Below are 102,973 nucleotides of genomic sequence, written 5' to 3' on the forward strand. Positions count from 1 at the left end.
AATCCGGAGTTTCTGACCAGTTTGGAGAAGAAGATCAAGAAGGACCCAATCAAATCCATGAATCACTTCGCCAACGACTTCTCCATGACTACTAGTACCATCATGAGGGTGACTTGGTATTGTACTCATACACAAGGATCTCACTCCACCTTCTGACAGGAGGTTCAAGAGTCCATGTTTTTCATTCCAACCCAGTATATCGTGTGTTAAAGGGTTGATTTAAAATCAGTAAAAATCTGCTCAGGTTGCCCACAAAAAAAAAGTCTTGCACCCTAAAAATGCTTTGAATTTAAAAACCCTACGTATAAACAAACACAGGCAAGAACTCGTTGGCAAAAAAAACACTTTTTCGCCATTTTCATCTTTGTTTATTACTTTATAAATATTTTTACTTTAAGCCCATGAAAATTATTTTGGGGGAAAAAAAAAATATATATCCATAAAATATTTTTTTATTATTTCTCTGTAAAAATCCAGCTGTTTTGGCTCGGCTTAATTTCATTCTGTCCTGAAGACGCAAGCCATTCCATCTGTATAGAGATTAAATGAAATAAATTTTGTTTTTCAACAAGAAAACGACCCAAAAATACATCCAAGCTCAGGATAAACTTCTTGGAAAATAAAGAAGCCTCTCACATCCTATCTATTACGCAATGGCCAGCTCAATCTCCTGATTTAAACCCAATAGAGCTATTTTGGGAACACCTAAGCATAAAAGTTCTGGCAAAATACCCTCCACAATTAGAAATAAGTTGTGGGACATTCTGACAAATGCTTGGAATGATATCTGTCTATCTTGAAAAACTAAGAGCAAGAATGCCAAAAGTCGTAGCGGCAAAGGGAGGATTTTTTGATGAAGCTCAAATTTAAACAAAAATACTTTGATTTTGTTCAAATAAATGTTGATACACATATTGAACCTTAATTTTTCTTGATGATAAAGGAGTTGGAAAAATAAGTGAAATTCCATTTTTTTCCCCGACTTTTTCTTGCCAGTGTATATCCATAAAAACAATTTATGTAACCAAGAATACAATTTCCCAGGGAATAAAATATATTTAATCATCAAAGGAAATTGAGCTCTTTGTCTTTGAAGTTTTTTTGAGAATTTGTATTTATAAATACATAAAACTATTAGTTCAAGTACTCTAATGGTAAAAAGTGGAAAAAGTATTTATTTTTAAAAGTTTATTTGGCCTTACATAATAGATTCTGGGATACGGGGCTGTATGTACGGTGTGTAGAGTTACATACCAAAAGACCTTTTGAACATGCAATTTCTTGAAGAAATGTGTTGTTTTTATTTTATTTTTATTAAGGACTTTATTTATAATATATTTAAAAGGATCATTCCTATTTAGTTTATATAAATAAAATTGTAATTAGTTATTTAATTAAAATGATTTAAAAAATAAAATATAAATTGGTATATACATATATTTTTTTTTGGATAATTGATGTAAATATGACTAGGAATAAACAAGTCTCATTACACATTCACTTAAATACTGATCCGTCTCTCTTCAGTTAAAACCGTAAGAGTTTTTTGATCCTCTCCTTTGTTTTCTCCTCGAATATCCATTTCTTCTTCATCCTCCTCCTCTTCCATGACAATGAAAGGCTTTTTATTTGGTACATGCTCGGATATATTAGTCAGAGCAGAATTATTTGCCTTTAACTGTCTTTTTTTAAATCTAAAAGTTTTTCGAATTCGAACAAAGGACTTTGAGCCGGTTTTGAGGAATAAGAGAAGAATGTGATGAAACACTTCAAAGAGTGTGACGAGACTACAACCCATGCAGAGTCCCATAATACCCCCAATATTAGCTACAAACCAAATTATGGGTAGTTTTTGATCGCGTTTGATGCGAGTGACGGCCGGGTCCTTTATATATATATTTGCTAAAAGTAAATTCTCCCTTGCGTAGCGATGAAGGAGAGAAATGAATTGGACCGATCGCTTCTTGATGAATGGGGAACTATGACTAAGGGATTGCACCAGGGGGAGAAGTCGATCCGGGTCTTCATCCGTTGAGCAAACCAATGGATATTCTAACATAAGAATGCAGAGTTTGGGATACTGTTCCTGAAGAGTCACATTCTTGGAGGTCCTACAGGATTTCTTGAGCTTTCTGTACATGAGGCAAAATTCCGCACTTCTGACAAATATAAATGATATTAATCATGAGTAAGTATGTAGACATGAAGATCACGGAGAGTCTCACCTTAAAAAAGTATGCATATTTGGAAAAATGGATGTTGTTACGGCTGCAGTGTAGCTCTGATCCTCACAAGCAAATAAACATGGTTTTCGAACGGATGTGCCATCAGGTTCCACACTCCAGACCTCGGTATGGGATCCAATATCACGAAGAATGGTATTCATGCAGAGAAGACTGATCCCAGCACAAATTTGAGGGAAGTCCACATATGCCATCGTATGGAAAAACGGAACACAGTTGCAAATTTCCAGAATTTGATCATAGGTTGCAGCAAAAAGACAGTTGGAGAGTCCATATCTGTAAGGAGTTACTAATAATAATTAGAGATAGAAAAAGTAGAATGCATTTGATATACATATTTTTTTGTTGTTTTTTTAAAACAACAAAACTCAAAGTTCACTCAAAAGTCACCTTTTTTGTACTTACTGTTGGAGGTACAAATGTTTCCTTATAACCTCCGTTTGTTTGTAAGCAGGATTAAGCAAAAAGTTATGGACTAATTTTAGTAAAACATTGCATGAAAATGATATGTATATGTTATCAGTAAGGGGCCATTAAATTTGAGAAGTCAAAGTGAACGGCAAAGGTCACATAAAAGGTCAACATGTATAAAAGTTTATTTTAGGGCAAAGTTTGCACTCTACCGAGTGATCATTATGGGTGGACATTTCCCAATTTTTGGAAAGTAGGTACATAATGACCTTCATATCCTTCAATGAAATTAACTCAATTTGTAGTTTATGTCCTTCTTTCTAACTGTTGGAATATTCTCTATTTAGAGGTTATTCCCAAGGATGCATTTTTTGTACAGAAAAAAAAAGATTTTGAGTGTGGTCTTTTTATTTTTGTTCATTATTTATAAGGTAGTTCTGGTCTTAATATCTCTCTTCAAAAACAAGAACTATTGGCTATCTTTGCTGTAATTTTTTTTAAAACGTATAAAAAAATAAAACTGAGATTAAATACATTATGATATTATATTTTCCCTTCACAAATGCTTTTTTTAACTGTAAATTGTTCTCCTCTTTAACCAGACATTCATTTCCTGGTTCCAAAATCTTATAACAGGTAGCTGATATTAACCTACGACTATTCACAAAAGGTTAATTATAAACATTGGGGCGTAAAATGATGTTTTTTTTTGTATGTTGACTTTTTATTTGAATATATCAACACAATTAAAGACTAAAATACAAATACTTTGAACCATAATTAAGGCACAAAAACACAAGGTACAGAATGCATTAATTATCCTTTAAATATTTTCAATTTGATCAAATGACAAGATAATACCCAATTGTTCCAAGGATTTTTGTTAGAGGAAAGACCCAGTCACAATTTTGATGAAAGGGATCGGTACATGAGGAAGTTTCTGCATGATTTCTTGAACATTACTGAATTTACGGGCATCTCTACAGTTGAAAGAAATTATCATTATCTAGAGTAATTGCAAGACCATTTGGACGTTCCTTCAATCACAAAACCCACAGTAAAAAAGGTTTTAGATTAGATGTATCGTTTTACATTCACAATAAGCGTACCATTATCACAAAAACAACCTCTCCAGCACTTTGTGGGATCTTGAGAGGAGTCTGTCCAGACGAATAGATATATATTTCGTGCAGTGTAAATGATAAATATCAATTTAGTGATTAAGTACTCCATTTTAAAGTAAAATCTTTGAGTAGGCAGTGCCATTAAAAGCCAATCGTTATTGATGCTTTCTAATATTCCCTCAAAAGCTCAGTGATAATTTGCACTCAGTGAACCACTTGTGCTGTCTCTCTCCGTATCTTCGGCTCTCGATTTATTCGTAAAAGGGTTGAAGTAGATATTCTATAGCGGAACCATTTTTCTTTTGAGTCCATCAAGGGGCAGCAACATATTTTTTTGAGTACATCTTCCTACGGTTCATAACCGAAACAAAGGAAGCGTTTAAACACCAAATCAGCCGGAAAATCCACCATTTGGCACATCCTTGTAAGAGACATGGTTTCTACCGTTATGTAGGACGGGATTGGGGGTCATATAACTTTGTATTATACGGCGTAATCAAATTTTAATTCTTTTAATAAGCAAGAAGGTCGTAGTTCAGAAGTTTGTCTACGTCCAGAAGTTTGTCTACGTCCATCATAGGAAGAACAGAGTATGCAAGACCAATGAAAATTATCTCGTTAAATGGAAACTCCTTATGCCTTTTAAAATGGTCTTTCAAGCATTTTGCCCAGAAATCCGTTCGACTTCTGAGTCTAATCAGCCATATGAAGTTTAAATATTTCCACACTCTTTCTAAATTTTTAGACTCATGCCCCACGATGAAACTGAAACATACCGACAGCTTTTTGAAAGATGAGTTCACTTTGGAACCCATATAAAATTTCCTTGGATGATCCTTGTCTTTTATTTTATCTAAATAAGGAGTGCACCTAAGGAAGTAGACTACTCGGGCTATTGCGACCGCAGTCCGTATTTTTACTCTATCTAAGATATTTATCATACCACTACGTAGTACTAGTGATATATTGAAGGACTCTCCCTGCGCTACTGTTGATGCCTATTGCTCCATCCTCTTTTGTTACTGAAACTCAAACAAGAGGTGATCTACAGGAGAACTTCAATAACAGAAAACATCTCTTTAAAGGTTCTACAAGTAAAAAACGGACTTGAGTCCCCCTGGTGTTGACCACTAGCTCCGAGGGCTCTTAAAATGATTCCAGGTTCTCAAAAACTGCTCTCATATATGAAGTTATCTCTTTTAAATAACCTGTGCAGTAGAGAGTTAAGTCATCCGTGTCAAAGAGAGTCTAATGAGACGTAAAATTATGTTAAATATATTGATGTAAAAACGATGATATATTTTATGATAATATCATATTATGATAAACAGGTTTGGTTCTTAGTATCTTAGCTTTACTAATTATTTACTATAGAATAATTAATATGTTTCATATCATTTAAGACAATGAGGACTCTTTTGTATGAATAATATTTCTTATTAATTATATTTATTTTCTAAAAACATTACACAGTGACATTTGGATTGAATCGTTGTAAAGGGTGATTCAAAACGAGCCGTTTTTTCCCGTAGGGATTTCTTTGACAGGCGTGCGTGAGTTCTGTCAAATTCATACGTCATTTTTACTCAGTATTGTTTTACAATTCATCATGGAAAGATATACGCCACAAGAACGTGTACAAATTGTTCAATTATACTATGAAAATCAGCGTTCTGTGAAAGAAGTATTTCGCAAATTACGCCCAATTTATGGTCCACATAATCGACCTTCAGAATCCACAATTCGCAGAATAATCGAAAAATTTGAAGGGGCGACAACTTGCTGGGATGTCCCGTCGTCTGGTAGGCCACGTACAGCTCGCAGCGTAGAAAATATTGCGGACTAGCCGAGAGTGTAGACGTAAATCGTGAAGAATCGATTCGCCACCTTTAACAGACTTTAAGGTACCTCAAATTGAAGCACATGGTCTCCACGATATTTGGTTCCAACAAGACTTACCACACAGCGCGCGTAACAATGGACTTATTGCGATATCATTTTGGTGAACAATTAATTTCACGTTTTGGCCCCGTAAATTGGCCACCAAGATCGTGTGATATCACACCTTTGGACTTTTTTCTTTGGGGCTACATAAAAGCAAAAGTCTATGTGGATAAACCAACGAGGATTGAAGCATTGGAAGCAAATATTGAGCGAGTTATTCGTGAGATTCCGGTCACAATGCTCAAACGCGTCATCGAAAATTGGCGCGAAAGAATGGACCATTTAAAGGCCAGTTGCGGCCAACAAGGGGATTATTTTCTAGAAATAATTGTAAAGGATTGTTTTTTCGATTCATAATAAAGTTTTGACCATAATATAATATTTTATGTGTTTTATTTCTACAATCCAAAAACCGCTCGTTTTGAATCACCCTTTAGTACTGAAAATATATTAATGAATTTGTTACTGAATTTTAACCTGCACCTGAATGATCCTAATCAAAATTACAGGTAATTATACTCTAGGAAGTAAATAAGATAAACTTTTCTTCTCCCACATACCAAAATAATATACTTAACCCTTCAATGCATATGCAACATATGGAAAAGTACCTTTTATTATATAATCCAACAAAAATGTGTCAGATTTTTTTAAATCCTTAAACAACCCTGATAATAAATATGAACAGCTATTAGTTGGATTTTGCACCTACAATTAAACCATGTAAGTAATTATATATAAAAAAAATCAAAACACATTTTTTCCTTTCTCATAATAATACTTTTATGAATCGTTTTATAATTGGAGAAAAAATTTCATGACAAAAAAAAAAAAGCTTTTAAGGGTTTTCGTACTATGAGAAAACGGAGAATAAAATCATCTGAAAAAAGATGCATACTAAAACTTTGATTATCGAGGGTACCATTGTAATATTACACAGTTCTGTAAGCCATACATATGAGTATATTCAGGGAGGGGTACTCAACATTTTAGGAGGGGCTTGCCAGTGAGTAGGATTATTTTTTCGGATTGACTTTTTATTTTTAATGATGCCAGAATGTTTTTTATCAATTGATATTTACATTAATTATCATTTATATAAAGCGTTGTCCATATAAATAGGGGACATTTTTAAAGGCTTATAACAAACAAACTAGAATTAGATTCAATTATTTAAAATGAGTTGGGCCTCTCTTGATAATCTCGGCCACACGGGGCCAAAATAATGTTTGGGATATGCCTCCTGTTGTACCTTCTTCCAGAGATAGAAATCGCATGGGCTCATGTCTGGGCTGTTTACAGCCCAAAAATCTGGGCTCCAAAAATTGGTGACATTTTGTGACCAAGACATCCTGCAATTTTTTGGGATTGTGAGCACTGTCGTGTTGGAATGTGTCATTTCTTCCTTGGGCTACTCCATCGATCCAGGGAATGTAAATTAAAAGTTTAGAATCCGAACCAGTAAAATAGTGAAGCTGGATCTGCACGAGGTCGCCCGGGGCTACCAATGCTTCCAGCACCATGTGACCAAAACTACCAACAGAGACAGTTCTAATTATGAAATTTAGCATTTAAATAACAAAAAAAAAAAATGGTTTACCCCATATTCTTCCTTCATTATTAGCTTTTAAATATTTTCTCAAAATATAGTGACCACCCTGTATTTCATTTTGAGATATGCCTCGTGATTTTGTAAAAAAAAAAAAAAGGCTTTAAAGACCAAATCTACTACGATTGAAAATTTAAAAGATTATTTACGTTTTCTATAAATTAACTTGAATAATCAATATGAGTTTTAGCCGGCGGGCAAAAATGCTGTGGTATAGTAATATAATAACTGAATACCTGTTGTCCACATGAAACATGTTGTTTCATAAAACGATAAAGTTTGTTGTTAAAATATACCAAGAGCCCTTCAAATTATGCTGAGAGGATTGTTTCAAAATATTACGACGCAACACTTAAAATAAGTGGCAAGGAAGCTTTTATAATCATCCACCATCCTAGTTTTTTCATAACAAACATGTCAACTCTAAATATACATATATTCATCCTACAAAGTTTTACCAAAATCGATCCGTAACTTTTTACGTAACTCTGCTAACAAATAAACATGGACAATTATATAACCTCCGTTCAATTTGACATAACAACATAATTTAATTTTTTTTTAAAAGATCTGTTGCTCTATATTTTAAGACTCATATATAATTTTTAGGATCAATGAAACTTTTTGTATTTACTTTTGAATATATGTCCACCTTTTGCTTCCAAATGGGAATGTTTCTCTCCAAAGTACCTAATCCTCTAGGGATAAATAAATGTGATCCCAAAAAGTATGTAGGATTTGGAATGATAAGATAATTAGTATTCCAGACAAAAGGTTCGAGACCCCCAAAGGTCACATTGCATCAAATGAAGTAATTTACTAACTATATTACCTACATAAATTATAAAAAAAAACTTTTAAAAGTATCCAACTTTACCACACTTTACCATTCTTGATTTAATGAATATTTATATACATAACATGTTTTTTTTTAGATATTTTAATTAAAAAAACAACATTGAAAATATCATTAATTAATAGTAAACCGGATCTTTAATGGATATCCACTGAGTGTAATTCAAAGAAGTATATGGCACGTGAATCCTGTCTCTGATTCTACATCAACAATGGATATCGTGAGAAAAAATGAACGTAAATATATTTTTTCAAGGGATTCAGGAATAGAAGCAATACATGCTAATATAATTACTGTTTATGTCCTCTACCGTACCACAAACTCCGTCTTAAATAGTAGAAAATCTCGGGTTCCCTAAGAAAAAATCTGCCAGACATTGTTTATATCCATGGGTCTTAAAGATAAGATGGCGATTTCTTCTTCATGTATTGAGGTATCGAACAAGCTATGCGTACATATTGTTAGAAAGATGAAACTGCAGGAGTTTTGGGCTAACAAAAAAAAAATAACCTTTCAATTCCAGATTTCGATAAACTATAATGTTTATTACAATTTCTTGTAAAGATTGTAGAAACTTTTTTAACAATATTTGCACCTTTTTCTCGTGTTTCCTTTCGTTTCCTTTTTATTATTTTAATTTGTTTCTGTTAATGTAGAGGGGTAAAACGTTCATACCATTCAGGCAACACTTTTGTTCAGCTTGCCGACAAGCCAAAGAAGAACAAATTATGAAAATTGGGAAATGCATTTAACTATTTTGAGCACGAAAGCTCTTACAGCAAAATTAATTGGAATGTGGAGAAGCAATTCATAGAGAAAACCTGAGAGCAGTAATTTTGTCCTCTGTAGCTAGATATTGTGATTTTTTCTATAAAAATACATAGGATGGATAGGGATTGCTAGGATCATGGTATTGGCATTGTCAAATACAAACTGTCGACTAGATATATGACTAGTTTAAAAACGATTGTTCGGAGATATGGACCCATTTATTGAGGGAGGCTAATGGATTGATAATTATGTGAATTTTGTTTGTAGTTGTTGGAATTTTTGATTATTTTTAGGTGTAGGTCTAGGCTACGAGGTCTAATTTTAAAGGGAAATGCTTATTCATGATAATGGGTACTAGAAAAACTGCCCTGGGGAAAATTGCCCGCGGAAGTTTGCCTTGAGAAAATTGCCCGTATTTTGTTCAAACTTCATGATGAATAATAACACATTATAAATGGCCTATAAGATTATAAAAACATGTATGCAAACTTTTTTTTGTATTAGAAGGGTTCCTTGGATGGTTTTGACACTTTGAAGGTAATTGTTATGGATCCAGGGGTACCCTCAAGTACCCTGTTCAACCCAAGGTTTGAAACTATTTCTTGATATTAGAGGGGTTCATTGCATATATATGAGGCTTTTGCTTTAAGTATCCAACACTGCCCCCGGTACCCCGGCCAATTTGATCGTTTTTAACTAGTTTGTGGTTTTAGGTTTTTTTTTGATGGATTGGCGGTAGTTTTTAGAGATCCAGGGGTACCTGGATCTCTAAAAACTACCGTACAAAAAATTGAATTACAATAACATTAGTCACAGTTGAAGGTTCTCCCTTGGGCGATGGAACAAACACATATGTTTCGATATTTGTCATAAATAATATTAAGGGAATTTATCATTTGTTATTATTCATCAAGAAGTTTGAACAAATTACGGGTAATTTTCATAACTGGCAATTTTCCTTCATGGCAATCTTCCACGGGCAATTTTCCCCAGGGTAGTTTTCCGCGCATGCATGATAATGTAAGGGGTATACAATCAAATATAAATACAGGAAACTACTATTTTTCTGAATAAAAGTTGTCGATATCTATGATTGAACCCGGATTTCTGAATAATCATCTAAACAAAAAATTCAATCTCCCTCACCCTGTCTACTAAACAAAGGCTATCTCTTCCACAAAATGAAACTCTCTGATTAAAACACCATCAAACTCCCAAAACCAAAATATAGTCATTTCCAAGCCTATTTTTTATCATATTTTGGCTAGTCTTTGGAAGGCTATACTTTCGTCAAGGAAGGGAGGCTGACCCTTTGCGATTTTTTGTTAATTATTTTCGGGTCTGACATATTTAAATATATATATTTTTTACATTCTAGGATTTTTTGGTTTTGTTAATTTTTTCTTTGCATTTATACGCTATTTTTCAAATTTGAAGATTCTCATCTTTAATGTATTACTATGAATAACAACGACATTTTTTTTTAAATGCTTGATTGGTCGGATGGAGTTGCACGAATTAAGTATAACTAAACATTATAGTATTACAATTACTCCATCGGATCTGAGAATTTTGTCTTTACAGTCCAAAAACATCCAGTATATTTCCTTCTCTAGGAAGGACCGAGTATGGAACCTACGCGGACATGGAGTTCAAGAGAATAATTTCTACCGATCACATTGTCTATAATTTTAATATTTTATGAGTACTAATTATAAGTCGACAGTTTTAGGATTTTATTACCACGGCTGGTCGAAATGAATAAATATTATAAATAATTTTGAAATTCCCATTTCCAGTCAACCTGTGTTTGATTAGATCCTGCTTTTGACAGATCATCGAAGATTCTTAGTTTATCTTTCAGCAAAAAGGTTTATAGGGGATTACTCATGATATTTACTTTTATTGATTGAAAAGCAATGTGAAATGAGATTAAAAAGAAACAAATTGTAAAAGAATGTTGGCACCAGCTAACTTCAACAAGATATGATTTATTAATTAACAATAGAATTTCAACAAAATTAATACTATAGACAGATGTGTGTCTGAGCTCTCATAATCATCAATGTAGCCATCCTAAGCAGCAATGATGGCTTCCAAGCGGCGATGGAAGATCTGATATCCGCTGCGGATGTAGCCCTCTGTCAGGCGGCTCAGTAATATCTGACTGTGGCTTTGAGGCCATGATGTTTGGATGAAGGACACTCCAAGCCTTCCCCATGACATGTACCCAAAAGTTGAGGGGGTTAGCATCAGGGCTGTAGGTGGGCCAAAATTGTCAAAAAAGAGTTCAAAAGAACTCAAAACACTCATTAAAAACAAATTCTAAAAAGTCTTAAAATGGAGGAGATGCGTTTATTTCATTGCTGGAGTCAAAAGGTGTCTCTCTACCCTCACAAGGTTCATTTGATCCAATCTCTGGATAGTCTGGTGTGAGACCCCGAGTTCTCTTGTCTGGGCCCTCGTGAACTTGAGGGGATTGGCCTAGGCAGTTTTTTCTTTAACTCGTCCGGATCCAGTTTGGCCTTTTTGATAAATCCCTTCCTCTTTTCCAACGCTTCGGAATTACTGAAGCCGTAGACGCCCAACTGCTTGGAGTGAGCAAATGGAAATTATTTGATCACGTTCTAGTGTCATTTTCTCAAATTGTACGTAAGTTAGAGAGCTCCAATTTGTTTTATTTTGTAACTAATTGCGTATGCTTTAATATAATGAACTATCAATTAATTTCCATAACTCAACCTTAATTAATTATTGAATAAGTAAGTGTTCAGATTTCAATGGACCACCCTTTATATTAATGGAAAAATCACTATTCGAATTGTTAATTCTCATAAATTCCTATGAAGTTAATACCCCATAAAGGGATGAAAAGTAGTCTGTATGCTGATTTCCTCCTAAAATCAAATTGAGTTATGTACCTCAATTAGTTCCAAAGTTATGTTATATTATGTATTTTGAATGCTTCGTGTTACTTTGACCTTAATCTTTGAGCTTTATCTTTCAAAATTTGATAGCCTCTTACTGTAACTATATATCATCTTCTTACTAAGTAAAATCGATTCGTAAAGTTTGCTATAATCCTTGTGACTAACCAACAAACAGAGGCAAAAAATATAACTTTGGTTCAAATTCGTTGCCTATGTAAAAATGGGATTATGAGAGAACGTTGACTAGATTTTTAACTGTATAAAAATGAATATAATTTGATAGAATTACAATACATATAAATATATTCTTTAACACCGATTGGTTATAATTTTTTGGTATGTCTCTATTAGTCTCTAAAATTAATCCAAGTAATGTCAAATACTATTAATAATTAATTTATACTACTAAATGATTGTAACTCTTTAGAGAATTATTATAATAGAGATTGGTTTACCTTATAACAAACTATAAAGTGATTTCATACGTATATATTATAAAATAATATTATAAAAGTATGAAATATTCACACTTTCACGTACAAGAGGTTCCCACTTAACACGGGCTTCAAACACCGCGGATTTTGCATAACACAGTATTTGGAATTATTCTGACATTCCGTAGAGTGCAGCATATTCTCCTCACATCCTGGTTTTTAAACAATATTATGATAAAAAGTTATATATGTGGGTAAGCAATAACTTTTATAGTCTTTTATAATTTTGCACGAGAGGAGTGTCCTCTAAGCATTTGATTTGAATCTACACTTAAAACTTTTAGTTATTACTAATTAAAAACCCTTAAAATTCAAAAGGTTGCTGAAGAAATATATTGATTAAGTTCCGATGATTTAAATTTTACATGTATTCAAATGACTGGATTAAAAATCAAGTATTATCAATATTAAGCTTTACAATTATTTCAATTCATTTATGATGAATAAAATGTTTGTATTGTTCTGACCATACTAAAAATAATAAAGAGTGGACTTTGAAATATAATTATTTCTCCCACGTTACGTGGTTTAGTACTATAAAGACCTGTATAATATTATTACACATATAAAGTAAAGACTTACCTATAAAGACTCCTAGGCAAATATTTAAACTCTAGCTCTCCATCGAAATAGCACCCACGTTCCTCTGGAGTGAATCTAAAACGGGCTTGCGATGTTGTATCTCTAAGGACCGGAGTAACAGAGAGCTGTGTAACAAAACCAGGGCTGAGATCAATATCGGAAAGTGCCATAATGGGTTGGTCCATATGATAATGAATGGCTAATTTAAAGCCTTCTCCTTTTTGGGGAGAGAAAGCATAGTCATAGACCTCTGCATCCAGGAGAAGTGTTAGTCCATTCTCTTTTCCAAGTTGTATTCCGGGTCGAATGTCCTATTCATAGGATAAATTGGAAAAAATATATTTATGTACATATCGAAAAGGGTTCTAGGACAATTGGGCAAAAACATTTTTCCTGAACGATTATTTGCCAAATAAAAATTTGCAGAAAATTGAGATTTTATAAAAATATATATGGGATTGCATAATTTAATTCAATTTAAAATGATAGAATGAGAAATAGAAATTGTTCATATCTATATATGTCATATAGGTAAATAGATGAGTGTTCTTTTGCGAAAAAAATATTTATATTAATTAATGGCCAATATATAAACACACCATAAAAACTTGTTTGATATTATATTTGTCCGTGAATCCATGCATATTTTCCAATATGAATCATCCGTCATGTCGAATAATACTTAATTGATAACGGAGAAGGTATCAGAAGAATGCTCTGAAGGGGAAAAGAATAATTCTCATGGGGGTTTATTAGATCAGCTACAATCAGCTATAACAAGGCAGGAAGGAGAAAAGGATATAAACAAGGACATTTGCTAGAATGTCTCGGATATTGCTCCCCAATTGTACTCTGAGTCCAAAAAGGACTTACAATTGTAACTCCCCAACAAATCCTCAGGGCTACACTCCGTCTTTTATGAGGACACACAGCTGTTCAATCAGGTTTGGAATATAGTTGAATCTCTTTAGGAAAGGAAATTCACTATTCAATAATTGAATAGTAATAATGGCAACTGCTAAGGAAAAAAAATCATCCATCAGCCAACCAATTCCAAAGAAAACGGGCTAGCTAAAAAATATACCGGATTTTCATCACCGATAATGATCATTAATGAATATAATTAATAGGGAAATCAGCTCTCCCAAGGAACACTAATTAATTTACCTGATTTCACATTTACAGCATATGAAAAATACCTATGGCTATCACTTCAAATCGAATTAATATATACAATCGTTTCTATGAAATATCTATGGTCATTCGGTGAAATGTCCGTTCAGCAAAAATGATTTCGCCCAATAGTCCACTCACGGCTGTAAAGGAGTGAGTCTACCTTTGTAAAGTTCCTCATGAGAGTGTCGAAAGGAATATCGATAAGAGATTTATTGAAGGATATTTGAGGCTTAATCAATGAGCAAAGTCCATAGTCTGTGCCAAAGAAGGGTAGAAAATCCGTGTATCTCTCAACGTTCTTCACTTTCTTTCCATAGGAGGCTAACAAAATGTTATCCTGCCCTGTTTCTTGTGCAGCCAGGGTTTTAAAGTACCACCCCGCCTGATTTACAAAGGCTTCATTCCTTGAGACTTCCCAGTTCTGCATGTCCTCATGATTTAGAGCATCTTTTTTCAAAGGCGTCTTCATGTACATAATATCAGCAAGAACACCCTTTTTCATCACTTCCTCTGTTGAAAAAACTAATTTGATTTCTTCTAATTCCGCACTACTAAAGTTTCCTTTTAGACCAAAATAGGCTTGAGCTAAAACATTGGCTAAAAGTTTTGTGTCCGCGTTTAAATTATTGGCTAGGAAAAAACTTCTTCGTCCTTGGTTAATATTACATAACGTAACGGATGGGAAGTATACTTGATCTAAGGAAGCTCTGAAATTATCAAAAAATATGACAGAACTGTGGAATCATATATGATCTTGCTCAAATTTATGGTTATGTAAGTTGAAAATCAAAAAAAAAAAAACTTTTCAAAGTAAATTGAAAATATTTTATACAAATCTGTATACCTTGACGTATCTTGTGTGGTTTGAACAGTGGATGACAAAAAATCATTGATGGAGTACCCAAGGAAAAACGTTGCAACTCCCATAGAAGCAAAGACTACTCCAATCCATCCATTTCGAAGCGTCTTATTCATACCCGTTGTCAAGTACTTCCATCCATGAAGTGACGTACAATTACAAAATTTCTCAAATGAGCCGATATTTTTAGGATTCTCGAATCTTTTCGTTCGGCGTCTACGTTTACGATTGATGACGGCATCGTTTTGGTTTTGATTTACAAACTGAGACATGTTGAATATGGTAGTCTTTTTGTAGTCAATAATTAACTCTTTTGTTAAAATATTTACAACTCTCAATCATCTCACCTATAAATAAATAGAAAATAATATCATTTTTGTGAAAATTTAGTCAGATTGGTAGTTGATCAAGACATTCAATTTGTATTAGTAATAATTTTACATATAAACAACATAGAGGGCGCTTCAAACATTGCTCTATGTTCCTCACTGTGTTTTACATTTGATTATATTTTGATTTATGGAAAAAAAAAGCTGATCAAGAACTTCCGGAACGCATGGAATTTGAACAGATAGAGTGTAACGGTTTTTTGATGGCACAGAAAAAAAGAAGGTCAACACCTAAACACATCTCATGATATATGATAATTTTGAATTTGGTTAACTTCCAAAAATAACGAACGCTCTTATAAATAAGATAATAATTTACAAAATTAATTTTGAACAAAAAAAAAGGGTGTTTTTTTTTTTTAAAAGGCCCGGGACTTTTCAGCCCATATGTTATAATTAGTAATGTATCAGCCCTTACTAATTCAGTCTAGTCCAGTTTTAGGAGCAATCCTATCAACCCTTGGGACTGGTCCTATAGACTGTCGGTCTTGTCGACTCTTAGTACTACAACTGAATCAAAAAAGAAGAAATAAAGTTGAATGACGTCATCAAGGACCGAACTTTATAAGTTTTAGAACTGAAATGCAGGACTAAACTGGATCAGACCGAGAGTGAACAAGATTTATGTCAAGTGGTTCTGATTCTTGAACCGCTAGAACCGCAACCGACCAAATGTCCATGTCTGTATGTCTATTTTCTTAGTTTTTTCTTGTTCAATTGCAGCGTTTTCGAAATAGCTAAGGGCTTCTTATGGATCTGGAAAAGGGGTTTTAGGGAGCATAGGGTGTAATTAAAAGAGGAAAGGGGGTAGGGTAGATTATGGATCCAGGTCCGCCACTAAGCTTATTGTGACCCTATAATATTATAACTACAACTATAATAGTTCCTAAGCCAGGATTTTCCAAACTTTACTATGCCAAGGCCCCCACACCAATAAATTTTTAGATGAGGCCCCTTTATACGAAACATGTGTAGACTGAAAGCAATCCTCAATCTTCCTGCACTCCACCACCCCCTCCCAAGCCTCCCCTCACGACCCACTTTGAATACTATTGTCTTAAGCAACCTCAGTTTTTGGGAGCCCTGCTGGACTTTAGGGCACTATACATAAGATAGCTACGACCCTGTTTATATTTAATATCATATCCTGAGCCCGAATTTCCTAGTGACGACCCTCGTTTTAAGTACCTGTTAACAAACTGAGGCTTTATAAAAAGGAACCGAGAACGAAACCTAGACCAATAAAGCTGAACCGAGAATGAGACTGAAACTGTTGGAATAAAAGAACCGAGACCGATAGAACCGCTGAACCTGAGCGGACACAACCTTGTTAATTATGTTCTCTTTTTAAATTATCATGTATTACTCATTTTGAAACTTTTTTGGACTTCAAGTTCAGATTATTTTTAAGTCTTTTCCTTTTATCTTTAACAATTACATGGGGACAGTTGAATCATAAATATATATGCACATAAATGAGGCTCCAACATTTAAAAAGGAATATACTCTACGGGGTAAAATAAATTAATTAGCTAATTCAAAGCTCTTGCTAAGATAGTAAGTAAGTAAAAAAAAAATGGAAAAAGTGGGAAAGGATTAAGTAAGGAAAAAGAACCCTTGGCTATTTACTTTACTCATTCAGAACAAAATTGGCCATATTTAGAGCTCTCAAATTACTTACTTGTGTTATGTTATATTTAGTTAATTATTTTGTTTTGTATACTCTAAATCGAATCCATGGAAAGATGAAACAAGGCGGTTCAAAAAATAAAATGTACAGTAGAGCAGTTTAATTCACAATTTTTTTCGAATTTCGATTACAGAAAGTGATAAAAAGTTGTCAAATCATGTGAAAACTACTATATGCAAAATTGCATTGTCCTACGAGGTCATCTTTAGGTCCCACATCTCGATCAAATTAGTATATATAGACACTATGAATACAATTTTAGTTATTTTACGTTACATAATTTTGATAGACATTGTTTTAACCTATAAAAATGTTACAAAAGTTTTATTCTAAAATTGTCTTATTGAGCAAAAAAAAATAGAAGAGAAAAACGTTAGGGGAATTTCATGATCCGCGTATAGCGCATCATTTTTTTTATGTTGGAATTATGTCTATCTATATTAATTTATGATAAATAAAGATTTATGTGGTATTTTAATCTTTATTGACGAATGAAAGAACTTTTGTCTCTTTTCAAACTTTTAACTAGATGTGCTACTTAAAAATGATATAATAGGTAAATTAAACTTTGCATTTGTTCTTTCCTTACCAAATCCAAACTTTTCCTGACTAGCTGTAATGAAAAATTCGAAAAAAGTTAAAAAAACAAACCGGCCTATTGTACTGGGTGACCTCAAATACAGTAAAAATTAAACTTATACAACTCATTGAGGTTTGTTGAAAACATTTTTTGATGATCCTTCATTTACGAGAAAAAAGAAAGTTAACAAAGAAATAAATCTCTTAGTTTGTTCAAGTCTGGCACGCCTCCCGTTATTTATTTTTTCTTGGGATGGCAATGTTTTTCTGTAAAGGTGATTTCCAATTCACAAAATGATCGTGTTTTCATCAAAAAAGGATCTGATTTGTACTAAATTTATTGAAAGGAGAAATAAGAGTCAGTGATGGTAAAGTGTGCACTTGGCCGGTCCTGTAAAACGGTCATTATCTTTGTACTTTCAAAGTTCAAAATTAACAACATTGATTACGTGAGAACCAGAAAAGTTCTCTTGCTATCAGCCAATTCTCACGTAAGCAAAGACACTTATACCTTTCAACATGATGGAGCTCCCTCAGGGACGTCATCTGTTTTATATTATTTTTCTGGGGGGGGGGGGATTTTTTAAAATAGAAATAAAATAGAAATCAAAAAAATTTCAATTTTTTTTATTTAAAAAAAAAAAATCAACAGCTGTTGTAAACAAAATTTCAAATATTAAATTTTCGGATAAAAATTATAAAACCTATAGCTATTTACAGAAAATTTAACTTTGTATGGAAAAATTACAAAAACCCAGAGCTGTTCACATAAACTGAAATTTTTGGGAAAAATATCAAAAATTATATTTCAAAATTAAATTTTCAAATAAAAACAATTTATTTTTTTTTTTTGAGGGGGGAGGGGGGTTACAACAACACCTCCAATTGATACCTAAATGGTCAGTCACTAATTTTTCAATCTTTTTGAGCAAGAACTTTTAGCCTCCTCCCACTCCGTGTTTGAATCTGATGGATTTGAGAATATGCTCCATTTTGGAGGACAGGATTAGCATAAAAACCCATTCAAATTTGAATGTACTGAAAACCTCTCTCATTAGGGTTGTGAATAGCATTCCCATGGAACTGAAAACACTTATGCCTTACCTATCAGACTTCAGGTTGTAATTTTTGCAAATGTACACCATTTTGAATATTCTTTTGTTACTTATTGACAAAGAATTAGAGAGCAGTGCTCAAAATTCTTGTGTGAGAGCAGGAGCGTGCTCATTGTTATAAAGTGCCACAGAGTCCCGCCAAATAGTGCAGTAATACGTGAATGGATTGATGAGGAAATATGAGTACTCGTTGCCCGGTCTCACTAGAGTCTCAAACGTTTTCAGTTCTCTTTTCTTTAATCATTATTAATTGACAATGATGTAAATCCGGCGTGTTTTTTAGCTGGCCCGTATATTTGTAATTGGGGATTGAAAAGAATGAATTTTATTTTCCTGAGCAGTTGTCATTGTTATTTTATTCCTGAGTAGGGAACATCATTTCCTAAATAGATTTAATTATATATTCAAAACCTGTTGAACGTTCTTGTGTGCTCATGAAAGACGGAAATTAACCCTGAGGATTATTAGTTGCAGAGTTATAATGGTAAGTCCTTTTTGGACTCAGAGTAGAGTTGGGAATCAAAATTGAGGTCATTTTAGCAAACGTCCTTTTTGATATATTCTTTTCTCCTTCCTCTCTTGTCACAGCTGATTGTAGCTGCTCGAATGAAATGTATTGACCATTATTCTTTCTTTCCTCCAAAACATTCTTCAAATGTCCGGACTACCATTTTGATTTTCGGTTTCTTTTTGATTAACATGCCCATTCCACACTGGATTTTCACCTTTGTTAATTGATCAGTTTTATTGGGGAGGGAGAGAGAGAAGAAACCTGAAGAAGATCAGTTTGGAATGGAAGCGATGATAAGAAGAAAAAAATTATAATAAATGAAACTACCATTTCAATATCTTAAATTGTAATACACGTTTAAGAAGCTTCCTCGTGAAAATGACATAGTTTACTTATTGATTGATTTTGTCCGCCTGTTTAGTTGAGAATAAATAATAGTCATAGAAAAAATACAAACAAACGAGAGTGCGATCAACAATTTAAAAGAGCGATAAAATTGCTCGAATTTTCGCTTATTTATAAAAGCTTTTATTATATTTTCTGTTTCTACCTCTTATATTTAGAATCTTTTTTTCAAAGCTTTATTCTTAATCAAGTTAAGCTAGAATCTTTTTTCCATGCTGAATCTGTGTCCCTCTGTTTTTTTCGGTTGATTGTTCCTTCTGTAGCTAGCCACTTAAAAAAGAGACAGATATCGGTTCCCATAGATACATCACCAGGTCCTTTCTTTGTGGAGAGACTGTTGAAAGATAAAACTTTATTTTTTGTTAACGAATTTTCCGATTTTCTTATAATTTTATGTGTTGTAAATTGAATTAAGGTCTCAAAATCTCAGTCAAACTCTTAAACCATTTTTTGTTAATATTTATTTTCGACGGCAAATGCATGTTCCTCACTACTCCAAGGCATGATGACGACAGACTCTACTTCCAATAAAAACTTTGAAAGAATCACCTCTAGGATGGAACCACTTCTAGAATGTAATGCCTATGCTTTATAAATAAGGAAGCAATGTTGTCACACCCTGTATGTCCCAAACTTAAACTTGCATGAACTTACATTACAACAATCATAGCCAAAATCTAGCTTTAGAGTGATTCGTCAGTAAGTTGTCATTTTTTTTCATATTAACATAACAATTTTTAGCGATTTTCTTACCAAGAGAAAGGATTGTCTATGTACCTAATTACTATCATTATTTAAGAGCCTAATTCTTTCCTTCGGAATAAGGATTTCTATGATGCCAGGGTTCTTATTTAGAGAGTGCTCTCAAATTCCAACTTTGTAGACTTTTAATGATTATCTAAAGCGGTGAAATAATTAATGGCTCCGTTTTATGGAGGTATTAAATTATGTATATAGGAAGGTTAAAATTTACCGGATAATACCCTTGGCTATAAACTCGATGAGGGTGATTTTTTAACAATTTTAATGGGAAAAATAGGGAGAAAGGGGCTTCTGCAGGGGGAAGGCTGGATGGGCTGAAGCCTCCCCCACCCCAATAAAAGAATTTTTGCTTTTTTTAATAGATAATTCAATACTTGAAGTCCAATTTAATTATTTCAATTTTTTTTTAAAAAATTCAATTTTCGGTTAATAGCATTGGATTTTTGATTTTTTTTCTTTAAATTTAATTTTTTGTCTACAACTTTAGATTGCTTAAATATTTTTCATAAAAATTTAATTTTTTGAGAATCGGTATTGAAATTTGATTTTTTTTTCAACAAATTTAGTATTTATAAATAGATTTTTGAAATTTTTTTCCACAAAATTTAGGATTTGAAAATAGATTTTTTGAAATTTTTTTTTTTTAAATTTAATTTTTTCTAAAGATATGTGGATTTTGTCTATTTTTTTTTTCAAAATATTTAATTATCGCTTAATTATTGAAATTTCCGTTTGAAATTTTTTTCCAAAAAATTTACTTTTTCAAATATTTTCCAAAAATGGGTGATTTTTGGATTTTTTTAAATCCAAAAACCGCCGCTGAAAGATCAATTTTAATAGAGAAAAAGTTCAGGAGGTCTTATATATGTTGTAAATACTGTGGAAAATTGGCACTAAAGGATGATTAATTATTACTTAAACATTAAACTTCATTTGTATCCAGGATTTGGAGATTATTTTTGTAAATGTAGAGCTTTTGTTTTGCAATTCATATACCAGTCTATCTATGTTTATCTTTTACATAATTGTATTATATTGTAATTAGTATTAAATGAGTTCAACAAATAAAGGGGAAGAAAAAAAATATATTTAAGCGCATTTTTTCTTTCAACATGAATTTCATTTTAGATCGATATAAATTAATTTATTGTATAAGAGCTTCCATCTTGGACTCGAACGTTGACTAAAGTCATATTTTTTTTTTTGTAAATCATATTCCTTATGTCAAAAAACTTACAATTGTCAGCCATAGATTGTGCCCATATTTAAAGAAATACACATACGAATTTTCCATTTATAAATTCGTAAATTTTTTTTTTTAAACAGGAGGTTGTAAAATATTCATTCTTTCATAACATTTTTAAATTTAATGCTGAACCTACTGACGTCGTTACCTTCTTCAAACAAAAAATAAGTCAATACATAAATTCCCCTATGCGTGAATTCCCCCACCTATATTAATAAACCAATTTCAAATAAAAAGACAAAAAGATAAAGGAAGTCGATTTTTTTGTACATTTATTTTATATTAACTTTTCACAATTCTCACAATCATTTGAAATAGTTTCAATATAATTTTTGGTCTTTTATTATGTTTCTTTTTCTAGGAAAAGGTTCCATGATATGATAAAAGTAAGAACATGTAAAAAAGTTTTATTCAAAATGGAAAATGGAGAATTACCTCTTCAATTGTCAGTCTTTTAGAATTATGAACATAGAGAAATTCTCATACAAAGTCATTTGCGTTAATGTAATTTTCTAGGTTTTACAACTCAATTTGTAGAGAAAATGGAGGTGATGAAATTTTGTCCTCATACTATAGAAAAATAAATGGACACTTTTATTTTCAATGATACAGGAAATGAGGCAGAATATTTGCAATATACTTACAATGTACATATGTTGTGTACAATTTGCAACCAAAAAATGAGATGAATAATTTTTAATGAAGGATTTACCGTATGAGTGTGATCGGCAAGACATATATTAGGAACATTTATTTTTCAACATAGTCCCTTGTAACTCTAAACTCTTCTCCCATCGAGTCTCTCATCTCTGTAGCCCATCCAAATAGTAGTCCGCAAAATAATTGTTCACAGGACACTTTTTGTTGTCAAATTTTAATACAATCAGCCTTTATATGTCTTCTATTGATTGAATCTATTTAAAGGTCACACTTTCCAAAGTAAATATTTAATGATGTCAGCTCGATACTCGATTTTACTCACATCAACTAACTCAAACGACCGTTACATAACAATTGTCTGTCCAAAATGGTTGACACTTTGGTGAGTCACCTTAAACAGATGCTAGATAGATTGAAATTTAATTCTCCAAATTAATTTTCTGTGAATGACTATGTGTTTATGATTTTTTGCAAAAATTTAATATTTGAATTTTTTTCGTACAAAATTTTATTTTCGAAATTAAATTTCGAAATCTTTTGTCAAAAAAATTAATATTTGGAATATTTTTCAAATAATTTTTTTTGTATTTTTTTTTAAAAGCATTTGGAATTTTTCTTTTTAATAATTGTGAATTTTTGGGAAAAATTTCAATATCAAATTGTATATTAGAATTATAATTTTTTAATTTTATATTGCAAAAGTAATTTTTGAATTTGATTCTAAACAAATTCCAAAAACCAAGCCCCTCCTCTTCCCTAAAATTTCGCTGTTGATGATTATGAAAGAAAAATTGTATTTTTTAACTATTATTTAAAAAATGAATAAATTGGAATCAGGTTTGTCATCCACATTTTTACGAGAATCACATCAGAGTCGTCATCGATATTTTTTTTAAATCCTCGCATCACTTATAGTAACCAAATCGTTTTAACAAATCAAAATGAAATGAATGTATCAATTTATAATTGGTAGTAAGAAATACCAATGTGGAAATTAAAAAGTCGATTTTAAGACAAAGAAATTGCAATTTGTACAATATGCTATTACAAGCTGCAAGTCGGACATAACACATATCTAATTCTGTACGTATGTTTATATAAATGAAGTCAGAGGTATACATTTATCCATTCTCTGAAAAGGCAGTATCTTTTTTTCTCTTTTGCCTGTGTATATAAGGATATTGATTAATGTTTCATGCTTCATCAAGAATTTCATTCAAAGTTATCAATAGTTATTGTATGTTTCTCTTTGGTGGTGTGATATCCAGTAGAGATATCAAGCATGTAAATATTTAGTATGCTGTGATAAGTAAATATTAGTGTTGAGACTCGGTCTAGAACCGATTTTTTTTATTCGGTCTTGAGTGATTTTTTCTGGCCCGATTTGCACGGATTTTTCGGTCTAGACCGCAGTCTCTAACCATGGACCGATTTCTCTCCTCTCACTTGATGGACCAATTTTTTCGGTCTCATATAAATTGAAAACCCATATTTCTTTTTTTTTAGATCAACTGTTATTGATTTTTTCAAAAAAATCTCAAAAGACACGATATTTTCTAGAACAAATACTTTACACGTAGAATATAAATTTATTCATTCGATTATACAAGCAAATCAGTTGAGTAATACGTCGAATAAGTAATAGGAATTTGTTTCCTTACACATGAGTTTGTTTTATTATCAAGTGGACTTGTATGTTCTCCAAGAGTTTGGGTCAAAGGAAGACTGAGGGAATCGAAGGAAGATACTTCTAATTTGGTCATCCATCTCAAAAGATGCTCGATTTCAAAATTCTGTATTCCACGAGAGACGAATGTATTAAAACTCATCCGAGGTTTAAACTTCATATGACGTCATTGTAGTTGAAAATACATATGACGTGATCTTATAAACAATTTATCTTTGAATTCACATCGATTTTTTTGGAACCAAACTAGACCAAATTTTTCCTTTGAACCGATCTAGACGGAACTTTATCTTTGAACGGACCTGGACCGAATTTGGCTATGAGACCGGTCCAGATCGAGTTTTTTTGATAGACTTAATAAGTTCGGACCAACCAAAAATCTAACGGTCTCAGAGCGTTTTATGATTTCAAAAAGAGTTAAATTAATTATATCTGATTAAAACATAACATTTAGAGTATTTATTTCCTCTCCGAACGAAGTTGAACAGTGAACATTTTTTCACTTTGGTTTGTTTTTAAGCAGGATTAGGGCTAAAGTTAATGACATATTTGTGTAAAACTTATTAGGAAGATTATATACAGTATGTTAACACTAAGAGACCATTAAATTTTGAGAAGTCAAAGTCAAACGAAACGTTAAAAATGTGTATTCGACCATAACTTTAGTACAAATTGAGATACATCCATCAAATGACTCTTAATTCTCAGGGGAAAGGACTTTAAGTGGAGCTTTGCACTTTAACGAGTACTGATTCTAGTTTTTATTGAATTTATACATAACTAATGTAGAATAAAATTGTATTCACTCATTTGAGGAGAAGAAGTGTTTTTCAATCTTAGTGATATTTATTTGAGTGAATATTTTTTTGGACGAACTTCTTTTCCGCGAGGTTAATTTGAACAATGTTTTCATATAATAAAGAGTATAGTAGGAATGACGTCTTTAATAGACGTCATTACTGGATAGATTGGTGCTCAAAATTGAATGGAAGGAGTCTAGTAGGTGCAACGAATGTTTTTGTGAGATTTTGTAACAACTCCATGAAGGGAAGATTTAAAAAAACTGCAATGTCCATGATGGGTTTAAACACTTAAATCGATGGGTTTCCGTAGAGTAGGATCTTGAAAAAGAATGCACATTCTCCGATGATTCTCATTGCTAATGTTATAAACGTAAACCTCCTTTGATTTATGACCCATTTTGTTCATCTTGTAATGTTAATTATATGAATATGTCAGTGAAATTAAGCTTGCATAAATAAATCCTCGCTCAAATGAATGTCCCTAAGATGAAAATCCCTGAAAATAACATCACTCAAATGATTGCACGTTGTTATAGATATAATGATGCACTTTAGGACTTGTTTATAAGCTTTGCAAGTGAATGGATGTGAAATGGTCATGCACTCCAAGACCTCATATGTATATCTCCTACTGAATATTAATAACCTTTTGTCAGAATAAAAATAAGAATGAATGCAGGAATACAAAGGAACTTCATCAAGCTTTCTTAAGAAATATATAGATTGTTCATAGATAATATTGTGTTCTTAATAACGTTGATGAAGGAGACAGAGTAGGGTAATATAACTAATCAGGTCATAAGTGGATATTTTTACCTTCTCCCAATATGTAGAATATGTACATAAATTACAATTTTTTCTCTACACGCCTAGAACGGCGTTATCATACAAATGTTTTCTTGTCAACTGTTGATTTGCTTATTATTATACTTATAAGAGTCCCATTAAGCTCACACTGTATTTTGTGGGGCTTCGTATACCTTCACTATCAAATGAGCAGCAGGCCAGTAGTGGCAGAAATTGGTAACTTCTCTCGTATTTACAAAAAACAACCTAAATTATGTTATTTCTAGTTTAAAAAAAGTCATTGCAGGTCATGTGTCTTAAAGTTTACTCGATATAATTGCCCTCAGTCTCAATCATGACGAGGTCTCTGGGTATGGATGCAAAGTGCTCCTTGATGGCAGACACCAGACTTGCCCTAGTTATGAGGGGTGTACACTAGCGTGTGCTTCAAGGTTGCCCCGGAAAAATAATTAATCAGATTATAATCAGAGCTACTGGGTATGGGGAGGGCCACTGGTTCTTGGTCATGATTTCGTAGCAGTTCTCCTCAAACCAGACAAAAGACTTGTTGGACACATGGCAGTGTGCAGAGTTCTGCTGCCACGCCCAGGTACAGCCATGACCACTTTGGTAATCCAGGGGATCACGGGGATGATGGAGTGCTCCAACTGGAGCAATGCTGTGTCCCTGATCTTCACGGAGTTCTCCTGCGACCTAGAAATAGTTCTGCTGCCCAACGGTGTCGCAGAGGTCACGGTTGCTGATTTGTCTTTAATTTATTAATTAGACCCATAACTACGGTGCATCTCCGTTCTGCCTCTGTGAAGTGAATCTCCGGCAGCTTCGAGCGTAGTTCTTCTATTGTGACGAAATTAGACTGAATGAATGTGTTTTGTCTGTAGATTACGTTGGATTTTCAAAAAAATTAGTACGATGACCACAATTAGTTCCAGGGCAACCCAAGGAGGTAGGTAATTTCGCGACTTTTTTAAATATTTTTTATGAGGACAGGTTGATGTATATTATTGGAATCACGTAGTGTTAAAGCAGGAGTTTTAAATAGCACGTTACCTCAATAATACAGGGTATTTTGTTGTCAGCTGTCGGGTTTTCTACTTCTTTTACCCTTATCGTTGTTCTGAACATAAACGTGTTGGAAGGGACGTTAGGGACCTCACATGACGTACCAGGCGTCGGTCTCATTTTCAAAAAAAAGGGGGGAGAAGGCATGAAAGAAAAAAGATCCGAAATATTTTCCTTCGTAAAAGGCAGGAGCAAATATTCTTCCCTCTATACCAGTAACTTCCTGTTCAGCAGAACGATAATTCTCAGCCGTTTGTCGTATAAAAACATACGTAAGGAACGGATTCAATGAAGATCATCTACCAGCAGTTGCAATTTTGACATGGACGTGAAACTCTAACTTTATTGAGGCTAATAAGGTGGAAGAGATAATCAACAAATTCGCACAACAAAATGAGGGAAGCAAACATTTGCTTCTTCTTGATAATTCTTGATCTCTGTTGTTTGAATAATTTAGTGTTCATTTGTAAAATAAATTTTTGTTGTTGATTTTATCAACAATAAAACTGATTCATATTTAACTGAGCTGTTCTTTTTGAAATTTCAACACATTCATTTACACAATCACTGAATTGTTATCTTAAAATCATACGTTATATGTATTGTTGGCCTTCAATAGTCATTGGGCTTAAAATAGGCATTGTGTCATCCCCAATGTCAGAGCTTCGGTACGTCTATGGTTCTAAACAATGTTGATTGGTTGAATTAGAATTAGCTCTCTCCAACATATCTCAACCATGCAACAGCATTTAAAAACTTTAACTCCAATTTATAGATTTGTTCTTTAAAGCCTTTTTTTAAAATAAAGTTTTTAATATATAATTTTGATTTAAACCCATATTACAAGGTGTAATAACTACATATATAAATAAAAATGAAAGGTAATAAAAATGGATAAAAACATTCCTGGATTCGAACGATAAATGATTACCTCTGCGAGCAAAGTTGAATTTGTTTGCCTCTGTTTGTTTGTTACTTACCACCAGAATTACGGAAAAATTAAAAGATCAATTTTGTTCAAACTTGGTATGAAGATTTTACATTAAATTTTGAGAGATCAAGTTTTCAGGTCAAGGTAAACCAAAAATGTAAAAAAGTGAGCTCATCTCACAAATTTGAATACAAAGTCAATAATTGAGTAAAATATGCCTAATAAATATATTGGATCCTTATTTCGATTTTTGTTCAACATTGTTTATATGTTAACGTACCTAGAATCTAATATTTTTTCAGAGGCGTCCGCAGGGGTAGGACTGGTGGGGCTGAAGAGGAATTTTGGATTCTTAATACAAAATTTAATATTGATTTATTTTTTCAATAAAATTTTGATGTTTGAAATTTATTTGAATTTTTCAATTTTTTTCCAAAAAAAATAATTGTCTGTAAATAGCTATGGATTTTTGAAATTATTTACCGAATTTTTCAAACAATTTTATATTAAAATTTCAGTTTTTAATTTTTTTTTTTATGGATTATTGATTATTTTTTTTCAAAAAATTTATTTATTTCAGTTTTTAATTTTTTTAATTTTAATTTTTTCTAAAAAATTTATTTAATTTTTTAGAAAATTTAATTTTAGAAAAAATCTAATTTTATGAGAATAGCTATATCTTTTTAAATTCTTTTCTAAAAAATCTTTTTTTGTGAATAGCTGGGGATTTCGGTTTTTTTTTTTCCAAAAAATTCAAATTTTCAATTTTTTTTTCCAAAAATTTCCAAACCCGAAGCTCCCCTTTCTCTGGACTCCCTTGTTTTCTATTTTCATCGATCCAATAAAAACAGAGATCTTAAAAAAGGATTAAAAGTAAACAAAACTATGAAATCACAAATGGGCATTTATTTGTCTTTTGAAGATAAAATAGATCATAATTATTATTACAAAAACTAGACGAACAATAAAATTATCAACAACTTAATTTAAAATAGTTTACTTAATTTATACAGCTTCAAATCTTCCAGTAACCTTTCAATAAAATATTTTAAAAACTTTTTATTTCTTATTAAAAAGGGTTTAAAATATTTTCATTGGAGTTTCTTATTTTAATTTATTTTTGTTAAGTATCATTTTTTTTGAAAATCCTGTAGTAATTTATATACCAAAATAAATATTAGTGTCCCATCCACTTCTAAGAATTGGAAGTCAATTCATTACTCATTACTTATTCCTCACATAATTCCCACTTTAACTAAATATCATAATTAAACATTAATCTTAATTCATGCGCATATTAGTTACAATATTTTGTAATATTAAAGTAAAATCCTTTAACACCCTATTTTGCATCATAAAAAATTGTTCCTTTACATAAATATAATTTATTTCCTCATGTCGCTATAAAAGTATGAAAAATCCTTTGGTTGAATTTAAACTAGTAATAAAAAAGTCCATTAAACTAACAAACACATGTGCCAAAAAGTCAAGGACTTAACACATAGAAGACCCTAACTTTTTTTTAAATTTACCTCATTTTTTGTTAGTAGCAACCTTCAAAAGAGAACTGACCAAAATTTCATGACTATTTGTTATTTAGTTTGTGAGACATTCTGCTCAGAGTAAGACTACTTTTGTTATTTCCAAAGCAATTGATAAAAACTACTTCATGTTTTGGATTTTACACTGCTTTTTGTTGGAAAAAATACCGTTCAAGCTCATGAATGGCTTGTTAAGTGCTATTAGGACTCGGCTTCATAAACCGAATAAAAAAAAATAAGATGAAAAAGTACAATAAATTAAAAAAAGCCAATTATGAACAAACTAAACGTGTGCTCTTTGTTATATAAAACAACTCGAACAAAAAATGTTTGAATGTCTCCACTGATTTCCTTTATTTTTATCATTATAACTAATAGTTCCTGAGTGTATTTTTAAAGACTGCAGTCCAGTATTTTTGGACTAATCTAACCCAATTTCCCTCGTAAGATAGAAAAAAATCATTAGTAAGGAATAAAAAAGTTCCAGTGGATAGGTTTAAAAAATACAAAATGGAAAATATTAGCGCTCTTTTTGTCATTGTGATCAAAATAGTGTTTTTTTATTTATTTTCCATCCAAAAAAAAAGAACAATTCTTTGTTCAGTGTTCATAGTTTACCCATTATTTTGCGTTCTGCGTTCCAACTATATATACTGCACGACAGCAAATTGCGACTTTCACTTTGATAGTGTCAGGGAGGCATCATTTGAGAACAAGGTTTCAAGATTTTTTAAAGAAAGAATCCCTTCAAATGGGCAACAACTTACTAAAATCGGTTCATTCATTGTCGAGATGGAGCCCAAAAACAAAAGTACAGCCAATTTGATACACGCCCAGCACGTCAACAAGACAAAAAAACTGGACCGTGGACGAGTCGAGAAACTCCATGAACGATCCTTACTGGGCCTACGCGGTCAACGAGTTTCTACCGTTCAGTCAGACTAAGTTTCCAGCCTCCACGATGATGCTGGGAATCGTGGTATCTGACAGGAAGATGATACCCCTGTATTGGTTCACAAAAGGTCTGTAAATCGGGGCCAAGGAGTACCTGGGCGTTCTCCGAGAAGGTGGTATCGCCTTGGGTAAAGTTGAACCACCCAAGGCGAAATAATTGGTTCGTGCAGAACTCCATTGCGGGCCTCATAAATACACATGATCATAATTTATTATTTTTAATGGCCGGTTGATTATATTCACGGCCAAATGATGAGCCTCGCCCTCATGATTCAGAATTATGGACCAGGTCAAGATCATATGTTCGAATTAAGATAGAGTACAAAAAATATTCTTGTTCGATTAAAGCCTTCAAAATGTGCCCCCTCAGCCCCACCCTGTGGCACTGAAATGAGTGGAAATGCCCACCTTTGCTCTTGTTTGATACGGAGTGGGCTTCTGTTAATTTTCTACATCTCATAGCTGCTCACAGCTAATCTAATGAAAGGTCATGCCAGATAAGCTTCTTTCTTTCCAAATATTCTTCAGGTTGTCAGGGTGACAATGTTGACACATACCAACAGGTCATAATATTTGAATCTATATGTATTATTGGAAAAGTCATATATGATTTGAGGAATAAAAGTCAACTACCCTCTTACTAGAATCAACGTCTTATATTTTTATAAAAAAATGAATATTACACAGCAATTGATTTGAAATCCAAAGATTTGCTTAACATTTTTAAACAATTAAATGTTAATTTTATATGAACAATGAGGGATCTCATTGTTTTGAATAACGACCCGGAGGATACTCATCATTTTAGAATAGCATTCAAATCGCTCGAATTTTCACTCATTGACATAAGTTTGTATTCAAAGTCAAACTTATTATTAGGCTTAATTGAGAGGAGACCGAGCCTTGTTGAAACAGGAACTCGACCCGAGCTTTCCTCCAGGGTATCACTTCGTTAGCCAGTCGTTCACAGTACGTGTCAGCATCCACCCTCTCTTTTAGCTCAAGGGAATGACAGTGTTGTTGCTACTAATGACACCAAAGGGGCATGATGCTGGCCGGAAAATTGGTTTTAAGGACGTAAGGGACATCAATTCTCTCTGTGGCCAACTATCTTTCGTTCTGGATGTTGTGGGTTCTGTCAAAAGTCTGTTGTTCCTTATGCGAATAAAAGATGATTCGGTTACCATAGGACTTCAATTCTTGAGTAATTTTCTTTCATGGGCAGCCCGGGTGGCCTTTATTTTGTCTGTAAGGACATGTGTTTTGTAGATTCGGTTTGACTTTATCCTCAGGTTAGTGTTTATGGCCCTGGAGACTGTTGCACTGCTTAATTGGCAATTTGGGAAAGAATGTTAATCGGAGTCCCAGGAGATAACTTCACGGACCGATTCAGGTTTACCATGAATCTGGGAGTGCCTTTTTATCACACGAGACCTTTTATTATAGCCCTTTCTCCTTCCAGTGGGTGTAAAGGTCGTAGACTGTGCTCGATGGATATCGAAGCATCTTCTTGATGTACGCTGGGCTGTGTCCCGAGCAAGCCAATTCGATGATGGTGTTCCTCCGGGTCTCCTCCCGTGTAAATACTAGTTTTGAATTAAAAAATGACCAACTAACTTAAAGCCAACTTAAAAATTGAAATAACCCAGTTGAATGGTTTTTTTTGTTCAGGATGTAGTTAAAGATGATTTGGTTTGACGGAACGACCCTGTATTTAAATATTTTCATTTTAAATTAGAGGAAAGATATTTCGGTTCTTGCTAAACCAAAGATATACCAAACGGCACTTTATTTCGTTTTCCAATGGCCCATTGACTCAAAAATAATCTAAAAGACTTACACACTTTGTGAGCTGCTCACAAATTATTTTGATTGTTCATTGGCAATTTTAAAATAGGCCAAGTAAGCTTTCTTAGTTAAATAATTTATATACCTCAAAATGATTGCTTTGAGGTTTTTTTTAAATTTTCATAATATATTAAATACAGTAATATGTTGAACCCGATTCAGACATTTTTTTTAAAATAAAATTCTCAGATATGCAATTAAGTAAGTAATAATCATCAATAAAGCGTGGGGTTGATGTGAATCAAATTCCATCTGTCCATATTATTCCTAGTTAAATAGATATCAACTGAGCTATGGATTCAGTAAAAATTAAGCATTTTTCATAAAAAAATAATTATTATTTAACGGATTTAAAAAATAATAACGTTACATTTATTAACTAGTGATAAAAATGAATTGTTGGTTTGATCAATGTCTAGTCATATCCCACCCAAACACTACGACTAATTTTGAATAAAATAAGAGACTGGATATGGCATCAATAATAATTATGTATTATCATAACATGAATATTAATGTTATACATAACTAGCAAGGGGTTAGCTACCCGATGTTGATCGGGCGAGCGTTGTGGATTTCTTACACACATTATAATATAGGCCCTGTATATATTATGAAATGCATAAATATGAAACTAAAAAAAAAGTGTTATAAACTTCAAATAACATACCGATTTATATGCATGAAAAAATTTGTGCAGATATGAAGTCCATCTTTTATTTTGTCAAAAAAATGCCCAATCAAAATTTGAGTAGAAAATTGCAAAAACAGTTATGCACTAATTTTGAAAAAAAAAGAAGAATAAATTGTTAAAAGCATTTATTGTCATTGCAAGGAGGAACACAAACTTATCAATTTTTAGTATTTGCAAAAAAAAAAAAAATAGTTATTGAGAAAAATGTCGTCGGAAAGGGTCTTGTATTTTAGATACAGGAGCTTGTACACTCCTTTTTTTAATTTATATGACGCAATAAACTATAGCTAAACATACTTGTTGTTAAAAATGAGCTATTTTCACACAATTGAACAAACAGACAGACAGAGGCAACTACACGTTGCTAAATATTCATATATGCAGTTATGAAGTAAAAATATTAACTGGTTAATGTTGACACACCATATATTTACAATATTATATTCCTATGTGTGTATATATCCTACAAACTTGGATATATTTGTTCATTTTCCTTCTATTTGAATAACCTTTTTTAAAACTTTTAAATTAGGCTATAAATTTAAACTGTAATAATGTTCCTTTACGACATATTATTATAATCAAATTTCTTCCAATTTTTCATATTGTATAAAATGGAAATATCTGAAAACAGTATTTCAGGAATTGTATCAAGGGCCTTAGAAAGATGAAATGATTATGGATAGTGATGATAATTGTGTGTATAATGGGCATGTAAAAAAAATGACATTCAAATTGGAAATCCAGACAATTTGAATTACTCCGATGTATATCCCAATTCTATTCTGAGTCCAACAAGGACTTAAATTATAAATCCGCCAAAAATACAAAGTGTTACTCTTTGTCTTTTATTAGCACAATCGTATGTTCAATCAAGTTCCAGGGGCGTCCGCAGGGGTAGGCTTGGAGGTACCGTAACCCCCTCCCAAATTAAGAAATTTTTGCTTCTTAGTCGATAATTTAATATATTTTTCTTTAAAATTAAATTAAATTTTTTTATTAATTGTCTGTAAATAGTTATGAATTTTTGAAATTTTTCTCCCAAAAATTTAATCTTTGAATTTTTTTTTCCCCCGAATAATTTAATCTTTTGAGAGTAGCTATAGATTTTGAAATATTTAGTGAATAGCTGTGTATTTTTGCACTTGTTTCCCAAATACTGTTTTTTCATTTTATTTTTTTCCAGAAACATTAAATTTTTTTCCAAAAAAATTGTAATTTTTTGGAAAAAAAAAAAAATTAAAACCAAACCCATTCCTCAAAAAATATATAATCCTTCGGATGCACCTGGACTGTGAATTTAGTTAAAAAAGAAGTTTACTACTCAGGAATTAAACAATAATAACAACTGCTAAGGATAAGAAAATTCATTCTCGAGGGAAAAAAAAAAAAAAATGGGCCAGCTGAAAGATACACGCGATTTATATAAATAATTATAGAACATTTTCGCCTCGACGAATAAAACTATCTTTGTTTTAACAATAGTCAGCAATTTTTTACCTTCGGATTGAGAAAATGTTTCCTTGATTGCTTTTACTAATGAGAAGGGAATATTTGGAGTACGTCGTTACCTTTATTACATCACGCAATCTTACCTCAAAAAAGGCAGAAAATCAGTTGGTAGTAGTTTGTTATTTTTTCTTTAAATTATTAATAATAATTGTTTGACATTGTTCACAGCTTAAAAAGATATAATTATAATTCAACCAATCCGTGGTAAGGATAAGGAACTGATGAGGATTAAATAATAAAAGCAAGATTGACAAGTAACTACAAAAAATAATAATTTTGTATTTTTATATAATAACTAGTATGAAATTTAACTGGAAAAAGCAATAATGTAAAATTTACCTTTCCTGGTTGGATATAAACGGAGTAATTATACTTTTTTTAGGGCAATAAAAACCTTTTATCCCCTGCAATCGTCACATTTTTCATGATTATTTGATTATATAGCTTATTTGAGCACTAGATGGTGAATCAAATTTGATAACATTGTCATTAGTAATATTAATTATTAATGCTCCGTTAAATAATTTCCATTAATTTTGCACATTGAGTCTATTTTATCTCAATAGGCTGTAATTAGAGTTACGAATGAGTCGAAGTTTCTGATAATATCCATGGAAACATTGACTCGGTAATTTTGAGTAGGTTATGTCGTTTTGTAATGTTCCGTATACATTTAAAGGACAAGATTCTAGAATTATAACTCTTTATACTCAAATAATTAGAAGGGTAGCTTTTGAGATCACTGAAGATTCCTTCCTCCTCGACCCCTCTTTTCTCGATCACTAATATATTTGAACTGTCATACTTCTAGAAAAAGATTAATTTTCCTACTACTTATTTGGTGTACCACCCTTATCCGGCTACTATCAATTCCACCCCATCCATCTTTTATTTATGCCGTCTGGTACTTAAAACAACTTTTCCGGATCCAAAAGAAGCCTTTAGCTATTTGGAAATAAGATACAACTGTATCACACTTGCAACCTAAAAAAAATCATTGGATAATGCTGCAATTGAACAAAAAAAAACCTAAAAACTGACTAAGGCTAATTAATTTTTTATAAGATATATTATATTTTCTTAATATAACTTTTATATTTAGGAACAAAAGTACATACAAGAACCAAGACCGATCACCAATATATTACGGTCCTAGTTCGACTTTTTTTGGTTCCAGCTGTTTTGGCTCATCAACCCTAGAATCGGAGACAACAAAGTCGAACCGAGACCGCAGTATATTGTTTATCGGTCTCGGCTTTTGTGCTTATTTTAGTTTGTTGTATTTTTGGTACATTTAAAAACTTTTAATTTTTCCATTTTCATAATTTTATGTAAATGAAACACGTCGTTACATTTAGTGTATCACGCAACCTTTCCTCCAAAAAGAAGCCAAATCAAAGGGCAAAAATCATCTGGTAGTTAGCCAAATAAGTAAACCATACCAACTGATATTTTTCTCTTAAGTACTACGAGTCTATTATTGTCATACCATTTCTTCACAATTTTTAAAATGAATTCAGAAATACACATATATTTATACACAATATTAAAATTACAAACCTACCCCGAGCCTCCCCTCACATTTCAAAAACCTTTGAAAACCATTATCGTAAGGAATCTTAGTTTTTGGGAGACCTGCTGGAACTTAGGACACTACGTACTCTGCTTATAAGGTAAATGAAGGGCTTGTTTGTATCTAATATCCCTTCATGGGCCCTAGTTTTCTAGCAACGCCCATTCTTTTAAGTATCAGTTACCAAAATGAGCCTGTATAAAAAAGAACCGAGGCTGAACACTGGAACTGACATCGATAAATCCAAATCGAGACGGCGAAAATAAAAGAATCGAGACCAATAGAACTGCTGAGCCTGAACCGTGCAGAACCTTGACAAATTTAAACAACAACTCTAAAATATCTAAGTTATTAACGTTTAAGCGACTTAACCACAATACTAGACTGCCATCAAAAATAACTTGACATATGTAACATTTTACATAGAAGGTATGCGCCTATCAAATGAGACTTTCGGCTATTGGTCCCTAAGTGTAGCCAGTTAGAGACCAGTCAAAAAGTGTAAATGCTTATTTCGACGTGGAAAACAATATTTAATTGTTAGTATAGTTTCATTCAACAACGCACTCCCTTCGCTCGTACAAATATCTAATTTTGTGCCTACAAACTACGATGGCGGATATCATTGATTTTCTGTTACCAATTGAAGAAAAACACTTCTCAAGCCCATCAAATGGCACTGGAAGCTTATAGTAGACATGTTCCAAGTAGAGCACAGTGCTTCAGGTGGTTTGAAAAATTCCAATGTGGTGATTTTGACATGATAAATAAAGGGTGTGGCGGGCTACCGAAAAAGTTTGAAGACGCCGAATAGTATGCATTGCTTGATGAAGATGATGGCCAAACGCAAGAACAGCTCGTAGAATCATTGAGTGTTGACCAAAAAGCCCAAAAACACTAAAAATATGACCCCAGGCAGCTCAAGGTAATTTTCTTTGATGACAAAAGCGTACCAGCGCATCTCTCTATAGCCACCTGCTAGCTTTTTGAATCGTACAACTGGGAACCTCTTGCTAAAAAAATGTTTTCAACGATGAAAAAAAGTGGGATTTGAATAAAAAAATCAATATATAAAACGATCGGATTTGGTCCAGGTCCAATGATTAATCATTAGATAATAAAACCAATCCTGTTCTTACCCACAGTCGATCTCTTATGGTCTGGGCCGGAGTTTAGAGTCCCTCTAGTTTTTTCCCCGATGGTCTCAGTATGAACTAAGATGATAATATTTTAAAGGATTTTATAACCCATGGTGGTTCTGTGGCTTGAATGTAACCCCTTGTTTGTTTACAGCAAAATGAGGCTCCCATACACACGGGATGCCGAACTCAAGAAGTGTTGGAACAGCACATTCAATTTTGGGACAAATAAATGTGGCCACCTTCAAACCAGATGCCAATGTCTGCAATTATTTTATATAGGAGTATATAGAGTCAAAGGTAGAAGTCCGGCCCTATCAAAGTTTGGATACTCTTCGAAATGCTATCGATGCTGTATTGATCCGTACAGGATGCAACTCATTTCAACTTCTATTATCCTCAATAGTTTCGAAGGATGGCGAATATATAGAATAAGTCATTTATACACTTTATTACTATAAATATACTTATAGACTTTCATCAAAACTAAATTTAGATATTTTCATTGGTAAATTAATTATTCTGCCAATAATTTGGTTTAAGATTTTTGAACAACCCTCTATATCATACATAAAGATTGGATGTGTATAGTTAAAATAAACTAAGTATAGCAATTAAAAAAGGACAAATGATTGTGTGAGTGCACTCTTTCTTCTTTTTTCTTCATTGTTTCATAGGTCGTGGGTGTGTTAACATCTCCCACTAAAAAAAATTAACATACAAGGTGTGTTGAAAAAGAAAGGTGACTTTTCAAATTGTCCATGGAAGGTACTATTGGTATGCTCGATTTTTTTATTTCTTTATGTTAGAAAACTTACCACGAATATACATTTACATCTTTAGCTTGTTTGTGAGAGGCATAATGTTTGGAATTATTTTGCGTGTTCGGGGAATTTTTACTAGTGAAAAATAATGGATGAAAGAATTTGCATACAAACTCTGCCAGGATGACCAAAAATAGCACCCCAAGTTCGATAAAATGTCAAAGTTTTGAACATTTTTTTTTTTTTTTACGACTACCGTGGCGATGTGCATCAGGAGCTCTTACCATACCTATAGTCGTACGGTCAATAAAGAGTATTATCTTGAAGGTATGTGCCGCTTGCGAGAAACAATACGAAGAAAATTGTGGTAACATAATTCATGGATTTTGCATCACGAGAATTCCCCTTTGCTTGTGAGATATTTCTTGGCCGAAAATATATTTCTGGGTCTCAAAATACTCTATATAATATACCTATTAAACGGCTTAAGATTCTACAAAATTGATCACAGGTGAAAGTCGGACAAAACGTTCAAACTACATAATTGACCATAGCATTGGAAGAAATGGAGATGCATATCTCAAATAGTGTCATTTTGTTGATATACAACAGACACTTGTATAAAGTATAAGGTCAAGGTAAAAAAGAGGACCAAAAATGTTGAACATTTCAAACTTTTGACGGATAGCCTGCAGCAGAAATGAATGTTCCTCTTCAGAGGAAATGATTTCAGGCGGAGATGTGCACTCTACTGAGTGCCCATTCTATTATAATAATATATGAATGATCCTATTGGTGGTTCTGTTTTAATGTATACTTACTTTTTATCTCTTAATTTATTTACATCAATCCCACTCTCCATTCCTTTATAATATTAATTTAACAATGAGTCGAAAGTTTTCTTACTCTCTTTGAACATAATTCAAAGAGAATTATTGATAAATTTGATTACTTTATGCACATAATGTCATCTTTATTGTTACTCATCTTTCCCTCTAAAAAAAGAGAACAAAGAGTTGTTTTCCCACCAGAAATACTGCCGGAAAAACATGGCTGCCTTCTGGCCTTCGTCCTCATCCGAAGTAAACCCCCTGGATTTCGCTGTTTGGTGCATCTTACTGGTAATTACAAACAAGACTTCTCACACGAATTGCCATACCTTGTCGGCCGTGATGACGGAGTAGTGGAAAAATTCATCGGACTTCATCAAGGCCAGTTGTGCTTCTGTTTGTCTCCGTATTGAAGTCCTCATTCAAAATGGAGGGGGATAAATTGAAAAAAAGGGTAATAAATTATTCAACTATTAGCAACATTTCCTTCAAAAGTTTGCCATAAAAACGGCACAAAATAAAAATATGGAATGTGAAAGAGCATTTAAAATTTTCAACTTTTTGAGTCCTCACCCTGTACATCTACTGGACCATTCTTTATTTAATGGGTTGAAAGATTTGATTCACTAAACTAACGATCAGAATGGTAATAAGAGTATCAGATAACTAGCTGATTTAACAATTGATACATTCGGCTTACTTATATTTTGAAGGGACAAGAGTAGTAGAAAATATGAAAACTGAGGTGGAGTAGAAACTACTGAGGTCCAGCTTAATTATAAAAAGTGTGATCCCGAATATTATTTGTTACATATTTTTTTTTTTACAAGCAATTCATGATTATTATCTACGCAAAGTAGAAAGTAAACATAAATTATGTACTCGCCTCCGTTTGTTGCCTAGTTTCTCTACAGAATAAGCAGGAACATGTTACAGAACATTTTGGTAAAGCATTGTAGGAAGATTGCAACACTTGAAGTAGGATTTAAGGACAATTTTATATACACTATTTTTAACTACAAGGTTACGTGACACAACCAAAAGACAGATGAAACTAAAAAGTTTTATTTTATCCCATTTCTCCAAGTATACAACTCTCAGGGCAACATCAAGAACGTTAACGAGTGTGCAATCTCCTTTGTAATGGTATCAATGCCAAAAAGGCTGCAAAACCCTTAGCATCTCCAACCGGACTGCTTATAACATCAAGAAGTCCATTAAGGATGGTCATGGAGCAATACAGCCATCAAGAAAAACCAAAACTTTGGCACCAACAATATGGCTGACCTCTGGCCTGCCTTCAGCCCTCGCTTCAATCCCCTGAACTTTTCAGTTTGGTGTGTCCTGGAGAAGAATTTCTTCCACACAGCTTCTCATAATTTGGATTCATTGTGACTGTATGATATGCCATGGACACGGCCTTCCTCACCAAGAGATGCCAATCTGTTTGCCGGCGTGTCGAGGCTGTTATTGCTTGTAAAGAAGAACCTATTTAAAACAAAATATTGCTAAGTATAGTCTTGAACCAAATCACAATTTGAGTTGTTTTTCCTTTATTCCATAAAAAAAAATATTTTTCTTAATCAAGTCATGTTACTGCAAGTTTTGGATCCCCACTTAAAAGTAAGAGGGAATTAAATTTAGAGGGATCAGAGTCACACAAAAATGCATAAACGACCCTAATTTTGGAATAAATTGAAATCTAAAGGTCAAATTTTATTGGCATATAAGGTCAAAAGTCAAGGTAAATCATGAAAATTATACTGAGTGCCCATTTTAGTTTTTATTTGTAATGGTAGCACTGGGGAACACTCAATTTGTACAAATGAGTTATTTTTGACCCTTAAAAGAATCTAAAATAAAAATAGGAAAAGTAAAATTAATATACAAGTGTTTTTATTGATACTTCATCTTGTTCTGAACTCGATATATTTCCACTTTTAAGCTGAAAAACGACACTCTTCTTTAGACCCTTACAACTTATTCATAACAATATTCTATTTTTTAATTAATAAAAAGATTTATTTATACAATATGTGTGTCCATAGATTTTGATGGGGGTGTACTAGCAAATAGGCAACATTATCATCATATTCCTTACGATTTCAATGCCAATTTCATGACTTAATGCACCGTAAAAAGATAATAATTAATAAAACAACACCATGCATCGTTTCAATTTCTAATAAAATAATTATGGATTATATTTGAAATATGTACTAGAATTCTCTACTAATAATAAATGGATCCCTTCATTATTTCGATCCATAAATGTCCGTCCCAAGGAAGGAGTCCAATCTATTTGACTTATGAAGCCTCATAGTTATCCTCCGATGAATTTGCATCCTGTATTTCCTAGTGGAATTCAGAATCCGAACATCTCTTGTGATCAAGTTAGAAGTATTTTCCTTCAATTCCTTCAAAATTCAATGGGTCAGGAAATTAATTATCTTGATACGAATTTACAGAGGTCTTGCGTATACATAAAATTGGATCTATTGAGCTTGATATAATTTAGTTCTCATTCTGGTTCGAGTACTACGGCGTTGAGTAACATACAATTTGTTCCACAATTATTTTAGTAAATCATCATTATCATCATCGTCAATGTGTATCATTTCTTTCGGAATAATCCTCAGAAATGCTCCTCTCTCCAGAAGCATTTTCCAGAGGGAAATCATAAATGAAATCTTTGGCAATTTGGGGTTCCAACAACTTGAGTAAATGTATTTCACTTCTTCGTTAATGAACTATGACGTGAGAATCAGTAGGAACTTTATTTCGAGTTTGTGTATATCTATCATAGTAAAATTTTCGCCGTCTTTTAGTTTTTAAACGTCTTTCGTCTGCTTCCTTTGATTGAAGATGCTATCGTTTCTCAAAAGATTTCCTATGGGCAGGTACTTGAGATCTTAATGGTTGACCGAATAGACGTTGAGCAGGAGATAAATCATTATTCCTCGGGGAATCTCTTAATTCTAACATTGCTAAGTTGAATTCATTGCTGCTAAGTCCATTAGTCCATTTGAAGAGTAGATGTTTAACGACTTTACTTTGATGATTATGCGGGGATGAAGGTTTACATATCACAGATCTTTGAATAAAAACACAGTATAGTCCTTACTTTTCTTAGTGTGTACATTTTTGTTATTCAATATTTTCATAGAGAATAAAATAATTATATCTTCAACAAAAAACTTCAAAAGAATATTTTCACTAATTAATATATTTTAAAAATAATGTTATTCCTAATTTTGAGTTGGTAATTGTTTTAAGTGTCAAAAATGACTCTGAATGATAAAAGTACAAACGAGTATGATATCAGATATTTCAGAATTCAGACCACTGAGAGAAAAACTGGGATCAGTTTTGAATTCTCCGCTCGATGATAAATTCTATTTTTGGTGACAATTGATTTGACAAAATTTCTCCCTCCAAATTAATACATTGTGCAATTAATGAAACAAAACTATGATCAGAGTAAAGAGGTGGTAAATACTGGAAATAATCAATTTGGAGGTAGTGTTCAAAGTGATATTCTGTTTGGAATTCAAGTATTTAACCTAATTGAAAATAAGTTTTATTTTTAAATGAATGTTTCTTTTCATTTAAACTACTTTTTGAATAGACAAAGGACATTATTATTTTATTATCAATTCATCGAAATCTTGAATAAAATAATTATATTTATGTAATTTATGCACATAATTAGCAAAAATAAGGCATTAGTATTGCAAATTCCTGAGTGATTTTAATAAACGTAAAAACAAAATAATTACGGATTTGCAATATATAATATAAATACATTAAGAGGGGAATTACTTTTTTTTATAGATTTTATGCCTAATTTTCAATTACTTGTAATTTAGAACAACAATTTAATTTTTCTTCTTTCTACATGATTTGACGGAATTTGATTTATTCTACATCATAAAACAAACAAAAATATATATCCCTCCATCCATAATGTTCATAATAACTGAAAAAGACAGTTTATGTACATGAATAACTGAAAAAGATTGTTAAGGTGCAAAATCGTTAAAAATAATACATTTCACAATATCTTCCGAGACCCGTTCCAGAGACGGAGATTGATGCTCGACTCATGGGATATGTAGCATATCCACAAGGCTTGATTCAGAATACGTACCCTTCGTCAATTCATGTATTACAATCAGGGGCACTATCCACTGTAACTTCGGATGATATTTCGTCCCACAGGTTGTGTTGGGTCCCAAAACGACCAGCAAACGGGTTGTAACCCACGACGACCAAGTCCAAAAATGATATATTACATGAATTGTCGGTGGATTAAAATTTGATATATTGGCACGCAAGACACCTGTGGGCTGGGATATCAACCGTGTCAATAGTGGATGGCATCTCCGATGATATTACATATATTGGCAGTGGATTAAAACAAGACACACAAGACAATCAGTGGGATGGAACATGACCCGTGGCTATAGTTGATACCGTTTCTGATAATATTACATGAGTTGGCGGTGGGTTATAACCCGTTTGTTCGCAACGTTGGCACCCAAGCACAACCCGTGGGTCGGGATATCAACAGGACTATAGTGGATAGCGTCTCTGGTGAGATTATATGAGTTGGCGGTTGGTTCCAACACGTTTGTTATGCGCGTTGGCACCCAACACAATTCGTGGGCTGGGATATCAACTGATGTTACAGTGGATGGCTTCCCTGAATGTAGTATATGAATTGAAGAAGGATGCTTACTCTAATAAACGCAGTGGACATGTTGCATATCCCATGAGCCGAGTATTAATTTGTGTTTCTGCAAAGGGTCTCGGAAGATAATGTAAAATTTATAACGGAACATAATAAACAACGTACTTGGGGAAAATTATAATCTTGTATTCAGTATGCGTTGGTTTGATTCCCGGTCGCTCTGAAGACAATTCTTAGATCAGAGGGATTAATTGTAATACTATATAACGTTTACTTATACTTAATCTATATGACCAATTCAAGAAACGTTAAAAAAATGCAGTATAAATATAATTATAGATATATGAAATAAAAACGCCATTTATCTTTTTCACAATGAGTCAAAATTTATTTCATATAAGAAGGCCATAAGGGAATATGCTTCATTGTGTTTAACATTTCCAAAATGTCAAATTACAAATTGCAGTAAAGATTTGTCTCCTCACACTTTTTTAAATTACAATTTTTAATCTTAACATGTGATTTTATACAAAAAAAGTCAATTTTTGTATAAATTTAAACAAAAAAAATCGTTACATTTTACAGGTATTGTTAAAAGTATTTATTTCCAATGTATTTAAATACACATTATTTACAAAGAAATGTAAGTTTCTTTTTGTTTTGATCAATTCTAAGACTATTGCGGATTTTTTTAGTAACTAGATGCAAAGGATAATGTCCTCAACTTTCCAAATAACTGATGGAAGAACATACCCAGCTCAATTTCAAATAACCGCAGGTGTTTGCACTCCAAGTAAGGATTGTGGTAAAGTATTGATAATCATCATTAGATATGCTTTTTCAGAATTTTTTCTGCTACATACTCTGAGATCATTTATTAGTTTAGAGGATATTGATATAATTACGTCGATAATTCTATTTGGAGTGTCATCAAAAAATACTTTTTAAAAAAATCGATAGATAATGCTTTAATAAATATTAAGGGTTACCTATCAAAAAATACAAGTATAGGGGAACTTACAATTACGAAGGTTATTCGTGCAATTTTAATTTGGGCGGTTGCAAGATACGGAGGGTTCGAAATGAAGATTCCTCAGGCGATTGATGGTCTTTGGGACTACGCCTCTGATACTATTATATATAATTCATTAGACTCACATAGACAACGTTTTGACATTGAAGAGATTACTAAAAGTTTTTTGAAGGAACTTGAAGAAACGAAGCTAATTGTTAGTCAAAATACGATTTTGCTTTCACATCAACATATTGATATATTGGTGATTTTATTGGGGTTTTTTTTTTTTTCTGTGTTGACTGGAATAAGAATGATAATATTTTTAGATTAGATTTATGCAAATGTATATTTTTTAGCATTAATCGTGAATTAATTTTAAACTATATTGTTTAATTATATTTCCTCAGAGGCATTCAGTTGTTGTGACCACTCAGAGGATTTGGGGAGGTTATAGGAGAGGATGAGGAAATGAGAGATGTAAGCGAGGAAAAATATGAAGCTCAGTACCTACAGTTAGAGCAATCTGGAATCAAAATGGAACGATGAAAACGGCGGTGTTTGTCTCTCCATGAACTGTACTTCTTGTCCAAAGAGTACCAAACAGTATATGTTATTACTCAAAGGACTCGAATCCTCGGATTTGTTTATCTAGGACTATGAATACATACCTCCATTGGATATTAAGCCAAGTTATGAGAACTTTTTTTTTTGAAAAAAATTAAAAATTACAATTTTTTTGCAAAAAAAATTAGAAAAATTAAATATTTCTAAAAAATCAATTGAAAAAATAAATCTTTTGGGCAAAAATTTCTAAAAATCTATAGCTAGTCTCAAAAATTTAATTTTTAGAATTTTTTTTTTAAATTTTGAACTGTTCACAAACAATGAATTTTTTGTGAAAAAAATTTTTTAAATTAAATTTCAAATATAAAATTTTTGCAAATAATTTGAATATTTAAATTTTTTTGAAATTTTTTTCAAAAATCCTTAGTTATTCTGAAAATTTTAAATTTTTGAAAAAAAAATTCAATAATCCTAATCTCTTTACAAATTATACTTAATATATAAATGAATGAAATTTATATGAAATGTCTCTCAATTTGGGTTAAAATTCATGTTCCCTTGGAATTATTTAATCAAAATGTTTAATGTATATTACTATAAAACCCATTAAATGGTTGTTTTTTGTTGAAAAAAGGATAGAATCATACTCCATAAATTTCATTTATATATTAAGGCGAAATATCCTTGAGGCAAAATGGCTTTAAGGCAAAATTACCTAGCACGATAGATCTGATGTGATATCAAAGTATATAGATGTGTTGTAAAATTGTAGTGTCCATTATAATTCTGACATAATACCTTCACCATCATATCACCAACAAAATCTCACTATGTAATAAATTCAAATCAGAGACAAAGTAATATTAAATTAGTATAATTCGCATAGAATAATTGCTAATAAATTCTCCGTTAGTAATTATTAATATAGATGATGGATTATTCATACTAGAAAAGACTCATGGATTGACGGACAAGCATAATATGAGACAAGATATGCGGTTACATCATTATTCCAACAGAAAAAATACATTAATGCATTCTATAGTCATGAATAATACATATTTTGATTTCGAAAATTCAAAGATTATGTCAATTTCAACACAAAATAAACAATAATGATGTTTACTTAAATAATTAGATGAAATATCCTTGAGGCAAATGGCTTTAAGGGAAATTATCCGAGCAGCCAAATCTATTACTCAAGTCTATAAAAAAAAAAGACGTTGATAAACTTCCATGAATCTATAATTCCATGTTCAGGTCAAGTAGAAACAAACTTTACGTTATTACTATAACTAAAAATATTTGGAAAACTTGTCTCTAAACTCAAAAAAATCTACCCACAGTCGAATACACAATATCTACGGCTATATCGTACATAACAATAACAATTTCCTATTAATCTTTTCATCTGGTATTTTCATTTCGTTTCCACAAACTTTTTTATGGTATTTCGCGTTTGAGCGATAAAATAAAAAGTTTATCAAAAAGTTATTTCATTCTACTAAATATTTATTTATACCTCTGCTATATAATACATAATGATGTATGTATGTGTGAGCTTTTCTCCATAATATATATTCGGAAATATTGGGCTTATTCCTCATTGAGAATGATTTATGAGTCACTTATTTTTTTAAAAGGAGTCGAGCAACTTATCAGTTTTGAGATGGATTCCATTAAGATCTAATTGAATAAACAATATTATCTACGTACATATGTAAACATATGTAAGGTATTACTATTACTAATCCCTAGAGCTTTTACAAATATTCAAGCTTGAGTCTAATATGGATTCTAGGGTAAAAAAAGAAAATGAATTACTTATACATATTTTTACTCATAAGCAGTGATGTCCAAATAATGCATAAAAATTTAGGTGTTTCATTGGATGCTTTAAAGTGAGCGTATTTTCCCTCCCTTAGTTATGAATTATAGTAATGGGCATTTTGTAGAGCGTGAGACGAAGACATTGCAATTGTTGCAAATCATTAAACATTGTGTCTTTTATAATTGGACTAACAGGGTCCGGAATCATAATTCCTAAAATTTAATTTTTGAGACTAGCTATGGATTCTTAGAAAATTTTTCCCAAAAGATTTATTTTTTCAATTGATTTTTTAGAAATATTTAATTTTTCTAATTTTTTTCAAAAAAAAAAGTTATCATAACTTGGCTTAATATCCAATGGCGGTATGTATTCATAGTCCTAGATAAACAACTCCGAGGATTCGAGTCCTTTGAGTAATAACATATACTGTTTTGTACTCTTTGGACAAGAAGTACATGAGTTTATGATAATACTAGATTAAGACCTTTATGAACATCAGTTCCCTCTTATTTGATTTGTTTTTGCAAGGGGGGAGTTAATTTATTGCTTTTATTATAAATTTAGACCAATGAAGTACTTCAATTCAATGTTAATTAGAGATAACCTTTTTAGAAAAAGACATACTTTTTTATTTGATATATTATCTAAATAATTCATCCCCTGATCATAATTGACAGTTGACTAGCTACCATGTTTTTATTTTGTTTTTCAAATGGTCCTTTCTCTTGTGCCAGTCGAGGTTGCTAGTTGATTAAAGATGGTGATACGTGGAGGATGTTTTTATAACACTTTGCCGGGGGAAAAAAATATATAAATATATTTGAGGATGACTCATACTGCAATGGCAAACACATCTTGATAATTATAGAGTCAGAGACGACCAAGGCGTAGAGGATTGTCGATCAGCACAACAACACATTCGATCTAAGTGATTGGTCCCTTCACATCATCCATTGAATCCCAATTATTGATTGATCGACCCCCTCTATTCCTCAAGCATCTCTTTCCTTTCTAATTTATTTATTATTGGTACTGTTTGTTGATACAGTAGTTCTATTAGGGATTTGAACTAACTTTTAAAGCATTTTCATAATAAAAATAGTCAATTTACACTTAATCATTGCAATTGTTGCAAATCATTAAACATTGTGTCTTTTATAATTGGAGTAACAGGATCCGGAATCATAATTACATAGTATTGAAAGCATGAATCATCATCAGATATTATATATTCAGCAAAATGGCTTTCTGCAATAAGTTTTTCGCCAAAGTAACCGAGCACGAAAAGAAATACTACCTTATAGAGAAAAAAATACAGTTTTGGTATTAGAAAAGGAAAACTTCATTTCCCTTTTTTTTTTTAAATTATGTTCATTCTATCTTAGATTATTGTTGTGTGAAGATATTCCTGTAAAATAAAAATGAAATAAGGCACCTTTGTTATAAGATAGGTTTTTCAGTTCATAGTCAAAATATGATAGTTACATTCAAAATCAAATATATATATATATGTTATTTTCCCTGCAGTCATACAATTTTCTCCATCCAAATAATACAAAAGGCAGCCGATGTGAAGAAAAGGTCTTCAAGTCAATAGAACAGCATGTCTCGCTCTTCCCTTGCCCTCATACTCTAACAAAAGTAGCGTATATGCAGCGTGTGGCCGCTGTTTAACAACAAACTTTGATCGCATACGTAGGTAGTACGTTATTTGCTGTTTTGGCCAGAAGTGTTTGCCATCAGTAAAAATAAAATTGCATCCAGCAACAAAGTATTTATTCCACACTCATGGAATAAATAGAGTGCCCTTGTTACAATCCATTCAAGACGAGACAATGTTGAGATTGCAAACTTATTAAACCTGAACAGGTCCTTTGTCTGGATAGTACCTAAGGAACAGGAGAACACCTCAAGTGGAAGCTTTTGCGAGTCCAATACACAAAAAAGGACCTACTTAAGACCACCATCATGAGTCAACCTACAGCTGTGTTGTAAAGAACTGCTGTGTAAAGCTCTGCACCAGACATTAAAATAAAAGGCGGCTATTTTGATTGAGAATTTAAATAATATGTATGTCCCTTGGTTGTATTTATGAATTAAATGCTCCAAATTCCAAAAAAGTGTCGCATTTTAGACGGAGAAGCCTCTAAGCATTATGTATATGGACTTCAAAGACAATTTCTAGCTCGGATGGATTTATTGTAATGCCATAATGTTGACTTATCCTCAATCAATGCAACTCTATCTGACCACTTAAAGAAGCATTTAAAAATAAAATTATATTATTGAAGTTGTCATTAAAAGTGGGAATTCTAATAATTATGTTAATAAATATAGAGGCTCTCAAAAATTTGTAATTGACAAGATTTATTGTTAAGAAAATGATGTCTTATGTCTTAAAAGAAACTACCATTACGGACAACTTTGTTTGCGAAGTTTTATAGCACCTTTCTAATACAGCAATAAATTTTAAGAGTCTTCAGTTTCTGATAAAGTTGTGTTTTGTTTTGAGAATTAATGACAGATATTTTTAGTCCGTCAACTTAAGAACAATCTTGAACAAAAATATAGAAAAGGAAAAATATGCATTAGGGTGTACTGTCATGACAAAAGTTGATGATAATTCTAAATCACCGGATGTGTATTTTCAAAATTTTATTCATCTAAACAACGACACAACTATCAAGTCCAAAAAAAAAAAAAAAGAATTAAATATTCCATTTTGTACCGCGTATAACGCGCATTTATTTTGATGTTTCTCTTCCTTTTTTGATAATAAGTGTCAAATATATTATTATGAAATATACTTTAGTTGTTCATTAGTGCAAAATAAAGCACCTCATTTTTCCATTTTATAATTTTGGACTACAAAAACTGTCTATTAAGCTCTTAATTCTTAATTGTAAAACTGCACCCTGTACATACTGTTAGTATTCTCAACTTTGATTGTTTGAACTCGAACGAGGTCTTTTTAATCTGTGAGCAATACTCTACCATTAAATGAATAATATTATTAAACACTGGGAAGGATTGACTTAATACTAATTGATTTGTGTCCTTTTACCCTTTTTGGAGGACCACGTAAAACAACAATAATACCATTGTGGTATAGTTGTTTTACCTTGACTGGTAATTTTGTCACGAACATTTTTGCCCACGGTAATTAGGCCATTACTATTCTAATATTCGATTCGTTTAATTATATAGATAGAAACAGAAGATTAAAGAACAATATTGATGAAACAATTTATAAATAAGGAATAGTCGATGAGTTCTAATACTATTTGAAGGAGTTTAATCTCCAATCACAGAGCATGTTCCAGTAAAAAAAAAAAAATTGAAAACAAATTCCTGTTGGTAAACTTCGACACATTATTGTTATTGCCTCGAATAGATACAATATTAAAGTTCAAATCAAAATATAAGAACATCTAAAGATGGCGAATATGTCATGCGGTAAAATCTTCTCGAGGTAGAACTACCAAAGGCAAAAGTGTAGTTTGGAAAATTACCGCTAGCAAAAATGTTTAACAATATTAAAAGTTCATGTAGCTATTGTTGCGTCTGCTAAGGCAAATTCTTATACGTAAAAATCATAGTTCTACGGCAAAACATCCCTTCCAGACTTAATGTTTGATCCATTTTATTAATTTTTTGCTAATTTTCTTGTCAATTAACGTATTCAAAAAGAAGAACAAGCCTTGTAATTATTTTCTAAATAAAGTTAAACATGTTCATTACATTCCATGCATTGACAGGAGTAATTAGCCACCGGCTAAAAGGCCCCATTTTCTTTCATAATATAGAAAATAACTCCCCGAGAATTCCTTGGGGATACTCTCCGTTTTTACGGAGCACACTCACATGTAGTACCTCACTCTACATACTTAAACATTCTCAATTCAAGAATAAAAAAATAATAAACAAAGCTTTTGGGGGAAAAAATGATTTGATTAGCTCGTTGCTAAACTTCATCTACAGTACATTCATTTTTTAAATTTTATATTAAGTACTTCTCTTTTTTCCTTTTTAAAATGAATTTAAGTAAAAGCTTCGGAAATTTAATACATTTTGTACAGTGCATGGGATATATTCTACGCTTATTTATTCTTTAAAGTGTAAGGGTATATGATATCTATGAGGGAACACTATATACAGGGCACCCTGTGACTTTTTTTCAGATATTCATACATAGATACAGATCATTCCTGTATTAATATAGTTGATATCGCTTCTTTTCAATTACCCGCTCCAGAGGATGCCTGAAAGACGTCCAGGGAGCAACAAGCCCTTGATGGGTATCATGCTACTATACTTCCGTATGTTAACCTTCTTTATTATGAAGAGGGTGTGAGGACTTGTCCCTTCAATTGACCATAATTACAAAAATCTTATGTCCAATCTTGTTTCAACTAATTTCAATATGTATCATAGCATTGGAACGAATTCATCTTTACAAAAACTTTTATTTATATAATGACAAATAAATTTGTAAATAGTTATCTATGACATATCCGACCAAATACTATTATTTACTCATACCTATTATGCAAATTTTGATAGGTTAAGAGTCGTTTTTACATTTGTTTCAATGAGCAATGTTGTAGAACACATAATAATCTCTCGATTGTTACGAAAAACGTTGCCCTTGTTGACAGCATGAGCACACAGTATGAGAAGAGGATTCAGATTGCAGGGATCCTCCGCTCGGTATTGTTCCAGAAGGCCATTTGGGAGAAGACAAGTACCTCAAGGAAGACGATTTACAATTTATTTTTGGAGTTCAAGGTCGGGAAGGAGTTCAGCCATTCTCCAGGATCAGGCAGAAAACCCTGCGTGTCTATCAACCACCTGAAGTCGACCTTCAATAAAAAACCTAATTCCTCAATTGCTGAAATGGGCAATAATTTGAAGAAGTCACCATCAGTGGTACCCAAGGCTCATTTGATTCTCATTCTGATCTATTCTGATGAGAAGACTTTTCCTATTAACCCTGTCTTCAACAGGTAGAATACTCGAGTAGTGACATTTGGAGATGTAGGAGAAGAGGGCCGATATGTCTCTACAACCAAACACCCTGATTGAGTGATGGTTTAAGGCCTGTTTGCATCCAACATACAGCATGCAGGATGAAGGGTGATGAGTACGGCAAAATTCTGGAACCAAAAGTTCTCCCATGGATCAAGTCCATAGTTGGCAATTCTCCCAGGGTGTCCCAAGAAGAGAGAGCACCTGCCCACACTGCAAAGAAACCCTACAGTGGCTCCACTCTGGGCAAATGACTCCTGGCTACCGCAGAGTCCATAATTTAACATACAAATACTACGTTGCCATCTAGGTGCACGTGCCCTCAGTAAGGTCTGGGCCTCCATGAGCGCTGAGTACATCCAGAGTGTCTTCAGCAGCTTCCACCATTACCTGGAGATCACCGTCCATTTTGAGGGTGCATACATTGACTAAAACAGGTTTTCTAATTAACCCAGGATCTGGTCATGCACTTCAATACTTTCCGCTTTAAAATAGGTATATAATAACGGTTCGCCCTTTAAGGCCTATTCTATGGTATTAAAGTTTTTCTTTAGTTGATTGAAAGTTAGTTTTCGAGTCCAAACAGATTCGCAAGTTGTAACTATCGAATCTCAAGTCTTTGCTCTCAAGCAAAAGGACCGTACCTAAGTTTCTTTCTTAGGGGTGGATTTTTTTTTCTTCCCACTTTCCAATTAACATCCCATTTTTCCAACTCAAATAATCCATGGGGAATTTTCATCCACATACACACACCCCTCCAACCCTCATGTGGCGACAACCATTTTCGCATGTCCAAGTTCTCTGCAAATTTTTATCGAGTCCTTTAATATTTTTATAGAATCTTCAAATTTCACAGGAGCTCATTTCAAGTCCAAAATCTAAACAGTAGATATGGGCAGCTTCCTAAACTCAATAATCTAGTAAGGTGTGGGACAGGTAAATAGGCACACAATAATGACCACCCAGTGTTCATATTCGGAGGACAACTCAAGGATTTTGTATTCGACTATATGTACATATACAGTTTTGTGAGCCGAATATGATATGCAAATTTTTATATGTGTTGATCTCAGTGTTGCAAAACATTTAGATATGAACTGCTTCTGGATTTAAAATCTCCATTCTGTATAAGCAAACAAAAATATTTCAGGGTTAGACTCTGGGAATGAGGACTGAAAAACAGAAATTGAGTTTTCATAGGCTGGGAAAATCTGCATCAATAATTATATCTTCATAAAAATTATGACACGTTAAACAGCAACTACGTCATGTAAATGATAAATTAAAACATAAAGTCACTTTTTCTTCAAAGTAATAAAAACATTTAAGGAGGCAAAAAATTTCAAAAAAAATTAAGTAGACGACTATTTTTATGTCTAGGCATGATAAAATATAATGGAGTAATAAAAAGTCAATGAATGCACTATCATGAGAGTTTCATATCCATTTCCTTGCACTTTAAATGTGAATTACATAGAAGATAAGTAAGATTTTGTATATAGAATACATGCTGCTTGAACCATTATTTCTTGATATGCACAAAATTAGTATGTACATTGAGTAGTCATTAACTGAATTTCTACAGAGAGCGTTTTCATTATAAATTTACAAAAGAAATTAGGGAAAATTTAACATTATCAAGAACAACAAGTGTAGATCTTGTTTGAGGGGGGCTCAACCCCGAAAAAAAAAAAAAAAAAAGTTCTACCCGTAATCTGAACAAGCATAAAATGTATAAAAAGGGTTTCAAGTTTGACATTTCCATCGAGGTTTGATGATTTTATGCAGAAAGTTTGCGAACAACTATTCTAATATTTTATTCTGATTTAAATCATTGAACAAACAAAGCTAAACAGCATTCTTATTTTGCTCTGCGAGTGGATTATGCCTAGAAACATTGCCGACAAGTTGAGGTGTTTCCACACACCTGTTTATGCAGATAGGGACAAACTTGAGGCATCTGGGTTAACCAATTTATGTAATTTTTGCCTTGATCACTGTGGCTCCCCTCATCACTAGATCTCAATCCATTGGATTACAGCATATAGAGCGAAGGAAAGGGGGAGTCCTGTCGAACCTTCCAGAGGAATGTGGAAGACCTGAAGGCTTCTTTTATTGCAACCACGAAGAAAATAGATAAGGCCTACATCAGAAAGACTTCCTCTGTCTTTAAGATCCATTTGGAGGTTGCTGTGGTAGCTAATGGGGAAAAAAAATATATATATATATAAAGATTTCTGGGTTTAGCACCATGCTTGGTGCAATGTACGATAATTAATCTGAGCGCGGGATGTATTTACCAGGATTAGCGCCGTGGGAGCACCCGCTGGAGTAAGAACATCATTGACATTTTTTCAAAAAAAAAAAAAAAAATCACCATGTCTACTAAAGCTAAAAAGTTGAGCTTTTTCTGGATAGTGAATGCTGGAAAACAGCAACACCACTCCCCGAATTTAAATTTTTTAAATACAGATTCTGAATCAGCACCCAATAAACATAAGATCAGAAGTTTTCATTAAAATGCACTATGTACTAACATTTATTCAGATTTCGTTTGCGCACACTGTTTATATAATAAACTAATTTATATAAGTAGTTTTACTACCGTGTTGATAGTTATTGTTGATAAGCCCCCCCAAATGATGAAAGCTAGCAAGGCTGATGATCAAGACTTTAAAAATAATTCAATTGAAGGTTAAATAATCTAGTCATATAAATATTATTCAATATGGCCAATCTTGCCTCATTGGCAAGAGCTGGGAGACGATGAAGGTGGTATCTTTGCCAAACCGGGCGAAGATGATAACAGCTCGGAAAATCTTTTATGCCAATCACCCTCTCAAGCACCATCCTTAAGGGATTCGAAGGAACTGCAGAGTGGAAAGTCTATGAAGTATATTCAAAGGGCCCATCAACCGAGATAGACCTGTCAGAAGCAACAAACTTGATGGAAAAATCAATCAATGTTGACTGGTAGAAATGTCCTAATAATATAACAGGAAATGAATTTGCCGATTACCTAGAACCAAAACAGAAAGTTGACTGAAGTACCTAAAAGCTAGATTAAGAGGGTGCTACGTACTTACTTCTAAGAACTCTGGTACAAGCGTTATAAAGAAGACTAAAGAATGGAGCATACTCGTACGTTATACACACATCACTCTCGCTGAAAGAGCAAATGAGGTTCAAACTTGGATTTGAAAAGATGAAACTTCTAGCACAAGTTTAAAATGGTCGCAGGCCATATCTGGCCCACTTGAGTAAATGGAAAAATATAAATGCAACACCTGTGCAGATCATCTTATAAAAAGATGTCCTACCCTCTCATATGAAAGATATCAAGAAATGTAAAAAGAAGATGAACAAGTTTGAAATGTTCAAAAATGAAGAAAATTGTTGAAAACAATTTTCAAGGCATAACTAGTAATCAGGATCTTCTGTAGTAGCAGAAATACCCCAATGTGTGGTCGTTTCCTTAACTTCAGTATTTGTATATACTTTTCAGATGTACAGGGTGGACGAAATAAATCCGGAATAGCTTTAACTGCTAATTAAGATAATTCTAGAGGTAAATGATATTTCAGGACACTGATGAGGTCCAACTAGTCATGAAAAAAAAAAAATCCGGCTTCGTTTACGGTACTGGCGGTCATCAGAACGGAGGGACATGTTCTGCCCCCCTTCACTCCTTTAAAAAGGACCAAAATGTTACCAAGGAGGTCTACAAAAACACGTTCAGATAAATTAGGTCAATGATTGGAAGCCATATACATTCCAGCAAGACTCAGCAACTACTCATTACACCAAGATTGTCTATGATTTCTAAGAACAAAATGTGCCGGATTTTTGGCTCCCATTCTATTGGCCAGCTAACAGCGCAGACCTCAATCCCTGTGATTTTTACCTAAGGGGTAGGGTGGAAAGGATCCCTGCAAGAATAATAATGCCTCCGTTGATCCCTTAAATGCCTCTATTGTCAAGGCAATGAAGGACCTGGATCCGTATGAGATAGCAAGTACATGCCAGGATTTCAGGTGCCGTGTACAGATCATGATCGAGAACAAAGCCTTTCATTTTGAATAATTATTTTACATTTAATGTGGCTTTCAAAATAATATTTCTATCTCTTATACAAGTCTCATAATTACCAATTAAAGTTATTTGGATTTACCTTGTCCACCCTGTATGTCTATGGTAAACAGCAATACATTTCTAACTAACTTACCCACTATTGGCTTCAATTACAAGCTCCAGGGGACTTTTTGAGCGGGTATACTGCACTATACTTCTTGATGTCGTACTTCCATATGGTGATGAAGTTGTAAAGACGTTCCAAACGTGTCCTTTTAATTTACAATAGTTATTTAAATCCAAAGTGCTTAAGTCGAGTGATTAGGAGGTGCATATATGAGTTTATCAACAATCAGCATATTTTCCTTCCACCAGGTCTGGTTTTTTTTTTTTTTTTTTTTTTTTTTTGCTTTATGAACTATAGTGGAATACTTTTTGGAGCACATATGGGCTTCCATCAGCTATACTGTCAATCGAATGTTTCACCTTGTCCTTCATATCCTTTAAAAGTACGTCAATGTAAACTTTTCCTTTGGTTAAAAATAATATGGCATGACATGACCTTCATTCCTGACGACTTCCAGACATGTTGGACGCTGTATTTTTTGTTGTGACGATGACAGGTACCTCAGACTTATGTTACTCTGGTGATTGAATTTTTTACCCACACCTAACTTTTCCAACACTATAAAAAGCTAGTTTTTCAGAATACTAATATTACAGTCTGTTCACTACCTTGTTGTCTCTCTATAATCTGATATCTTTTATTCTTTAAGTGAAAATGTGTCTCCTCTTGAACATGCAAGACTGCAATCCAAGATGTTAGGTTACTGCTCTGTTGATAAATCAACCAAAATCAGTGAATAAGAGTGTCTAGCCAGCAAAGAATACATATGTCTAATTTGTCTCCTTTTTTTTAAAGAAGGCTTTCCGTGAATCTCTTTTTTACTCATCATAGACCTTCATAACGTTCTATTCTATCTTCCTGTTATATCCCAAGGGCTTTCATATGTCGAGAAAAGATTGTTTGTCGAAGCAAATTGGATAAATAATCCTTTTCGGGTTGCTCGATGGTTACAAATAATGATTTGACATAATATTTTAAGAAAGTTTAAACTAAGAGTAATTACAACCACCCACAAAGAAATTGTCAAAATCATAGTTTAAAATAATATTGTATAAATTTATTGTTAAATATCGTCGGGATATGATAAATAATCCTACTTTGAAGTAGTTTGCAATCTATTCTCTTTTAACTACAAAGTGTTCAATTCATAAGCAAATACGATTATCTAAAGCTCATATGGATCATCTTATTGAAATATATTTGTGGGAGAATTAACCAATAAATCATAATAGATTAATACTTAAATAGAGGAGCATTAATTTAAAATATACTTTCCTTTCGTCTTCTTATCAAATTGTGTAAGATTAATTCTATGAACTCAATGTACTAATCCTTGCTGTAAATGTTCTATGTACTCATCAACGGAATACGATGAATGACAGGGCATTTTTCATATCTTTACTATCTACTTTAATATCTTTTAGAGACTACAAAGGAGGTCTGAAAAGTTTCCGCCCTCAACGTGAAGATAGACGCACTCGTAAATAAAAGCTAGTCACATCTACAGGGAGCGAGGATCAAATTATTGCCTACTTTAAACCTTGATAACTTGAAGACGACATTATCAAATAAAAAACCGGTTACCAAATAGGAAAGCTATTCTTTTCAACTGACGATACGTAGTTCAGTTAGCATCATGCCGTCATCATATGAGGAGATAAAGAGCTATAAGTGGAACGAGGAGCTTTCGAGGTCCGCCGTAGTCATGGCATTGTTTAATAATGAAGGAGAAATCTCCAATTCAACGATTGCTTCAACCTTAAGAGGGAATTTACGGACTGTTCAGCTTCGGATCCATAAGAAGCTAGAGGACACCTGGGATATTGATGCTACCATAAAGAGGGCACCCAAGAGGAGGACGCCGACAGGAAGGTCAGGGACACCGACTTTGTCGACAAGGTGAAGAAGATGGTTGAGGATGACCCTACCAGGTCCATGAAGGCCATGTCAAGGGATCTGGGCTGCCATGAGAAAACAATAAGGGACTGTGTATATGAGGATTTAAGTTGCAGGAGCTACAAGATTCAGGTGGGCCAGATCTTGACCCAGAAGGCAAAGGACAACAGGCTGTATCTTAAGTTAAAAAGTTAAAGTTAAAGGGTTACAATGTGGAGACTATGTCCAAAAATAAAAATTCAGCAAAAATATTCACAAAAACACTCCATTCGAGAACGTGACAGCAGATAATTGAAATTCAATTAAAGCTACCTTTTAATAATAAGATAATAACTTGACAAATCGAAGAATATTTAATTGGAGGAGGATAAGAGGGATCTGGACTTTTTCGAGATATTCAGACAATGAACACTTTGGAAGGTAATGTAAGGTCTCATTATGTAGAAGAGGAGGTGAGTTTGTCTATTTTAAAGTTTTCCAGGGGCAAGGAGACTTGAATTCGTTGATCCATGAACTGAGAAATGAGGCCAGAGGAGATCACACCTCATTAAGTAAACCACTATGACTTTTTCTCGTATCTAGCATGAACCATTACAGTATAATTACATGATGAACGTAATAGTTATCATGGATAAAGTCCATTAATGTGGATTGAAGATGTTATGATTATAACTTTTGAGGGATTTAGTGTTTCATTTATCGCCATTTCTTCATTATTCGACACGGGGCATTTTCCTTCATTTTTTTCTATATTCACCTTAAAGCCTTCCGTCGCTTATTTAATCTTGGATAGTAAAATAGGAGGGAAAAAAGAGGCAAACCAATCATGGAAGATATTTTTCCCTCATCTCCATGATATGATGAGTTTCAAAATAAATTTAGGAAGAATATACTTATTTGCATATTTTCCTGATTATTCCAGATCCCCGATTAATAAAAGGGGAGTAGATTTTTTCTTTACTTGTAAATTGGTAATTGTTTGGATAAACGAACTTATATCTATTTAAAAAACAAAGAGTTAAGGTTGTATGTCTTAATTGTAATATATGCAAAGGTGGAAATCCAATATGGAATGGGCCAAACAATTTGAAGAATGTTTTGGAGGAGAGAAAGAATAATGCTCAATACATTTCATTCGATCAGCTACAATCAGCCTTGACCAGAGAGGAAGGAGAAAAGGATATAAACAAGGACATTTGCAAGAATTACTCCGATGGTGATCCCCAATTCATCTCCGAGTCCAACAAGGACGTACCATTATAAGTCCGCAACAAATCCTCAGGGTTACACTCCGTCTTTTATGAGCACACATGAACTAATTAGGAGGGGATGTTCACTACTCAGGAATTAAATAATAATGACAACTACTCAGGAAAGGAAAATTCCTTATTCCTACTAGCAATTACAAATTAACGGGCCAGCTAAAAAAACACACCGGATTTACATGAATAAATATATAAATGCCATTCACTGGAGTCGCTATAAGATACATGAATATTCTACATTCTTCGATATAATTGTCAGTATTCCTATTGTTGATAATTTAAAAAAGAACGGTGGAGCTACAAATCACGTCGCTCCAAAAGAAGGAAATATTCGTTATGTATTTCTGGACTTTAAAGACAATTACTTACTTAGATGAAGTAATTGTAAAACTATAATGTTTACTTGTATTTCATCGAGGCAAATTCTTCTAACCAATGAAAGGAACATAATAAATGTAAGTCCGAGTTTAAACAAATGCCCCACGCTTTGATTTTTATGACGAGTGGCATGACGTCACAAAGTTTCAATTGCTTAGTTTGCATGAATACATATTCACACTTAAAAGAATAATATATCGATTAGGCCCACTTGTCTAAGCATACAGGGATCTCTTTAATTGATGGCAATCGCTTCTCTCAAGTATGTATGTAGTCCATTAAAACTTTCCTTTCGATAAAAATAGTTTTTCGATGACGGAGTCTTTTTATTTTTGACCTGGAAAATGTTTTCTCATTAATTTTCCCAGTGTTTTCAAAGTTTTTTTTCCCTTCTTTGTTTTAACATCACCAAAAATATAATCTATTTAAATTATCTTACTTATACAAATATTATTACACCTTGAGAATATTTCTTTGCTAATAAGTACTTTGGTAGAGATACACAGTTAAGATGAAAGAAGGGGGAAAATGCAGAAGACCCGTCATGGATGTCAGGAAGTGAAGGTCATACTTTAACTCGGGCTACAAAGTTCCCGTTAAGTTTGCAGAAGAAAATAAAGACGGATCCCACTAAGTCGAAGAATTGCCTCGCAAACAACTTCTCTATTGCTCCTAGGACCATCAGGAAGGCTATCAAGCACACAATTAATTTCTTTCAGAAGGACCCCACACCACCTTCTGATTCAAGAGATTCAAGAAAATCCTCACATGGATCAAAGCAAAACTTTTGTCATTTGGTAGACGGGTGAGTGGGGGAATCGTCCGTAGTCAACAAATAATTACAAACAAGAAGATTTTCACAGTTGATCAATTCCACAACCACCGGAACAAACTCCTGACTTGAGGAAACAAAAGAAGATGTCCTTGGGATTTACCACACCAAATATATGGGCCAAACAATGACCCTTGGCTTTGTGGCCTCTGATGGAAACCATATACCTCCTTTCTTTTTCAATACTAGACAGAAAATCTATAAGGTGAACATCTTATCATGGCTGACGAACAATTAACTGGAGAGTAACTATTTGTTGACTACGGACGATTCCCCCCTCACACGTCTACCAAATGACAGAAGATTTGCACTGATAACATAGCTTCATTTTGGTCCAAAGAGATATGCCCCCTTCCTCGCCAGATTTTTCTATATGGGGTATTTTGGAGAGGGAAACCAACAGGACCTACCAGCCAAATATGAACTCACTGAAGTCCTCCATAGTCATTGCATAGAAAAACTTGTCGGAAGAGTTGGCCATCAACTCCTGCATGGCCTTCAGGGGACGTGTAACGACTGTGATTGATAATGAAGGTGGGGATATTTTACATGTTTTGTTAACAAAAATCCATCTCTAAATGGATCTCTTTTCATTTAAACATGAGGAGCTAAATTGAATTATCTAATGTCCTCGAATCAATCGCCTGCTCTATTATTTGAAGAAACATACTTTGAAAAAAGGTTACCTATTTTCGACATATTTGCAGTATGCGGTGTTCAATTTATATAGACATAATAATTTATTAAAGTATACACTGATAATTAAGAGTACTTTTTTTTCTCTCTCTCTTTCTACATTATCACATATATAGGTCGTCAGCATAAAACAATATTGAACAAAAATCAAGAAAATGACTTAATCCAATTTTTTTAAATTCATATACAATAAGCATACAAGCCTTGTTGAGTCTGTACTTATTTATTCGGTCCTGCCCAGTCCAGTTAAGGACCAATCCTATCAGTCCGTAGAAATGCGAAATGAAAATAGAAAATGGAGGGAACATTTTTACACCTTTTTTAAGGACTGACGCGTGAAACTGGACAGGACAGCAATCCTCGGTCCTAGAGGGTGCGGAATCCAAAATTAGAAACATTTTCGAGCCCGTCTAGCCTCAGTTCTAAAACTCACACAAATTTGTACTTGGCGTTATTCGAAAGAGTAGACAAAAATAAAAATAAAACATCAAAAATATCATCAAGCCCGGGTGAAGAGTCAATGGAAAAGTTATCCAAAGAAAACAGTGTTTGAAGATGCATCAGAAGGGGGCCCACAGACTCTTTTTTAAATAAAATTTATAGTATAGTAGGAGTAAAAGAATTAAGCTTGTTTTTTATTCAATATATATATTGAAATGAAGCTTTCAGATAAAAAAAATACAACAATGGGGACTTATTTCCTGTTCGAATTTACCGAGCATTAAAACTAAACATAGGAAAATAATTTATCTGAATACCAGAGAGTGTAAAGATAGACGATCTAGACATGCACTAAGGAATCATTTGATGTCAATGGGTCGATCCTGAGACATCATTTGTATTAGATAGATTAACTCGGAGAACTCTTCCTCTTGTAATAATAACTGTTCTATTGGTTTACCCAAAATGTTTTTTGTTTTTTTTTGCTAGAAAATGGTTCAAATAGAAGAGTCTTAACACTCATTACTAGGACACTTGACAATGTTTCTTGTATAAAAGAATACACCAACAAAAATAAAAGGACACAAATTCGAATAGACGACTATGGATTCAAATTTTCCTATATAAATACATAAGGAGCACCCAGTGCAAAATCGTCTTCTTTCTTTCAGGTTATTATTCATAATCAAAGGAAAGATATTTAGCCATTTATTTTGATTTGTGATCTAAGCGTAGATCTTTTTCAAATTCATCCCGACACCAAAATATAGCCTAGTTTGTGAATTTAATCTTGTAGATATCGGCTCAATTTTCTCTTAAACAGCTACGCCAGACTCCGTCAATTATTAGCGGGTTGCTGAGGCAGAATTTGAGGAGAATGTAGTTTAGAAAGACTATTTTAGACTAAAGCAGCTGTCAGTAAAGGATAATTTCTCAGCTCCAAGAATAATGAAAATAAAATACATGGGTAAGGTTCTCAGGAATACGGAGGATATTGTGAATTATTTTCATACTAGATTCCAGAAAATAGTAGGCGGAGAAAGGAAAGCCTTTCTTAAAAGAAAAAAAAATCTCTAATAATCCCGAGAATATACTATCTACATGGGAAAATATTGTTCATTGCAGTATATTTCATATTTAAATTTTTTCCACTTTTCTCTGGATGAGGTTACACTTTATCTGTACAAAAAATTGGTTAGTTCATGGTGAGATTCGGAAAATGCGATTGAATCACTGAAAAGGAGCAAGCATTTTGGAGCTATTATTGCGATGAATTTATTAAAAGCATTCGATTCCCTTTATCATTCTCACATTTAGAGATCAGTCCCCCAATGAATAAACTACACCTTCCAACAGGACAGTGCACCAGGCCATAAGAACAAAAAAGTGCAGGATATCTTGACCACAAAATGTCCTCACTTTGGACTCCAAATAGCCTGGGCCAGAACCATACGATTTCTATCTCTGGGAGAGGGTTGAGTATAAGGACTGTGGCAAGTATATTTAGTCTATGGAGTCCCTGAAGAAGTCAATTTCCCGTGCAATGATAAAAATGCATTTGCATGGGGTGGCCCTGGCCTTAGGTGCAGTTTATTTTTTTAATTTAAGAAATGTTGAGCTGCAAGGATTGGAAAAGTTTTTCCTTTTAGACGAAAGGCAATATATAAAACTTTTGAACGGTTTTGAAAAATATTTAATGTTAGCTCAACGGCTCCAAAGTTTTGAAATTGCACAATTTTTTCCTAAAAAAGACCTAAATATCAACTAAACTTTTCGTGTTTCAACAAACTTTATAACACATGAAATTTAGTTAAATATATTTACAATCAAAAATATAAATAATTATTTAGCTAATGTTTTGTTCTAATTGGTCAAAAAGAGCAAAGATTTGCTTAACTTGCATCTGTCAGAAATTAAAAGAAATATTATCCATATTTACAATTTGTTTTTCCAAAATCGCTAGCAATGGTCAATTTATTACTTGAAGTAGACAGAGTAATTTAAATCGATAAAAAGCCTTTATAACCTAAATTCAACTCATATATCCAAAACCTTCGTAGTAGTCGAAATTAAGAACTATTATGGTGTAGCTTTAGTTGAAAACTATCATTTTAACGCAAGACTATCATAGGGTAAGCTTAAGAAATATCACAATGTAAAATAATTTTTTTTTTTTTTTCATTGATAAAACTTTCATATATCTTCCTAATTTATTATTAATCTAAATTTTGAATATAACGTAATGCAGTTCTATTGCACATATGTTTTTAAATTAAAATTTAAAAAAAAGTATTTTTTCTTTGATCTAGGAGGAGGAATTGAAGCGGCGTGCTCCGATGTTAGTAAACCGGGGGGTTCAATTCTCTATTCTTTAAAGATACCAACTCTACGCCCAGCAAAATCACTAACAACATTTAAATGAATGATAGTATCAAGAGCTTTTCAGTAGTCATCTCAATCATTCCATGAGTCCGGATCGTACCAAGAGATTTCTCTTGGAGGCACAGACTTTGAAACAGTTTTTTTGATTTTTTTGTAGCAAAGATATTCCAAGTTTTTTATTTTAATTGATTTGAGAGTAAAGAACAGCCTTTCTTGTGTTTCATACTCTAATTTTGCATGGCCTTCATTATACGTCTTTTTGACTCTGAACTTCATGAACTGTAAAATAGAGCTAATCCAAGCAGTTTCTTTGACAAGTGCCATAAGTGCTTGAATATTTTTTTGATTTTGAGATTCGATATGTCTGAATTAATGGAGAAATATTTAAGGAGTGATTTTATTAAATTCAGGTCATTATTAGGTGCACTTAAGGCTTAAGGAGCAGACATCCAGGCTCAGAGATACATTATCACTATAAATATACAAATATTGCGCAATCCTCGCTCCTATATGTCGGTGAATTTTAATTGCGATAAAAACATCAAGATTTTTAGACAGTTTAAACTTTTTAATAGCCCTAATGCATGGTGTTTAGTAAACATATGGCATAAATTTTACACTTTGTCGCTACATATCCCCAAGGAATATTATTACAAGGTTACATTTTATTTTTATTTTCTTTATGCACCGTTCTTTTATATGTACAAAGCAATTACGTAAATAAATATACATAAATAAACATTATAGTTTTAAGTTATTGCTTCTATAGGAACTTTCGAAAAGGCCAAATGGAAGATAAAAACAAAAATAAAAGCAGTGTATTCTAGTGGGGGAGTCAAGTGTCATTGATTTAACATTTAAAAAAAAATGAAATGCATCAATAATAATAAAAAAAACCTCATTAATAAAACATATCAATAAAAGGTACTATATAAAAATAAGGAAAAAAAAATTGAAACCAAAATAAATACTAGCAATCAAGAGTCTGGTTTAGAAATTATAAAGCTTATAATAATTGACTTTAGTAGCTTCTTATGTTCTAGTGATACCAATGGATAGAGTTTCACTTCTTTTGTTGCTGGGATGCAGGACTTGTCATCAGCATTTGAGATTTAAGGGTAAATTGGCTCATAATTCAAAGGTCCATTTTCCAGAACGACGACGAATCTTTGCAGAATTTTAATAGCCTTGCAATTCACAAAGGCATGCAGTATATTGTTAAAATTTTCCCCACAATCTGTACATGGCTTATAAAATTTGATAAAATTGGCAGAGATCTGAAATTGAGCGGTAAATTTCCTACCATTCGAAATTTACATAAAGGAAGATAAAATTATTTTTCTCCAATTTTCTAGAAGTCCTAACAAATTTAAATAAAAGTATCGAGGAAGATTTGTTTTCAAACGTTTCTTCGCATAATCAATTGTTTCTTGTCTCACATCTTCTACGAGACTAGTTATTTCACGATCTTCAATTCCAGTATCATACTAAGCTGTTTTTTATGAATGACCCTTTTTCTTGAAGTATTTTGAACATTTGTACATCAGGAAATCTTCCGCCATGAAAAATTTGGACTAAATAGTAGTGCTCAGAAATTTAGTCATAGTTTATAATAAAAGAAGGTTAAATTACTTTACTTATTGTTTAAAATTTGGCTAATAAGATATTTTGGATCAAGTAAAGGTCAGGAAAAGGTCAACATCTTTGTAATGAGTATTTATTAATACTCAAATACGAATTATTAACTGGATCTAGCTTATAAAGTATTTTATTCGAAAAAAGTCAGGTCGAAAAAAGGTCATATATATCCTAACTTAAACTGATTTCTCTTTTTTGAGTAATAAATTAACAATTGCTAATAATTTGGGACGCATAATTATTTAACATGGATATAATTTCTTTTAACGTGCATCAGATTTACACACAGCAAAAACCGCAAATTATGATAGTCTTTGCTCATTTGGGTCAATTAGCTCAAAATGCATGTGAACAAATCATGGTATATTTTCGATAGCCAATTTATTTTGCTAAATTTCTATTATTAGAAGGTTTGTCGTAACACAATTTTTTTAGATGATATTCAGGTCAAAACATTTATTTTTGAAAAAAATCGTAAAATTTATAAAAATTTAGAACTATTGAGCTAAAACTAAATAATTTTCAAAATTTAAAAAAAAAAAGTTGATACTCATGAAAGAATAAATGATAAAGGGTAATTACTTTAAACGTTCGCCATTTTCTCTGGCCTCATCACATCCCTCTAAAAACTGGTTTAAATGCAAACACACACTAATGAAGAATATGTCTGGTACAAATGTATCTCTATCAGGTCTTCCTAACGATATCATAACCCCGTCTCCCTTTAATCTGGCACAAAAACGACGTACGTACTTTGAGCAATTGAAATACTAAAATAGACAACAACGTTTTTTGCTACAACTTTATTTGTTCTAAAATTCAGAAAACGTGTCGAGCAGGATGGTGGGTACCTACGGACCAGAGCTCCCACAAAAATTACCTGCGCTTATAATCAGAACAAAATACGTCATACATATGCTTGTTTATCAATGACGTAAATTAAAAAATGGCTGAAATGTTTAAAAAATGTTCCCATGTGCAAATATAATGTCATTTAGAATTTTCATTGAGAGGATCGAGTGAGGAGATGGTCAGTTTTGGGATTTTTCCTTCAATACGCTGTCTGTCCAGTTTCTTTCTCATCATGCCAAAAAAATGTTTTCTTCCTCATTTTTCTTCTGGTATGAAACTCAACCAACGAATCTCTCCATATCACCTCATTCTTTCCCTTAGGGCAAATACTCCAAGTTCCTGGCTATGAGTTATTCTTACACAAAACACTTTGTATTCAAGAGTTTGTTCACTCCACTTTCAGTGGAGTAACTTTGTCTATGATATTATTGACAAACGATGGGAATTGCGAAAATACAAGATACATACAGGAAAACAAACTTCAAAAAGGGATTTGCCGCCTTTATATAAATTTTCAAAATCTCTCTCCACTCAGATATGGAAATGTCAATGAACCACTTCCAATACCTAGGATATCGAGTGAAAATAAAAGTATCATTCAACTTAGCACACCTTCACGCATAAGTAAGGGTGATAATTTTGGTAAGAATAGAAAAGCGTGCGAGGAGAGAAGAGAAGAAATACTTATGGCATCATTGATTAAATAATATACATCGTCTTCTATCAACAAGAACGTTATCATTCCCGCCTTTATTATTCAATATTAATATAATATTAGGTGGTGATAGTCAATAGAGAACTGAATAAAATAACGTCGCCTTCTGTCTGGATTTATGAAAATGGAGGCCCAGAAATTTGGAAAATACTTACCAGATGAGAAGCAGATGGTTTGTCGGATTTGTTGATATAAATGTGCCTTTAGTCCCCTGTCTAGAATTACACACCACTCATTATCATCATCTTATATCAAGAGCATGGATATTCATCTAAAAAATCAAGTTCATGATGAATACATCAAGTCAAACTTTAGCTCTGATCTCACAAAGATGCTTATTGCATATAATATAACCTTATCCATTGCTAATCATTTACGTTCGAAAAATTTATGGAGAAATACACGGGTAAACCCTTCCCGAGGAACCATCATTAAATTAATGGAGGATGTTGGTACTGATGTCATTTATAGAAATACATACAAAAATGTATTGAGTCATCCACACCAAATGACGATCAAGTTATCAATAAAAAGTATCTACTAATATTGAAATGGAACTCTGAATTTTGTACTATATCACAGTAAGTATTCAATTTTTTTTAAATCTAACCCTAAAATATTATTCTATTTTAGCTAAACATATCAAGAATTATGATAAAAAGCTCATTAAATAGCAAAAACAACTGCTTAAATGGTCACAACAACGGGGGTAGTAGCTTTGGATGGTTTGCAACTAGTTTGTCTGACACTAGTTTCTTCACTTAAAGACTTGGGTATGATAATTAGGTTTTCCAATATTACATAGTCAATAAATGTTACTTTTTTAAAACTTAAGGCTTAGCTATGGTTGATAGGCTCCAAGAAATGGTGTTCAGAAAACTCATAAGAGGCAAAAACAACTGCTTAAATGGTCACAACAACGGGGTAGTTACATTGGGTGTAGCATTATAATTAGCAATTGTGTATATCCTTCATGATAATAGTATGTTGTTATATAAGCCTAATAACGGGGAAAATATCTTTTTTGATGATCTTAATAAGGAATAATATAGCTGGACATTACTACATAATTAGCTTTTGCTCTAAATCTTTAAGATGGATTTATTTCTAACATTTTTTTATTAGTATATTTATTGTCTACTTTTATGATCTTGACATTCACTTTATTATTAATAATTAGTTAGATCTCATCGGTAGAGATATATCTATCCTGTGCACAATTGTATATAACAATTTCCACATGAAGAAGAGGGGTGATTATCTTTTTGATTAAACTCCACGTCTCGCTTGTGTTTTGCAATCTAAAGCTATGACATATTTAACTGGATTCCGGTGTCAGAACAAGAAAATATTATTTGGATATTTTTTCAATATTCTGTATATATAATTTATTGTTATTAGTTATATGATTCCAATTGTTTAATTTTGTATATTTAACATAAGTGTATGATGGTATATTTTTTATTATGTAGATTATATTTAATTAAAGGCTTCTTTTTTAAACTAGGAACTTCAAATATATTTCGAAATACTCTACTTTGTTGTTTCATTAGCTATTATTCTGAGAATAAGGTTCATAATGAATTACAATATCATGGTGTGTGACGTTATAAAATTACTGTAACGGATAAAAATTGTCTAAGTCAATTATACGTTGTATATCTTCATTAAACATTTTGCTAATAAATACTTTCGTTATACCCTCAAAAATCATAATAAAGCAGGCAGATGATAATCACATCAGTATTTTAAACAATGATACCATATGTATTTTTCCCCCTTCTCCTTGCACGCGTTTTTCTTTACAATATTATCAACTTTACGCATAAGTAGTCCCTCATTGATTTAAAAGATTTATGCACAAATTGTCAAAGAATTCTTCCAAGTAACATCTATTTAAAAATATAACTAAATACTTTCTTACATTTTATTACCTGTTATAATTTTTCTTGTACTAAATGAAATCAGAACAACGGTTGATGTTAAGAAAGATATGTTCTTCGTTCTGTATGATAAGAATTTCAAGGTATGGGCCAAGATTATTCGAGACATTACTAATAACTACCCTGGCAATTTGTACTGCTAATACATTTATATCCATCATGAAAGCAGAATAGTTACAATGAAAGACTGAAATGGAACTTCTGATATGACCAGCTCATGGCTTCAAATGGTTGTCCCTCTACTAGTCAAAAGCAAAACATTCCGAGACACCTCGATCAAATTAATGAACTACAATTTACCTTACTTTTTCTTGGCTTGTATAAATATAACTTGTATATAACCTCATAGTGAATGAGAGTAAATATATTATGGAAGAATATTTATTCCAAGTTTATTTATATTATTTACATATATCATTTTATTCCATGCAAATTATTATAAGTATACCTTAATGGGTTGTATTAAAAGTAACTTAAAGGCTGCCCATTACCAAAATACTCTTTTTAAGTACATTTCTATTATATATAAAAGTTTTAGTTTATTCAAGCTACAAATATGAAATCGACACATTTTAAAAGACAAATCAATATTTTTATCTAGATTATAGTAATTTTAGTCTTATACATATACGAAGTAATAAGGGTATGTGTGCAATTAAATAACTTATTTATTTCAACACTGATACAAATATAACTGTAGGAGTCGTATTTCTATATTATTTTTACCATTATATAAAAATTAGTATTATCATCTTCAATCTTAATCATAGGAGTCATAAACTTGAGAATTTTTGCCACAATATATATATATATTTCAGATAATTAATGCCCTCATTCTTCTTAGAAGTATCTTTAAAATTAAAATAAATCCAATTTGACAGTAATAATGTTCTTAATTCATCTGTAGACTATCTCAGAAAGTTGTAATAGACTCATTATGAAAATATAATGATCACCTTCCTGAATACAAAAAAAGAGTCCTACGTTCCATTCATTTGTTTAGTAATGTCGTTGAGAGTCATATACCCTCTTCCACTTTTTTCAATGACAAAACAGACTCACAAATCGAAGTAATAACTATTAGGGAATTGGATGTGAGAATTGAAGTGTACTGGATGAATAATTGTCTATAATAGAATAAAACGAGCTCAGTGGATTTGATACCATGTGATTCGTATGTTCGAGATGAGTAACTTTTTTTTCTTTCTGTATATCAAGAACATTAAAGGGCTTAAAGAGTTTTCTTAAGGTTAAAAACCAAGTATATTTGACTTTAGGATGAATAGATTAAGGAATTTTGATAAACTAGCTGGAAGATGAGAACTCCCTCCATATCGTACTGGGTCTTTGTTTGATTATTCTTGCAATATATCGAATTCATCACTCTTCAGTTCTAATAGCAGTATAGAACGATTACATGTAAAATCTGGAGTGGGTGATGCATTCTTGAGTCTACGAGATTAGAAGCCACTATAATGGACCTTTATGTTGAAGTGTATCTCCACAACGAATTATCCTTTCAGTAATTGAGAGGAGGGCTAAGATCCTCCCTGATAGGACAAGACCCTGAACAACAAGTTAATTGTAATGGGCGTACTGCTAGGATATTCTATTCTATTAAATGGAGATATATGGATTCATTGGAACAATGGGTGGATGCAGATCCATGTATAGGAATGTTCCGTCGAAAACACCCGTCTAAATAAAGTAAAACTATAAACAAGAACTACCAAACAACACAATTCAAACTCTTAGCCCTAATAGTCATAATCAAAACGTGTTTTTAAAGTACGAAGTTTCGTGGGGATGCACATTCCTAGTTGTTAAAGAAAAAGTAGGTACAAAATATCCCTACGTAGGAATTACTTTCCTTCAATAATATCACTTATCCCAACGACAGATTAAATTCTCCATCAGTAGCATCACTGCCACTGATGATGATTTGTCGGAAGCCTTGTTGACCCGGAAGCTGCTAAAATACTTGGAGGCCCTGCTTCGTTGAAGAAAATAAATAAATAAATTGAGAATAATCACGGGCAATCGATGAATGCGATCGCTGAAACATCAACGTAGCCTCTGTTCAACTGACCATTGTGTCATCAATGAAACCTACTGTACCACAACTATGCAGGTCGCAAGGGACAGCTTTTAACCCCATCAAACAGAGAGAAAAGGGTGACACGAACCAAGAATAAAAGCTAAAACAGAAGCCTCCAATGGAAGATCTTGTCTGGTTCTTCTCAGGTGAGAAAAAACTCAGAAGCATAACTTGAGAAACATTAAATGGCAAGCAAAGAGTTCTAGGAAAATGAATGTCATGTGCCCACAACAAGTGATAGTTATTGGCGTTGTTAGCAGCAAGGGTCACGTTATGACACTCTTCATCTTCAAGCAGGGTCTGAAAGTCAACACCAAGGCTCAGTTTTCTGCACACCAAAGTCTTCCCCTTGATCTGCAACATCATGAAAGATGACCTATTTTGTACAAATCAATGTTCAACGGTTTTCCAATAAAGGCCCCCACGGCATCCCAAGATCAGTTGATAATTCTGGCCTTTACTCAGTGGGACGTTGTGAACGTGGGGTCCAAACTAACGGTGATTTTATTGATTGAATGTGACAATTCTGTTATAATCTTGATAATTGAAAAAATGTAATAATCGGTTAAGAAATAAAGTCACAGCATGGCTTTACTTTTTTTTTCTCCACTTGTGAACGTTTAGCTGAACCACACTTTATATTGTTGTTTCTTTATTTTCAAAGATAGGATCGTCTTATCTGTTGTTTGAATAAAGCAATCTAGTTTAAGAAGAAATATGATTGTTGAGTTATACTTATTCATTTCTTCATTTTTAAAAATGTGGGTAGTAACCTTCTTTTTTTTTTTTTTTTTGTTTGTTTCTCTGATTTTTGACTATTGAGATTTTGTGTTTCCGAATTCAGAATATTTACTTTGAGTGGTGGAACAACTCCTCTAGGATATTGTGCATTTGGAAAATATTATTTTTCATTATGGCAATGTTCATATCCTGTAAATATAACAAGATTAGCGGGAATACCCGGCATTGCTTGGAGTTATTAGGAGTCGATTGACTTTGTTTTGATAATATAGATATAAACTCCCTTTTCTTTTTAAGTTGACACTCTGAGCTTTAATACACAGTTTTTTTATTTTTGAATATATAAAAGGGTTTTGTTGAGTTTCAGGCTGACACACAAAACAATCACCTCCAGCTTCAATCACAGCCTCTAACCTGGCCCTGAATCCGGCTCCTTGTTCATGCTGGTCACTTCCTTTACAATGGAAGCCCGCAGAGAAGTCAACAGTGTTATGTAACGTTTATGGGAGTCTCTCTCCAAGACACCCTACCAATAGCAGTAAGTTCAGATTCGACGAGCTAGGAGGCCACATTTACTTTGCCCGAAACATAAGGGTCTTTCAATTGTTATTTTTTCCCTAATAAATCCCCTTCCAATTACTCAATTTAGACAAATTGTACGAATTAAAAATTCTAACATGACACTGGATTTGTTAACATCAGTTTACGCTCTTAACATCATTATCTATGGCGTTATTCGCGTCATTGGGCATGCACAGGGGACGGAGGGACACAATAATAGCTGCACGACGTTTGTATTCGGAGAACATCTCAAGGAGTATGCATTTTTGCGTATACAATTTGGTCAACTCTACTCCGGGACTTTATTCTCAGAAGTACCATTGTTTCAAGCGTTATTTTAAAAGATTCACTGACTTTGCCTGCAAATTTTTCTATTTCTTTTGAATACATTTTATCCTCCAAACCTTTAAGAACTGTTGTTCTTAAAGGTTGTAGTTTCTTCAAAAATTCGGACCCTTTCTCACTCCTGAGGTTTGTTATTAGGACCGGATCCATCTCCAATTTGATTCGAAACATAAGTTATTTATGGTCCCACATAGTTAGCTTATTAGAAACTCACCATAATGTTATACGAAGAAGCATATCATCATTTGTAACTGTTTATCTATAATTGATGATCCAGCCCCTTCAACAAACGTGAATCTTTGGCCACCATTACATACATATATTCATTTGTTATGAAGCACACATTTCTTCTATTGCCTCACCTCTTCTTTTTATCGTTTCTGAATCCCAGAATATTATTATGAGTACTTTTTTTTTCTCACATTTAATGAAAAGTTTTTCTAGCATAGGGAAGCGTCACGTAAGTTTTATATCTGCATAATGCCATATTATTATTACTTACATATGTTGAATTCTCATAGTAATTGCTATTATTGTATCTTGACTTCCATATTCCAAGAGTTATACAATATCCAAATCCTTTGAAACCATTATGCTGCTCACCCTTGACGCAATGCTTGTTGGACACTTTGGAGTAAATACATTATGGACATAATAATGTATTTTTTGGATAGTAACATTCTTCATGGAAGGTTCTTTTATCAATACAATTTTAATGGTATCTTCATTTAGTAGCTTGAACATTTACTATCCTCCCAAACTTATCTTCCTTAGATTTATATGCACACATTAGCAGATGCCATTTTGTATTGAAAAGAATTAAGAAATTACTAGCTAACTTCAAAACTTGTTTACTCTTCTCGACTTATAACACCGAAATAACGTAAAATATAAAGATTTTGAACTCATTAAATTCAACTAGTCCTTGTGAGAAGGTTCCTCTTCAAGGTGCGGGTGATTGATTTCTCCTATTCTTTTCTTAGATTCTTCTTTTGGGCTCTCCAAAGTTATTTTATTTATTATTATTATTTTTATTTATTAGGTGTTCTTTTCTTGATTCTTACTTTCCACCAACTCAATACTTGAAAAAGTTGTTAACAATTGAAGGGAATTCTATTTTTATGACGAAAATCGAGGTTTTTGTGATGATAATAAAAAAAAATGATGAAGTTGATAAATTAAGCCAATCATTCTGAGGAGTTCTGTGTATATTTTAGTTGGAAGACTAAAATGTACGTTTTTAGTGATGATAATAAAAAATTGATGAACTCGATAAATTAAAGCAACTATTTTTAGCGGTTTTGTGTATTTTGTATGGAAAAATATTGTAATACACTGTGTCCCTAAGCAAGTTATAAAAAATAAATTGTTTCGAAATTTATTAGGTATTTGAAGGGAAATTTATTCATCTCAATTTATGACCTCATCAACAGCAAAGGGACACTCATAAATTCAGTCAAGAAGTTAGTGGTCTATTCCTATAGTCGTCGAAGGTGGTAACTTATTTTTGTAAAGATTGAGGAGATCAAGATGATTAGGGAAAAGAAGCTGATCAATGGGTCGAAGGAAAATAAACAATCCACGAGGCGGATTTTCTCTGACAAGAAGTACTGGACAGAAGAACAGTCCAGAAATGCCCATACTCATCGGTATCTGTCCTAATCAGTCAAACATATTCTCCCCATAAATAAAACCAAGCACCCGGCCTCTGCTATGATTAAGAATGTTGTGGCCAGTGGCGACAAGGCTCCTTCTTGTTCTCTAAGGGGCTCATGGTGGGGCCAAGGAATACCAGGAAGTTATTAAATAAGCTGTAAAGCCCTGGTTGGATGAAACTTCCCCAAGGGAGATTACTTTCGGCAAGAAGATTCAGAACCTGCCCAGAATAACTAAAGATTGGTACAAGGAAAGCCTCATCAGTTTCTGTCCATTCATCACTCGTCCTATCATCAAAAGGCTTCGTGGAGAGCAAAGCCTAAAATGGTTCCTGCTCTGTTCAGAAGGAGTGGGCTGATTTGTCCAATAACTACGTCATCAAGGTACACACAACCTTTCTTCCTAGACTGGAGGCCATGGAGGCCGCAGAAAGAGAACACTTGGAGAAATAATTTGTTGATATTATAAGGTTTAATTATTATTAAAGCTTACTCCTGATACTATGAACAAATAGTCCCCATGAAATTATTTTTAATGTAAGATTTTGTACAACATAACTATTTTAGAAACAGAAACAATCTTGCAAAAGTTTTTAAAGAATTGATTTTTTCTTTCTCAATAAATAGAAAATCGCGGAGCACACCAAAAAAACGTTAAACCTTTTTATCCATTGCAACAAACTAACAATGTAGAATCGCAGATATTGTGAAATTAGAAAATATAATATATTGAGCATTGTTTAAAATTTCATTCACTGGGGTATATATTTGTATTATGAAATATCATATATTTACGTTGTGATACAAATAAAATTGATTGCCCATAATGTCCATTTGTTTCACATTTCATAACAATTTTATCCTCTGTTTAATTATTTTTCTCTTTAAAAGTCACAAATATACATATACAACTTATGTATATTAGACCAATTTGATTCTCAACTTTTTTTTTGCATTTTAATTACGGGTAGTTCCGAAAAGTTGTCATATTGTATCAAACTGACGTATGCATAATTTCATTTTCCTTGAGGTAGCAATTCTTGTTCAAAATTTGAAAGGAGGCAAAAGTTTTTTATTTTGTCAATAAGGATTAAAATAAAGCATTAATCATTATTTTGCATTAATTAATTATAAGAAACATTATTTTAACCTACAGGGTGAGCTCTCAAAAATTAAAAGCTGTTTTCACTGTTTTACCATGATCTGAGCTGAATGTTTGTTCCTGAAGTTCCCTTGACCTGAGCTCTTAATTCAGCAAAGAAGCGATGATTTCTCCTCTTTGGAACAGTGTCCACTGTAAAGATCTCCTTATCGGAGTAAATCTTGTGCGTGGATGAGATCGCAGACCCTCTGCCATTTTCCTTGATACTCGAACATTTTTGATACCAGAGAAACAAAACAAACATCAAATTCTTGCTTTTTGTCAGTTCTTTCAAATGGCGTCAACTACAAAATTGTCAGACTGAGGCTAGACGGCCTTGAAGAAGATTTTAATTTTTGAGTCCTTACCCTGTAGATAGAGATATAATTGACTAACTATGATATTTGTAATATGGGGCCTTTGTTCTCTCTTTTTGGAAGGACATATGAGTAACAATAAAGATGACATTATGTTCATAAAGTAATCAAACTTATAAATTATTTTCTTTGAAATATGTCCAAAGAGAGTAAGAAAACTTTCGACTCATTGTTAAATTAATATATAAAGGAATGGAGAGTGGGATTGATGTAAATAAATTAAGAGATAAAAAGTAAGTATACATTAAAACAGAACCACCAATAGGATCATTCATATATTATTATAATAGAATGGGCACTCAGTAGAGTGCACATCTCCGCCTGAAATCATTTCCTCTGAAGAGGAACATTCATTTCTGCTGCAGGCTATCCGTCAAAAGTTTGAAATGTTCAACATTTTTGGTCCTCTTTTTTACCTTGACCTTATACTTTATACAAGTGCCTGTTGTATATCAACAAAATGACACTATTTGAGATATGCATCTCCATTTCTTCCAATGCTATGGTCAATTATGTAGTTTGAACGTTTTGTCCGACTTTCACCTGTGATCAATTTTGTAGAATCTTAAGCCGTTTAATCTATATATTAATATTTTATAGACTGTACGATGTGTCAATATTATCGACCTATAATATATTTTTGGCCGAAAAATCACTTTCTCATTTTCAAAAAAGAAAAAAAAAAGGGATGGAGGACAGAAAAGAAGAAAAAGAGAGAGAGACTTGCAGAGACAGAAATGATGATTTTTGATGATTCTTGATGTCTCTTGGTTGCATAATTTAGTGTTGCATGACAAATGTGTCAAAGATTTTTCTTTTTGATTTTATGAACAATAAAACTGATTCATATTAAACTGAGTTGTTCTTTTTGTAATTTGAGCACATACACTCACGCTCATATACTTGGCTAATAAAAACTTGTATTGTCGGCCTTAAAATAGGCTGTGACGTTCCTAATGTCAGAGCTCCGGTACGTCTATTATGTGAATTAGTGATGGGACGATTAATCCGAGTCTGGAATCGGAGAATCGGGTGTTTTTTCTGGTATCACCGTCGAGAAACTCATGTTTAATTTGCAATTCTGATTCTTAATCATTGCTGGTATTTAACTATTTACTAATTTTCTAAATTATGAAAAAAATAGACCCTTACCTATAATAAAAAAAAGGATTTTTTGCATTTTAAAAGAAATTTAATATTTGAAATTTAAAAAAAAAATTATATTTACAAAAATACTTTTTGAAATTGGGGATATCTGAATTTTTTTACAAAAATTTAATTTTGTTGAACAGCTTGGAATTTTTGAATTTTTTTCCAAAAAAATGAACTTTCTTCAGAATAGTCAGGTGTTTTGTAATTTTTTTCACAAAATGTTTAACTTTTTGTCGAATGTTGTGGATTTTTGGAAATATTTGAGCCATGAAATTGTAAATTTGAAATAAAACTATCTAAAAATTTAATATTTGAGGTTTACTTTTTGAAATTTTTTTTTCATACACAATTTAATTTTTCAATTTTTTTTCCAAAGAAAATCAATTTGTGCATTTTAAAAGAAAATTTGATATTTGAAATTTAAAAAAAAAAATTATATTTAAAAAATACTTTTTGAAATTGGGGATATCTGAATTTTTTTTTTTTTAAATTAAATTCTTGTTGAACAGCTTGGAATTTTTGAATTTTATTTCCAAAAAAATTAAATTTCTTGAGAATAACCAGGTTTTTGTAATTTATTTCACAAAAGTTTAATTTTTTGTCAAACGTTGTGGATTTTTCAAAATATTTGAGCCACCAAATTGTAAATTTGAAATTAAACTTTCTAAAAATTTAATATTTGAGGTTTAATTTTTTTAATTTTTTCATACAAAATTTAATTTTTCAATTTTTTTTTTCCAAAATAAATCCAAAAACAAAGCCCCCTCCCCCAAAATATAATACTGTGGTTACCCCTGAACTTAAAATGGTAATTTTTAACAATTATTTAAAATATTAAATAATTGGAATCGGCCTCACTAATTTTTAATAGAATCGTATCGGCATCAAGTTTTTTTATAGGTACATTATGTGAAATGGATCTCGTGCCAATTTTGTAAGTTTGCCAACCTACAAAGAAAAGAACAGTCCCTAATTTTAATGGTAGGCTTATTTTAACACTGATAGATATAATATAAAAAATAATAGTGTTTTTAGAAAGAAAAATGCCAAGTAAACACGCAAGAACACCGTCAAGCATTAATATTCACCTTTTCCACCGTCAGGCATGAGATTGAAACATTAGTTTTGGGTGTAGTACTTTGCTAAGTAAAAAGAACGACTTCACCGCATCAAAGGAATGATAAACATGTTCAAGTACAGGATAATATTGGGCAGCAACCTCCTTCTTTCAGGGCAGGGTACTGAAAATGGGTCGTGTTATGGATCTTTTAGTAGAACAAAGGAGTGTCTCAAGAAAAGCACAATAAGGCCGTCGTGTGGCCTTGCCAGAGTTTGAATCTCAATCCCAAATATAATCAGTATCATTGGACAAATTTACAAATCAGCAAGGATTATAAAAAAGTTTAAAGGATTTATTGTAGCAACATTCAATAAATCCAACAAAAACTTTATAGTTAAGCCTCAAGGAACTCGAAAGAAACTTCCTTGCCAATCAAACACTAATAGACAGCGCTAAAAGTCCCGGTCTTACGTTCAATGAGTGTTTGTTGATTTTTATCAAAATGGTTTTTGAAGGATCTGGAACTGTCAAGATGGATCTTAGGTATCTTTCGCATAATTTCGACAGAATAAACTCTGGGCTGAATAAAGATTCCGACTGCGAACCTTTTCTGTTTGAGTTTATTCGCCTTCTTTGTGGGTATTACATTTAAAAAAAAAAAAAAAAATCAAATGACAATAATTTACTACAGGACATTTTGTCATCTGATAAACTTGATATGGATGAGAAAAACATAAACGATGTGTGTTCTTTTTTTTCCAATTAGCAAAATAAATGAGACTGAATATTCTCAAAGACCTTGAATTGGATTTCATGTTTCCTTTTAATAATATTTCCACTTCCCCCCCGTTTCCGATCCTAAGTAAAATGGTCAAGTATTCACCAGTCCCTAGTTAGTAAAAGGCTGGGGACTATTGATGTACAGCTCACGCAGTGAGCCTTCAAATGAGAGTTGAGTATAATGTCCAAGACGACATGAGAGACTTTCTTTTCGAGCTTATCAGGATCTTCATAATTGGCCTTCATAATCATAATCCGGGTTCGCGAATATAATCTTTGTGTATAATGGTTACTTTTAAGGTTAACTTGATTTGAATATATAATCAAGTATAACAATCAATAATTTTACTATTACAAAAATCTTTTAATCCAATTATAGAAGTAAATAAGTACTTGATGCACTGATCACGAATCTATAATGAGCTTTTTTGTATCAGATCTGGTTCTGTAAAAAAGTAAAAAAGAAATCCCTCCACTTAACAAAAATACAAAGTTCTTTATCCATACTATTTTTAGTATAATTTGCATAAATCTATGATGAGCTCCGTAAATGTTTTATGTACATTACTCAAAATATACTCCTGTTCGAAATATATATATATATATATATATTGATAGAGTATTAATTCCTCTCTTCGAAAAAGATAAAATTGAACAACTGAAAGGACTTAATAACTGGGTCATTCCACGTCACGAGTACATGCCACACGACATGCCCATCACCGATTTAAATGAGTTTTTAAAGAGCTGGCCTTTCTATATTAATTAAGAGAGTGTGTGGAATATTTGTGTTCTATGATTCAGTTGGGCATTCCTGGCCCGCACAAAGTTGGGCCTAATGCATTGCACCAGTATTATTTAAAAAGGTCATCATTCCCCTCGTAGAGGCTCGATTTAAAAAAATGCATCAAAAGATGCACAAGAACACACACTTTAACTTATATTCAGTCATAATCTTATTTTAATCAAAAATAAAATTTTAAGTGTAGCCTTCAAAATGGCGGCCCAGCCAAGCAGCCAACCCGATTTTGTGTTATTAGGACGGAACTGATACGTCTGCAGTTTTTTTTCTTTTTTATTAGACCAATCCGACATTAAATAGTTTTAAACAAATTAATTAAAAATTTAAGGTATATAATTTTGTTAGTCTCTTTAGTTTTGGGGTACTGTTAAGGATCCCGTCAAGATTCAAAGTGTATATAAGTAGCCAAGGTTGTGCTTTTAATGGTTTAGCAGCTCCATTTCTTGAAGTACTAAAACCGGAGCCGACAAAGTCGAACTGAGGCTGCCATATATTGCTGATCGGTCTCGATTCTACTGATTTTGTTCCAATATAGAAAATATTAAGAAAATTCAATATATATTAATAAAAATAAATTAAATAATTCAATTTACGGAGGTGTGTTTTTTTTTTTGTTTGTGCAATTGCCGCGCTTTCCACTGAATTTTTACGTCGCAAGGGTGATACAGTTTTATCTGAGTTCCAAATATCTAAGGGCTTCTTATGGATCTGGAAAAGTTGATTTAGGCACCAGACAGTGTTAATAAAATAGGGATGGGGTGGTGTAGATTATGGATCCAGGTCCGCTACTAAAGCTGGTCGGGGCCTATAATATCATAACTATAATATTTCTTAAGCCAGAGTTACCCAAACCATATTTTTAGGCAAGGCCTCCTTTATACGAAACATATGTACTATGTAGGTATATGTAGACTGAAAGCAATCCACAATTCTCCATCTTCTTGCAAGACACCCCCAACCCCACTGAAAGCAACCCACAATTCTCCATCTTCTTGCAAGACACCCCCCCAACCCCACACCACCTAGGATCCCCACACGGCCCCTGCTTTGAAAACCATTGTCGAAAGCAAACTTAGTTTTCGGGGCTCCTGCTGGAACTTGGGACAAAATGCACTCTACATATAAGGTAGCTGTGGCCCTGTTTGTATCTAATACCCTGGGCCCGAATTTTCAAGCGACGCCTCTTGGTATTAGTCCTTGATACCAAACTTTGCATGTATAAAAAAGAACTGATACCAAAGACCGGAACTTAGAGTGATAATGCTGAACTGAGATCATTGAAATGAAAGAACAAGGACCGATGTAACTGCTGAACCTGAACTGGCTAAACCTTGTAGGTAGCCATGTACCAGGGTTTAATAATGATGTTTTTATTGGTTACTCCTTATAGCTTCTACTCTACCTTTTTAGTGTTGTAAAAATGGTGGAAGTAAATGAAATGGGGTTTAATTGGCTAGTAATAATAAAAATTATTTTTGCAATTATAATTACCTAATTTTAGCAACCCTTACTTTGAGGGTGTAACCACATTACAATTTCATTATAAAGAGAGCTTCAAGTATAATAGTATATTTTATAGGGTAATATCACATTCTTGCAATTTTTGGAAACAAGAAAAATACATGTAAATTCATGAAAATGAGTAAATTAAATTTTACCCGAACTTTTTGGTTGCAGAATGATCTTTTAAGCACCATGAAAAAAAAGTAAATTGACGGCCAAGCCTCCAAAATTACTTTTTCACGCATGAATGCATATTTTTTTAATCTATTCTCAAAGTAATAAAAAGAAATTAACCAATACCGTGGTCATTAAATCCTTTTTATGCTTGAACCAATATACATATAACATTTTAAGATTATAAAGTACATTTTTAAAAGGTCAACTTATTCGAATTTTTTATTTTAGCGCGTGAATTCGAGTGTCCAATTTTTAGGGTGACGTGTTAATTTGATCTTTTGTTGCATTATAATAAAAAAAAATTATATTTTTATTGTTTTTAGTCTTCAAAGGTCGTTTTTGACCTCTACAACTATTTGAAAATTACTTTATTTAACGACATTTTCTATTTGTAAAGGGATCCATAAGTTTGAACTTTAAAGTTATGTTGTTGAATTTCTCACTCGTGTCGCGTATCTCCTTGGTGCAACAGGTGGGTAACAGAGCTCCGATTAATAAGTAATTACTCAAACCTGTATAAATTGTTATGGTTATTTTATTTTGTGTGCTTGTTATGTGATGATATTGTATGTTAAGTGTTAAGATTTTTAAATGTTCAGTGAAAAAAAAATCCCTGGACGTCATATTTTCTCCTTCTACACCGAAATTGGAGACAAAAGCAATAGAAAAGTTGAAATTTACTCACTGCAACTTTGAAATAATAAAAAAAAACCTTATATGGGAGTACATAGTCGTCTCTCTGAGTCTCTTTCCGCATTTTTCTTCTCAGGACATCGATGAACTCAGCTGTGAATCCTGAGATTTGTGTTCCCTGATTCCTTTTGGACTTGCGCCTTGAAGTTGAGAGATCTTTCAAAATCAAAAGGGACATTTGTGGCTGTGTCAATACTTTTAAGAATTCTTTGTTTACGTCTGCAGAGAAATGGTTCATAAATAGACAACTTAATGGAACTCTTGAAGTGGGAGCCAAATTTTATAGAGATAAGAGAGGGGTGTGCTTTTGATGCGGAACATTAGACCATTGGTTCTGGGATTGTTTGATTTTAAATGACGTATATAAGAGAATTAAAATTTTGGTAGAGAATACCTTCGAATGTAAACTGGATAAGGATGATTTTTTTAATCTTTTTTAATGGCGCATGTCATGGGAAGATTAATGCTATTTTAACAAATAAATTTTATAAAAATGTTTATAGACCTACTTTGATAATGCAAGGGAAAATGGACACTCATGGAAAAGTATCCATTCCAGGCCATTAAGTTCGTGATTTTTTAAGAATTTGAAGGCATTTTCTCTGAGATTATTTTATGATGTATTCTTGTAACGGTTTTTTCATTCCCAAACTTTGAAACTTTTGATTTGTTTTTTCTGTGCCTGTCTACTTATGTCATTTTTTAAATAATTGTATTTTTATGTATTTACTGTTTAGTTTAATGTCATTAAAGAAATGCCCACAAATAAAGGCCGAAAAACAATATATATAGTTATTTTTAGGAGTGGCGGAATATTTATACATTAGTTGTATACGTTGTTCAAAACGGCTTTAAATGCATAAATAATTCATTAGAATCAAGAAAAGACTTTACCTTACATGGATTTAAATTGATTGACGCGGCACTCACACAACTCCTTCTGTCTTCAAACTGATTCCTTTTTTCATACATACATTTTCTGTTAGTTTTTGCGCTCTACTCTTACAAGAGGTTGAAAGCATTCTCTTTTTTTTTTTCAAATAGTAAACAATTATTGTATGTATGAAATAAATTAAAAACTCTTGAGATATCTACACATATAATATATATGTAATCTAAAACTTTTTGATGAGTTTTCAAAAACCTAGTATCTTGAGATATAATCCAATGAAGTGATGGACAATTCCAGAAAAAGAAGAAACAAAAACAACGAGCCCGATGCTATTCTAGTAAGCATTCCCAATTACAGTATATCAAGTTTAATATTTTAAATAATAGTTAAAAAAATATCATTTTGCTGCCAGGGGCGTCCACAGGATTGATTATATTTTAGGAGGCTTTGTTTTTGGATTTTTTTTTGAAAAAAATGGAAATATTAAGTTGGATATATCAAATTTTTGACAAAAAATGTAAAATATGCAATATGATAACTAAAAATTTTTTAATAATCAACGACTATTTACTAAAAATTAAATTCTTTTGAAAAATAATCAAAAATCCATGGCCATTCTCAAAAAATTTAATTTTTGGAAAAAAAATTTAAAAAATCTATAGCTATATACAAAAAATTAAATTTTTAGAAAAAAATTCAAAATCCCCAGATGTTCATAAAAATTTCAAATATTAATTTTTTGTAAAAAAGTTTCAAATCATTAATTTTTTTGAAAAAGTTTTAAACATTAATTTTTTTGAAACAAATTTGAAATATTAATTTTTTTGGAATAAAATTCAAAAATCTAAAGCTGTATACAAAAAATTAAATTTTTATAAAAAAATTTCAAAACCCACAGATGTTCATAAGAAAATAAATAATTTTAGAAAAAAATTTGAAATATTAATATAAATGTTCTCAAAAAAAAAAATTCAAAAATTAAATTTCTAATTTAAAATTTTTCAAAAAAAAAAAAAAAAAAGCAAATTATAATAAGTAATCCGTTAAATTTCTTTTCTATGGTTTTGTAACTTTATTTTAATTGATTTGATGTTATCAAGTTGATTCTAACTCAGTTTTTTCATACTTCTTAACTTATTAAGCTTAAGTATATAATTTTCACAACAATAATAATACTCCTTTCTCCAAAACCCTTCCCCTAACCAATCCTAGCACAATTCGCTGGAATAACAAATGTACATAAAATTCCAGGACTTCATACAAAGATGGCGTCATTTTTTTTATAAATACGGCTCATTTTGAGTTAGAACCAAGCTTCAAAAGACAGGGGTTAAAAATTCATGATCATCTGTTTTTTAGTTTGTCAGTTATTGTACTAAGTATGAGGCTACTTTTGTTATTTTTAAAATGGGAAAAAATACCGTTCAAGCTAAGCATAGACTTGGGACTCTACTTCATAAAGGGAGTTAATAGAAAAATTAAAATAATTATTTAAAAAAAAACAATTTTGAACGTACAAAAAACTGTGTTTTCTTAGTTAAGCCAGGGACTTTTCAGCCCATGTGTTAGGAAAAAAAAAGGTGGAGGGATTTGGTATTACAGACTTAAAAACTGCTTCTTTCTCTTCTTAGGAGAATAATTTTCTTCTTTTCTTTAAAATCATATCCTGAATTTCAACAGAATTAGTTATTAATTTACAGGGTCCGCCATAACTCTGAAGCACTTAACCATTTATATTTATGGCATAAATATGAAGTATAAAATCATGAGATATTGCACGAAGCAATTGGCACAAAATACTCCTTAAAATACTTTTATTCTACTCATAAACAACATTAGAGCAAGGCTATTACAAATTCGATAATCAAAAGTATTCTGCAGTCACTTTTCGTGACAAAAAGGCTAATTTTATGCAAATGTAAGTATCACTAATTTAAAGAGAAAATAAATAGCCAAAGTCGGGGAGGAAATTGGGAAGGTGGTGGTCCCAAATCAAAAAAAAAAAAAACACTTGGGGGAAAATATGTTTACTATTCGGACGATTTAAAAAAAAATTACCATTATCAAAAATGGCAGACTCTACTATTTTTAAAGTGAAGGTATATGCAGAACATGCCAGTGAAGGGCAGTTGGTCACCCGTTCAATGGGCATTTACAACTTTAAGAGCCTCCATTGTTTCAAGGGATTTCTTATAATCATCATTACTTGCCCACAATTTTGCATCTACTTTTTTAAAAACTCTTCTACGAGTTTCAGTCTCTCATTGATTTTTTTCCCCTATTTTGTAACAAAATCTACTTAATTTTTATGAATAATTTTTATGCCGTTGAATTTTGGTTTAATTTTTCCTTATTTTTCATTCCCAATATTTTTTTTGGGGTTGCCAAACTCACTCGTCAGGCAAATAGAGCCAAACCAGCAAGCTCTTCAGATAAATAAAATAAACGGTTTGACAAATTTTGAAATACCGTTTTTGAAATTAGAATATTGATTTTGGAATAATTATATATGGTGATTTCATCAAATTCAAATCATTCAATTGAGTATCTGAGGCTGTAGGAGCAGAGCTCCATGCTTCCAAATATATTCGTGCAATTAAGGAATAAATATCCCATAATCTTACTTCCCCTTTAGAAGTTAATTTAAATTGTGAATTAAATAACCAAATTTAATTCACAATTTCAATACCTTAGACAACCAACGAGCGTGGTATATTGGAGTGGGATAGATAAATTTGATTCCACGTTTGGGAGTACCTCTAATAAATATTATTGCTAGTTCCCAAATCTATTTATAATCATCTCTTGGAAGACTCCGTTGAAGATGATCCTTGGCAAAATAAATAATTTGTTGTCGTATATCTTCAGTTTGACTTGCTATTTCACTTTTTTCAGTTACAGCCTCGTAATAATTATTGACTATCATTTGCCACATTTTTTGAATTATTTTGAAGAGTAGAACCTCAGGAAAACTGCAATGCAATCCCATACATGCTTAAAAAACTGAGCTAATGATTAATTCCATAATGTGATGCCTTCATGCAAACTCTAATATATTTTTATGAAGCATTTTCTGAGGTAGTTGTATCAAAACACATAGGTTTAATATTGTCTGCTATTCCCATATGTTGAACGGCTTTAAAAAATGCAGTAGCTGGCATTTTATCCGTACCAGATGGAAGCTTGGAAACACAAAGTTATTTGGAAATGCCTCTTCTAGAAGTTATCATTAGGAGACGATCGGCCATATCTTTTCCGATTAGATTGGATATCATTTTAACATCCGAATGGATTACTAGAGGAATGTTACATGGAATTTTTTCTTAATATTTTATATTCAATTATCTTACTACGAATAGTACTTTGGTTAATATTTTTCGCCAATACTCTCGATTGATTCTGCCAATATAAGATAACTTTTTGAGCAAACACTTTTGTGCCATACAGAGCTGATGCAACTTCTGGAGTTATTAAAGTTTTTCATCTTCTTTTAAAATTTGATAAAGTAGAGCCTAGTTCTTCTCCCTCCTTACACTTGTCGCTGTCTTCCGAATTAAAATAAATTATCTTTATTGTATAAAAAAAGGTCAATTATTTTGCTTCTTTTCTTGATGAACTTGTTCTTTTCTATAGATTTTTCTGTTTTCCTCAGCAAAAAAGATTGTATTATTTGTTACTAAATATTCTGCAACTATTACAGGGAGCGGGGATCAAATTGTTGCCTACTTTAAACCTTGATAACTTGAAGACGACATTATCAAATAAAAAACCAGTTACCAAATAGGAAAGCTATTCTCGTCAGCTGACGATACGTAGTTGAGTTAGCATCATGCCGTCATCATATGAGGAGATAAAGAGCTATAAGTGGAACGAGGAGCTTTTGAGGTCCGCCGTAGTCATGGCATTGGTTAATAATGGAGGTGAAATCTCCAATTCAACGATTGCTTCAACCTTAAGAGGGAATTTACGGACTGTTCAGCGTATCCGTAAGAAGCTAGAGGACATCTGGGATGTTGATGCTACCATAAAGAGGGCACCCAAGAGGAGGGCGCCGACAGGAAGGTCAGGGACACCGACTTTGTCGACAAGGTGAAGAAGATGGTTGAAGATGACCCTACCAGGTCCATGAAGGCCGGAAACAGGCCCTGTGTGGGGCAACAGGACTCAGCACCCTGCCATGTGTCCAAAATCTCCATGCAGTGGTTAACCGAGAACTGTTATGACGTCGTAACCAAGGATTTGTGGCCTCCTAACTCTCCCGACCTGAATCCTTTGGACTATTTTGTCTGGGGCTATGTCTCTCGACATAGCCCCAGACATCCCCATAGCACCAAGGCCAGCCTGATGGACTCCATCAAGGAGGTATTCGGCAACATGGACAATGAGATGGTCAGAAGAGCCTGCGGCCGGTTCAGAGGCCGTATTGAGGCCGTTATTGATGCCAACGGTGATTATATCGAATGAATGGCTACTCTATACCTATATGCTCGTCATAGTTTTAATTTTCAATAAAAAAGTTAAAAGATGTATATTTTGTGTTTTTTTTGTAGAAAAATATTTTGGCGCCAATTTGATCCCCGCTCCCTGTATAACTAAATATAAAATGAGTATCTTTTCATGCCAAACGGGTTGAAATTGTAAACAAAGGGCACTTTGATATTTATGACACATTTGAAGGACGGATAAGTGAGACTAATTTAACATCCCAAATTAAGCACCACTACAATAATAAAAAATTATATATGTGTTAGTTTTCTCTTTAACTATTTTGCATAATAATTCATATTATAAATATTTATTTCTCAGAATAGCATTAATATATCTTAGAGTAAATTACATCATCTTTAAAAAATTATGAACATAAAAGCTGTATTATAAATTTTCTTCACGATAATTGAGGAAAAAGTTACTTTTTTTATTTGCAAAAATGTGCAATTTTCAAAACTTTGAAGCCGTTGAAGTACCTCTAAATATTTTTAAATTGCCAATTATATTTTTTATTGATAGAAATGGATTTTGACCTGGCGATCCGAACATTTCAACAAAATAAAAATAAGAAACCCCCTAATGTAAATACAAGTTAAATTCGGACCTTATTACCTCTTCTGTCGAATTTATGTTTTCGCCTCAGTTTGTTAGTTTTTTAGTAAGGAGGATTATGGAAAAGGTTACTGCTCAATTTTGGTAAAGCTTTGTAGGGAAGTTAACATCATGTTAACAGTAAATTAAACTTTTAGCGGTAAAGATCTTTTGTTTGTCTGTTTATAATCAAGATGATTGAAAAAAGTTATAGACGGATTTTGGCACTGCTTTGAAGAAAGATTTTAAATGTTAACAGTCAAAGGGTCATTAATTGTGAGAGGTGAATGTCCTTTTTTTGTCTGTTAAAATTACAGATCGATCTTGGTAAGACATTGTACAAAGATTATAAAAATACCTATGCTAACAGTTTGACCATAACTTTTGAACAAATTGATATACATCACTCAAATAAATGTTAATTTTTGGGGGAAAGGATTTCAGGGGGAGATTTGCGCTCTACTGAGTCCCCATTCTAGTTTATTTCTCTTTTTGTTGGAAATGTAAAGGAAATTGATATGTGGTCCTTTGCAAGGATAAGTTTTCCTATTCCTAGTGTTGAAACATCAAAAACTAAGTTACTTTAAAGACTTATAATTTTCAAACCAGGTCCAGTTTTTTAAAATATAATTTCAATAATTTATCTAGTTTCTTTTTTATGATTCATTCCAACACTACTCGTTAATGAGGAAATCAAGTGGATTGAGTGTTTACCAATATTATTCTGCAAATTATTGACCTATAATTGTATGTATAAATTTATTATTTCAAATGTATGTATATTCTTCAAAGTCAATTTGGTCGTTTTTCTTTAGACAGCTTCAACTTTTCAAAGTAATAGTTGCGATTTGAAAAATTAGAATCGTTAGTCTCATTTTCAGTTTATGAGTCAGAAAAACGAGATATGCGCGTAATACACAGTACTAAAACAGTTTATTTATTTACTTACGACATGTTTAGGACAAAATACTCATAATATGAGGCAAATTCGAGCTATATTGTTAATAGATATACTTCTAATCTACAATATTGATTTTTTTTATTCAAATACTCATCAGTTATCTATACATATTAATTTTTTTCTCAAACTCTTATAATTATTTTTTTCATTCTTGAGGAGAGAACACCACGTCATATGAATTGATATGAGAATTGAGTAGCTACGAGTAAGTATACTCATGAAAACTACAGAGTAACACTACGAATTTCTTAGGGAGTTTTCTTCTTTATTATGGTAGCAAAATTAGTCTTGTAGGTCCACACCAGCCATAACCTCTTCAGGGCAACCAAAATTTACCTCTATTGGTAGATGTTTGATATTTTTCTCATCAGGAAACGGTCATTCAGGTGTAGGTAGGAGCTGTAAAGAATAAGAGCATCCATAAAGATTTTCCCCCCGTTATTTATGCTTATATAACAACATACTATTATCATGAAGGATATACACAATTGCTAATTATAATGCTACACCCAATGTAACTACCCCCGTTGTTGTGACCATTTAAGCAGTTGTTTTTGCCTTTTATGAGTTTTCTGAAGACCATTTCTTGGAGCCTATCAACCATAGCTAAGCCTTAAGTGATAAAAAAGTAACATTTATTGACTATGTAATATTGGAAAACCTAATTATCATACCCAAGTCTTTAAGTGAAGAAACTAGTGTCAGACAAACTAGTTGCGAACCATCCAAAGCTACTACCCCCGTTGTTGTGACCATTTAAGCAGTTGTTTTTGCTATTTAATGAGTTGTTTATCATAATTCTTGATATGTTTAGCTAAAATAGAATCATATTTTAGGGTTAGATTTAAAAAAAAATTGAATACTTACTGTTAGATAGTACAAAATTCAGAGTTCCATTTCGAAATTAGTAAATATTTTATACTTTTTATTGATAACTTGATCGTCATTTGGTGTGGATGACTCAATACATTTTTGTATGTATTTCTATAAATGACATCAGTACCAACATCCTCCATTAATTTAATGATGGTTCCTCGGGAAGGGATAGGTTTACCCGTGTATTTCTCCATAAATTTTTTGAACATAGATGATTAGCAATGGATAAGGTTATATTACATGTAATAAGCATCATTGTGAGATCAGAGTAAAAGTTTGACTTGATTTTTTAGATGAATATCCATGCTCTTGATATGAGATGAGGATAATGAGTGGCGTGTAATTCTAGACAGGGGAATAAAGGCACATTTATATCAACAAATCCGACAAACCATCTATTTCTCATCCGGTATGTATTTTCCAAATTCCTGGGCCTCCATTTTCATAAATCCAGACAGAAGGCGACGTTATTTTAGGCATTTTATTCAGTTCTCTATCGACTATCAGCATCTAATATTATTATATTAATATTGAATAATAAAGGCGGTAATGATAACGTTCTTGATTGATAGAAGAAGATGTATATTATTTAATCAATGACGCCATAAGTATTTCTTCTCTTCTCCTCGCACGCTTTTCTATTCTTACCAAAATTATCACCCTTACTTATTTAATATGGCCACTATTAAACTACAACATTGAAATCTAGAATAACTGGAACGCTCACGCATTGAAAAAAAAGAAAAGAAAATTTCTGTTATGAGGCCATTGTTTTCCCTCGTGTTTTCATATTCAACAGCGTATTTAGTACTTACTTATGAACTCTTTAAAATCGGATTTGACGTCGTAGCAATCTCCATAGATAATGCAAGTCCAAATCGAAAATGTTTCTTGGCAATGTGTGGAGGATCCTGGAAGGCTATTGTCCCAAATCTTGCAAGGCCAGAACAGGAACTATTCCTCCTTTTTGATAGCACACATAACTGAAAAAATATTTATAATTGTTTTTTAAGAAAAAAATTTTTAATGTGCCCTAACTTTATGGATGTTCAATTGTCAAAACCGAATTTACAGCATATGATTGATATTTTTTAAATAGAGAAGGACAAGACTATTAAAATTGCTTCTAAGCTCACGACAAAATCTTTGTATCCCACTTCTATTGAAAAAAAACAATGTACTTTTAGCAGATAATATTTTTCATGAAAGCAAAATTGCGGCCCTAAATTATACTGGTCAACAAAAAATGTTTTCTTGTGTGAACTTTGACAATGGATTCTTATAGAATTTAGGCTGTTGATTCCGAATATATGCTTAGATTTGCCACATCACATCAAGTTTTTGAGATATCTGATATTTAATATTTGTGGATGTTTACATGAAAAAAACCTATAATGATACCAAGTGTTCTTGTTATGTATGTATCTTTCTCTCTCTTTGACTCGAGTACTTAACGTGTCTTAATATATATCTATCTCCATATGTGCCAGCTCTTCCTTTAGCAATCAATATATCCTTTATTTAATCCAATCTATACCATTAAAACTCTCATTGGATATTATTTCTTGTGTTGCTCTCATTTGAATTTAGTAAACGTTGGAGATTTTATATTAAATATTTTTTAAATCACCATCATAGCTGTTTACGAAATCCAAACACATCTGTATAAGTGTATAAGCTAGCCATGTCTACATCCTCATGGAGAAGAAAGTGCTGTAGTGACCCAGATATATTCTACTAAATCTGTGGATGCTTCACTTTATCACCTCAAAGTCGGAATATAACTCACTTTGTTGAGAGTGTGTACCTTGCTTATTTTAAAGTACCGTTTGGAGACCAAAACAAAAAATGGGCACCTCATATAGTATGCACGACTTGCCTCGAAACTCTGAGATCCTGGTCTCAAGGAAAAAATGATAAGCTCAAATTTGGTGTGCCAATGATTTGGAGAGAACCAACAAACCATCTAGATGATTGCTACTTCTGCCTTGTAAATGTTGAAGGATTCAATAAAAAGAACAAACGATACATTACATACTCTAGCATCTCCTCTGCAATACGGTCAGTTCCTCATTCGGACGAAATAACTGTACCTGTTTTCACCAAGTTAGCAGACATGGATGATGAAGATGAAGAAGGTACAAATTCAAGTTACACACCATCGGGCTCATTGTTTGGTCAACCTTTTCTGTATAGTCAACCTGAATTGAATGACCTGATTCGAGATTTGAATTTACCTAAACAATCTGCTGAGTTGTTGGCTTCCAGACTGCAAAAGCGAAACATGCTTGCTCAGGGCACAAGTGTCACATTTTATCGTAACAGAGATGCAGAAGTGAGGAAGTTCTTTGATTCTGACAATCACTTTGTATACTGCAGTGACATTGAAGTGCTTCTTGTGGCTATGGGATTATCTGCGTAACATTCAAGTGAGTGGAAACTCTTTATTGATAGCTCAAAAAGAAGTTTAAAGTGTGTTTTACTTCACAATGGTAACATATATGGATGTATCCCTATTAGACATTCAGTCTCTATGAAGGAGGAGTATGGAAACATCAAAATAGTACTTAAACGATTTAAATATCTCGATCACCAGTGGTTAATCTGTGTGGATTTAAAAATGGTGAACTTCCTTTTGGGTCAACAAGGAGGTTACACAAAATACAATTGTTTCCCTTGCTACTGGGACAGTAGAGCTGACAAGGTCACTGGGTTAGAATGGAATGACCATCAAGGCATACGTTGCTACCTGGAGAGAAGAATGTCATTAATGAACCACTTGTGGATCGAAAAAAACATCCTCCTTCCACTATTGCACATCAAACTCGGTATTATGAAGCAGTTTGTAAAAGCTCTTGATCACAATGGTGATTGTTTTCAATACATATGTTCAACCTTTCCGAGTCATAGTGATGCGAAAAAAAAAGGCAGGGATATTTGACGGACCCCAGAGCAGAACATTACTCAGGGACATACATTTCATTAAGAGGATGACCGCTGTCGAATCTCGAGCGTGGACTGCATTTATTAATGTGGTGCAGGGTTTTCTTGGGAACAAGAAAAACGACAATTAGCAAGAGATTGTAAGTCTACGAGAGCTCGGTTGCTTAATGAGCATCAAACTGCACTACTTACACGGTCACCTGGACACGTTTCCAGACAACCTTGGAGATGTTAGCAACAAACAAGGTGAGAGGTTCGACCAAGACATTAAAGTCATGCAAGACAGATATCAAGGTCGTTGGGACTCGCATATGATGGCTGATTACTGCTGGAGTTTGATGAGAGATCATTCAGATGTTCTACATAAGAGGCCGTCATCAAAAAGGAAGTTTACTCCAAAAATGAACTAATATGTTTGTCTACAAAAAAAAATACACTGTTCCTGCATCTACTAGTTTGATACCGTCAATTGACTGATGGAAACTATTTTGTATCCGTGCGCCAAGTACTGGAGGCTGAAAAAAAAAATAAGGATTTCATCTGTTGTAAAATTTGATGGTCTTTATCTGAGTGGCATAAAAAATATACACTCTGACTCTGATAAAAACAAGATTTAGACCAAGAAGAAAAGATTTGTATTTATAAAATTTTGTCGACTTTACAATCCACAGAGTTTAGTTTTGAATTAAAGGATGACGGAAAATCGATTTTATTCTTTGTTTCAGCCTATATAGCCAAATCTCAATCCTTAAAGTTAAAATGTAATTTATGCAAAGCCAAACTTGTGTTCTCAAAAAGTTTTCCTCAAGTTAGTTTGGACAAATCAATTGAGGAGTGTTTGAAAAGCAAGCTCCTAGATCAAATTAATAGAGGAGGACTGGTCACTCCAAGCGATGACTTTTTTTTTACTATCAATCAAATTTATTGTTTATATAACTTTAATATTTCAAGTGAAAATGCAAAATCGATTTTTTCTCAATGTAACAATTTAAGAAAAGTATTTACAAATATATGTTGTTGATATAATAGATGACTAACTAATTATAATTAATCAAAATTGTTCTAATTGTCAGATTTTTTAAGTTTTAAATATTATGACCAAGAATTTCTCAGAAAAATAAATGATAAAATTAATTTGCAAAGGTTGCACGGCAATGTAAAATCTTGTAAACTGAATAAAAAAATTGTTAAACTTACTTCCCAATAATATATATTAGAGTGTGCCTTGTTGATATATTATGATACTTGTAAATAATTCCTTAATTTATTTAAAATAATAAATAATAGTTGTTAAAATTTTACCACCTCTAATTTTTTTAAATTGAATTTTGTTCCTTTTTCATGCCAGAATCAATAAAAAGGCGTGAGCGTTCCATGTTCTAGATTTTCATGACTAACACGTATACTTTGTCGCAAATACACATATATATGTATTGTCCCTTTTTAAAGTTTAAGTTAAATGCTTATTTATGCTTTAGTCGTTTATACCATTGATTTTTGTAGGATCTCAGCTTTAAAATAATCTGTTACAATTAGAGTAAAAATGTAGATTTATACAAATCAAAGACAGTTGATAGATGATTTGTTCGTAGCGCAACGATTTCTAGATCGTCCAGCTCATCAAAAAATTATGAAAGATGATGAGGAGTATGATGAGCTTATCAGCCATTCAAAAAGGTAGTACATTTCCTACAGTTGTCTAGGTACCATCAATTCATTGATCTCCACGAGAAAAATGGGGGGAAATAAGTAATTTTTGATGTCAAAAATTTAACACAGGCTCAAGGAATTTGGTTTAAAGTCATATCCACGGTTCTCGAGTTAAACGCTGACAAAAACTGTTATACATAAACTAGCCAAACGATTTTTTTTCTCTCTAATGCTTCTAACCGTTCGTTCAGGCATTTTCAGGATTGAAAGAATATCCGTGTTGTTAAAAGTTGGATAATCACTAAGCATATATTGAATTTTTTTAAATACAAGCACCTAAAAGTCCGAATTAACGACCATCGTTGGAGAAATTTGCTAACACGTAGTGTTCTTTCTCCATTTCGCCTTCCAAAATTGTTGGAATGGGTTTCTTGTTGCATCTAAGAATAAATTATCACCTGACCTTCGCTGATTATGGCCTCCACCTTAAAAACCCTTTGAAGGTCGGATTAGTGGCCACTACCCAATCAGTTTTTGAGGTCGTGATCCGTAGATTATTCCAAATGTATATTAAAACAAAAAAAAAAAAAAAAAAAAATTAACGTGGTAACCCTGACCAATTTGAAGAATATTTGAGAATAGAGCAGTTTAGTTGTCATGACGTTTTATTAGATTAGCTGTGAGCAGCTCTGAGTGAGATGGAAAGAAAGAAAGAAAACATAAATCATACTCCGTATGACATAAATCTCTGAAGCTCACCTTTTCAGTCAGTTATTCAAAGGATATTGTTTATTACCGTTGTGATACTTAGGAATTTTAATAATCCCATTAATTACATGTGTGTAACTCGCACAAAGTAAAGGAATCAGTTCCTGAACAGCAGCAGGTTTTCGGATTACGAGCGTAATAATTCCATCCGCATGCTTCGCCTTGTAGAGTATATTATGTACCTTACAAACAATGTTCTCTATTTCGAGATACTCCTTTAATGAAGGAGACGTGAGGAGAAGTCAATCATGCTGGGTGAGTCCTACTTTGTAGGGGCACCATACTATGTCCTCCAGCACTCTCAACATGAGTAAAACCATTTGTCGAAATAAAAAAAAATATGAAATGATGTCTTTGTCCCTTCTAACAGAATGATCCCTTTCTGTCCTCTGGACTTGCTCTCGAATTATTTGTAAAAAGTGAGAATATTACCAGCCTGTACCAAAGCCACTACTGGTGAGAATCAGCGCAGGGTTTTTCAAAATTAATAATGGGTTTATTCTTTTCATGTCTCTTTCCAGGTATAGTCTCTTCATTCTTTTCTGAAATAGAATAGAAGGGTGTTTCACAGCAAGGCCGTTGGAAAAGGCATCTTTCATTAATTTACTAGACACAGTTGCTAGTACAATATATGCCTAAGTTGGACGACCCGAACGCTGCTTATCCGCTTTTAATTTATTCTTGTATAACTATATTTTTCTTTAATTACAGAATGCTCAATTATTGTTTTTTTGGTGCTCATTTTTCTAAGTATTAGCTCTCCTTTTTTGCACATTTTGGCCAAAAAATCGCTCAAAAATCCCAATTTTACTTAGAAGTATCAAATAATAGTTCCATAGTTGGGGAAAAAGGACAAAGGTTGAGTGATACAATTAAGATACGATATGATTGACATAATTAATATAATTTAAAATGATAGTGAAGGATAAATAGTCACTCTCTGGATCATTTTAATTTATGAAATTGCACTTTTCTCATAGTAAATAGATATGTATTTTAAATCATCTATAAAAAAATTAGGTAGAATTTGAAAAATGTATCTCAAAAAGGGATTATGGATGTTTGGGTATTTTTATTATATTCAAACAAATGCAATCGTTGAAGTATGTCAAAAAATATTTTTAAAAATATACTTGTATTTTTTGTTTCGATTTGGAAATACTAGACTCATTTGAGACAATTCCGCTACTATACAATAGGAGACCCAGTACCAAATGAACATTGTTTAAAAAAATATATCTCTGATAAAACCTACACCACGAACTCTGAATAGTCAGTTACAGCTTAAGTCCTGATGCCAATTTTAATACAAGGAGATGGGAAGGAATTATTCGTATTAAAGATAGGTGACACGGTTTGGATACAAGCTCATATAACCAAGAGATGGACTCAGCAAGAATCTCCAAGGTAAAATCCCAATCTAAAAAAATGGTCTTTCTTAGCAAGGTAAAAGTACATTCATCCTTTGGATTCCACTTAGTTAAGTGGCAAATATCCTTTCAAATATCGTGAATTTAAAGTTTTATCTATATTAACGTAATGCATATAATTATTATTCGACATAATATTTTTATTTGACTAAAAGGTTTAGTGATCTTGGATGCTAATGTTCCGTCTTTTTATGTATATTATTATAATATATCAAAGAATATTACCAAACGGAAGAGAAAGCGTAGAGTAGATACGATATGGTGGAATGCTTATGTTTTTCACTTTATTGATAGGTATACTATTATAAATAAGAGTAGATTATACTCAATTTATTCAATATTAATAATAATATTGTACAATACAATATATTCCTAATGAAATACATTATAATCCCCACTATTCAAATTTTTGAATCATTTTTTACTCTTTAGTTTTATTTTAATATAAGTTATTGTTATATATTTTTTAATATTATCATCTAGTTCATAAACTAGTTGTATTGTATTGCACTTGCAAATTCGACCGAAATATAAAACGATAAAAAGGATGCTCCTTATAATATTCAACGTCAAGAATTTCTAGCAAATATAAGGTCTTCCGCTATTATTTTAAGAATATATTAATGAGTAAAAATATTCTCCTGGATTTTGGTTAAAGATATAATTTATGAAAATATTGAACAACAAAACGTGTTCACTAAGAAAAGTATGCACTATACGGAATTTTTGTAGACTTTGATCCCTTCTAACTACTACAACATTCTGGAACGAAGCAAAGATACTTATGAATTAACCTTGACTAATGAGAGTAGTCAACAAAAACCTTACGTTTTGACTGTATACCTAGATATTAAGAAGTATATGATTGTAATAAGTGTAAATCGTGGTGAATTAATCAATTATCAAGTATATCATAAACCAAACAATTAAAACAAAATAAAAATATCTAAATAAATACATATTTGCATTAGACCATTATTTACAATCGATAAATAAGAAAACATTTTTAATTGTTAATATCATATTAATATGCTTTACAATTATAAAGGAAATTAATACTCAAATAATTGGTCTAATTTACATTTACAAATGTTTTTTGTGGTTCGTAAAATTGTAAGCATTTAGGATAATTAGTCATTTATTTATTAAATATTGATGGGGATATCCTAAATCCTCATGATCGAATTATATTTAAATATAATGACAAGGTATTTAGTAATTCAGAAAATGACTTCCAACTCACTAACTTTTAAAATATGTCAAACAAAATTCATTTTCCTAATATCACTCTACTGAAGTTATAAGATCACCGATAATTTATTAACATATTTATCACGTAAAAACTATTTATGCAAAAATGTAGGTAATAGGAGAGCTGAATATGCATTGCAACTTTGATGATAAAGATATCTGGAAAAGAGGACCACACTAAATTCATACTCCAAGATCGTCTTCTACTTTTTTTCAATAACAAAAGAGACTCACAAGTAATAATGGAATCTGAAGCGAAGATGAAGTGTCTAGAATTACAGGGATAATACTGTCTTATAAATGGACTCAGTGTCATAGATATGAGTTCTTTGTTTGTTATGTACATCAATGACATTTAAGGACTCAAATCAATGTAAGAGTTTTTTAAGAATATTAAAAGACAACATATAGTAGACTTTATTTCTTATCGTTCCCACTAAACTTAATTGTTCCACATTTTTTATACGGAGAAAGGAACAGAAGACAAGTGAACGAATGAACGACCAACAGAAAATTGTCATAAAATCAATGAATGACGATAGAACGGAAAAGGGTGAAGCCTGTTAAAACCATATCCTCATAGATCAAGAATATTATACTTATATCCATAATATTTTAGCAAATAAATCTGCATAACATATCTGTATTGGGAGTGAAATGTAATTTATACTGCACTGAGTTTTTTTCCTGTAAGCAACATTTAAAAAAATCATTTGCATATTTGTTTATAAAATAGAGTCGTTGTGAATGTATTATTAGTTTACAGTTGTATATATAATGTCAATAAATTTTTTTTTACAATATAGATGTTGTTCCATTGAAGTCATATACTAATTCTAAGCATATAATCTCTATGTTTAACAAGTTACTTCACCTTTTCCCGCATGGTTTGTCTCCAAATCATGACAATTATCCAATTTATGGGAAATATTTTTTATTGCGGGTTTTTCCCCACAGCAAAACAGAGGTTGTGTGATTTCAATTTCCGTGATTCTTCCCTTCTTAGACTTTTTTTCGTCTCTTATTCTTAGAAAAGTATTTCATTGCTAAGAATACTTCAGTTTATATGTATATAATGCAAAAATCACTTTAAAAAAAAGAAGTAGAAGTAAATCTTAGACTTTCAATGAATATGCACCCATTTCTCTTGATACTTTTGTCTGCAATACATATTATACTTTGCTGCTATTTGTATAAATAGATTTTGTGAATTGTTGAGTCCTAGGTGATTATGTGATAAAAATTATAAATGACCTCTTAACTTCTGTAGACTTCCAATTTTGAAACTATGTTAGTCTGAATAATCTTTAAAAAAAACCTTCATTACTTATCGCCATCATTAATGAAATTAATACAGAAAGTATAATAATCTAATATAATGAATATAATCATCATTAATACAGACGTTCCAAAATTAAAAGCTATTTTTTTATATTTTATCCTGCTGTTCTTTGATTTATATTATTATGAAAGTTTGTTATTATTTTAAGATCTGAATAAATAAATTTTCTTAGAGCAAATCCATTATTTACCAAAACAAAATGAAAGTTCAAAATTTAGAAAATAAACTAGTAATTTTTCTGGATCTTGCAGCATGAGAATTTGACCTTTTTTAACCAGAGTGTAGATATACTAAATATTTCAATCCAACATGAGCAATATAATTAGCAAAATAATGTTGTTTTTTACATTTCAACCCAATAGCATGATAGGAATCTCGCGTTTTTAATACATTGACTAATCGCTTTGTAAAGCATCGTCTTGGATTTGTCGAAGTTAATAAAATTTATCGAGTTTGTTCGCAGAGAATATCATATTGTATAGCTGACTAGCATGTAGTGTAGTTAAATATAATAAATAAATAGAAAGAACATGGGTGGGATTTTTAGCAATGATTCCCTTCCAGTTATAGACGGTAGGACAGATGAAAACATTTTGTTCTTAAGAGACTCACCTCTAAATTTACCATCTTTTTCAGCTTTATAGTCTGATAGGCTATCTTTATCCTACACAATTGTTGGGTCGACTAGACAGCGTCTCCACGTGTGACTATGATGCACGGTTTCAGGCATGTCTCGCCAAATGTGACATAAAATACCAAACGATCTTTGAATCCGTATTTAATCAACGAATTGGCAATAATGGTCTGGAGCTCTAATGTTGCCAATCCTTAGATATTTTGTTTTCGTGCATCCCTGTTGAATATCACCCATGTTGTAGACCTTTTCCTGTTATATCAAAAATCATAATAAAGCAGGCAGATGATAATAATGTCTTTTCCCCTCCTTATACAATATTATCAACATGCATGATGGAAAAAACATAGTACGTCCATCTTTGAATAAAACAAAACAAAAAATAAACAATTAGACACCGTTTCACTGTAATAAATAATGTACTCTTGCTCTTTGTTTAATAGGAATAAATTACCAAATGTACTATAATTTGGTGACAAGGAAAATTATTTGGTACACAGAAGAGCAACAAGATAAATATTTAAAATATTACGTCAACTTAGAAGTGAGCAAACAAAAAGGTGAAGAAAGATTTTGGAATCTAACCTAACTACTTGTTAAAAAGGAGGAGAGGTACACATAAATATAGTAGCCATCATACCCTGAAAAAACAAAAACATATCAGAAATTTGCTTGTGAAAAAGGATTATGATTACACGAAGAAGAAGAATACTATAGGTATCACATCTCCATAAAGCTCTGAAGGAGCATTCCTATAGACAAAGATGCAAAAATAAGAAGTTAATTGTCTGTTAAACAACACCAAATATGATATTGGAGAGGAAACGCAGACGATGCAAAGAGAAAATAGATTCCTTCACTCAACCAGTCCATAGAGAGAAGTATTCTGGAGCTCCTTGATGAGAGAGACCCCTTAGTACAATAAAAATAACCAAAAGACACCCAAAACCCAATATTATAAAAATAAGGGAATATCCCCGAAGAAAATATACTATATTGAACAGAAAAATGTCAATAACGATGGTAATGGTCTGTTTTACGTTGCCAGAAATCTTCCATGTCGGATTTTATGAATGTCTATCCGAATACATAGAGTAAAAGTATGTCATAAACGTCTAAAGAATCTCTTATTCCTCCCAATTTGAAGACTTTGGAGAGACGGAGATTTGAAGGGGCAACAATCATAGTAGACTTACACCCCACATCAAAAAACAACAACATGGGGGTATCTAATAAGAGTGTAGCGAGAGTAACCTTTGATATGCTGAGATTAATCCATTGGGTCAACTCAAATTGTTGACCTCTCCACAATTAAAGGCAAATGATTTGAGTACAGATGGGTAGAATATTACATCAGTTACGACAATTTGATCATGGACATGAAAAGTGACATCAGAAGACTTAGTATATTTGAAGTAAACATTAAAGCAGTTAGTGGCTTCAATAATTAGTTGATTGTGACCAAGCCAAGATCCCAGAGTGGACTGTGCTAATCTCTATTATTGGAACAAGGTACAAAAAAAGGAGAAGAGTTTGCATGGAAGGATTAGGGATTTTGTATTACTCTTGCCTTGACCTCGGCGAATTAATTTTTGAATTACAATCCGAAGAAAAATGAAAAAAAGACTCTACATGAGAGAATCTTCATTATACGACTTTAATTTATCTATAAATCGAAACTAACTTATTTAAACACTTTACAAACAGGTAGTTGTAGTAGGGAGTGTAGTTTGTCTTATTATAAATACCATCCGAGAGGCTGAGTGATAAATTGTAAAGGAATGTATAGTTTTCCTCTTATTAATAAGATGGCTGTAGATGGAAAAGCTCGATCATTAAATCCTACCCCGCAGGACTATACAGCAGGAGAGAGTACTGATTAGGAAGAAGTTAGGCGGTCAAATCTCAATTCCAAACCCAAAATATAAGAAACAAGGTGAGAATGGAGTTGATACATAATTGATCGACAGATATAATATGATCAGCATATAGTCAATAAAGGGGAGCACGTGATTTTAGGGCATATGCCCAAGAATATTGTAGTTTATAAGTCAGTCTCTAATCTGGGATCTAATAAAGAGGGATGAAGCACGCCTCCTACTCTGAAATTACTGTGGGGAAAGAAGAAATTGTTTTTATAGATTTTATTATTAGAGTCCAATCAAATTAAGGTGACCTTGGAACGTCAACATAAGACCCAGTTTTGAAGATTTTGTATTAGATTCCAATCAAAACAGTGTCATAATGTGCTAGTTTGAATAATTAATACTAGAGCAACCAAAGGGTTATTTTTGACCCTTTTTAAACTTTGGGATTTTATTTCTGTGCCAAATGATGGATTAAGATTATAATTTTACGTATAGGTTCCTATATCTAGCAGAAATATTAACGATACCCCCTACAACTACCAAGGGGTAATTTTAGAACCTTATACTATAGTATATTAATTTAATATGTGATTTGTCTTCCTAACTGCATTGATATTCAGGTAAATTATCCAGTTTATATGTTCTTTTCTATATAATTGAACCTCATGCATTTTATCATAGTCTAATGAATGGAGTAATTCCTTTGTTCAATGTCGTTTTTGGTTTTCGATTTCTAATATCTTATGTTTTATTTTGCTGTTTTTTTTATTTGCATATTCATTGACGGTCATGTAAAATGTCTTGGGATAGATCACGAAGACTTTCAGCCCAAAAAGCCTTGAAATTCCTTCAAAATATTTCTGAAGATCAATCTGAGGATGAAAGCCATAACGACAATGAAGATAATCATTTCCCCTGATGACCTAATAAGCAAAAATGGAACTGTTTGAACTAAAGTAGGAGCCAATAGTGAACTACCTGTTCGTACTGCAGCTTATAACATATTCTGACGTAAAACAGGACCTGTCTCAGCTGCTATACAAAAAATCAACATGAATTCCAAATTATCTGTTCTAATCCTAATGATTGATGAGAAGATGCTTCGACACATTCTTAAATGTACTGTTGTTAAGGGAAAACGTGTTATGGGTGAATGGAATTTTGCAATGGAAGAACTTGAGCAGTTTGTTGGGCTTATGTATGCAAGAGGGTATTGGGGATGGCGAATATACACGTTGAACAAAGTTGGTCGAAAATGTGGAGTGTTGAATTATTCAAAGGAACAATCAGTCGAAATCGTTTCCAGGACATTTTTAAGCATAGAGA

The 102,973-nt window shown here is 32.5% G+C and overlaps 1 protein-coding gene across 2 annotated transcripts; it reads right to left on the minus strand.

Annotated features, from left to right (window-relative positions):
- Positions 1-1,297: 1,297 nt before the first annotated feature.
- On the minus strand, positions 1,298-82,906 carry LOC121125701 (acid-sensing ion channel 5). Of its 2 annotated transcripts, none has more exons than XM_071891555.1 (6): positions 82,853-82,906; positions 14,985-15,346; positions 14,301-14,847; positions 12,965-13,275; positions 2,226-2,519; positions 1,298-2,159 (listed from the first exon to the last, which is right to left on the minus strand). In XM_071891555.1, the coding sequence occupies exons 2-6, from the start codon at positions 15,269-15,271 to the stop codon at positions 1,502-1,504; spliced, it is 2,097 nt and encodes a 698-aa protein (XP_071747656.1). In that variant the 5' UTR covers positions 15,272-15,346; positions 82,853-82,906; the 3' UTR covers positions 1,298-1,501. The 2 variants fall into 2 exon arrangements, with proteins under 2 accessions (XP_071747656.1, XP_040576838.1); XM_040720904.2 differs by having other exon boundaries at positions 82,848-82,906.
- Positions 82,907-102,973: the final 20,067 nt, after the last annotated feature.

The sequence above is a fragment of the Lepeophtheirus salmonis genome, chromosome 10, assembly GCF_016086655.4.
Source record: "Lepeophtheirus salmonis chromosome 10, UVic_Lsal_1.4, whole genome shotgun sequence".
Classification (NCBI taxonomy): domain Eukaryota; kingdom Metazoa; phylum Arthropoda; class Copepoda; order Siphonostomatoida; family Caligidae; genus Lepeophtheirus; species Lepeophtheirus salmonis.

Bases quoted from the DNA above. Each gene is read 5' to 3' on its own strand.
- LOC121125701 (XM_071891555.1), bottom strand. From the start codon at position 15,271: ATGTCTCAGTTTGTAAATCAAAACCAAAACGATGCCGTCATCAATCGT. The intron at 2,520-12,964 runs GTAAGTCTTTAC...AACTCCTTACAG, and splicing joins TTGCCTAGGAGTCTTTATAG to ATATGGACTCTCCAACTGTC. The intron at 2,160-2,225 runs GTGAGACTCTCC...TATATTTGTCAG, and splicing joins AATATGCATACTTTTTTAAG to AAGTGCGGAATTTTGCCTCA.